The sequence below is a fragment of the Sus scrofa genome, chromosome 12 (genome assembly GCF_054392235.1).
Source record: "Sus scrofa isolate SSC_HxYL_T2T_F1_AM1 chromosome 12, Sscrofa_HxYL_maternal_Yorkshire_Landrace_v2.0, whole genome shotgun sequence".
Classification (NCBI taxonomy): domain Eukaryota; kingdom Metazoa; phylum Chordata; class Mammalia; order Artiodactyla; family Suidae; genus Sus; species Sus scrofa.
This window is the reverse complement of record NC_139394.1, coordinates 25059777-25195657: the sequence shown is the minus strand read 5'-3', so window position 1 is coordinate 25195657 and position 135881 is coordinate 25059777. Positions and strand designations below refer to the sequence as shown.

The 135881-nt window shown below is 52.9% G+C and overlaps 9 protein-coding genes, 2 long non-coding RNA genes and 2 other non-coding genes across 28 annotated transcripts; 11 read left to right on the top strand and 2 right to left on the bottom strand.

Moving 5' to 3' along the window:
• The first annotated feature begins 18140 nt into the window (after window positions 1-18140).
• Window positions 18141-43861, top strand: HOXB9 (homeobox B9). Of its 2 annotated transcripts, XM_084983087.1 has the most exons (5): window positions 18141-18571; window positions 28587-29290; window positions 31201-31476; window positions 38627-39120; window positions 41779-43861. In XM_084983087.1, the coding sequence occupies exons 2-5, from the start codon at window positions 29208-29210 to the stop codon at window positions 42012-42014; spliced, it is 1089 nt and encodes a 362-aa protein (XP_084839213.1). In that variant the 5' UTR covers window positions 18141-18571; window positions 28587-29207; the 3' UTR covers window positions 42015-43861. The 2 variants fall into 2 exon arrangements, with proteins under 2 accessions (XP_084839213.1, XP_084839214.1); XM_084983088.1 differs by lacking the exons at window positions 18141-18571; window positions 28587-29290; window positions 31201-31476 and having other exon boundaries at window positions 38397-39120.
• On the top strand, window positions 32349-32428 carry MIR196A-1 (microRNA mir-196a-1). Its single transcript, NR_128425.1, has one exon. It is a non-coding gene; the product is annotated as a microRNA mir-196a-1 (primary transcript).
• A 6088-nt stretch (window positions 43862-49949) lies between the features above and the next one.
• HOXB8 (homeobox B8) lies at window positions 49950-52760 on the top strand. 3 transcript variants are annotated; one of them, XM_084983089.1, is made up of 3 exons: window positions 49950-50035; window positions 50315-50786; window positions 51591-52760. In XM_084983089.1, exons 2-3 carry the CDS (start codon window positions 50363-50365, stop codon window positions 51893-51895), a joined length of 729 nt encoding a protein of 242 aa, XP_084839215.1. In that variant the 5' UTR covers window positions 49950-50035; window positions 50315-50362; the 3' UTR covers window positions 51896-52760. The 3 variants fall into 3 exon arrangements, with proteins under 3 accessions (XP_084839215.1, XP_003358122.1, XP_020922769.1); XM_003358074.4 differs by having other exon boundaries at window positions 51588-52760; XM_021067110.2 differs by having other exon boundaries at window positions 49950-50786; window positions 51588-52760.
• A 1381-nt stretch (window positions 52761-54141) lies between these two features.
• On the top strand, window positions 54142-57582 carry HOXB7 (homeobox B7). Of its 2 annotated transcripts, none has more exons than XM_003131549.5 (2): window positions 54142-54623; window positions 56727-57582. In XM_003131549.5, exons 1-2 carry the CDS (start codon window positions 54224-54226, stop codon window positions 56978-56980), a joined length of 654 nt encoding a protein of 217 aa, XP_003131597.1. In that variant the 5' UTR covers window positions 54142-54223; the 3' UTR covers window positions 56981-57582. The 2 variants fall into 2 exon arrangements, with proteins under 2 accessions (XP_003131597.1, XP_084839217.1); XM_084983091.1 differs by lacking the exon at window positions 54142-54623 and adding an exon at window positions 55438-55672.
• A 1367-nt stretch (window positions 57583-58949) lies between these two features.
• LOC102166259 (uncharacterized) lies at window positions 58950-74396 on the bottom strand. Its single transcript, XR_014820415.1, has 3 exons — window positions 74218-74396; window positions 65083-65262; window positions 58950-64360 (listed from the first exon to the last, which is right to left on the bottom strand). It is a non-coding gene; the product is annotated as an uncharacterized LOC102166259 (long non-coding RNA).
• HOXB6 (homeobox B6) lies at window positions 59883-69013 on the top strand. Its single transcript, XM_084983086.1, has 3 exons — window positions 59883-60400; window positions 62141-67081; window positions 68115-69013. The coding sequence occupies exons 2-3, from the start codon at window positions 66667-66669 to the stop codon at window positions 68372-68374; spliced, it is 675 nt and encodes a 224-aa protein (XP_084839212.1). The 5' UTR covers window positions 59883-60400; window positions 62141-66666; the 3' UTR covers window positions 68375-69013.
• Window positions 70955-73529, top strand: HOXB5 (homeobox B5). The gene is made up of 2 exons (XM_003131550.6): window positions 70955-71597; window positions 72293-73529. The coding sequence occupies exons 1-2, from the start codon at window positions 71036-71038 to the stop codon at window positions 72538-72540; spliced, it is 810 nt and encodes a 269-aa protein (XP_003131598.1). The 5' UTR covers window positions 70955-71035; the 3' UTR covers window positions 72541-73529.
• Window positions 74397-74554: 158 nt separating the features above from the next.
• Window positions 74555-115660, top strand: HOXB3 (homeobox B3). 7 transcript variants are annotated; one of them, XM_084983082.1, is made up of 6 exons: window positions 88340-89980; window positions 91007-91185; window positions 108839-108926; window positions 111358-111444; window positions 111840-112440; window positions 113284-115660. In XM_084983082.1, the coding sequence occupies exons 5-6, from the start codon at window positions 111993-111995 to the stop codon at window positions 114129-114131; spliced, it is 1296 nt and encodes a 431-aa protein (XP_084839208.1). In that variant the 5' UTR covers window positions 88340-89980; window positions 91007-91185; window positions 108839-108926; window positions 111358-111444; window positions 111840-111992; the 3' UTR covers window positions 114132-115660. The 7 variants fall into 7 exon arrangements, with proteins under 7 accessions (XP_084839210.1, XP_084839208.1, XP_084839206.1 ...); XM_084983080.1 differs by lacking the exon at window positions 111358-111444 and adding an exon at window positions 100097-100679; XM_084983084.1 differs by lacking the exons at window positions 88340-89980; window positions 111358-111444 and adding an exon at window positions 74555-74682.
• MIR10A (microRNA mir-10a) lies at window positions 85050-85129 on the top strand. The gene has a single exon (NR_038531.1). It is a non-coding gene; the product is annotated as a microRNA mir-10a (primary transcript).
• Window positions 86577-89514, top strand: HOXB4 (homeobox B4). 2 transcript variants are annotated; one of them, NM_001431315.1, is given in 4 exon segments: window positions 86591-87109; window positions 87941-88229; window positions 88231-88254; window positions 88256-89514. In NM_001431315.1, coding segments are annotated over 4 exon segments (837 nt in total). In that variant the 5' UTR covers window positions 86591-86652; the 3' UTR covers window positions 88323-89514.
• On the bottom strand, window positions 110710-121580 carry LOC106505099 (uncharacterized). 4 transcript variants are annotated; one of them, XR_002337151.2, is made up of 5 exons: window positions 117858-117931; window positions 114553-114612; window positions 114060-114125; window positions 111186-113533; window positions 110710-110981 (listed from the first exon to the last, which is right to left on the bottom strand). It is a non-coding gene; the product is annotated as an uncharacterized LOC106505099 (long non-coding RNA). The 4 variants fall into 4 exon arrangements; XR_014820414.1 differs by lacking the exons at window positions 110710-110981; window positions 117858-117931 and adding exons at window positions 118279-118405; window positions 120618-121580 and having other exon boundaries at window positions 113214-113533; XR_014820413.1 differs by lacking the exon at window positions 110710-110981 and having other exon boundaries at window positions 113214-113533; window positions 114553-117452.
• Window positions 119473-121993, top strand: HOXB2 (homeobox B2). The gene is made up of 2 exons (XM_003131546.5): window positions 119473-120059; window positions 120875-121993. Exons 1-2 carry the CDS (start codon window positions 119675-119677, stop codon window positions 121549-121551), a joined length of 1062 nt encoding a protein of 353 aa, XP_003131594.1. The 5' UTR covers window positions 119473-119674; the 3' UTR covers window positions 121552-121993.
• An 8088-nt stretch (window positions 121994-130081) lies between these two features.
• On the top strand, window positions 130082-134842 carry HOXB1 (homeobox B1). Of its 2 annotated transcripts, XM_084983006.1 has the most exons (3): window positions 130082-131337; window positions 132889-132979; window positions 133502-134842. In XM_084983006.1, the coding sequence occupies exons 2-3, from the start codon at window positions 132949-132951 to the stop codon at window positions 133828-133830; spliced, it is 360 nt and encodes a 119-aa protein (XP_084839132.1). In that variant the 5' UTR covers window positions 130082-131337; window positions 132889-132948; the 3' UTR covers window positions 133831-134842. The 2 variants fall into 2 exon arrangements, with proteins under 2 accessions (XP_084839132.1, XP_003131593.1); XM_003131545.2 differs by lacking the exon at window positions 130082-131337 and having other exon boundaries at window positions 132271-132979.
• Window positions 134843-135881: the final 1039 nt, after the last annotated feature.

The following is a 135881-nucleotide window of genomic DNA, read 5'->3' as shown; positions in this document are numbered from 1 at the left end:
GATGATCATTGTACAACTGTAAATGTAATAAATTCATTGAGTAATTTTTTTTAAAAAGTGAAAAAAAATGGACAAGGAGGAGTTCCCATTGCAGCTCAGTGGGTAAACCTGACTAGTATCCATGAGGATGTGGGTTCGATCCCTGGCCTCACTCAGTGGATAAAGGATCTGTCATTGCAGCAAGCTGCAGCGTAGGTTGCAGATGCAGCTGGCATCTGGTGTTGCTGTGGCTGTGGTGTAGTCAGCTGTGGTGCTGAGCCGCTAGGGAATTCCTGTACTTCCTTTTTAGGATAGAATTATATCTCAATGCATGACGTGCCACATTTTGTTTTTCCATTAATCAGGTGATAGATATTTGGGTTGTTCCCATTTTCTTGCTATTTTGAATAATGCTGCTGTGAATATTTATTACAAGTTTTTATATAAAATCTGTGTTTTCAATTCTCTTGGCCATATACCTAGGAATGGGTTGAGGATCCAGCATTGCTGTGAGCTGTGGTGTAGTTTGCATTCAAGGCTTGGATCCCATGTTGCTGTGACTGTGGCATAGGCTAGCAGCTGAAGCTCTGATTGGACCACTGCCTGGGAACTCACATATGCTGCAGCTTCGACCCTAAAAAGCAAAAAAAAAAAAAAAAAAAAAAAAAAAAAAGATTTTTGTACTAATAAAAGAGGAGACTGCTGAATGTGTGTGATGATTAAATTACTTAAATAAGTTAACTAATGTAAAACACTTAGAATGTGGCACCTTTTATGCTGTTGTTATTCTTTTAAGCGAAATTTAATTTATTTTATTTTTTGTCTTTTTAGGGCCAAAGGCATGGCACAGGGATATTCCCAGGCTAGGGGTCTAATCGGAGCTGTAGGTGCCAGCCTATACCACAGCCACAGCAACGTAGGATCCGAGCCGCATCTGAGACCTACAGCATAGTTCACAGCAATGCCAGATCCTTAACCCACTAAGCGAGGCCAGGGATTGAACCCACAACTTCATGGTTCCTAGTCGGACTTGTTTCCGCTACGCCACGACGGTAACTGCAAAATTTAAAAGAAGCATCTTTGGAGTTCCTTGGTGGCTCAGTGGGTTAAGGATCCAGCACTGTCACTGCCATGGCTCTGGTTGCTGCTGTGGCATGGGTTTGATCCTTGGTCTGGGAATTTCTGCATGCCACGGGCATGATCAAAAATAAATAAATAAAGCTAGATATCAGGGTTCAAATACTGGCCCTGCCATTCCCTAATGGTACGACTGTGGGCTAGTTATGAAAACTTACCATATCTTGGAGTTCCTGTCACGGCGCAGTGAAAATGAATCTGACTAGGAACCATGAAGTTGTGGGTTCGACCCCTGGCCTCGCTTAGTGTTAAGGATCTGGCATTGCCCTGAGCTATGGCGTAGGTCGCTGATGTGACTCAGATCCCACGTTGCTGGGGCTGTGGTGTAGGCTGGCAGTTACAGCTCCAATTAGACCCCTAGCCTGGGAACCTCCATATGCCGCAGGTGTGGCCCTAAAAAGACAAAAGACAAAAAAAAAAAAAAAAAGAAGAAGAAGAAGAGAGAGAGAGAAATCTTGCCATTTCCTAATCTGTAGCATGTGGATAATAACCTTAGTCGCACGGGGTTGTGATAATTAAATGAGATAGAAATATAATTAAATGATGTAATAGAGATAGCAGAAGCTTATTGAACCTACCAGGCCTAAACTATTATTTACCTTCCTACAATTCTGCAGGGAGAGATCAACTTGGAAATGAAAACTGGCAATCACTCCATATGAAGGACATGAAAAAAAAAAAAAAAAAAAGGAGCACAAAGCTGTTTTCAAATATCCAAAGCCAAATGTGGAAGGAAACAAACCCCTTTTCTTTGCCCTCTAGAGAGGACCAGGACCCCTGAATTTAAGGAAGGCATTTGGCTAAACTTTCCCAGCTTCAGCCTTCTGGGAGCTTCTATAATGCTCAGAAGTCAAATATACTAGCACTTGCCAATTTGTAATTATAATTATTTAGGTCTCAGATGCTCCCATTGGGTGGTCCCTTTTCACAGATATTTGCAAAGTGATTACAGTATTCCAGACACTACATGTGTTAGACCATGAGGCTCCTAGATGAGTAAAATGCTGCTCCTGTCCTCCCGAAGGTCACAGCCCAACTAAAAGTAAATCAGTGAAAGTCTGAGGGGGCTAGCTTTCTGCTCGATGCAACGGATTTCTGTCCCTCCTAACTCCTATGAATTCCTTAGATTTGGAACCAGTGCACCAGATTCAAAAGGAAAGTATCAGGACACTGGGCAGGGAAATATGTGGCTTTCTGAGCACAGAGCACCCTCTAGTGTCTATACAGGGTAAGACGGGTCCAATGGGAAACTTTCTAATGATCCCTGTGTACCACCTTTAGTGCTACTTATGGCTGAGCCGCTCTCAGGTTTCTGCTGCAAGACGACACTGACAGTTTAAAAATAATAAATAACATAGTTGCCAACATTTTTTGAGCACTTATCATGTCCCAAGCCTGTGTTAGTAGTCTTATCTGGTAACCCACGAGGCAGATACCATTGCCATTACTACTATTTCTGGTAGACAGATGAATAAACTGAGGCAGAGGAGATAGTCAGCTGGAGGCAGAGCCAGAATTCAGTCCAAGCAGTCAGACTTTGTAACCATGCTCTTAATTTTTTTGGCTTACTGTCAAAAATAACCACAGGCAATCCCAAGATAATTCTAGTTAAATTTTCCCTGGTTATTTGGGAGAATTGTAATTTATGTAAATCCAGAAGATTTATGTTGAAAAATCAAGTACTGAGTGAGAATGAGTTTTTCTTGGGTTCATATTAAAGGGGATAGGAAGGGAGTTCCCGTCGTGGCGCAGTGGAAACGAATCCCTCTAGGAACATGAGGTTGTGGATTCGATCCCTGGCCTCGCTCAAGTGCGTTAAGGATCTGGTATTGCCGTGAGCTGTGGTGTAGGTCACAGACATGGCTAGGATCCTGCGTTGCTGTGGCTGTGGTGTAGGCCGGCAGCCGTAGCTCCAATTTGACTGGCCCATAGCCTGGGATAGGAAGGAATAATCTCAATGGGATCTGAGCCGCATCTGCGGTTTACACCACAGCTCACGGCAACGCCGGATCGTTAACCCACTGAGCAAGGCCAGGGATGGAACCCGCAACCTCATGGTTCCTAGTCGGACTCGTTAACCACTGCGCCACGACAGGAACTCCTAGACTAGGGTTTTCAAACTGTGGGTCATGACTCATGGATGAGTTGTGTAAATGATTTAGTGGATTGTGACCAGCACTTTAAAAAATGAAATACAATAAATCAGGAAAACATTATATTGCATAATGCACAGTATATCTTCTCTCTCTCCCTCTATATACACACATACATATATTGACACATGTTTTTATATGACATGAATATAAATAGAGGGGTTACCAAAAACATTTGAAAACCACTGATGGGGAGTTCCCTTGTGGAGCAGTGGATTAAGTGTCTGGCATTGTCACTGCAGCGGCTTGAGTCACTGCTGTGGTATGGATTCGATTCCTAGCCCGGAAACTTCAACAGGCCATGGGTGTGGGCAAAAGAATAAAGAAAACTACAAATCTATGTCCCTTCCTACCCGGGACTATCGTCAAACCACTGCATCCAGGTGAAGCTGCCTTTTGTGTTTTGAGAGTCCAATAATATGGTTCCACAGCCTCTTTCCCCTCCTCTAAGTTACAGGTTTTCTTCAAGTGACTCAAGCTGCCAAAAATGTCATCTTGGGTCTAAATTAAATACTTTATGCTACAGCCACCTCTCTCCCTTTTTGGAGCAAAAGAATTGCAAGTTCTTGTTCTTGTGTAGAACCTGTAATTAAAAACAGTAAGTTTATTTTTAAAATCAGATTTGTTTATCTGATAGCTTTTTTTTTTCTCTAAACTTCAGAGGTTGGAACTAGCCTTTTCTATGATGGTGCATTAAAAGATGATAGCTATTAAATAACCCCAATTTATATTTAAGTTTCAGGAAAGTTAAGTAACTTGTCTCAGTTCACACAGCTAAGACCTGGGATTTTTTTTTTTTTTTGTCTTTTTGCCTTTTTCTAGGGCTGCTCCCACGGCATATGGAGGTTCCCAGGCTAGGCGTCTAATTGGAGCTGTAGCCGCTGGCCTACGCCACAGACACAGCAATGCCAGATCCTTAACCCACTGAGCAAGGTCAGGGATTGAACCCAAAACCTCATGGTTCCTAGTCGGATTTGTTAACCACTGAGCCACAATGGGAACTCCAAGACCTGGGATTTGAACCCAGGACAGGCTGACTCTAGGTTAGCAAGCGTACATCAGCTATGTTATGCAAAAGAGATAACATCCTCTGCAGCCAGGGTTGAGATCACAGACGTGGTGTCTGGGATGCTGATGAACTGGGTAGGGCAAGAATGTGTGTTGAGTGACACTGTAGGAGCTGCTACATTATAGAGATGTTTGAGTTCCAGAGTGTTGGAGGTTCCGCGGCAACGAGTTTGGCAGTGGGTCCTGGGTGTTTTGTACCTAATCGGTTAACTGAGAGTAAAAGGGTTGCAGCGTGAGGCACTGGGCTAGATCTCAGAACAACTCTGAGATGTTTCTTATTATCCTCACATAGCAGATGAAGAAACTGAGGTTCAGGTTGGTCCACAGAGTCCATAGCTGAATGCACATCAGGTAATAAAACCCGTAAATAACAGTTACTCAGGTCTTACTACATGCCGGACACTATGTTAAACTATTTCCGTATATTATCTTGTGTAATTATCTCAAAGGATTATTAGCTGAACGTTATTGCTTTTCATATATACATTCTTTTTCTCACATTATCCTCCATCATGCTCCATCATCAATGACTAGATATAGTTCCCGGTGCTATTCAGCAGGAGGATCTCATTGCTTATCCAATCCAAAGGCAATAGGTTGCCTCTATTAACCCCAGATTCCCAGTCCCTCCCAGTCCCTCGCCCTCCCCCTTGGCAACCACAAATCTGTTCACTAAGTCCATGATTTTCTTTTCTGTGGAAAGGTTCCTTTGTGCCAGATATTAGATTCCAGATATAAGGGATGTCATATGGTATTTCTCTTTCTGACTTATTTCACTTGGTATGCGAGTCTCTAGTTCCATCCATGTTGTTGCAAAAGGCATTATTTTGTTCTTTTTTTTTAATGGCTGGGTAGTATTCCATTGTGTATATATACCACATCTTCTTAATCCATTCATCTGTCGATGGACGTGAACTTTAAAGATAAGGAAAGATTCAAAACCAATCTTATGGTTACCATAGGAAGGAAGAATTGGGAGAGTGGGAATAACATAGACACAGTACTGTACAAAACAGATGATTAGTGAGAACCTACTGTGTAGCACAGGAAAATCTACTTAATAGTTTGTAATAACCTATATGGGAAAAAAGAATGGATATATTCCTATATATGACTGATTCGCTTTGCTGTACACTTGACTAATCAAATACTGTTCATAAACTATACTCCAACAAAATGAAATTAGAAAAATAAAAATAGGGAGCCCCCCTACACTGCTGATGAGAATGTAAATTGGTACAACCACTATGGAAAACAGTATGGAGGATTCCTCAGAAAACTAAATCTAGAACTACCACATAATCAAGCAATCCCGCTCCTGGGCATATATTCAGACAAAACTTTCATTCAAAAAGATACATGCACGCCTATGTTCACTGCAGCACCATTCACAACAGTCAAGACATGGAAACAACCTAAAGGTCCATTGACAGATTAAGAAGATATGGTACGGACATGCAGTGGAATACTACTCAGCCATAGAAAAAAACAAAATAATGCCATTTGCAGCAACACCATGCAACTAGAGGTTCTCATACTAAGTGAAATAAGTCAAAAAGAGAAGGACAATACCGTATGATATCACATATTTGGAATTTAAAATATGGCACAGATGAACCTATTTATAGAACAGAAACAAACCCACAGACTTGGAGAACAGACTTGTGGTTGCCAAGGGGGAGGGGGAAGGAGTGGAACGGACTGGGAAGTTTGAGGTTAGTAGATGCAAACTACTACATTTAGAATGGGGACTTCCCGTCGTGGCTCAGTGGTTAATGAATCCGACTAGGAACCATGAGGTTGCGGGTTCCATCCCTGGCCTTGATCAGTGGGTTAAGGATCCGGTGGTGCTGTGAGCTGTGGTGTGGGTTGCAGATGCTGCTCGGATGCCGCATTGCTATGGCTCTGGTGTAAGCTGGTGGCTACAGCTCCGATTAGACCCCTAGCCTGGGAACCTCCATATGCCACGGGTGCGGCCCTAGAAAAAGACAACAAAACAAAACAAAACAAATATTTAGAATGGATAAGCAATGGGGTCCTACTGTGTAGCACAGGGAAGGAACTAAATCCAATCACTTGTGATAGAGCGTGATGGAAGATAATATGAGAAAAAGAATGTATATGTATGTATAAGTGGGTCACTGATGCACAGCAGAAATTGACGGAACATTGTAAATCAACTATAATTAATTAATTAATTAATTAATTAAGGAAAGATTAAGTGCCTAAGGTTACACAGGGAGTGCAGGCAGAGCTGTGAGTCAAGCTTCATTCTGCCAGTCTCTAAAGACCTCGCTTTTCACCCCTCTAAGATCCAACCAGAGGCGGTCTGAACTTTTCCTGGGTCACAGAAGCAAAGTGCATTTAAAAACAGGAAAAAATCCATGAGTTTCTTTCCTGTGGAAAGGTTTATTTGTGCTGTATATTATATTCCAGATACAAATGATATCATATGGAATTTGTCTTTCTCTTTCTGACTTACTTCACTTCGTATGAGAGTTTCTAGTTCCATCTGTGTTGCCAAGGGGGAGGGGGAGGGAGTGGGATGGACTGGGAATCTGGGGTTAATAGAGCAAACTATTGCCTTTGGAATGGATAAGCAATGCGATCATGTGGTATAGCACTGAGAACTATATCTAGTCACTCATGACAGAGGATATTGTGAGAAAAAGAATGTATATATATGTGTGTGATGGGGTCACTTTGCTGTACAGTAGAAAATAGAACAATATAAACCAACTATAATGGAAAAAATAAAAATCATTTAAGATTAAAAAAATAAATTAGGAGTTCTCATCATGGTGCAGTAGAAACGAATCCGACTAGGAACCATGAGGTTGCGGGTTTGATCCCTGGCCTTGATCAGTGGGTTAAGGATCTGGTGTTGCTGTGAGCTGTGGTACAGGTCACAGATGCGGCTCAGATCCCATGTTGCTGTGACTGTGGTGTAGGCCAGCAGCGGTAGCTCCGATTCGACCCCTAGCCTGGGAACCTCCATATGCTGCAGGTGCAGCCCTAAAAAGCAAAATTAATTAATTAAAAATAAAATAAAAACAGAAAAAAAAATCATAGCCATAAAAGATTCAGAGCCTTGGAGTTCCCCGTCGTGACGCAGTGGTTAACGAATTCGACTAGGAAACATGAGGTTTCGGGTTTCGGTCCCTGCCCTTGCTCAGTGGGTTGACGATCCGGCGTTACCGTGAGCTGTGGTGCAGGTTGCAGACGCGGCTCGGATCCCGTGTTGCTGTGGTTCTGGTGTAGGCTGGTGCCTACGGCTCCGATTAGACCCCTAGCCTGGGAATCTCCATATGCCGCGGGAGCGGCCCAAGAAATAGCAAAAAGATTAAAAAAAAAAAAAAAAAAGATTCGGAGTCTGATCTGAAAATGAAAATGCTATCTAGGGGATCAGCCTGTAGGCTACCTGATCCCCTCGCATATCCCTTCTGAAAGAGGGGGTGGCTTCCTTGTTCTGTCTCTGGCTAAACATCCGGGTTCTGGGGAAGGTCATCCCTCCTCCAGATCCCTCGGCCATTTGAGGAGCCCCTGGGGCTCAGCTGAGTGAACAGCAGTGGGAGTTCATATGCTTTAAGGGTGACAGTACCACGTCATACCTAACGAGGCGTCCTTTCTCTCTGTGCCCTTCTCTCCCTTATCAGACATCTCTGTATAGGACAGAACCTCAGGGTCCACACATTCAAATGCCAGCAGTTGTCCTAGCAATAAAGAATGACTTGGCCAACACCTGTCCCCTTCTGCACATTTTTTCAGACTCTTAGGTTGTAGTTAATGGTCTAGCCATTTGGTTCAACCCGTGGCAGCCACAGCTCCTTATCCAAGGCCACCCGCTTTGGGGTAGAATACTCTGGGATTGTTTTTGCTTCACCGATATCCCCCCCCCAAAGAAATCAAACTCAGACATGCCTCTGCACAAACTAGAGACACAATACAAGGCCTCACCAAGATGCTCTTTATCCTCTTCGGAATTCCTGACATTGAAAATGACCAAAGCATTCATTTCACTTCTAAAAATACATAACGCTGCTCTCTTGTACAAGGCCTTCAATAAAACTTTCACCTCCATTACTTTCTTTAGGCTGTAGGCCTCATAGAGCACCATAATGGCTTATTTAAACAAGTTCAAATTTAATTAAAAGACATGACACATTTTATTTATCAGTCAAACATTAAGGGTGAGTTATAATAGAGTACAGGTATGTTAATGGCTTGAGCATCTTGTCATAAGATTATTGGCTCATAATCTGAGCAATAACTCTCAGTACATTTGAAAAGATTAAAATTTAAAAAGAATGTTCTCTGGGAGTTCCCTTCGTGGCTCAGTGATTAATGAACCTGACTAATATCCTTGAGGATGTGGGTTCAATCCCTGGCCTAGCTCAGTGGGTTAAGGATCTGGCGTTGCCCTGAGCTGTGGTGTAGACCTCAGGCATGACTCAGATCCTGTGTTGCTGTCGTTGTGGTGTAGGTTGGCAGCTACAGCTCCAATTCGATCCCTAGCCTGGGAACTTCCATATGCTGTGGATTCGGCTCTAAAAAGAAAAAAAAAAAAGAAAGAAAGAAAGGAAAGGAAAGAAAAATAGCACTCTAAATGAGAGAAGCCAGACACAACACAACATTCTAGAAACATGAAATTCTAGAAACACTAGAACATTCTGAATAACTACATTTACATGAAATTCTAGTGACAACATGATCACAGACCTTGGGGTTCTTGGGCTCAGGTGGGGACAGATTGACTGAAAAAGAACACCAGAAAAATTTTTGTGGTGATAGAAATGTCCTATCTCATGATTGGGGATAGTAGTTACATGGCTCTACGCATTTGTTAAAAGTCATCGGAGGAGTTCCTGCTATGAGAAATGGGTTAAGAATCCGACTTCGGGAGTTAGCGAATCCAACTGGGAACCATGAGGCTTCAGGTTCAATCCCTGGCCTTGCTCAGTGAGTTAACGATCCGGCGTTGCCGTGAGCTGTGGTGTAGGTTAGGATCCTGAGTTGCTGTGGGTCTGGCGTAGACCGGGGGCCACAGCTCCGATTCGACCCCTAACCTGGGAATCTCCATATGCTGTGGGATCGGGCCTAGAAAAGGCAAAAGACAAAAAAAATTAAAATTAAAAAAAAAAAAATAAGAGTCCAACTGCAGTGGCTCAAGTTGCTGCAGAGGTGCAGGTTCAACCCCTGGTCCGACCCAGGGCAGTGGGTTAAAGGATCCGGTGTTGCAGCAGCTGGAATTCTGACTCAGTCCCAGGCCTGGGAAATTCCATATGTCGTGGGTGTGGCCATAAAAAGAAAAAAAATCATTGAACTATACACTTTAAAACAGCAAATTTTATTTCCTATAAATTATACTTGAATAAAGCTGACTAAAAATACCGAAGGGAAAAAAACACACATTCTGGGAATTTGAGTCTCTTCAATGCAGGTGAAATAATCTGTTATAAAAATTCTTCAGAATTATAGAAAATTAGTCTTTAATTACCCCAATATGTTATCTCAGGATCTTTGCATTAGATGTTCTCTGACAGGAACACCCTTGCCTTCCACGCTTCTAGATAATTATTTTATTTATTTATTTATTTTTTTGTCTTTTTAGGGCCTCACCCTCAGCGTATGGAAGTTCCCAGGCTAGGAGTCAAATCAGAGCTGTAGCACCAGTCTACGCCACGGACACAGCACCATCAGATCCTTAATCCACTGAGCAAGGCCAGGGATTGAACCTGTGTGCTTATGGATACTAGTCCAGCACGTTTCTGCTGAGCCCCAAATGGAAACTCCCTCCAGGCGTTTCTTTATCTTGTCTTTCAGGCCTTTAGTTTCAATATCATGTCCTTATTGAACAAGTGCCGAGCCGCCCTTCCAAATTCTGTTCCTCCATTATTCTCTATCATAGCACCCAGGTTTCTCTTTTTTCCAAGCACTTTATGTGCCTCTGTAAGTAAATGTTGGCTTTTGTGTTAATAAATTTATTTAGCATCTGTGTTCCTCCAGAGTGTGTTTCATGAGGTTAGGGACTATGTCTATTTTTCTTCAAAAAGGCGTATGTTTTAAATGGCAACATACAGAAGACCCAATAATCATATGAAAAGATGATCAACAAACTTGTTAACCAAAAAATGCACAAATAAATCTCAGGTACATTAAAGTCTTCTTCTTTTTTTTCTTCTTATGGCTCTATATGGAAGTTCCTGGTCCAAGCATTGAATCCAAGCCAAAGCTATGACCTACGCTGCAGCTGCAGCAACACTGGATCCTTTAACCCACTGAGCTAGGCTGGGGATTGAACCTGTGCCTCCACAGCAACCTGAACTACAACAATGGCAATGCTGGGTCCTTAACCTAGTGAGCCACCAGGGAACTCCAAAGGCTTCCTTAAAAAAAAAAAAGTGTATTCCCAAGATTGGTGGTGTCTCTGCAGCACTAGGACGCAGGTTTGATCCCTGGTCTGGCACAGTGGGTTAAAGGATCAAGCATTGCTGCAGCAGCAGTGTAGGTTGTAACTGCAGCTCAGATCTGATCCCTGGCCTGGGAACTCCATATGCCACAGAGTGGCCAATAAATAAATTTTTAAAAATAAAGAAAAATAACATTTAGGTGTTGTGGTAGGAGGAACAATGCCCCCCCAATTCCTGGAAACTGTAAATATGTTATCTCACACAGCAAAAGGACTTCATAGATATGATCAAGGACTTAAGATCTGGAGATTATTCTGTATTATCCAAGGATGACATGTCTAATCACAGGAGTCTAAAGCCAAAGAACTTGTCCTGGCTGTATCAGAGACTGAGCTCCAAGAAGAAGGAAAAGATATGAATGTTAGAAGGACTTAGGCAAAAAAAAGGAAAAAAAAAATTGGAGTTCCCGTTGTGGCTCAGTGGTTAATGAATCCGACTAGGAACCATGAGGTTGCATGTTCCATCCCTGGCCTTGCTCAGTGGGTTAAGGATCCGGCGTTGCCATGAGCTGTGGTGTAGGTCACAGATGCGGCTCGGATCCCGAGTTGCTGTGGCTCTGGTGTAGGCTGACGGCTACAGCTCCGATTGGACCCCTAGCCTGGGAACCTGCATATGCCATGGTAAGGGGCCCTAGAAAAGGCAAAAAAAAAAAAAAAAAAAAAAAAAGGAAGGACTTAACAGGCCATTGATGGCTTTGAAGATGGAGAAAAGAGAGAGGCAAGGAATGTGGGTGACCTCTAGAAACTGAGGCTAGCCTTCCTTGACAGCCTGCAAGGAATGCAAGTCCTGCTTTCCAAGAAATTAAATTCCGCCAAAAACCTGAATAAGCAAGGAAACAGATTTTCCCCTAGAGCTGCTAGAAAGGAATGCAGCCCTTGCAATGCCTTGACTTCAGCCCAGTGAGACCTGTGTGTGTGACTTCTGACCTACAAATTGTAAGAAGACAACTTTGTCATTTTTTTTTTTATGGTAGCAAAAGAAAGTGAATACAGGTGTCTGTATGAACACTTTGTGTGTGGAATGGGGAGAACTTCCCAAATAAAGCCAGAATTTCCTAAATAAAGCCTAAATAAAAACTTTCCCAAATTTCTGCTTAAAAAAGATAAGCATCTTTGATTTGACTTTTATTTTTTTAAGGGCTGAACCCGCAACATATGGAGGTTCCCAGGCTAGGGGTTGAATCGGAGCTGTAGCTGCTGGCCTACACCACAGCCACAGCAACAAAGGATCTGAGCCACGTCTGCAACCTACGCCACAGCTCACGGCAACACCAGATCCTTAACCCGATGAGCAGGGCCAGGAATCGAACCTGCATCCTCATGGATGCTCGTCAAATTTGTTTCCACTGAGCCACGACGGGAACTTTATGATTTTATTTTTTAAACATGAAAAACCTACCATAAGCACAATTGAAAATAAGTTGGTGGAATATTTGCAATGCAGATAACTGACAGAAGTTTAATAACTAACACAGGATATTTTGTAAATTTCTAAAATACTACAAAAAGAGGGAAGATTTTAAAAAAGAAAATATACAAAGAGCACATTCACGTGGTCAGTAGATATAAGAAAAGATGGACAATTTCTCCAATATTCTGTTAAGGCAAATGAAATAAAGAAAGATAATATTTCTCTATCACATTGGCACATAGGATAAAGGATTAAAACATTATTGGTGGAAATAAAAGTTACCATAGTTTTTTTTTCTTTCTTTCTTTCTTTTTTTTGTCTTTTTGCTATTTCTTTGTGCCGCTCCCGCGGCATATGGAGGTTCCCAGGCTAGGGGTCGAATCAGAGCTGTAGCTGCTGGCCTACACCAGAGCCACAGCAATGCAGGATCCGAGCTGCGTCTGCAACCTACACCATAGCTCACAGCAATGCCGGATCGTTAACCCACTGAGCAAGGGCAGGGATCTGAACCTGCAACCTCCTGGTTCCTAGTCGGATTCGTTAACCACTGCGCCACGGCGGGAACTCCAATTACTATAGCAGCAGCTATTGAAACATACAGATCCTTTGACCAGCTCCTAAAAGCAAATTGGCTGTAAAGTTATACACACACACATATGTATACATATGCATATGCAGGTAAATAAATAAACAAATAAAAATTCTCTGTGTATGTGTGTGTATATGTTTGTAAAAGCAAGAGAGAAAGGTATGGAAAAACGCACCAGGCTTCCACCACTGGTTACTTGTGAGGAGTAGAATGACTAGCTTTATTCTTATTCACACTTTATGGGGTTCACTTTGTTTTATCATTACTTGTTACAACATTAATTTGTATTATTATATATCCCCAAATTCATATAATTTGGAGGAAAACAAGTGAAGGACATTTTTAAAAACACATAAACTTTTTTTTGTTGTTGTTGTTGTCGTTGTTGTTGTTGTTGCTATTTCTTGGGCCGCTCCTGCAGCATATGGAGGTTCCCAGGCTAGGGGTCGAATTGGAGCTGTAGCCACCAGCCTACGCCAGAGCCACAGCAACGCGGGATCCGAGCAGCGTCTGCAACCTACACTACAGCTCACGGCAACGCCAGATCATTAACCCACTGAGCAAGGGCAGGGACTGAACCCGCAACCTCATGGTTCCTAGTCGGATTCGTTAACCACTGCGCCACGACGGGAACTCCTAAAAACAAACTTTTAAAAGGCATAATACTTGGAATTCTCTTGTGGCTCAGTGGGTTAAGGATCTGGCTTGTCACTGCAGTGGCTTGGGTCACTACTGTGGTGCAGGTTCAATCCCTGGCCCAAGAACTTCCACATGCTGTGGGTGCAGCAATAATAGATAGATAGATAAAAAAGTAAATAAATAAATAGCATAATACCTGACTCATATGTGTGTTGAAGAGTAAATATTTTTTCTTGTTTTAAAAATTGAAGCAGGAGTTCCCATTTTGGCTCAGTAGGTTAAGAACCCGACTAATATCCAGGAGGATGCAAGTTCCATACTTGGCCTCGCTCAGGGGGTTAAGGATCTGGTGTTACGGCAAGCTTTGGCATATGTTGCAGATGTGGCTTAGATCCTGCATTACTGTGGCTGTGGTGCAGGCCTGCAGCTACTGCTTTGATTCAACCCCTAGCCTGGGAACATCCATGTGCCTTGGCTGTAAAAAGAAAACAAAATTTGAAAATTGAAGTATAGTTTTGCGTTTTTTTTTTTAGGGCCACACCCATGGGCATATGGGATCCCTAGGCTTTACAGTAGATCCTTGTTTATTTTATATGTAGTAGTATGTATCTGTTAAGAATGTGTGTGTGTGTGTATAGTCTTTTTAGGATCACCCCCCCCCCCGACCCCAGCACATAAGTTCCTGGCTGGGGTTGAATCAGCACTGCAGTTGCCAGCTTACACCACAGCCACAGCAATGCCAGATCGTAGCCGTGTCTGCAACCTACACCGAGGCTCACCACAATGCCAGATCCTTAACCCACTGAGTGAGGCCAAGGATCAAACCTGTGTCCTTATGGATGCTAGTCGTGTTCGTTACCACTGAACCACACAGGAGTAAATATATTTTAAATGAACAGAAGACTCCCCTCTTCTTCCCTCCACTGGGGTAAGGGTCCCCCACAGGATCCCCAGGTTTGTTTCCTGACAGTTTATCAGACAGCTTCTGGCCTCCTCTCTGCCTCCCTCTCTGGAAGGTGTGACTTCTGACAGCAGGACCTGCCTGTCTTAAGTCACCCCTGTACCTTCACATGCTTAGCAGTTAATGATTTCTGAATGAATGACTTCTTTCATGAAAAAGACTCTCACAGAGAGGTATATCCAAACTGCCACTAAATATATGAAAAAATACTCAACCTCACTCATCTTCAAAGAAATGCACATTAAAATCACAACGAAGGGGGTTCCTGCTGTGGCTCCATGGAAACAAACCCGACTAGCATCCATGAGGACACAGGTTTAATACCTGGCCTTGCTCAGTGGGTTAAAGGATCCAGCATGGCCTTGAGCTGCAGTGTAGTTCACAGATGAGGCTTGGTTGGATCCAGCATTGCTGTGGCTGTGGTGTAGGCCGGCAGCTGTGGCTCTGATTTGACCCCTAGCCTGGGAACTTCCATATGCTGCAGGTGTGGACCTGGAAAAAAAAAAAGTCACCATGAAATATCATCTCATACCCATTAGGATGACTGCTACTTAAAACAAAACAGCACTGTAAATCAATCATCATACAAAATTTAAAATAAAGAAAAAAATAAAAGAACAAAACGAACCAGGAAATAACAAGTGTTGGTGAGCCCGTGAAAAAATTAAAATCTTTGTGCATTCTTGGAGAGAAGATAAAATGGTGCGGCCGCTGTGGAAAACAGTATAGCATTTCCTCAAAAGGCCAGCACACTCATTTCTGGGCATATACACAAAAGAATTGCAAAGCAGAATCTTGAAGAGATGTTTGCACATCATATTCATGGCAACACTCGTCACAACAGTCAAGACGTGAAAGAAACCCAAATGTCCATCAACAGATGATTGAATAAAGAAAACGTGGTATATACATACAATGGGATATTATTCAGCTTTAAAAAACAAGAGGATCCTCTCACATGGTGCAACATGGAAGAACCTTTAGGATATTACGTTAAGTAAAAGAAAGCAGTCACAAAAAGACAAATAGCGTAAGATTCCACTTTAACTAATGTAGTCAAACTCACAGAAACTGAAGGTAAGATGGTAGAAGAGGGGGGAAGGGAGAGCTGTCCATCACTGGATGCAGAGTTTTAATTTTTCAAGACAAAAAAGATCTAGAGATCTGTTGCACAACCATGTGACTATAGTTCATTACTCACCTGCACACTTAAAATGATGAAGATGGTAAAATTTATGCTATTTGTTTTTAACCACTTAAGAAAAATGCATGCACACCCATAAACACATGGTAACATCATTATAAACCCATTTAGAAGGAGACAGATAATGCCAGGTATTGGAAGGGATAGGGAGAGACGGGATACGTTGCTAGTGGATCTGTAAATGTCAACCACTTTGGAAAACTGTCAGGATCTAGCAAAGATTAACCTACTCTATTACCCAGCATTTCCACTCCTGAGTCTCTAATTGCAGGTGTCCATCCAAAAAACATAGGCATGAATGCTCATAGCAACTTTTTCATAAAAGCCCAAATTGGAAACAACCCAAATGTACACCAGGAGAAAAATGAATGAGTATATTGGTATCTATTCATACACTGGAATATGACATTAAATGGAATAAGGCAATAAAACAGAGTGAGCCACTGCTATAAACTGCAACATGGATAAGTCGCACACACATAACATTGAGCAGATGAAGCCAGACACAAAAGAATATGTATCATGACTCTATATACATGAAGTTCAAGGGCAGACAAAACTAATCTATGGTGATAAAAGACAGAATTATGGTTACTTCTCAGGGTTACTGACTAGAAGCTTATTGACTGGAAGTAGTTATAAGAGTAGGCTGGAAATATCTTGACTGAGACACACATATGCACACAGGCAGAAAATAGATTGAGCCACACGCTTAACATTAGCACCTTTGCTGCATTTCAATAAAAAGTACAGAAAGGTGGATTCATGGAAACAAATTTTAATTTTGTTGTACTTCTTTTTTCTTTCTTTCTTCCTTTCTTTTTCTTTTTTCTTTTTTTCTTTTTGGTCTTTTTAGGGGCACACCTGTGGCATATGGAGGTTTCCAGGCTAGGGGTCGAACCAGAGCTATAGCTGCTGGCCTATGCTACAGCCACAGCAACGCTGGATCCAAGCCGTGTCTGTGACACCACAGCTCATGGCAATGCCAGATCCTTAACCCACTGAGCGAAGCCAGGGATGGAAACTGCATCCTCATTGTCCTCATGGATGCTAGTCAGATTCCTTTCCACTGAGCCACTACAGAAACTCCTCTTTTTCCTTTCTTTCTTGCTTTTTTTCTTTCTGGGCCACACCTGTGGTATATGGAAGTTCCCTGGCTGGGGTCAAATTAGAGCTGCAGCTGCCAGCCACAGCCACAGCCACAGCAACACTGGATCCACAACCCACTGAGCAAGACCAGGGATCGAACCCACACACTCATGGATACTAGTCAAGCTCATTTCTGTTGAGCCACAATGGGGACTCCCCTAATTTTGTCATATTTCTATATTTATATTTAAGGGGCTGTAAAATAAAATCACCATTTGGGGATGTGCTTTTTTCTCTCACTAGTGTAAGCTCACCAGAACCTGCAAACCAGAGGAAGACGCAGAAGCAAAACCTGCATCATTCAGCCTGTTCCCCCATTTTACAGGGGGAAAAAAAACTGAGTCCAAGGGGAGAGGTGGGAGACTGAAGTTGCACAAGTTAGTGGCAGAGCCAGGCCCACAACTCATATCTGAGACACGCATTACCCTCTCCACCCCCAACCATTTGCAGGAAGGGGCTGAATTACACCTGGGTCCCCAGCTCCAAGCTGGCTGAAGAGGAAGGCTTCCAGGCTGAGGCCAGGCAAATAGGGCAGCTCCTGGAGACCAGCCAGCTAGGAGTTAGGAAAGCTAGAACTCCAAGGGTTTGTGGTTTGTGGTTTGTGGCAGTTTCCCTCATAATAGGTTAAGTTGGAACCTCTAGTTGGGTCTTAGAGAAAAATAAAGGGAACAACATTGTGGTTTCAGGATGACATTCTAGGAACCCTAAGGGGCAAAACACAAAGGAGTCCTAAGGACTGGGATGGAAAGTGAAACTTCCCAGCTCTTCCTTTGACCTTGGCCAAGGTCGTTCTCTCTGGCCTCATTTGTCCTGTTCCTTCAGTGGGGGGAGAATCTCATTTAAGGCCCAGGGAATAGAAGAAAGCAGGCAGGTAGAAGGGTGGCTCTCAGCCTGGTGTCGGTGCCCAGGCGGTCGGAGTCCCAGGCAGGCGGGATCAGCAGGAGAAGGGGGGGCGCGGAAAGTCGCCACCGGTGCTGCAAAAGCCAGCGCTGCAGTGGGTAGGAGTGACGGGATGGAGGAGGGATCCTCTGCCTGGGTTTGTCGCCTCCGGCCAAGGGTCAAGGCGCCCCCTCCTCTTCTCAGACGCGGGCGGCCTCGCCCCTCCCTCTCACATTCCCAACTCCCAAAGACAACTTGTCGCTCCCTTCAGAAGCCCGGGGCTTCTCTCTGTCCCGCAGACTCTGCTTTCTCCCACTTCTTTTGTCTGTTTCCGCATTTGACGGCTTCTCTGGGAAGCATTCCTCGGATCCTCTACCCTGTGGTCTGTTATCCGCTTCCCCACCCCACCTCGACCCCGCGCGCCTTCTCTCTCTCTTTCTCACACACCCACACACACCCACACACTCACACACACCCACACACACCCTCTCTTTTCTCTGCTGGCCATCTCGGCGCCTTTCCTCTGCAGCTCTGGCCTTCTAAAACCTCACCAGGCCCATTCTGGGAACCGACACGAGGCGATCCGACGGCGCCCCACGGAGGGGGCAGGTGAGACTGGCAGGAGCCCCGCCCGGGCGGACGCCGAGGAAGGTGGCGCCCGCGCCCATCCGCCGCCCGGGCCCAGTCCTCGCCCCAAGCTCGCTGGCGCCAGGGGGACGAGGACGCACGAATCCCTTCGCGCCCCGCGCCGTCGGCCCCGCCGTCCCAGACCCAGACGCGGCGCCCAGAGGCCGCCCAGGGCGGGGGCGGCGACCGGCAGCAGCTTAACCCCTGGCCCCGGCGCCGTCACCTCCGTCCCTAGGCTCTGTCGCGCCCAAGCCCCGGGTTCCTGCAGCCTAGGAAGACGCGCGGAGGACGGCGCGGTCTGGAGAGGTAGGTGCACGCTCCTTGCCTCCCCCCAGCCGCTGGGGGCCGCGACCACGCAGCTCAGAGCGGCGGCGCGGAAGACGCCTCTGGGGCTAGGCTGTCCCCCGCCCGTCCTTGGAGCGCCCAGCGGCCGCGGCGGGCGTGGGCTACCGGGGGGCCACCCGCTAACCTTGAGCTCCGGACCGATCCAGACTCCCGCGTGGGGCCTGCGGCGTAGCCGCCGTTCCTGTGCCCCAGCCCCCCGCCGGCTCCCACGGGACTCTCGCTTTCCAAGCGAAGGTGTGTGGAATGGGACAGAGTCGCCTCCTGTCCTTCCCGCGCAACTCTGGCTTCTGGGAGCCCGGTACTGAGCGCAGCCTTAGGTCCTCTCCGCCGGGTCTCCGGCTTCACAGCCCCGGATTCCAAGCGGATATAGCCAGAGAGTCAGCAGCCTCGTGGTGGGGGGGGAGGGTCGCTTGGAAAGAGGCCATGGTTATTCTTTCTCCATGGAAATTAGAAATTGGCCTGGGACTCGGGGTCCAGACAGAGCCCCCGGACCCCACAGCCCCCCTCCCCCACCCCACCCCACCCCGAGGTGCAAAATCAGCTCTCTGAGCAGCCCCCTGGAGGGGATGGGGGGGGGGAAGAAGGCTTAGGGAGAGTATCTTGCTTCTCACCGGCTTTCCACGCAGGGAGGGGACCTAGGTTTGGTTGCCCTCCGGACTTGTGCTGAGGCTCTAGTGGCCTCCGGCCTGGGAGAGCGTGTGTCTGAAGCTGACGGGATGCCAGGCGCCGCCATCTTACGTGAGACCCACACTCGCGAAATGATGCGTGTGCATTTTCTTAGAGGGGCTTGTTGTGTACAGGAGGGGGCAGAAGGCAGGGGAAGGATCGCACTCTGCATGGACTGGATCCACACAAAAGTACTCCCCTTTTGAAACGGCAGGTAGAGAGAAGCAGGCATAAAAGGGCTGCATGGTGGGTGTTGCCGGGTCTCCGAGGACTTCGGAAGCTTCAGGAGTCAGTGAACAATCCTGTATCAGAGCAGATGTGCCTCTCGGAGTACTAAGCACCGTGTAAAGGTTGAGGATGCATGAACACATGCAGAAGAGACATGAAATTATGTTTTCCCAGTTGTGCTCAGCGATGAAGGTCATAGGCGGGAAATTCATGTTTTCAACCACATAGTCTCTTCTTCTGAAGTCAAACAGTACACAGCATCTTTCACATATTCCACATATGCTAAGTGCAGAAAGCACAGAATTGTACTTTCCGTAGCAGTGGAAGCACAAAGAGCTGTAATAGAGAGGAGGTGTTCCCCTAGAGAGAGACCTAATCCTTGGAGAGAGAGAATTTGGAGGAAGACAGTTTGGGGCTTTTCCTGATATGCTCTTCCTCTAAATCCCCCCATAAAATGGAGCTGCAGCTCTTCCATTTTCCTCAGTCCTGGAGCACTTGGCTCCAAGGCCGGAGAGGCCTCCTCACTCCCCCAGCCCTGGAAGGATGAAACCTCTTTCTACTCCCAACCACATCAACCCTGGGATCCCCGGGATCCCTGGGATCCACTCCCCCCCAGGCGAGTTGTCAGGATTTAGAACCACCACCCCAACACACACACACACACCATACGAATGCACACTGCCCCAGAGGAAATGCAAGGAAAGGCTTTACTAGTCACAAGCAAGGCACTGTGGGAGACCTCAGAGGCCCTTGAGAGCCCCTTACTCTTCCAACTCTTCCACACTCCAATATGGGAGACCCAGACCCGCCCCCACCTTCACCCACCCCCACCTTCACCCGCCCCCTGGCAGATGTTTGGCAGTTCTGCCTTCTCACTGCCTCAGAGGCACTGACCCCATGTCTCAGTCAGCTAAAAACTCAGTCTCCAATCCAGTCTGCCTCCAACTTCTCTTCCTGACCTGACGAAAACAAGCATCAAGTTTCAAATGTCCTTGGACTATAGAGTTTGGTTATTTAATCTATTGGAATTCCCTTCCTTGTGTTCTCCTCCCTCATCACTCTCTTACTCTTGGATTTGTCTTCTCTTTCCTCCCGAAACATAGAAAGACAGCAATCCATGGCTTTCCTTGACTTGGAGGGAAGGGACAGAGAAAGGAGGGAACATTTGACCCATCCAGGCAGCACCCAGCATCCAGGTGATCCAAAGCCCCAAGTCATCATAGGAGACTCTGCCCTCCAATGCTGAGAGGTTATTTGATTCCACAATCCCACTTCACCCCAAGATCCAATGGCCCCATTTTCCTTAAGAGGCACTAGGGACTTGGGGCTTCTGCAGTTTTCAAAAACTAGGGCAGATACATTGCTGTAGTTATTCAGGTGTGAAGGAGGGATGCAGAGGGAGCAGGCCTGGGCTCACAGATAAAGGAGCCCTGAGATCTGACAGGGTTGCGGGGCCAACCTGCCACCAACTGAGACCTGGGGAGGCCAAGCCTGGCAGGGATCCCTGGACTGTCCATCAGGTGGAGGTGACATCAGGGAACTGGAGGTCCAAGTTCCTCTCCTGCCTGGCTGCCCTGTGGGCCCTAGAGCCCCCAAGTCAGCAAGAACAGAAAGGAAAGCATCCCTGAACACATCCAGATTTGTAACCTGCTGAGGCACCCAGACCCATCCTGAAAGAAGTGGAGAAAATCCAGCCACCTTGGCTCACTTGCGACTTAGCACTCGCCACTCTGGCGACATGTGGATGATGGGCAGCTTGAGGTTTCAGATCGTGGGGTTCAGACTTCGGTGTCTAGGGAGCTGGACTGTGGGTTGGGGCCTCTCACCTCCTTTCTTGATGCCCCTGTTGCTTTCTTCTCCCCCCAGAGCTTCTCAGGAGATGACTAAGGCTTTCTTGTAGAGCCCTGAAATCCCACAATTTCAGAGCATATCAGAGCCCTTGAACATCAGGCTAAGAACTCCTATTTGAATTGATCAGAGGAGTCTGGAAAGTGCTGAGATCAAATATGATCGGTTAATAAAGGCCTTCACATTTTTTCCAATTTAGCTGATACCTCTTGGTGCTTAACAGGCTCATCTCCTGTGAAAGCACCCCGGTTGTAAAGAGAGGGGCAGAACCCAATGGGGCCTGAAAGTTGGGCTAAATTGCAAAGGCTTCTTAAAAAGAAGTCCGCGTGGCTGCCCTCAGCCCACCTCCCATCCTTCCTCTACCTTCTTCCATCTCCTCCTCAGCCCCGGTTATAGGAATAACAGACTTCACCCCTACCTCAAAGGCATAATAAGGGCCAATGCACCCCCACCCCATCCCGTTTGGGGCACCCTGAGTTGCCTCCTCAGCTGTCCGATATTGAAGTATTCAAGTTACTGTTCAAAGCTCAGTCTCGGCTGGAGTGGAGCTGAGGATTTAGTCTGAAACACCCTGGATATTAAGTAACCATAATGAGAAAAATATCCATGAACTCCTGTGCCTTCACCATCCAGAAAACTTCCCGCCCTGGTTGGGCTAGAAAAGACTGGTCAGAACTCTTTTACGGAGAGAGAAGAGTCAATATCCAGGGACCTAGTCCTTACAAACAATAAAAACGGGAGAGGGTCCAAAGTGCTACTGGCTAAATCTCTTACCTCTTCCTCAGTCCGTTAGCTCCTTGGCAGCAGGGAGCTGGGATCCTGAGCTCTGGGGTGAACCGGAGGGAACGAAGCTCCTCCGGATGCTGAAATGTCCCTGCCTGCGGCTCCTGCCGCGGCTCCTGGAAGTGGCTGCGCACAGAAGAGGGACCAGATCTCCTGGGGATTGGGACAGTTGGAGGTGGAGAAGTGGCTTGGGGTTTGGGGCCGTCGAGCGCCTCAGCCGCCAACTCCGGACTCGCTTGGGACTGAGGGGAACACACTGAGTCCTGTCTAGGGCTTCCTGGCGCTGGGGCAGCGCGGCAGCCCCCGACGGCGCGCACCCCGCGGTGCTCGGCTAGCGATCAGCGCCTTCCTCTCCCCGCTGCGCGAGGAGTGAAGATCTCAGTGCGCGGCGCTGGCCTGGCCGCGGGTGGGATGAGGGGTTGCCCATCCAGTTGGCGGCCGAGCTGGAGCCGTAGAGTTGGCATCCGGAGGAGCGTCAGGGGCACCTCCGGGCTCCGCGCGCCTCCAGCCGCATCGGCTACCGCCCAGCCGCAGCTAGATGCCGCAGGGGTGGGATCTGGAAGCCTAGGAGGACCTAGCGCTGAGCCCTGGCCCTCCGGTGGCAGGAGCCTGGCTGATGGATTAGAAAGGAGGCTTTCAAACGAGGCGGAGGCGTCCGGAAGCGGCAATTCAGGAACGAAGGGAGGTCGCGATTGCAAGGTGCCCCCCCAGCCCCCTCCCCGGACGCTGCAAAGCCAAAGACCTGTAGACTCACTATCTCTGCTGTCTAAGGGGAGGGGATGGGGTGAAATGGGGGCTAATGGGGGATGCGCCTTGTCCCGAGTGGGATGTCAGTTGGCGGGGACCGATGGAGGCTGGGCAGCCGCCTTTACCAAAGGAGCATCTTCTAGCTCTTCTCCAAGGGGGAGTGGGTCCTAGCCTCTGGGTCTCAGCTCTCCGCAGTCCCTCAGAAACAGTCCATTTTTTCCCTCCAGGATGCCACCAGCACCGCTTGCCCCCATTTTCTGGCCCTGGATTTCTCCTCCCCATGCCCTTCCTCCCCACCATGAACAAACCAGCTGGCGAAATCTGCCATGTCCCGGCGGAGGGCCACCTCTCTCCTTCCGAACCGGCTAATTAATTCATCAGCCTTAAGGAGACCTAGGAGTTGTAAAAGGCGGTTTGGAGTGAGGAGGCGAGGACGAGGTCATTAAGCCCCGGTAAAGATGGGAGGGAGACGCGCCTGGCCGCCTCCGCAGGCCCCCAGGGTCCTTCTCGGCATGCGGGTTTCAGCTGCTCCACCTGCCCGCCGTGCTCCAGCTCCCGCCTCCTGTCTGGCTGTTTCACTTTGCTCTTTCTCATTCTCCATCTTCTCTCCGTCCACCTTCCAGGGCCCCTTTCTTTATGTCTGCTTCTGTCTACCTGGCTAGCTGTCTCTCGGGCCCTTCTCTGCACCCAGCCTGGGCCAAGGGAACTTTAAGGTCATGGCAAGTAGCCCCGGCTGGTGGTCTCCGCTCCCGCTCCCGGGGCTCAGACGTGACATGGCCGATCTAGCTGGAGCTGAGGGAGCTGGAGATCTGGGGAAATATTTCCACCCCCTCCTCCCAAAGAGCAGGGCATTTGTTGGGGGGAAACTTTCAGTTTTCTTTTGGTATGGACTAACTCAGGACAAGACAGCAAATGGCTGGAGATCCAGGCCCCAAGAGAGAACAGCTGCATCTCATTTTTATTAGCGACACAGAGACCTTGGACAGTCCTCTCCCTGGGCAAGGGTGTGTGAGGTGGGGATGGGGTGTTGTCAGCCCCCTTGTCTCTGACGTTGAGTTCTCAACACATATGAGCAGGTGCCTCTTGTTCTGAGAAGGCCAGGTGACAGTATCCATTGGACGCTGTGATACACACAATTGTTCCCCTGCTCTTTTCATTTATCTTGTCAGGTTCCCAAGTCTATTTCACTGCCTCCCTCTGCATCACATTTGTGGTATTTGTAAGTGAAGAAAAAGGTCATAAGATTTTGGGGGTCTCTCACTCCTCCTTGAACATCTGATGAAAGCTATTGATTTCCTCCTCCCCAAGGGGGAAAAAGGCACTTACATAGTCCTCACTAAATCCCACAATTTCAGAGGCTTTCAGGCCCCTTGGACCCTGGGTTAAGAACTCCTATTTTGATCGATTAAAGAAGCTGGTGTCTGGAAGATTCTGAGACCAATAAGGTCGATTAAAGTGGGTCTTCAGCTCTTCCCCTGTGGCTGCTCTCTTGGTGTTTCTCAGGCCAACCTGCACTGTTAAGAACACCCCTGCGGCACTCTTCCCCTCCCAGTAGTGGCAGGGTCCGGGTTCCCAGCAAGAGGCTGTCTTTTGCCCCCTCTCTGGGACCAAGAGGCTTGAGAAAGTGGGATGAGCTCTGGCAGGGGGGTGGGGGGTGGGGGAGCTGATCTTGGACTGGCCAGGAATGGGCCCAGCTCCTGGAAGGAAAATTGGGCTTGGGCAGCCTCCCGAGGAGTAAAAAACATACCAGAACTCCTGGGAAGGGAAGGCTGTTCGGCAACAATCCTTCAGATAATGCTGTGTGAGGCAAGTGAATGGAGGTCAAGCAATAGCATGTTCTTTTGTATCCCTTGTTGATCTAGCTATCAGTTTTCTCTGATAGCAACTCTTTGTGGGGCTGGGGGCTTAGCCAAGATTAGAGGCTGGGGGGTGGGGTGGATACTGAACGCTGGGCTCAGTGTTGTTCCCAGACATTTTTGTAATCTTACTACTAGGAGTCAAACAGCAGGTGGCCCATGACAAGCCTGGGGGACCTCCTGGTGTCACCCAGCCTCAAAGCTGTGGCTTGTTTAGACTTAACTTTTCATCCAGAGCCTAGTAAAATCTTCCTAGCCTTCTCCCTACTCCTTTGACCAAACTAGATCTCCCAGGGGAAAAGTCAGATTTCTTTGGGGTCTGGGAATTGAAGCCACTTCCTTCTTCTTGGACTCTATTCAGACAACTTAGGGAACTGGAAATTTCCTGGCTTTATTGCACCCTCCCCCTAAACACACACTCTAACTCCCCCCTCCCCCAATTGCCTGCATATTTCAAGCAAATGAGGCAGGAAAGACCCCCAACTCACTCCTAGTTGCCCATCTCTGAGCTGGTGCAACCTTCACCTTCCAGCTCCAGCAGTCCCGGGTGGGAACAGGAAGCCCATGGTTGGCTAATAGTATTCAGACCCCTGCCTGAGAATAAAAAGAAAAAAGATAAACAACTTTCTGCTTGGGACAACTTAAATGGAATAATTCTGGCTGTGAACACCTGACCTAAATGCTTTTAATCAGAGCAGAAGAAATATATGCCCGTTTGTTGCCTACTTTACTAATTAAAAAAGCTAATTGGTGTTCTTAGGAACTTCCGACTGAGGGTCAGGAGCCTGTAGTCATCTCTCCTCCCCTCCTCGGGCCCCTCATCCCCACCCCTCCCCCCACAAGGCCATCCCCGCCCGCCGTGGAGTTGGCCTCTTTCCGACAGACAATGGGAGGGGGATGCCCTCAGACCATCTGGCTCCTCCCCTGCACTAGGACTTTGGCCCTGAAAAGGCAGTGCTGCCATTGGCCAGAAGTTCTTGCCCAGCAGGGTCATCCCCCTCCCCCGCCTCTGGACTCCCTTCTGGGAGCAGAGACCTCACCGGCTGCAATTCAGTAAGCGAACTGGTGGGGTGCCACGCCCGCTGGAGCCCCAGAGCTCAGCCCAGGGCTGGGCACACAGTAGGCACTCAGGACATGGCTGTTGAAGGTGGAATGAAAGTTGCCACCAGGCAGAGGACTGTGGCCTGGCTGGGGAGTCTCTGAGGCTGGTGCATGGAGAGCTCCAAGGCCTCCTGGCTGCCCAGGAAATGAGCAAGCCCTGGTTTTTCTCAAGCATTTCTGTTTTAACTCCAGTGTTCTGGGGCCCCTCTTTCTTTTCTGCCCATTCTCTCGAAGGCAGACTCTTGCTCGTTCCAGCAAAGGGAACAGGCTCATTGAGAAGCCAAATGAGAATATACCACCACTTCCCAGACCCTTTCCCCCACCAGATCCAGATACTTCAGGCTAAAGGGAGTTTGAACCTGAAATGAGCCAGATAATTGCCCCAATTCTCTGTTCCTTATTGAAGGGGGAGTTACAGGCCAAGGGGTTCAAGGGGCCTCACTTTTATGGACATGGCTCTAAGTCAAAAGAATACATTATACATGTACAGGCTGAAACACACCCCCTCCAACCTAGACTGGTTCTCTGAAAACAAAGCAGGGCTTCCTCCTCCTTCCCCGCTTCCTTCTCTTCCTCCCATAATAACTTATTAATAGTTACTGTTTACTAAGAGCTCCCTGTTTACCAGGCGTTGTACATGAATTAATCCTCACAACAACCCTGAGTGAAGACATCCAGATTTTGCAGATGTAGAAACTGAGTTACTTTTCCAGGCATGAAGCCTCTGTGTGTGCGTGGGCGCGCGTGCGCGCGCGCGCGTGCATAAAATACTGTTGATGTGATACCGGCAGATCTGAATGCTCAAGTGGCATAATGAGGATGGAAATAAAGAAAATTGACAATGAAAAGATCTTAAAGTTTTTGAAATATGGAATATTTTAATAGAACGCCGCTCTGCCTGCCCTAAAATGAACAAAGAAGTGATGCAATTAACTGGCTAATTCGGAGCTCCAAATGCTTTCCCTTGAAATGGGCGGATAATGAGGCCGACAGTATGTTCGCAGTTGAATTTGCCTGATGTTGCTCCATTCCCCCCCCCCCAACTTTTGCGAATCGATTGGGCAATCACAGTAAGCCGCACAGACGTCGCCCCGACCGCGCACAGGCTCACATGCGCACACCCGCACACGCACAGGAATGCTGACACACACAGCCCCGACTTTATCCTGCCTCCGGAGTATTTTATGACTCAGCCCCGGGGATGAAAATAGAGTTTGGAGAAGGATAATGTGCCCGAGGCCAGGTTGGGCACAGCTGCTCCAGATGTGCGCTGGGTAATTAGGCGGCCGCCAGAGTCCCTGCCTGGCTGGGAAAGGAGCATCTCTTGGGGGCCCAGACCTGGGCAGACACTGTGCCCAAAGTCTGCCCCAGGGTAGGTGCTTACTCTTTGCTGCCATGGAGCCGGTGCTAGTGGCCCCCTCCCCTCGCCGGCCCCTCTTCTTCCCTTCCTTTCCCGCAGGGGACTTTCAGGGACCTCTGTCCTAAGAATAACTTTCGAGAAACTTCTCTTAGGGGACTCTGCAGTATAAAATGGTGTCTCTGGGGAGTTCCTTTTGTGACGGCAGTAGAAATGAATCCAACTGGTCTCCTCCTTGAGGATTTTATTCTTGAGGCTCCATGAGGATGCCAGTTCCATGCCTGGCCTCGCTCAGTGAGTTAAGGATCCAGCGTTGCCATGAACTGTGGTATAGGTTGCAGGCATGGCTCGGATCCCACATTGCGGTGGCTGTGGCTGTAGGCTGGCTGCTGTAGCTCCGATTTGACCCCTAGCCTGGGAGCTTCCATATGACCCAGATGGGGCCCTAAATAGCACAAAAACAAAAACCCTTTTTTTTTTTTTTTTTGGTCTCTGCTTTGGGGAAGGGGAAGAGGGACCCCAGTTGCTCCTAACTTCCCCTTCTCAGGTTCTGTGTGTCTCTGAGCTCAGATTCAGAGGGTCTTGAACTAAGCTTCTTTTCCCTTTCCCCAGGTTATAACACCAATGGCCCCATGCAAGCCAAGGAGAGAGACCCAACTGCCTGCCCTAAACGCTCCTCTCTTTGGAGTTTATGGGACAGTCAGACACCTTCTCTTAGTCATAGGGTCTCTTTCACAAAGTCTTCAAACCTTGCAATATTCCCGTCCAATTGGTTGTATTTATCTGGGCTTTTGAATGCCTAAAACACTTGCCCATGAGCACACACAGCTCCGGAGGTTGTAAGGTGGCCATGTCCTGCAAGGGAGGGAGTGAACTCGGCCCCCAATCCTAGCTAAGCTGCTCCTACATCTGCCTCCAATTCCCTTATATGCTCCCTTAAATCTTCAATCCAGATAACACCAAATTTCCACCACAGACAGCCTCCAAAAGCAGCCTTGCCAGAAATGAATTTTGCCTACAAGAAAGACTTTTTTTTTTTTTTTTTCTGCTGAGGTCGTCATAATTTGGAATAAGAATATATTCCATTCGGAGTAGAGGACACTCCTCCAGCCCTGCTTCACCACTTTAAATAGCTTCTCTGATTTTGAGCTAATCACTTAATTGGGGGGAGGGGGTGCTGAGAGACTTCTTTTGCAAGTTAAGGGAGGGGGTTAAGGATTCTGGCGCTGCCCCTGAGCTGGCTTCTGGAGAGATCAAAGGAGATTCGGGCTGTGGAAGGCTCCCTGGAGTCGGGGATGGAGTAGGGGGTGGGGAACGGATGGAGCCATGATTAGCTGTGGATTCCTTTCCCAGCCCTCACTCGTTTAATCGTGTTTCTCTTGCTTGGCAGAGGGCGCCAAAGGCGACGCGCCGGCGGCCAGCTCCGCGCCAAGCCCAGTGCGTCTGCGGGAACCGGCCCCTTCATGCGGCGCGGGACGCAGAGCCGAGCGAGGATCTTCTTCAGCGCGGACTCAACGCCAGGGCGCCGCCTAGAGGTCGGCGGCGGCCTCAGTCTCATTCGTCAGCGGACCGCAGAAGCTTCTTCCCCAGCCGGGGCCAGAAACGGAGAGGGCGAATCCAGCTCAGGTCTCAGGAACACGGCTTCTGGCATCTTTGACTTGCCTGAGACAAGCTCTTAATGAACCCTAGGAAGGGACGCGGGCCTGGAAGGCTCAGAAATATTTATTCTTGTGGCTCTCACGAAATGGAAGGAGGGTCTCAATTTCAGTCTCTTTGAGGACCTGTCTTGTACATCTGTCTACACTGCCTCCTCTCACCACCCAAATTGTCCAGCCCCTTCCAGTTATGCTAGAACTCTGCTCTGTCTTCAAGGAGGGAAGGAAGTTGCCCCTAAATCTTACAGCTTGATCTGCTACAGTTTCAATTTCCCGAATATTTCGAAATAATTTGAAGGACATCCTTTTGGGAAAGTGTTCAGAAAACTTTTGAGAGGCAAAGGAACATTGCCTTCATGGCCTTTACGCACTGTGTGACCATCAACTGGTGTCTGAGTGACATTCAGGGACTTGCTTGTTGGCACCAGCGCCCCTATTGGTAGGTGTCTGTGCTGAGCATTTGAAAGTTGACTCTGGGGACAAGCATCCACGGTTTCGGGTGCTGGAGGCCCCAGGCAGAGGGGTTTTGGTTTGTTTTTGTTTGTTTGTTTGTTTTGTTTTGTTTTTTGTTTTTGCCTGGAATCCATTGCCTGGGTTCTGAGAATGGGGTAAGGGGCAGCCACAAAGCCCATCTGAAAAGTGTGTGGCAAATGTGTATGCTCAGGTGTGTCATTCTAAGACTGGGGTCTCTTTTTCCAGATTCCGGAGACCCAGGTCAGCAATGGGCAGGGAGCCAGCACACTGACCTGTCCCTTCTGCAGGCCCAGACCAGGCCCCTAGGGGGACAGGGGTGGGTATTAACACTCCCCAATGATGTGGAAACGGCTGCTCCTCAGTTTTGCCTTCCTTGCATGCCTAACAACTCAGAGGCAAATTCTCTCTGGCAGAAGGGGTAACAATATGGTAAAAAAAAATTATATATATATGTATACATATATACATATCATGATAAAGGGGATTGAAATGAGGGAGTCAGGGCCTATCATGAGAAGGGGAGCTGGAAGGGTCTCCCCATGCATATCCTGGAATATGAACATGAAAACAAGCTACTTCCTGTCCTCCAGCTGCTAATGAGCTCCCTGCTTCCTCCTTCTTGGCGCAAGGAAGAGGCCAGAGGGCATGCCCCGCCCCTCCCCAGCTGAGGCAGAATGGGGCTGCCAGCCGCAGAGTTAGCCTTTCAGAAAATTTGGGAACTGTACACACCAGCCTAGTGGTTTTTCCTGTCCTTTCTGCTTTTTATCCATTTTTTTTTGTTCAATTTTTATCCATTTAAAAAAATCCCCAGTAGTGCTTTGGGGCTTTTTTCTTGAAGGGCGAGGTGGTGGAGTTGGCTGGTCACCCAGGGCCGCACCTGTGTGTCTTCGGGAGGAAGGCAAGTTAGTTCACCAAACCCCCACTTGGGGCTGTAGCGGGGGCCTCAATCCTCAATCCTCAATCTAAGCCTCGCCTGAGCCTCTTAGACCCGAATCCTTGATTGTTTTGTTTTGTGAATAACTGTGAAGCACGATGAAACTCTTTTGCTTGACCACCCTGAAGTGTCCCCCTCACCAGGCCCCTCCAGCAGACAAAGTGAGCAGGAAATCAATAGCTTCACTCTAGGTTATCTGCGGCCCAAGGTGAAAAGGGATTTTTTCCTAGTTTTGGTTCACATTACAACTCCCAATCCGGATTCCACGAAATTTTGTCAAAAAACGAACGGCCCAGTGCAGAAAACAACTATGGAGGGGCTAGTGGAGGTCCAGGTAGGGATAATTTTTGTTTGATTTTGAGGCTTTCAAGGAACCAGAGAGGAGTGGGTGGCAGAGCCCGGAAGAGGCCACTTTGGACCCTACTCAGCGCTGGCCGTCTCTTCCACTCCAGCGAAGAATGGCCCCTGGGTTTCTCCTCAGGGACCCCCTGCTCACCTCAGCCCCCCTCTCGCCTTCTAGCAAGTACCTGGCAATAAACGGGGCGGGGCAGGACAGGGCAAAGGTCTGGCGGCTAGAGACGAAAAAAAGAAAAAAACCCGCTTTCAGCGGAAAGATGCAAAGAACGGAGGTCAGGGCGTGGCTGGCAGAGCCGGAGCTTCAGCGAGGAAGGGCCGGGCTCCCGAGCCGGCCTTGCGAGGAGCGGGCAGTCGGGCCGAGGCCGTGCACGGGGCTCGGGGCGGGGCGGTGGCCTCCCGCCCCTGCGAACGCGGAGCAGGCCGGCCGGGCGGCGGGGACCGCGGGCCAAGGCCGAGGCCAGGCCGCTTCTCTCCACGCGGACACGGTCCGCCCGGCGAAAGAAAGGGGCCCGAGCGGGTGCTTCCGCGGCTCGTAAATTTGTTTCCCCTTCCTTTAACCCGCCCCCGGCCGTCTTTCTTTTCAGGACATTAGGGGATGCAAACCGTTTGAAGTTCATCAACACGGTGAAGTTTTATTGTATTTCCGGTCCCCAAGATTTATACCCGGGAGGGGGAGCGGGCGGCCCCGCAGACCCCTGCGCTCCCTCGGACATCCCCGCCGGACACGTGGCTGCTGGGACCCTCGCCTCCGGGGCGAGGCCGGGAGGGAGCCGGGCCGGACGGGATGGGACCGCTCGCTCCGCGCCTCCCGCCCCTTCCGACGGCCGCTCCTGCCCAGCGCCGCCGCCGCCGCCGCCCAGGTAAGTCCGCCGCTCGGCCCGCGCGGCCGCCGCCGAGTGCGGGGTGTGCGCCTGGGCACCTGTGAGGCTGCAAGGGTCTGCAGGGGCGGAGGTGGCAGTCGGGGACATCAGTGTAGGGGCCGGGGAACGAAGCGCCCTGGCTGAAGGTCAGGAAGGGAGGAACAAATTTCCTGGGTTTCAGCTGTGAATTCAGAATGGGATTGTCTTACCTGAGACAGTTCAGCCTCTGCGGAGTCGGGGCCCCAGATACTTCGGGCAGGGTCACTTCCCAAAGACTGCTCAGGTCAACCCCCTTTCCCTTCCCATGGGCTTCTGTTTACTCCCTAGTCCTTCTGATACTTTCTCGTGTCCTGCTTTTCTGGCTCCCTCTCTGGCTGTCACTTACTCTCCACTCTCCTGACTGTTCCCGTTGCAAAGTTGGGATCTGGCTTGAAGATTTGGCCTCTCAGAGCTACCCTGGGTGACTCTGGAATATAGACACTAACCAGATGGTGGCTGTGGACATAGCTTAATAGCAGTTTGAAGTCGAGAAAGACATCTTTTTAGTTTATGGAGACCTCCAGCTGCAGAAACAGAGGCTGAGAGGCAGTGACCAAGCAGGTACAGTCCAGGGCCCTGCCCAGAGCCTCTGACCTGGGCTCCTGGGAGAGAGCGAAAGTTCCTGGCATCTGAGCTGCCAGGACCAGCTCCAGAATGGTTTGGCCTGGAGTCCTGCCTCCAGCTCTTTAGTTATGCTGTGTACTAGCAACTGTGTTCTGTTTGGGAAGAGGTGGAGGAAAATGAAGTTAGCTGGGTGGCCGGTCTTGGCCAACAAGATGGCTGCAGGGACCTGCCCCCAGTGAGCCCTTGACCTGGAGCGTGAACTGGAACTGCTGAGTGAATTAGGTAGTTTCATGTTGTTGGGCCTGGATTTCTGAACACAACGACATTAAACCACCCGACTCACGGCAGTTACTGCTCCTCGCTTAGCTGGAGGAGTCGGGGGTGGGGTGGGGCCTAGGGAGGCAGAGTCAGGACTACTGTATCACCCTTGCAAAGTGGTGAAGAGGTTTGAGGTCCCTTACCCAGGGAGTAGCAAGGATGTTCCCCAGAGAAGAGATGAGGGATTGTCATAGGTGTCTTCCCACTTCTGCCCTTGTTCATGTGTGTGGCGGGAGGAAAAGGGGGGTGGTGGGGAGCATTGCACTCTCCAAAGGCACCTTGCTGGGCTGTTCTAAGCCAGAAGGATCCTGTCTTGGGCTCCCCTCTACCTCCAGACTTTCCAAAGAAAGTCTACCCCAGCTAGATTTCAACAGGGACGCAGGGGGTCCTTGAGGTCTTTGTAACCCTTTGCAGGGGTGAACGGGGCTTCCCTTCAACAGGAAGCTTCAGGTCCTTGAAGAGGGCTCAGGGTTCCATGCTGAAAGGGAAACATCAGCATCCCTGTAGTCTCAGCCTACAGCCCCCATGGGGTCCCTTCTAGGGCCCACTAGTGGGACAAAGGTGGGTCCAAAAAAGTCCTCCTTTTCCCCACCCCTCAGCTGGCTCTTCCCCACTGAGTGACCAAGGCTTCCCTGTAGATCCTTTGGCTGGGTTGCGGGTTTACCTAGGTCTGGCGGTCCCCACCCCCAGAAGGCCTATCTTGGAGGCTAGTGGGGACCTGACACTGTTGGACAGTTCAGCCCCCAGACTGAGGGAGTGACAGGAGATGGAGGTGGGGGGGAATAGGGGCAAAGCTGTGATACCCTCTTTGACCCCAGCCCTCCCCAGGCTGCTGGCTCTCTGCCCAGGAAAGGAGTAAGTAGAAGTGCGGGCGGAAGGAGGGGGCCAATCCAAAGCATAAGCTAACTTTTGTTCCCAAACTTTTGCGCCCTGCTTGAGGCAGAGGAAATGTGGAAAGGGGCCGGGGAAGAGGCCCGACCGGATGGGGCTCTGGCGCCGGCCTGACTTGGAGGGGGATTGGTGTCTCTGAATAAGGGGCCTCTGCTAGGGTGGAGGAGGCCCTTGGGAGACCCACCCTCAGCCTGGGCGGAAATGCAGCCCTCGGTCCACCGTCCTGGTGAGCAAAGGCCAACAACACCGTCCTTTGTCATTTTCTTGTCCTCTGGTCTGGGTGAAGATGATCTGGCGGGTCCCGCTGCCTTACCTTATGTGTCCTGGGGCCCCTCACAGACCTGCCCAGCCACTCGGACCGAGCCTGACTGGCTTCCATCCCTGGTGCCCCTTGGCCACCCCCTCCCGGGAACAGTGCTGTAAAAAGAAAAAAGGGATACGTTAGAGAGAAAGGAGGAAATAAAGTCTTTGGAAAGCAGAGAGTTTTACAACAGCCGCAGGTTTTATGGAAGCAATTCCGTAATAACCTTCTACCTGCTCGGCTCCCTTCCGCCCGCCTGCCAGCCCCGCTGCCTGCCTGCCGCCCACCCCGTTTGGCCTCCTGGAGGCCCCCTCCCAAAGCGTCAGCCACCCCCCCCGGGGGGGGGGCAGCCTTCCATATTCCTGATGGTTGATAGTTGGTAAGAAGATTCCAGAGGTCTGCCCGGGCCAGTGACCTCTCCGTCCTTCCTTTCACCTCTGACATCCTGGGCAGGAGATTTGGGAGAGGATTTCGTGCCTGTGCAATTAAAATCCCCACTCGGAGGGTGTGGCAGCTCTAAGGATGGAACCCGCATGGGGACATTCGATGGGATTCTGTTGGGTGTAGACGGTGAGGGTTGTGGGCACCTCTGTTTCTTCCCCCCTGGAGTAAGTGTCTCCAACCTCATTCTTGCCCACAGTGGGTCTGAACTCTGATCCTGGGTCAGAAAAAATAACTCCAGGTGCTTGGGGCCATAGACATGGAGACTTTTCTAATTTCGTTTTACACAACAGCGCTTTGTTTGGCAGGGCTTTTTGGACCTCCACGGTTACCTGAGAGCTTCCACCTTTGACTCACCTCTGTCCACTGATCAGATGGTCAGATTCACACTTGTGTGGGACATGACTGTACACAAGTCACAGTGCCTTCATCCCCGTGTCCATCACGACCATGAAATAAGCATCACACAATGTACACTGTCCCTGTGGTTTGGGGTAAGAGATGCAGTAAAGGATTTCATGGTCAGACAAAAAATTCACAAAATTTCGTGACCTGCCTTGGGCCTTTCTGAAGCCTTTCCATCGCCTTCCAGAGAAATATTTTAGAAGGAAGTTTGTCAAAGAATCCAGATTTAAGGCACATGTGTATATATTTTGCTTGCCTATCAAGTCAACAGGCAGATTTTCAAGGGAAGCTTCTGAATCAGCTAATATTTTATGGCCAGAATTCACGTACGCAGATATTCAAGTTGTTGCCCTTGCTCTAAGTGTGTGATGGTTATCAAAATGCATGCACAATCATAGATCTTCTTATATGAGCAGAACTAGAAACTCATAGCATTCATAAGGGTTTTACACGCATCCACATATACAATATTAGATCTTATATGCGAATGCCCAAGCACACCCAGTATTATAGTTGAGCAGATTTATTTATTACATTCTATACACAGCATAGAGCACAACATATTTGCACACTGGGTTCCCCATAAAGAAATATTGATTTGAAATATATGTATAGGAAACACACCTATGCGAATACAGCAAGCATACATTTCAGCTTAGCTATCCATTAAAAAAAAAACTTCCCCCTTTTCCATTTATTGTTTACCTTTTTTTCTCCTCAATTTTATTTTCTTCCCTCTGTCTAGATTTTTTTCTCTCTTCTCACAGCCAAGGACCCTTCCAAAATCAGCCCTTACACCACAGGCACTCACCGGCTGGTCCTGGCCAGGGCTGGCTTCTGTTCTCCCCACCTCCATTCTCCTTCTTGGTTCTTGGCTGCTCTGGGCCCCACTGTGGCCAGAAGCTGCAGCTTTTCCCTGCCTGCCCTTCCCGAGAGCTATCAGCTACTGGCCCCAGCTGTGTTCAGGCGCAGCTCCGGTGCAGGGACTGGCAAGAGGTTCCAAGAGGGTTTTCCTTCTTTCTCTTTAGGATTGTGGGGGAAGCAGTTTGCCCTGTCATGGAGAAGCATTCCCCCCACTCAAGCAACCTCTCTGTGAAGCAGTTCTAGAAGCTGGGCTCCAGGGGCCGCAATCCTGTTTGCTTCTCTCATGAGGGCACCATTGTCTGGGGGAGAAAACAAGGTTTTGAGGGGCAGTCCTCGGGTCCTCAGAGCACTCAAACAAGGAGCTTCCTCTCAAGTGACCCTTTCGTCATTTGCTTGAATTGGAATTGAGTGCCACTTTGGGGGCAGCAATGTTTTCTGGAAAGCCTGGCTAAAGTGGGATGCACTGCTTGATGCATCTGGATCCCCACCTGGGGGAGAGGAGCTGGGGTTCAGACTCAGGGTTTGGTTCATTCTCTTCCCTCCAGAGTCTCATTTCCTGAGAAGATGGAACCCCCAAAATCTGTCACTTTGGAATTATTCCCAACCCTCCAGCTTGTTTGTTGAGGGAACCCAGGCCTCAGAGAAAAGGCCTGGGTTCCCTCATTACCCAGGAACCACCAGGGATTAGGGGCAATACACCCACAAACCTGAGCCCTGTCTGCTGGGACACTCTGCCCTTGCAGGGCACAAGTCATGAACCCAAATGTTCTCCTTCTTCTAACTTCTTCCCTAAACTAAGTGGCTCTCTCCTGTTGCAAAGAGAGGCAGCGGCAAAGCCAGGGCCAGAGTGGGAACCACAAGGGCTGCAGCCAGAGCCCAGCACCCCCACAGCCTGGGTCTTAAGAAGAGCCCAGGGCTGTGACTTTGTCATAAATAAAAAAAGTCCCTGCCCACAGTCCACATGTCCTTTTGGGTCCTAATTTATATGCTACAGAAAGTCATATACCCAGCCTGCCATGCTTCGTAACACCATTATTTATAATAGGGGAGGAGATTTTTTTCCCCCTAAAGAATATATTTATTATAGGTAAAGCCAACAGCAGACTCTACACGTCTGGTAAATCGAGAACAGGTGCTTTGCCTTAACTGTGATTCATTCACTAGGCGCCCAGCTTTCTCACTGGCGAGTCTGGGGAGCTCCTTCGACTTTCCCAAGCGGCCAACCGCTGCTTAGAAGAATTTGCATCGGATTTCTGTTTTCCCACTTGGGTCTCGTGGAAAAAAGCAGATCTTCACGCTGTTTGGTTCCGGATCTGCTGGGCTGTCGCCCTCGCAGAGCTGGGCTGGAAAAGGAGGGGGCCGGCTGGGCTCCGGCATTGATCTTTAAAAAATCATTTTGAAATCGCCATAATGTGAAGAAATATGGCGCTTTGCCCTCGTATTTCACACGTAATGACATGAGATGGCTTCATTTGGAAAGAAAAGCGGGCGGGAGTGTTTCTGTGCATGTGCGGAGGTGATCCGCAGCCTTCTGCCCGGCAGAGGGGTACATGGCCCAAAAGAGAAAACCTCAAATTAGAATGGCCCCGCTTTTGTTAAAACCACAGGGCTGGGCCAGCCTATCTGATCAGGGCCCCGGGGTCGGAGAATGCTGAGAATAATCGGCCCCAGCCTGCCCCTGAACCCCACAGAGGAAAACTGGGTCTGTCCAGGGGCTCGGCTCCCTGAGCGCCCACATCTCAGAGAAGTGACTGCACCCTGGGCAGGAGCCGGAGGAGCGATGGACTGAAGATGGGCCAGGAAGGCAGCCGGTGGCCCCGGGGGAGCCTCTGCGCTGGGCCGCAGGGTAGATACCAATAAAACGGGCTATTTGGACGCTCCTGCGAGAAAGTCTGCAGGAGGGAAAGCGGTGGGTGGGCGGCAGACTGACCCAGCAGACTCTCTGTCCATCCTGGTGCCCAAAATGGGGATCTGGAAATCCTTCCGAGCCCGCAAAACCGGGTGAAGAGGCGGCAGGACAGGCGGAAACTCGGATTCACCTCCTACCACACGGGGTGGAAGGGGAGATAACTTTGGACCCCTTCCCACACCTCTGCTCTGCTGACACCTTAGGGGAGTTCCCTTAACCCTTTCTCCTGTTCAGCTCCCCCATCTGGGTGCTTTTAAGGGCCTGGCCTGTTATTCAGTGGAGGGAAGGAGAAATGTCTGTGCCCCTCTCCCCCTTCCTCTGACCGGGACCAGAGAGAGGCTTGAGAAACTTAAAAGAGCTTTGACTCGTTGTATGAAACTCTTTTGGAGGCTCAACTTTCCAGGGCCTGATGAATCTCTGTAGCCCCCTGTGGGGTCTAAATTTCAGGACAGCTAAATTTTAGGACAGGATCTTTGGACACACCGGCCCTTTGATTCCCCTCTCTCCTCCCTCAGCTACTGAGGGGTCAGAAGACGTTCTCAGGCCCGCAAACCTCCCAAACTAGTTACAGAGTGCCCCCCTCCAGCGCAGACAACAATCCTATAAAATCCCAACTTCTCCCCCATCCCCTTCACTTCATCTCCAGTGGCTTGCTGCCCTGCTGTTGTTTAATAAACATCTTGCGTCAAGAGATAGAGAAGAGGAAACGAGGGCCGGCAGGGAAGAGTGGAGGTGTGTTAGTGGGGGGAGGGGGAAGGGACCACCTCCTCTTTCTTTAATTACGCTGTGGGCCTCTCCGGCTGCTCCCCAGGCTGGGGCTCCCTCTCTCCCGCTGCCCTACACTCCCTTTCTCCCTCTGGGATGCGCCTGGGGAGAGGGCTCCATAGACAACGTCCCTCTCGAGGCAGCCCGCTGCTTTCCCTCCGCCTCTCCTCCGCCCCCGCCGCCCCACGTCGAGAACTGCCCCCCCTTCCTGCAAAAGGGGGGGGGGGGAGGGCGGCCGGCAGCTCGGGCTGAGGTTACGTGGCCGCCGGAGCCCTGACGTGATAGCACATTGCATCAGCATAAAACAATCCATCCTCGATATGGAATGCGGTGCGGACGGATGACAGCGAGAGCGCAGCCCCCTCGCCCGATTGATTTATGTCGGAGCTGACGCTTTATCAGGCAGTCGGAAAAACTTTGACCAATCATTTTGCAAGGAGCGCTGAGCCGGGCTGCTCCACTGTACTTTGTTGGCTGAGAAGTTGAGCAGGGGGTGGGGGTGGGAGGGTGGGGGGCTGGGGGGGTCGCGTCCGAAAGCCCTCACACCGGTCTGGGTGCCACCTCTCCCTGCTTGGGCGCCGCGCGCGAGCGCTTCCCTTCCCCCTGCGAGCGCCCGGATAATGTCTGAGAATGTCCATTTCTGGGACGCTTAGCAGCTATTATGTCGACTCGATCATAAGTCACGAGAGTGAGGACGCGCCTCCAGCCAAGTTTCCTTCCGGCCAGTACGCGAGCCCCCGGCAGCCGGGCCACGCGGAGCACCTGGAGTTCCCCTCGTGCAGCTTCCAGCCCAAAGCGCCGGTGTTCGGCGCCTCCTGGGCGCCGCTGAGCCCGCACGCGTCCGGAAGCCTGCCGTCCGTCTACCACCCCTACATCCAGCCCCAGGGCGTCCCGCCGGCCGAGAGCAGGTACCTCCGCACCTGGCTGGAGCCAGCGCCGCGCGGCGAAGCTGCTCCGGGGCAGGGCCAGGCGGCGGTGAAGGCGGAGCCGCTGCTGGGCGCGCCTGGGGAGCTGCTCAAGCAGGGCACGCCCGAGTACAGTTTGGAAACTTCGGCGGGCAGGGAGGCCGTCCTGTCTAATCAAAGACCCGGCTACGGGGACAATAAAATTTGCGAAGGAAGCGAGGACAAAGAGAGGCCGGATCAAAGTAAGTTATAAAAAGTGAGGAAATACCCAGGCCGAAGGCCAGGCGAGGGGGAGGGGAGGGGAGAGGCAATAAACTGCGGACAATGTGAAGGGAAACCGCGGCGGTGACCGGAGAGCGAGCGGGGGCGGAGGGAATTGGGAGGAAGGAAGGGAGGCAGCTGGGTGCCCCAGAAGGGGAGACTGAGGCCGCCTGCGGAGCGCCGCCCCCACTCCTCCAAGTCCAGGAGGGACCCGGGGCGCCGGGGCCAGCTCGCCGCTCTCTGGGCCTCCCTTTCCCCGCGCCCCGGAGGCCCGGGCAGAAAGCCCGGGAAGAGGCCGCCGGCCGCCGGCTGGGAGAGGAGCTGGCGGGGCCAGGGAGGCAGCCGGCGAGGCCGAGAGCCCGCGCGGGCCGGGGCGGGAGCGCACCGGGCTTCCGGGCATTGCGCGGCTGGCAGAGCTCCCCGCGCCACGCGCACACCGTAAAAGCCGGCCAAGGGGAAGTGGGAGGGGGCTCATTAGGATTTTATTTGCGATGCAACAGCTTGGCGGAGGATTGTTCCTAGCAGATCTCGCTCAGTAGCCGCTCAGGGTCCACAGCCGGCGCCGGGAGGGGCGGGGGAAGCCCAGGACCGGGTGACTGAGCCCCCTCCCCGGATGCGCCGGCCCCTCCCTGGAAGCCTTCCCTCTGGTCACCCCCTCCCCTCCTTGGCATCCTCGCCCGGATTGCCGCTTCCTTTTCTGCGGTCCCCGCTGCTCTCCTTGGGGCTCCCTAGCTCCAGCCGGAGCTGTTCGCCTCACGGGGAGTCAGGAAATCGCTTCCGAACTTCGGGGCCGACCGGCGGCCGTGGAGAAGGAGTGATCCTGCAAGGACCCTGGGGAGAGGAAGGGTGGGGGAAAGAGAGGCTTGCAGAGAGGCGGAGAACTTATCCCCCTAGGTAGTTTCCCACCGTCTCCCACCCCTCCAAGAGCACCCCCGCCAGGAACCCAAGTCTGGCTAATTTCCAGGAGGTGCTGCCTGCAAAGAGGGGCGGGAGCGGAGTCTCGGATCTTTCATTTTTAAGGTTGAGAAGGGCAAATCGGTCGGGGGCTCTTAGCCCCCAAACAATAACCTGCAGGCTAGTGGGGAAAAGCCCTCAACCCTACCTGTTTTTGGAGAGTGAGGGTCAGATTTTTAAATCTCTGCTTTACTCTGCTTGCCCTGCCGGCTTTCCCACCCACAGAGTGGCCCACAGGCCTCTGCCTGCTGGAGGGTAGAGAGCTGTCCTGCTTCCCTGATATTTCCGTGGGGTCCCACCGTCTCCAACCTGCCAGGTTGAATCACAAGAGCTGACATTAGGGTAACACAGGGCTCTTCCCAACCCTCCCTGCTCACACCTAAACAGACCCCACCCCCCACCCCAAGCCCCCAAACTCTGCCTGGAAAGTCCATTATTGCAAGGCAGCAGTTTGGCTGGGATCAATTATTAACAGTTTTTTTCCTCTTTCATATTTAATGCGGCTGCGGGTCCCATTCCAGACAATCACATTAAGGAAATAGCGCTGCAAATTGGTAAGACACGGTACTTAGTGTAGGATGAACCAGATTATTAATATTATTTTTTGAACTATTCAGGGCTTTTCATTTGGGGTGAAGGAATCTAGCAGAGGCTGAGTGTTATTTTTAATTGGCTCTGCTTTATTTGGCAACGTTTCTGAGTTTAGGGGTAAGGAGAAGAGAAGGCTTGATATATTTTTGTTCCCCCCATTCCACTTAGTCACCCCTTTCTCTGTTCCCTTGTACTGCATGGAACCAGTTGGAGTTAGGTGTGCCTGTGCCCTGAAGGACTTCTGTTACCCCCACTTCTGTTAATCCCACCTTGGGATTGGAGCAATCTTGCTTCCCAATTTCCCTGAACTTGCTTTAACCAAACTGCGAGCTGAGCAGGAGCAGAAAAGGAGACTATTGCAACCATAAGTTATCTGTGAGCCCCCAGCGCTCCCTTGTCCACAGGCTGGAGTTGATAAATGGTTGCAATTGGGTTGCATGTGAATTGGAGTGTGCTGGATGTTTGCGTCTCTAAATGTGAACCCACATTTGCCGGGTGTGTGTGTGTGTGGGGGGGGATATCTGGACAGACACACATTTCTGCTGCCATGTGGCCCAGAGACACAAGCTTGTGGTCAGGGCAAGAGGGTGCAGTTAAACTGGAATGGAATGCCAGGAGGAGCTGTGGCTGAACAGAAGCCACTCTCCTCTCCCCTAGCCCAGTCCTTCTCCCACCTCTCAGACCCAGAGCCAAAACCCTGCTGCCACTGTCACCACCCCTGGTTAGCCTGGAAGGGCTGGTGGGGGAGGGGGCTTTAGCCAGGCTGGGCTCGGTCCTGAGTCCTAACCAGTCTGGACCCAAGTGGAGAAAGATACTGAGAGAGACCCTCAGGCAGGCAAAGCGTTGGAAGTGCTGGCAAGACTGGCACAGGTTTGGCCCAATCCTGTCCAAATAACTCTCATCTGGAGGTGTCCATAGTAACTCCTGGCCCATTTGGGGGAACCTTTCTGGGAACTTGAAGGCCCAGGCGCCCCTTTCTCCAATGCAAGATGGGGAGTGGAGACCCAGGGGTGCAACCCTCCTGGAAGGAGAACCTGGGGCCCTTCACCCTCCCCTCTTTCCGTTCTTTGATTCTATCGCTGCTTCTCTTTCAGCCAACCCCTCCGCCAACTGGCTGCACGCTCGCTCTTCCCGGAAAAAGCGCTGTCCCTACACCAAATACCAGACGCTGGAGCTAGAGAAGGAGTTTCTGTTCAATATGTACCTCACCAGGGACCGTAGGCACGAAGTGGCCAGACTCCTCAATCTGAGTGAGAGACAAGTCAAAATCTGGTTTCAGAACCGGCGGATGAAAATGAAGAAAATGAATAAGGAACAGGGCAAAGAGTAAAGTCTCCCCCCACCCCCCCCGCCCCGGCCCTCCCCACCCCTTCCCCATCTCACGCTTATTTATAAGTGATGGCTGCTGAGCCAGGGCTGTCTGGGATGTATTCAAGTGAATGGGGAAGGGGATCTTTCTCTTCAAAGTCCTTCTCTGCATCGAGAGCCTCTCTCCTTTCCTTTGCCCTTACCTGGCCTTCTCTTCTCCCTGGGCCTCAGGAGGAAGTTTTGTTGATTTAGAAGGTAGTTGTAGTTGGGTCCTGAGAAGATGATGGGCCCCAAGGAAAGAGAGCCCTGAGTAGAGTCCCTAGAACTCTCCTGATTTGGGGGAAAGCCCTAGCCCCTCACTTTCAGCCGGCCTGTTCCCCCACCCCCACCCCCACTCCCACCCCTGCCCCTATCCCAAAGTCACCCAGGGACTCACCAACTGCACACAGCCCAGCAGACACCTGCACGCATAAAGCCTGGAGCCCGCAGTAATAATGGGGGACAGCTCACCATCAACACTCCCATGAAGCGACACCCCAAATGCAGACCATCACACCCCCAATCTGGCAGAACAGCCCGCAGACCATCAAGCAAGCCCAGGTTTCACCCCTGATGCAATACCCACCAAGATGTCCAGAGACACATGCCTCAATGAGACACTGCTGCTCAGAGGGCTCAGCAGCTCAACAGCATCCCCATGGAATCCTGAACTCTGCCAGGGGCATGGACTCAAGGGCAAGTGGGGTTAACTCAGCCCCTAAGCTGGTGGGCTAGGAAGGGCAAGGAAAGGCAGCGGTGGTCTTCTGAGAGTCTCCTAGGTTTTATGAAGGCATCTCCCCACCCCACCCCCCCCTGCGCCCACACACACGTTTTGCTGCAGGAAACTTTAATTCTGCATGTTGTTTTCCCCTCCTTCCAACAGAAGGAGGTCAGATCCTGGGTTGTAAGCCTTGACAATGTCATCTTCCCATTCACCTGTGCCCCAAGTGACAGAGACTGTAGCTTCTCCTGCTCTACACCAGCCCCCCCCCCGCCTTTCTTCCGTATTCCCCCAGCTCTGCAATTGACTCTGTTCGGCCAGTCCACCTTGCACCGGCCAGTCAAGCCGCCCCTGTAGAAAACACCCTTCCGCCCCCCTCTCGGCTAGCGCTACCCTTCCGTGGGCAGGAAAGCCAGGTCAGGAGAACCCAATGGAGAATTTATGGTGAATCGATTCCCCGGGCTCCTTTCCGGAGCAAGTTGTGGAGGACAGGAAGGAGCAAAGGCTCCCCAGCTCGGCTCCGGCTCCGAGCTTGTTGACTTGTTCCTCCCATCCGGCCCAACCCGACCCGTGCGGAGGAGCCTCGGGCTTGGCAGCTGCTGCTCCAGCGCAGAAGCGCAGAGACCGGCCCTGCGCCCGGCTTTGCCTCTCGAGACTCGGGCCTGGATGGCGACCTGCGCTGCCGCTGCGCGCACTCTTCTGGGAAGCGTCCCGCGTGCTAAGGAAAGAGGCGAAATCGCATCTAGGCATTAGGCCGGGAGAGCTTATGTTGCTTCCCTTTCCCTCCTCCTGTTACCCCACCTCTCCAGTCCCCTTCAATTCCATGGACTCTCGCCCCTGCTTCTCCAGACCCTACAAGGGAACATTCCAGTAGAACTTTTGTTTTTTCTTTTTTCTTTTTTGCTTTGTCGGTGACAGTCGTGAAATTGTGCTGTGTTCTGTGATTTCTTTGGGGGTGATTGTCTCGCCTGTTTTCAGTTGTCGCTTATATGGGAGGGTTGTGGGTGGGAGTGGGGAGGGCGAGGGGCTTAGAGCTCTGATTGTTTGTTTTGGAAGAAAAAAAAAAGCAAGAAAAAGAACAAAAAATATATATCACTCTAGAAACTAAATCTCTCCTTGTGTCTCATTCTGTGTTGGCTCTCCTCACCTGACCAGAGGTAGAGGTCCTAGCTCCAAGACAGTGGCTTGGAAGAGAGACTCCTGTGCCCAAGAGGTTTCTCCTTAGACCTTGCAGGATGGGCTTCCTGGTGGGGCTGAGAACTGGCCCAGACCCAAGCTCCCAAGACCTCCACTTAAACTGAGTGAGAGCTGGGAGACTGGAGGGGGGAGAAAAGGAAAGATCGGTGGTTCGGGGAGAGGTCTGAGTCTGCAGAGAGCAGTGAGATCGCCCTCCTAAGTTGCAGTGGGGTCTTCCCCACCAATTCCAGAGCCAGAGGGAAGGCCAGGCCTGCCCTGCCACCCCCTGGAAGCAGGTCCTCACTCAGCTGGCTGAGAAAGTCACCTTGGTTTGTGACTTTAAAATAGCAGGCAAGTGAAGAAGGAGGTAACTTCCTTCCATTCCCTGAAGCAGAGGGACAGGGTGTGGATAGAGGCCTCTGAAAGGCCAGGCTGTCCTTTCTTCTGCTCAAAAAGAGTCCACCCCTTAGGGTTTTCAGTGCTCACCTGGAGTTGGCGCCTCCAATTTGAGCCACGGGGTAGCAGCCTTGGTGTAAAGCGGGTGGATTGGGTAGGGGTGGAGGCCTGGGGAGGCAGCTTCTACAGGCTGGGAGGGAAGGTTGAGTGTGGAAGAGAAATGTTTCAGGAGAGGAGGGGAAAAAAAAAAAAAAAAACCTTCCCAGTCGGACCCCAGAACTAAAATCAGTTTCAAGAGGCACCTTTCTGTCCCCCTCAGATTGTGGTGTCCCGGCCAGAACCTTGAATGAGGAGCGCTGCTGTTCTCGGCAGCCCGGCCATTCTCACCAAGGCGCTGGGATTCCGCTTCTTCCCGGGCAGGTGCTGGGGAGCCGGGCCGGAGCATCCTACCGGGCCCACCCAGCGGCGCTGCAGTGCCTGAAGTTGGGATGGGAGTGGGGACAAAGCATGGTTCCAGTGAAAGGAGCCTGGAAGTGAAAAGGCCAGGCCTACCCCTCTCCAGCGAACGGAAGGATGAACTAATCGGAGAGACAGCAGGAGGCGGGAGGACGCAAAGCTCCGGGGTTTGGCAGAGCCCCGGTCTGCATCCTCCAAGGAGGGTTCCATTCGGTACCAAAAGTGAATCTGCCTTTAGAGCTTGTGTAGACTAGGCTGCCTCTCCAGCCTGGGCTCCCAAGACCCAGCCGGTGCAGAGAGTGAGCCGAGAAGGCTGGATTCCGCCAAGAGGAAACACAAAAATTGAGGCAGGAACTGGACGGAGTGCTGCGGGGTAGGGGCGAGGGTGCCAGGGGAAGCCTCCGGCGGCGGCGTCTGCGTCCCCAGCCCGGGGTGGCTTCTTTAAAGACAAACAAAGGCTCGGATGCGGAGGCTCGGAAGCCGGAGATGGGGAAATCTGCTGTCATAAAAGAGAGATTCAGAGAGAGAGGGACCGGGAGAGTGCGAGACAGAGAGAAGCCGGGAGAGGAATTCAATGCCGTGTGCGCAGCAATAAAAGAATATGACCGCTATAAAAGTTTATAGCGTATAAATTTCTGAAGGTTAAGAAACTAAACAGCAGCAAAGCAAACAGTGAGGGGAAACTTTCCGGAGCTGAGAGAGCCACAGCTGGGCCTGGGCTCCCGGCCCGGCCGGCGAATGAGTGGGCCTGGCTGAGCCGCCCCCACCCTCACCCGCCTGGGTCGCGGGTCGCGAGGTTTCCGGGGGCCCCAGGGGGCAAAGAGGGGCGAGGAGGGAGGAGGGAGGGAAGAACACTTTGTTGTCACAAATGCTTCACAGAATGCAATTGGGACTCTTGCCTTTGTTCTTCGCACCCCCCCCCCCCAATCCGGCGTCCTAAAGAGAAGCCCCCTGCACACGCGCGCGCACACACACACACGCAGGTCCGGCGGGGCCAGACGTCTGGGCGCGGGCAGCCTCTTGATCCCTTTACAGTCCCGACCCACCCTCTCAGGGCTCCTCACCCTGCAGAAAAAGCCCAATTGTTTTCCCTAAGAATTTCAAACAATCGTGTTGGGTTTGAAAAGTGCTCGCCTCCCCCTTTTACGGGCCATAAAGGGCGCACTGCTCCGCGCGGTCTCCGCCCGAAATTACGGTCTTGAGGTGGGGGCTAGGGAACGAGAGGGAAAAAAAAGCTTCTAGCTTCCCATCCTGTCGCCTTGAGTTTGGGGGTGTTTTTTTTAGCCTATCCGCACAATTTCCTGAACCATTTTTTAAATTTCTGATGCCTTTTCTCTCGTCTGCACTCGTTCCCCCCCCCCTTTTTGGTAATAATGAAAGTTTCTCCGGATTGTCGCCGCGATGCCAGGCTGTCGGAGAGGCTTGGGGGAGCCGGCGGAGGGGGCGCCTTTTCTCAGTGCGGCCGCTAGATGGCACACTTGCTCCACCTGAAAATCCCCGGCGCTGCGGCTGCGGGCGCCGGCGGCTGCACCTCGCGCCTCGGTCCGCCCTGAATCTACAAATTGAGCGCTATCAAAAGTCATGAATAATTTGCGCAGAATAAAAACATAGGGTTAATTAAGGTCATTTCCCCCATTTTATAGATTTCAGATGTAGTGGGGTTGACACCCCCTTCCCCTTAAACGACCAATTTCTGAATTTCCCCCGGAGGACGGCTCAGGGCTTCTCACGCAGTTTCTATGTTCCGTGGGACAAAAAATGCATGACAACGGTGGATAATAGTAATAATAGGAATAGTGGATCCAAATAAAACAGGAGGATTGGTTCAGGAATGTGAGGTTATCCGGGGAAGTGGGCGAGAGGAATGTCTGCGGATGCGGGTGAGCAGGTCAGGTGAGAGGGGTGAGCAGCAGCAGAAGGTCTGATGGAGAGGAAGCAGCCCCAACCAGCTGCAGGATCCGGCGGGAGAGGGAACCGGGTGAGCCAGCCCAGGGTGGGGGTGGGGGCAAATTGGGGGAAAGGGATCCGTGGCTTTGGTGTGGATTCGGAGGTGCCTAGAGCCAGCGGGGCGGCTCCGTAGTGCGGACCAAGGCTCCAGAGCCTTTGTATGTGGCCGGGGCTGGGCGGGGCGGCGCCTGGCGACCCAGGCGCGGGCCAGGGTCTCCCCAGCACGGCGAGATGAAAAAGGCTCCGATAGTTCCTTGGTTGTTCTGGGCGCTCCAAGTTGGGCCGCCAAAAGAATGCGTTTTTCGGATGGATGTGGGGACAGGCGCGGTGGGAGCAGGGTCTCGGTTCTCCCCGTGTCCCCTGGCTTTCAGGTGTGAGTTCTGGTTCCTTGCGCCCAGGCCCCGGCCCCAAACAAACCTGGGGAACACCGGTCCTTTGGCAATTTAGCAGCTGGAGGCCTGGATTCCCGGCATTTTTCGTTCTAAGATATGCGCACTGTCAGCTTGCCCAGAGCCCCCTCAATTCCAAATCTCCCATTTCATCCGGCCTGGCCCCATCCGTGCCCCCCATCCGGACAAACCTGCACTAGAAATAGACCCCCCCCTTCCTTAAAACTAGCCCCGTGGCAGCCTCTCCTCTCTTCCCCCAGGACCGGGTGCGAAGAGGCAAGCTGACTTTCTCAACTTGAGTTTCCCTAATAAATCTGCGCTCCGTTGGGTGTTTATAAATTATCTCCTCGCTCTTTCTTGTTTTTTCTTATAATAGAAACATTTTCCTTCCATCAGGAATTTCTGGCACGGTGTAGGGATGATTTAGAACAAGCCATTGAATTTCTACCTCACCGGTGAGTCCTCAGATCATGACCATAAAATCCCCCGCACTTGATAAAAATGTTCGCTTCGGCAACAACTTAACTCTGCCTTCCGCTGCTTCACCGCCCCTTCAGCCTGGCGCTGAAAATTCAAGACTCTGGCTCGCTCCCCTCCATTTCTCTCTCTCTCTCCGCTTCCAGCCCCTCTCCCATTCTCCGGATTCACTTTGAAAGGTCCGAGTGGCCCCGCTGGTAATGTCCCCTTGGAAAAGGTGATCTATTCATTTTTGCAAAGGTTGCAGTGAGTGGGATCCCCAAAAGGCACCCCTCCAAAAAGCAGGCCACTCTCTCGTGAGTAGACAATAGATCAAATGTATTTGTAAAGCCTCCACCTCTGCTGCTAGAAAATTTCTTTCTCTCTCCTTTCCTTCCTTCTTTCCTTTCCTTTGGACAATGGACAGTGGACAGTGAGTCACTTTAGGAGGCCTTTGATTTGGATCCTCAGATTGTGGCCTTCTAAAGCCTGGCCACCGTTGTCAGTAGGCTCAGTAGGCCAGGAAAAGCAACTGACATTGAGAATGTGGCACCCAGTCAGCTGTGGGTCCTACAGCCTGGGTTCCAGGCACTAGGTCCACAGGTCTGAAGGGAGAGCCGGGTTTAACTAGAGGCTGCCAAGGAAAGAGGGGGAGAAAATGGGGGACTCAGTGGCCTTGCTGCATCCCAAGTACCTTCTACCCCAAGGTCAGTTTAGGTAGTGACAGTGGCTCAAAGGATGGTGAGGGCCAAAAAGTGCCTCTCCTCATATACACATTCTGCAGTCACTGCCCAGGACAGAGGGCACCAAGGCCAGGCACCTGGGGCTTCAGTGCCCAACAGTGGCCTCCTTGCTCTTCCCTCCCTCTGGGGTGCTGATGGGCCCAGCAGGACCCTCCCACCCAAGGGTGCTGCCAAGGGTGCTGCCTGTGATGTTTGGGAGCCAACTGAGCTTGGTTACTGGGTCCCAAGGCCTGGGTGCATGACAGGGGCAGCCTGACTGGGTGTTCCTCTGCTGGTGGCACATCAGGCTGCTCTGCCATCACACAGAGTTGGTTTCCCAAAGGCTTGAAGACTGGGCCCCAGTACCTTCTAGAGGCCCCCTCCTCATTCCAGCACCCTACTCTCAGGCCACCCCAGGTTGTGTAAAACTGCAGAATCTCCATTGCAGGGTGAGTTTTGCTCAGGTCCTCATCACTGCCCATCAGCCAGAAAGTTTCTTTCTTCCTCCGGGTGGGTACCTCTGGGCACCCTCCCAGACCCCTTTGCCAAAGAAAATCCTTGTTTGTGTAATGAGGGAAATTTGGTGAGTGACCTCGGGGAGGCAGAGAGGGGCAGCTTGGGGGCTCCGGAGAAGGAGTAAGGGCAGGTATCCCACAGCTGAAGGAGGTGGAAAAAATCTCACAAAAGTCACTGCTTGCACCAAAAAAAAAAAAAAAAAAAAAAAACCCAAAACTCATAATCATTCTCATTTCAGCTTTGTCACCCCCACCGTGCTGCAGTCGGGCGGCGGGGGCGATCGAAGCTGCAGTTTTATAGCTGTAGAGGAAAGAACTCGTAAAATGCTAACAGCTTTTATGCGCTGCGGCATAAACAACAACAGACTCGGCTTTATTGCATTTTATAGTTTGTTAAAGAGTTTACAGCCGTTTTTGGGGGGCCGGTTACCCAGCCAATTCCCTCCACACGATAGTTAAACCTTTATCAATAATAAGGAAATTGATCATTAAAGCTTTAAATATGACTACCTCGTTTGTTTGAAAATATGTTTAGGAGAGGAAGCTGTATGATTTGATAACTTGTATTAAAATACCAATTACATTTATAGGACCTTTTAAAACTCGGCGCAATTAAACCGTGTTCTTTTACATTTTTCCGAAGCGACCCTGACATTTAAAAAGACTCCAACTGCCTCGTTAAAATCGCGAAATTAACAGCGTGCCTCCGCCTGGCGCGCGTTGTGTATGCGTGTGCGTGGTTTTTTCCGTGACTCCCCCACATCAGTCTTTGGGGGTGGTCTGCGAAGGTATTTGATTTGTTGTGAGGCGAGAGATATCTCATTAATGTAGGTAGTTAAACAGATTTAATCCGTATTCAATCTCTCTCCCCCCTCCCCCCTCTCTCCCCCTCTCCCCCTCTCCCCCTCTCTCTCCCTGGGTGTTTTTTTCTTCCCCTCCTTTTTTTTTTTTTTTTTTTTTCCCACTCTCTCCTCACTCCCTGGCGCTCTCTCGCTCTAGCTCTCTCTCTCGCTCGCTCTCTCTCGCTCTCACCCTCGCTCTGCGTTCTGTCCGGGAGGAGTACGGAGAAGCCAATAGGATGCGGGGTCTCTAATGGATGCAAATGATCATGAAAAGACAGTGCAAAATATGAAACAACTCATTTGCAGGGAAGTAAATCACCGAAAACTGTTTATGAACTGGCATCCCTTCTTCGAAATGTAAAGCGAGGACCTCTTTAAGTGGCGGTATATTTTTGTTTGGGGGGTGGGGGGTGGGGGGAGGGCGAGCGAGCCGCGGCTGCCATGCAAGCTTAGACTTTTGGAGGCTTCGCTGTCCTTTTCTGTTCCTGGAAATCACAAAAAGTGTGGTGGCTTCGAGATCTTCTTCGCCTTTTCTTTCTTTTCTTCCCCCCCCCTCCTCCCTTCCCCTCTCCTTTCCTGGCGAGGGTGACTAGGAGCCGGCGAATCCGCGTTTTTTTCTCTCTCTCTCCCTCCCTTTCCCCCTCCCCACCCCCTCCCCAACAGCCCCCAACTACAGCCGCCGCCGCCGCCGCCGCCTCAAAATTCAATAAAATGAGCTCTTATTTCGTCAACTCACTGTTCTCCAAATACAAAACCGGGGAGTCCCTGCGCCCCAATTATTATGACTGCGGCTTCGCCCAGGACCTGGGCGGCCGACCCACCGTGGTGTACGGTCCCAGCAGCGGCGGCAGCTTCCAGCACCCGTCGCAAATCCAGGAGTTCTACCACGGGCCGTCGTCGCTGTCCACGGCTCCCTACCAGCAGAACCCGTGCGCCGTGGCGTGCCACGGGGACCCGGGCAACTTCTACGGCTACGACCCGCTGCAGCGGCAGAGCCTGTTCGGTGCGCAGGATCCAGACCTGGTGCAGTACGCCGACTGCAAGCTCGCCGCCGCCAGCGGCCTGGGCGAGGAGGCCGAGGGTTCGGAGCAGAGCCCGTCGCCCACGCAGCTCTTCCCCTGGATGCGCCCGCAAGGTGAGCTCGCGTCGGGGCCGGCGCGGGGAAGGGAGACCCGGGGCCCAGGCCGGGCACGGGGCCGGGCAGGCCGGCGCGGTTCCTCCAGCTCCTGGAAGACGTGCTGGCTCTGTTCAGATTGCCTCCCCTTCCTTCTTTCCTCCCTGACGTCCTTCCTTCCTTCCTTCTTTCTTTCCTTCCCTTTCCCCTTCTTTCTTTTTTGTTTCCCTTGAAGGAGGTAGCTAAGCGACATTTCCTGAATCCATAAACCCCTCACCCTGCCTGAATTTTCTTGTGCTTCCCCTCCTTTTTTTCTCTTTTACTGTTTTATGGGGGGTAGTGGAGAATGGGTGGTGGGAGCGGGGGCGCTCAACTTTTGCACTTGTCAATTGCTTTATAGTTTAATTACCCTGAAGAAAACTTTTCTTCTGGGGCAGAGGCTCTGGGGGCTTTTCAAGGTGGGTCCATTCGTCCCCATCTCGGCTTTTTTATTCTTATTCCCCACCCTTCACATCCTTCCTTCTAAAGTTTATGGCACTTGTAATAGATTCAACCACCCCCGCCCAACTCTCTGGTGCCGGTTACCAGGGGAGGGGGGCTCTCCTTTCTGGCTCCCTTAGATGCAGTGGTGTCTGATGCCCCCTCCCCCCACCTCCGCTGACCGCGGCCTCCCAGCGCCCCCGCCCCTGCGCAGGGTAGAAGGTCCCCTGCCCTTATTATACTGGTCTCCTAGGCTGGTTCACGAATCTTCCAACCTTCTCCGTCTCTGCCCCCTCCCCCACCTTCCCCTCCCCTCTGTCTCGCCCTTTCCCCCATTCCCAGCAGCCGCCGGACGCAGGCGAGGCCGACAGACCTACAGCCGCTACCAGACCCTGGAGCTGGAGAAGGAGTTCCTATTTAATCCCTATCTGACTCGCAAGCGGCGGATCGAGGTATCACATGCGCTGGGACTAACAGAGAGACAGGTCAAAATCTGGTTCCAGAACCGGAGGATGAAGTGGAAAAAAGAGAACAACAAAGACAAGTTCCCCAGCAGCAAATGCGAGCAGGAGGAGCTGGAGAAGCAGAAGCTGGAGCGGGCCCCGGAGGCGGCAGACGAGGGTGATGCGCAGAAAGGCGACAAGAAGTAGGCTCCAGCTGGGACTGCCAGGGCCGCGGCCGCGCTGCGTCCGCGGGTCCCCAGACCGCGCTGCTGTCGCCCGCCCCCGCCCGAGAGAGCTCTGGCCCCGCGAGCGGGGCCGGGAGCCTGGCCTCCCACCGCAGCGTCCCCGCCGCGCCAGTCCCCGCTAGTGGTAGTATCTCGTAATAGCTTCTGTGTGTGAGCTACCGTGGATCTCCTTCCCTTCTCTTGGGGGGCCGGGGGCAGGGGGAGAAAAAAGGATTTTAAGCAAGGACTCCCTCGCCCTGCGAGGGTGAGCGGCTGCGGCCTGGCTGAGCCCCCCCCTACGCCCCCGCCCCATGTAAAAAGCCTCCTTGTGCAATGGTCTTTTTTTTTCCTTTGAACGTGCTTCTTTGTAATGACCGAGGTACCGATTTCTGCTAAGTTCTCCCAACAACATGAAACTGCCTATTCACACCGTAATTCTTTCTGTCTCCCTCTCTCGCTTTCTCTCTGTCTCTCTCTCTCTCTCTCTCTCTCTCTCACCTCGTCCTCATTTCCCCCTCCCACCCTCTCTCCCCGCTGCCCTCCCTAGCTCGCTGGCTTTTTCTCTGGCTTCTGTCTTTTCCTCCCCCCCCCACCCCCCGCTTTGGTTTGACAATTTTGTCTTAAGTGTTTCTCAAAAGAGGTTACTTTAGTTAGCATGCGCGCTGTGGGCAATTGTTAAAAGTGTTCTTAGGTTTACTGTGAAGAGAATGTATCCTGTATCCGTGAATTGCTTTATTGGGGGGAGGGAGGGCTAATTATATATTTTGTTGTTCCTCTATACTTTGTTCTGTTGTCTGCGCCTGAAAAGGGCGGAAGAGTTACAATAAAGTTTACAAGCGAGAACCCGAGACTGGCTCGGCCTGCGCTCCTCATTTGCTCCCGGCGCCTTGCAGAGCTGGGGGGAGCCGGGCACCCGGCTTCTGCGCCCGCCTGGCCAGGCCGCGAGAGGAGGGGGCGGGGGCTGGAGGCAGGTGGTGCGAGTCCCTGGGCCCAGGGGCGCAGGGGGTGAGGGAGGCGGCTGCGCGTGATTGGAGGAGAGAGGAACGAGGGAGGGGAGCCGAGAGAAACCCCCTCCCTTCGCGTTCCGAGGCTGCCGGCCCCGGAGACCCCGGAGCACAGGCCACGCTGGAGAGATGCGCCTGGGCTACTGGCTGTATCCACCCCCCCCAATACACACACACCTCCCCCTTTGTTTTTGTGTGCCCTCTCCAGTGTGTGTGTTGGGGGGCCATAGAGCTAGAGTGCTGGGCTGCTGCACAAGCTTATATTTTTCTTCTTCCTGGACTGTGGTGGGGGGAGGGAGCAGACAGAGAAGCGAGATGCTCTTTCCTGCCTCTTACTTTCTGGGACTTGGCCACCTTTGCCCAGCTCCGAGATGGTTGCTCAAAGCCTTCCTTCCTTAGCTTGCTCTGCTTCCCTGGCAGCCACGCTCCACTGGGGCATCCGCCTCCCGGAATCAAGAGAGCAGCATACCGGGCTGCCCTCCTCCCTTCCTTTCTCCTCCCACCCACCCCACCCCCTTCCTTTTTCTTTTTTTTTTCTTCAAACCTTTAAATTTTTTTTTTTTTTTGTCACCAGAAACCGCAGCATCCAACGCCTGTGGGCTAAGTCTCGTGCCTCTGGGAGCACCCACAAAACCTCAGTCCATCCCTGCCCATCTGTCTGGGGCACCGAGAGATAGAAAGGGAGAGCAGTGAGAGGGAGTCGCGAGGCTAGGCTCACCTCGTTGTTCACCTCAGGAGCAACGGACCAAGTCCAGACCAATTTCCCCCAAAGGCCAACCGGACTGAATCAGTCCAGATTAATTATGACCTGCCCTGAGCCACCCACTCACCCCATTTTGTGCAATCTTTGCGTTTATTTCTCGCTGAGTAACAGGCTGGGGAGGATGCGTGTGGGTGGGGGGGGGGCGGTTGACAACACGGATCGCTCTCGCTCTCAGAGGTTATTTATTTTCCCTTCCACTCAATTTCTTCCTCCCCAGATCTCGCCTACAAGCTGCCTCCAGCCCACGGGGTCGACAGCGGCCCTTGAGCCCCCAACCCGAATCCACAGGGCCTGGCTTTCCCATTCATTATTGATCATATTTTATAAATCCAACGCCACACAATTTTTTCCACATTACCGGGAGCCGTGGGGAGGCTGCCCCGCCATTGGCAGAGGGGACGTCACGTGGGCAGGGTCACGTGGCCCAGAGAGGAAAAAGGGGGTTCTTTTTGGTGTAAATCTGGACTCTAATTCTGTAATATATCAAGGAATCTCGTAAAACCGACACTAAAACGTCCCTGCCTACAAATCATCCGGCCAAATTATGAGTTCATTGTATTATGCGAATGCTTTATTTTCTAAATATCCAGCCGCAAGTTCGGTTTTCGCTACCGGAGCCTTCCCCGAACAAACTTCTTGTGCGTTTGCTTCCAACCCCCAGCGCCCGGGCTATGGAGCGGGTTCGGGTGCTTCCTTCGCCGCCTCGATGCAGGGCTTGTACCCCGGCGGGGGGGGCATGGCGGGCCAGAGTACAGCTGGCGTCTACGCGGCCGGCTACGGGCTCGAGCCGAGTTCCTTCAACATGCACTGCGCGCCCTTTGAGCAGAATCTCTCCGGGGTGTGTCCCGGCGACTCCGCCAAGGCGGCAGGCGCCAAGGAGCAGAGGGACTCGGACTTGGCGGCCGAGAGTAACTTCCGGATCTACCCCTGGATGCGAAGCTCAGGTAACGCCGCGCACCGAGCCGTCCCGAGCTGCAGTGGCCCGGGCACACTCCCCGGAAGGCGCCCCCTTCCCGGCCAAGTGTCCCTCTCCGCGTCCAGAGTGCTCCTGGCAGCAGGTCGGCCCTGGGGACGCGGCACCCCCCTGGGCCGCGACCCGGCGCGCCGTCCCCACTCCCATTTTTGCTTGGTGCTCTCAGGCTCGCCGTGCTTCCCTGGCGGATCCCTCTCTGCCGACGCCGCGGCGCTGTGAGCCCCCAGCCCCCCACCCCCCCACCCTTCCTCCCGGCCTTTTAGCTTTAAATATTTATCAGCCGCGCCGGCACGGGCTGGAGACGAGGCCGTTTGTCTTGCGGAGGAAGGCTGGGGTTTGCAGAGAATAGCCATTAGGGTCTCCCCCCTCCCTTTTCCCTTCCCCGCCGGGGATCTCAGCTCTGGGTGTGTCCCCCAGCCCCAGCTTGGATAAGGTCTGGGGGAGGGGGCTGCCGTGCTCAGCAGTTCTCCCCTCCCCCTTTCTTCCCAGCCAACCCTGCTCCCCCATTATTCCCTTCTGGACAATTAGAGGTGGGCTCTAGAGGCCTGGGGGGAAGAGGGGGTGTGAGAGGAGATGAGGATCCAGCCAGGGACACAGAGCCAGAGAGGCAGGTGGAGAGAGGGGGGCTGAGGCCAAGAGAGATAGGCTCCTGACCCCCCAGTGAACTTGGAAAGGGGGAGGCAGGAGAACGAGTGAAAGGAGCAGAGGCCTCAAAGGAGTACAGCTGGCTGTCTCAGGTGCCCATCCTAGCACCCCTGGAGAACTGGCCGACAAGTTTGCATGTATCCTTCCAGGAGGGTGAATGTCCTCTGAGGGGAGAGACTAGGACTCCAGGGAGCCCCATCAAGAGTTAGTGAGTCCCGGCCACTGAGGCAGCTGCTGCAGGAACCCCAAGATACCAGGGGCCCTATGCGGTTTCCTGACAAGCCTGTCCCAGACATCTTTCTTGATGTTGTCCTGGAATGGGGCCAACCTCAGAAGACCCAAGACTTGTGATCAGAGGCTCCCAGTCCATCCAGGGTGAGGGCCAGGAGAAGCCCAGCTCTTACACCATCCATATTAGTGGTCATGGTCCCCCTTACCTGCTCCATAATTCAACCGCCTTTCCAGGTGATTTATTAAAGCCCCAATTTTTCTGCTCATAAACATTTCAGCTTGGCTTTTATCTGACTTGAAATTAGGGCCCCCTAGCCCCTCCTCCCACTGTCTCTTTCCCAGAAGGGCTGATACCAGCACCTCCCCCAGCACAACCCCCCCCCCCCAAGCTGCTTCCACAGGGTTTGGGACCTAACCTGGGAAGCTCTCCCCTGCCCTTCAGCCCCCACCAGCCAGATATTCCACCCCAACCCAGGCTGCTGTCTGTCTTCTCCTCCTGTGTCTTCTTGGAGGAGGTTGCTTTGGAGGGCTGGGTCATCTGGGCAGTGGGCAGGCCGGACAGTCTGGCCTCATCTGAACCTCAGCCACTCACTCACTGGAAAATAGTCCTCAGAGGGCAGCTGCTCTCAGATGAACTCCGCACTCCAAGGAAATCTGCAAATTCTCACCTTCTCATGGTTCCACAACAGACTGGGGGAGGAGTGGACTGGACCTATGAGGCTCTTTGTCTTCTTTTCTTTAGGGCGAAAAGCCCCCAGGTCAGACCTGGAGCCCCACTATAGGGTTGGGTTGCTTGCATGGCTTCCATTGTCTGCTACCCAGAGACCATCAGAAGCAGCATCAAAAAGGGGAGGCTTGGGGTTCCAGAGGTTTAGCTGCCTTTCATCCCACGTACACCCCTTAGGCACACGGCCTTCAAGAGCCAGCAGGTTAGACCTTGGGTCCAGAAGCTTTAGGCTAGAAGACTTCCTGGGTGGGAATGGGACTGTTTGTCTTGGGAGGCCTGCAGAAAGGTCTGCGTGTTGAGGGAAGAGGGCAGGCATAGCCTGGGGTAGGGAAAGTGACAATTTGGTGTCATGGGAAACTAGGTGCTTCCAACCACAAAGGCCAAACCACATACAGGGTCCATGAGGAAGGTGAACACGCTCACGGCTTTTTCCACACTCACGGCTTTTTCTCCTGGAAATACTCTGTGCAGGGACGGACCGCAAGCGAGGCCGCCAGACCTACACCCGCTATCAGACCCTGGAGCTGGAGAAGGAATTTCACTACAATCGCTACCTGACAAGGCGGCGGCGCATCGAGATCGCGCACGCGCTCTGTCTCACCGAAAGACAGATTAAAATCTGGTTCCAGAACCGCCGCATGAAGTGGAAAAAGGAGAACAAGACAGCGGGCCCCAGGGCCACCAGCCAGGACAAGGCTGAGGCAGAGGAGGATGAGGAAGAGTGAGGGACAGAGAAAGAGCAGAGGAAGAGAGAGAGGGAGAGAGGGAGAAGCCCAGCTCTGGGAACCGAACCAGGAAACTCAAGTCAAATAGGGAGAAAACAAAATAAAAAAAAAAACGAAACAAAACAAAAACTATTTAAATGAATAGCAGTACTTTTTTTTTTTTTTAAGGAGAGAAGGTGAAATTTTGGTTTCTTAACACTGAACAGAAAAATACTACCTATAGTAAAGTCTGACGACGGGTTTGTTTTGTATAATATGGGAAGGATATCACCTACCTATTCTGTAGCTTTCTGGAATCTGCCTCCCTTTTCTATGTCGCTAATTGTAAGGTCTTTGGTAAAAATCTTGCTGTTTTGTAAGTCCCTTCTTTGTGGTCTGTGGGTCTGGACTAATGTGTGTGGTTCCCCGCCTTTCTGAGCGCCCCCGTCTTCCCGGTATCGCACTGAAGGGGCTTTAGGGAGCCCCAAGAACCCACTACCCAGCTCGTATCCCCTCTGTGCCCCTGGCCTGCCCATTGCTCCTTGTTCCTGCCAGACCCTGTGATCTTCTTTACATTCTCTGTGTATCTGAAGGATGGAGAAATAAAAGCAATTAAAAATAAACAGATGCCCTATTTTCTGTGTCTCCCTAAGGCTGGGAGGGGGCGAGGGATAGGCACGTATCCCAGCGCCCCTCTCTCTGCTCCAACTTCTGCTGCTGGCTCATGTCTTTCTGGGCTGGAGTCTGCTCTTTTTTTTTCCTGGTGCCCCCTGCTCTGGGCGACTGCCAACTAGGGAACCCCAATATTTTACACACCTATATTCCCTTACATTCTTTTACACATATTGAAACACGAAGGGACACAATCACACCTATTTACAGGCTGACATCACACATGGACTTAAATAAATATGTACACTGTCACATACAGTCACAAACACCCCTATTCATATGCTCACAAATAAATATACAGGCATTCACGCATCCCAGTTCCTGCCCAGAACACATGTATTCACATTCACATGCACTCACAAGTAAATCCACATTCACACTTATTCACAGACACATTTATGCATTCTAACGTACCCTCACACACTGGCTCACAATCACACAGACTCACGTTTGTCTCCAATCAACACGTCCTTAAGTCCACATGCCCAGTCACACACATTCACAAAACAAAACAAAACCTCCACAGTTCCACCACCTCTTCCTCGCCCAAGCCTTCTTGCCAGGCTGCGGCCCGGTCGCAGTCCTGGGGCGCAAATACAGAGCTAAAATCCAAAGTGCTAGGCCCCAAACGAAGGTAGAACGGAAGGAAAGGGGAGGTGACCACCCGAATCCACTCCGGATTCTAGGCGGCCGGCGCTGGGCAGAGGCCGGGCCGGCCAGCAGAGACCTCCCGGCCCCCCAGACAAGCCTCCAACGCCAAGGTGCTCCTGGCTTTCCGCTCAGGAGGAAAACACTTTCCCCAAGAGCTACTCGGTTATTTTATTATTTCCTTTTCTTTTACTTCCATTTCTTTTAATTTATCTTATTCTAAATCGACGCAGCCACCCAAGGAAAACTTTCAACTGGGGCGGAGAAAGGAGCGCCGAGAGCGAGAGGCTGAGCGGTGCAAGATACGGGGCGGCCGCGGCCGCAGGCATCCCCGGGGCCGCTCTGATCCCGGCCGCGCCGGCCGCCCGGGCTCCCGGCGGCGACCTCCGCGCCTTCCTGCCCGCTGTCTGATCTGCCGGCAACCTGGAATCTTCTCCGGAGCACAGAGAAAGAGAAAGAAAAATTGGGGGGGGGGAGGGGGAGGTTCTATCCTTTCCTGCATTTGAGTGCCGGTAGCGCAATTCAAAATGCGGGAGTATTTCAGGGACCTGGGATACATAGGGTGAATTTGGGTTATTGTTTTTTTTTTTTTTTTTTTTTTTTCTCCCCAAACACCCCCTTGATCAAGAGATAAAAACCCGGAGGCTGGCGCCTACACAGCTAGACCTGCTGAGCTGATTTTTAGTCTTTATTCGATTATACATCCTGGATTGAATTTAAAGATCGGCATCGGGACGGGAAAGGGAAGAGGGCTGGGAGGAAGCGCACTTTAGGAGAATCCATTTAATTTGAATGTGTAAAGAAAAGCCTCCCAAACCTGCAATTTCCCCCCTTAAGGACCGCAGGACCCTCCCCCCCCAAAGAGAGTTCAGGGAGTCATCCTGGGAACCTGGGCACCTGGACATTTGGGCGAGAGAGACAAGGTTCCGTCTTTACCTTCCTCCAATTTCTGGGGTACAGAGGCAACCATCTGGTGGCTAGACCGTCGGCCTAGAACTCCATTAGGGCCACCTCCCTTCTGGGGGCAAACACTAGGCCCTAAGGGATCTGGGGCCCCCACACCTGCAATGCTGCAAGCCTCACAAGGGCTGGGAGTGAGGGTGTCATTCGGAGGAGGAAAGGGGCACTGAAGCTTTCATTTTGCCCTCATGCAAGTGGCAACTCTGAACCCTGGGCTGCTGCTCCCGACTCCCCCTCAAACAGCCTTAGACCGGTCCCTGTGCGGAGGTTTGGGGGTGAATTTTTACTAGAGGAAGGGGGTAGAGCTCCTGTGAGGATAGGGAGGTTCCAAAAAGAACCCCCTTCCCAGCTATGCGCTTGGGGCTTCTCCGCCTGATTCCCTGCACCCCAAATCTCACCCCATCTCAGACTGGGGTTTCCCCAAAAACCGAGAAGGAGAAGAAAAGAAGATGGCGACTGAGAAAAGGGTTGCTGGTGGAGCAGCCATGAAGAAATGCAATAAATTCCTTGTTGTTTTATGAAAATTTACAACTTTGTGATAGAAGTTTATGAGTGGTTGAATCCAGCGATTGGCCAGCGCCGGTCATGTGGCCGGGCGATCGTGAACATGAACTTTTTATCATTTCCCTGGTGGTTATAATGCAGCATTCTTTTGGACACCACACCTAGGTCGGAGCACTGTCGTCCTTCAGGGCTCCAGCCTCTTGATATTTTTATACTTCAGTATCAGCTCGATAAAGCAAAAGAGAGAGAGGAAAGGAGAGGGGGAGAGGAGGAAAGGAGAGAGAGGGAGAGAGAGAGGGAAGGAGGGGGTGGGAATTACACAAAAGAGAGAATCAAAAATAATTTTCATTTCTAAGTTAATTTGCTTGCTGATCTGGGATTTTAGTCATCATGGAGTGTAAATGGACCACCTGCCCAGGACTGCAGCCTGATACCATTTTTCAAAGCCAGAACTTACTCCATTTTATATGCAAATATCAGAAAAGCGAAACACCCTCTCTCCCAAGTCAGAGAAGAGGAAGCAACGGCTCTCAGGTTGGGACAATATTATCTGAAAGATGAAGAAGAAACCAAACGCTCTTTTTTTTTTTTTTTTTTTCCCTTTCCTTTCTCCCCACCCCTTTCAATCGGAAGAAAGAAATCCCAAGGTCTGCAAAGGTAAGGGAGATGCTACAATTCTCGTATTTTTTGCATTGATTTTGTAGGGGGTGGGGCTTGGGTTTGTCTCCCTCCTTCTCCCCCCTCCAAGATGGGGCTGAACCCCACCTCTGGGCGCTGCAGGGAGAGGCTTCCCAGGAAATTGGGTGGCCTAGAGAGGGGCGGCTGCTTCCTGGAGGGGAAGCAAGGCAGGGCTGACCACAGGAGGAACCGAAAGAGGGCCACGGAGGTGAGCTCTGAGTCTCGTTTCTAAGCTGGGAGGAGAGGTTTAAGCAAGGGGGCTGCGAAAGAGAGAATGGGGGCGTTTGGGCTTGGGGGGGGGCGCCGGCAGAAGCCGGTTACTATGGCCTCTGTGGGTTTGCGCCCCCTCCCCCTCCCCCCATCCCTCCCTTGTTCCCGCCTCCTCCAGTGGCCCCCAGCGCAGTTCTCTTGCCCGGTGCGGGTATCGGTGGTTTCCCGGCAGCATTGGCACGAGGGGCGGTGGCCGCTGAGGTCTCCTGGTCTCCGGAGGGCCTGGAATCTCCGCAGAGGCCAGCAAGGGCGAGGAGGCGGCTGGAGAGACACAGAAAGAACAATTCACAGAGAAATACTCATTATCTCCCTTCGGAGACATTTCTGCAATTAAAGGGCTGTGGGTGGAGGCACCCAAATCAAGGGAGACCCCGGGAAGCCTGCTTGAGAATGCCCAGGTCGCCGGCCACTCCCTCGGGAGGAACCCTCGCTCTGCAGGGAGGCAATTTTGTGGTATTGAACGCGGTAGGTTACAGCGTGTTGGTTTCTGTGCAATAGTGATTCTGTTACTTGTGTTTCATTGCTCTGGGGGTGTGTGGACTTTGGGGGAGAAGAAAAAATTGCCATGTGTGTGTCTGATGTGCAAACATTTCAAACTTTCCTGGATCCAAATGTGGTGATTGTGCAGACGCTGGTTAGCTTGTTGTTGTTTTAGGCTTGTAAACAAAAAGAAAAATAAAAACAGAAAAAGAGAAGAAGAAAAAGAAAAAAATCCCATTAGGGGATCTGATGGTGTCTGGACAGGAAAGCCGCCTGGCATTAGGCTCAGACAGCTAGTCCTGTGCCTCCGGCGCCTGATTTCATTCCTCAGGCAGGCCTCCTGGAGGGAAGGGGGGAGAAAAATCTTTGGGGAGGGGAGGCCGAGATTCCTTAAGTAGCTGGTGGGGTAGAAGAAGGCGCAAGCCAGCCGCTAGGAGAGGACTTAAAAATACGATGGAGGCTTCTGAGGAAGCTGTGTGTCTAGAGATGATCAAGTTTAGGCATGGGGGGCAGGAGAGACTGTGATTTAGTTTGGCTGGCAGGAATAGGTGGTTGCTTTCTTCTTTTTAAAGACCAGATGCACAGCATTCAGCCTCAGGCCTCTGGATGCCCAGGGATTGTGGGGTCTGGGTGTGTGTAGGGGGATATTGGCCCCCACAGTCCTGAGCTGGGAAGAGAGAGATGCAGCCACTTGTGGCACGGGAGGGCCCCCCGCCAAGGCACATGTAGATTCCCTCAAAGCAGGCCCCGAAGGGGTGCCCGAAGGGACCCCCTCATCTGCAAAGTGAGAGAAGTTCTCAGCCAGCACCCATGGCACTCAGAGCCTATTCTCAAAGGAAACATTCCCCAAACCCACCCAGACTAAAGGTCTTTTTCTCCCCGTAGTCTTGGTGGGGGATAAATCATCCCTTAGACAGTTTGCTCTGACCCAAATTATGCGGTTTGCTGCCATCTACCGTCCATTTGCAGACATGCGGCTTCGGCACCACAAGCCCCGCGACACTGCCTGGAACCGTCTCCAACGCCTGGGGTCTCCGCTGCTCGGGTTCGGCGGGATTCTGGGGATTTTGGCCCAGACTGTCGCTTTCCGCTGGATCTTGGTTCCCGCCTGCCCACGTGTGGATTAGAGAACAAGCGGCCCCTCTCCCTCCCCAGCCCCATCCCAGCTCCAAACCTGGAGGCTGACTGGGGGAAGCGGCTTTTTCTAGGGCATATTCTAAAAAGACTAATGCTACATCCCTTGGGCAGGGGGCCCTGAATCAAAGGGTTAGGGGCTCGGAGTTGTGAGCCCTCTCCCCTCTACCGACTCCAAGAGCAAGAGGGGATCAATAGGGCCGGTAGGGAGATCCGAGGCCAAGGCTGCTCAAGGTTTATTTGGTTTTCTTTTCGGCCAAGGGAGGGGGCGGCCAGGAGAGGCGCCGTCCCCGGCAGTTCCACTCGGTTGTCAAAAGACAAACTGGGTCTGTGTTCTCCGGGTTGGCTGGTGAGTCTTGCCAGTTCCTTGGCTGGTTGAGTCTGTCGTGAAGGAATTGAGCCGAGTTTTCTGGAAACTGTTGGTGTCTGCAAGTGAGTGTGGGTCCCCTTCCCTGTTTTCCAATCATTTCAAGTGAAATCGACGCAAATACACTTGGGAAAAAAAAAATGAGGAGTGGGAATGGGGATCAATCATTAAGGAACCAAACCATTGTAACTTGTCTTCCTTCGGGACCCCTCACACCCGCTTAAGCTGACCGTTTTCCCAGAAGGGGGTGGCTGGCGAGGGCGGGAGGGGGGATCTGCGCCGCTGCCGCCGTTTGAATATTGGCCCCTGTCTCACGGGTTACTGATTAGCTCGGGCTTTCAAGCCGCAGGAGGAAGCTCTGGCTGCTCCTTTCAAGGTGCTGTGGCCCCAGTTCCTGGGCGGGGGCTCCAGGAAATTGCCTGTGGTGCCAAGCAGGCCGAGGTGTTACCAGGGTCTGGCCAGGAGCTGAAGGCGCTGCCGAGGTGGAGGGGCCCAGCGGTACTGGGGGCAAACTCAGGGGCTGCGACCCCTGAGCCTTGATGCCTCTGGGAATCTGGACCCCAGGAGCAGTCCTTTCAGCTTTTCGGCAGAGAGTGACTTTCTGGCGGCTGGAAGGCCCGGCCAGTGCGGGAGGCCCCAAGGGATCGAGCTCTGCAAGGCTCCTCAGAGATTTTTTCTCTTGTGGGCAATCTGAAGGACAGGTAGGGAGGGGAATGAACCTGGTACAAAGGGTGGAAACACGTCAGGGCTCCTAGGGTGCCCATGGACCCGGAGAGAGGGAGCTGAGCACCGCTGCGGCTCCACCATCACCCCCCACCAGAGACGCTGCCGCTCATTTGCATAATGGAAATGATGTCTTTGAACCGGGCGCTTTGGACCAGCCAATTTCAAGGCAATGTCCCCTCTAAAGAGCTCTCAAAGATTGGAAGCAGCCGCACTGCTCCCTCGGGGACCGTTTATGCTCCCCAAACCCAGAGAATCACAGAGCATAGGGGAAGAATTGGGTTGAGATATTTGGATTCACCCCACTCCAGCCAGACTTGGGAGTAGGGTGGGGGAAGGTGCCCACAGCCCGAAGAGCTAGGGGTGCGGGGAGCTTTGCAGCTGAGAGGATGTGGGGGAGCCTGGATAATGTCTCAATCTCCTTCGCCTCCACACACCTACTGGCAAATATCCTCCTGGAGATTACCGACCGGTACAGGAGAATTTTACTCCGGAGCTGAACACAGCTCAGACATTTCCCTGGGAGCTGGAATGTGTGTTTGTCCGCAGGACTTCAGATTCACAGCTCAGAAAATTACAATTATAAATCCTGCCTGTGGGGTTTCTATACAATCCTTCTGTTGTGTACTCAAGAGTTGGTACACATGTATATTCACCTCCTCGTTGAGCAGGGAGAGACACTCAGAGCAGCCGATGCTGCTATGTATTTCTGTACTCCCCTTTGGAGACAGACCGACAGCGGTGATGGAACCACAGACAGATTCATAGAGATCTGGCTCCAGAAACCAGGCAGCCTCTGGCCCAGCCCTGCCTGCCTGCTCTTTCTCCCAAACAAACGGATCAGACGAATAAACGCTCATAAATACCTCTGGGCTTAGATAAGAGCGATGAGGCGCTATTTCCTTTCATGCTGGACTCCAGGCGCCCAGGCCCTGCCTTTGCGGCTCCATCTCGCGACAGGCAACCTGCAGAGGTGAGGTTAATTTGGGGCTATGACTCTTAGGATAAGGCGATTATTTTCCGTGCCTTTATCACAGGGGAAGGCTTCCTCCCTCACTGAAGCTAATGTTGCCCAGGCTTCATAGGAAAGCCCACGGCTTCCAGTTCTCATGTGAGGAAGCTGTGGCCAGTGGGGTGGCAGGGAGGGCTGAGGCCCAAGGCTCAGCCTCAGTGGCAAGAAGGAGGGAGATACACGAGGCACTCTGCCCACTTTGCTCCTCCTGCCCAGATGTTCCCCATTCCTCCCAGGAGTGGGCTTAATCATAGCTGGATTGGAGGCCTCATGACTCCATCATAAGGCGGCTTCAGTTTATTTTCTTCAGCCTTAACAAGACCCCCATAGAGCTGGGCTAGGAAGTGTTGGTAGGGCAACTGGGAATAGCCACTTAGCCTAGAAGTTGTTCTAAGTTCAGGGAGCCTTGTAGGCCGCTTTGCAGCCAACTAAGTTCCCATCCTTGGTCACCAGCGACAGCCCTCTACCACTTCTCCTAGGGTCTTGTGCCATCTTCCATGGGCAGAGTTGGCCCACCAAAAAAGGAGCCCAAAGAACAAGCCAGAGGAGAGTCAGCTTGGCCCCTTCATCATCAGATTTCTGTCCCACACCCTGGCCCATTCCTGGCCCCAGGCCTGAAGGTTGTCACCCTTTATTCCTGGCCTCCATGTGCACGCCAGCATGTTGAAAACACACCTTGGCTCCATCTTCCAGCCTGGCTCCAATGCTCATTTTCCTTCGATGAGAGAGTGAGACAGTCAGAGGTGTACATTCTCACTCACACCAAAGCTTGTAGGCAGCAAGCCGGCGATACAAACATGAGATGTGGGAGGGATTGCAGAGATGCTGAGTGACAGACAGAAGGGTGGTGAGCATCTGGAGAGGGGATACGGAATGATAGTTGTAAGCTGCCTGCTGAGACCCAACGCCCCTCCCTCCTTATAAAACTAAACAAAAACCAAGTCTTGAGGAAGAATTAATTTTTTAAAAAGACCTGCCAGTTTCTGGAGAGACCTGGAAAAGGAGCAAGGGTTCCTCTCTTTCCAGTGGTCTGATTGCCTCCAATATCAGGAGGGTTGAAGGACCCGGAACTGGAGGAGGAACAATTTCTTCCCTGTACCCAGACTGACGGAGACACTTTTGATTCCTAAGAATCTGTAGCCCAGGATACTCTAATGTCTTTGGGGTTAGGAAGTGGGCGGGAAATGAGGGTGGCAGGCAGGATAGGGATCAGACAAAGGTAGGCTGGGGGGTGCCTCTCACCCCCCAAGTGGAGACAGGACCAGTCCCTCTTCCCAATGTCCCTTTTTTCCTGTGCCAAGAGCAAGCAGGACACACTAGAATCAGGCAAGATGTCTCGGGCAGCGGCAGCCATAGCCTTCCAAGAAGCTCCCAGCCTAGCACAGCCAGAAGGAGAAGCTTGGGCTCAGACTCTCCTCCCATTTTCCGGCCCTCTGGGTCCTCTGGGCAGCGGGCTCTGGCCTGCCCCCAGCCCATAAGAGTAATAGAGAAGTAGGAATAATAAACCCAGGCTTGGAAAAGTCGGGGTAGATCTGGGAAGCAGAAAAAAACGGCTTTCAAAATCTGGGAAGAAGAGGGTTTCTTCTTCACCGCTTCTCTCTTTCTGATAACGATGCTAATCAGAGGAGAACTCTTCCTCCCTGCTTTGAACACAAAACGCCAGGAACCAGCCCTGTCCTTTCCTTTAGTTCTCCTCCAAGGAGATTGAGATGCAAGATTTGGAGACATTTATCCACTTTCCCTTGAGGGAAGGGGGCTCAAGCAACGCAGGGGTTAACTTTTCTGAAAACACAATTAACTTTTTCCTATTCCGCGTGGGGAGGGGAGGGATATATTTATTTAATCACTGGGGGATGGGGTGGTCTCAGTCCAAGTGCTGCCTCCTCCCTCAAAAGCACAGACGCCTCTTTCGCAGATCCTACGTAGGTGGAACAGGACGCGTTGTGCTGTTGGGGAGAGAGAGAGAGAAGGCAGAAGGAGAAGAAGGAGGGGGAAAAAAAGGTTGATAGGTTTGTGCGCGGGTCCCTCGCGCGGGCTGCGCTCCTCCTGGGTGCTATTTGCCAATTCCTGCTTCTGCCATTGGTCAGTGTTGGATCAGATGGTTGTATTTCCTTCTGGCCCTCACTGGCACCTCGCCATCCCCCCTCAGCTAAAACCCAATCTCAGATATACTACTAATAGGCGCGGCGCTCGGACTATAAAACACAACAAATCATAAACCCGGCGGAGCAGCAGCGGCCGTGCGCGCCTCCCCTCCCAATGAGTTCCTATTTCGTGAACTCCACCTTCCCCGTCACTCTGGCCAGCGGGCAGGAGTCCTTCCTGGGCCAGCTCCCGCTCTACTCGTCGGGCTATGCGGACCCGCTGAGGCACTACCCCGCGCCCTACGGGCCGGGGCCCGGCCAGGACAAGGGCTTTGCCGCTTCCTCCTACTACCCGCCGGCCGGCGGCGGCTACGGCCGAGCGGCGCCCTGCGACTACGGGCCGGCGCCGGCCTTCTACCGAGAGAAGGAGTCGGCCTGCGCGCTCTCAGGCGCCGACGAGCCGCCCCCGTTCCACCCCGAGCCGCGGAAGTCCGACTGCGCGCAGGACAAGAGCGTGTTCGGCGAGGCAGAGGAGCAGAAGTGCTCCACCCCGGTCTACCCCTGGATGCAGCGGATGAATTCATGCAACAGTGAGTGAGACTTGCTGCGGCCGCCGCGACCCCCACGGGCCCCCCCTCCTCAAGACAGAACTAGCGAGCCCCCCTTCTCCCACAGGGTGCCGGGTGGGCATCTCGGTTGGAGCCAAGGCAACACTGGGCGCCTGCACCGGGTCTCCCGCGCTGCCCTCCCGCCCTCGGGAGTTGCAAAGTTTGCAAAGTCTCAGATGCACTCCGAGCCAAGGGGAGCGAGTGGATTCTCCCGGAGCGCCAGGCCGCAGCCGGGATTCGGGGTCAGGGAGGCGGACAGGGGCCGCAGTCACTGGCTGGGCTTCCCCTGGCGCCCCCAGCTCTGGTCGAGTCCCCGACCCAAGGACTGTTCATTAACAGCGGAGTGCGTCATGGGAAGGGGGGCGGCGTGACGCTGGCGAGGGAGAGTTGAGTCTGTCCCGGACTGGGTTTCCCTGGGGGTCGGGGGCTGGGGAAAGATGAGGCACCAGGAAAGGGGTGGCAGTCAGAGGAGGGAGGGAAAGCAAGGGGAAGAAAGAGAGGGAGCAGGCTGAGGGGGAGAGAGGAAGAAGCAGGCGCCTGGGTCTAAGGTTGGATTATTTGTCGGCCTTAAGTCCCAAATTGATGTCCATTAGCAGGACACGAAAGTGAGGAGCCGTTAATGCCCACTATGGATCGATCCACGTCATTACGGATTAAGGGCCAGAATCTATCACGGGGTGGTGGGGGAGCCAGATGGATGGAAAGAAAAGATGCAGCTAGGAAGAGACACACCTGGCCAGTGCCTCCCCAGCCCCTCCCCCTAGGCTCAGGTGGGATTTAGAACTGCTCCTCCCATCCCCCCACCGAGAATCTAGACGGAAGGCGTAAGCCTAGGAGACCCGGAGGGAATCTGGAGGGGGCGCTGGAGGAATGAGGAAGCGGGTGGGGGCAGGGAAGAGGGAGAGTGGAGGGCATCCTGGGACAGGCTAGAGTCCACGTTTGAGGGCCGAGTGGGGGGAGGGGGGCTCTGGCCCTGGTGACCCCCAGGCCTCAGCATCTCCTCTCTGCGTAACAGGTTCCTCCTTTGGGCCCAGCGGCCGGCGCGGCCGTCAGACCTACACGCGCTACCAGACGCTGGAGCTGGAGAAGGAATTTCACTACAATCGCTACCTGACACGGCGGCGGCGCATCGAGATCGCGCACGCCCTATGCCTGACCGAGCGGCAGATCAAGATCTGGTTCCAGAACCGGCGCATGAAATGGAAAAAGGAGAGCAAACTGCTCAGCGCGTCTCAGCTCAGTGCCGAGGAGGAAGAAGAAAAACCAACCGAATGAAGGCGCTGGAAGGGGGGGCGGGGGGACGCGAAGGGAGAGGCCTGTGGGGAGCCGGGGGCGTCGGAGAGCCCCCAAGGAGGCTCTGCAGGCGGGGGAGCCTGGGGACCTGCTCTTCGGCCCACGACGGGCGGGGCCCAGGGCTCTCCTGGACGCCCCCCGCCTGCAGAGCTCTCGCTGGGTGCTGGGAGGTCCTGCCGCCCGAGCCCGGCCAGCATCCCCGCGCCCCCTCCATCCCCGCGGAACCGCCTCAGCCCGAACAGGCTCCCTCGTGAGAACTGAGGACCAGACTCTTTTGATGTTTCCCGGAAGCAGAGCAAAATGCTCTTGTCCGTGTCGCGTCTCATTTCGTCCATGTCCCCCTGCACTGTTCAATGGTAGATTCGCAGTCCCCTCAGCGGGGGCCTCAAAGATTCCCCGACCCCAGACCTCTCTCCCGCCCCCTCCCCAAAGCCACTGGAAGGAGCACATACTACCTAGAAGTAAGAAGAGGAGCCTCAGAAGAAAACAAAGTTCTATTTTATTAATTTTCTATGTGTTGTGTTTGTAGTCTTGTCTTAGCTCTGGACGTGAAATACTTCGGTAATAATATTAATATTATTAATAATGATAATAATAATAATAATAAAGACATAAAACCTCGCCGCTCAGTCACCTCTGCTCCTCCCCTGCCACTCCCCCACCCCCACCGCCACCCCCTGCATCCTCGCGCCGGAAACTCCGCAGCAAAGGCAGGAGCGCTGGTCGGCCCCAGAGGGCCAGACACGACTCGGAAGTTACAGTTGAGATAAAGGCTGCAGCGGTCCTGCCCAGGCTCCAGCGCCGCGCCTCGCCCGGTGCTGAGGCTCACAGCACAACGGCCTCTCCTGGTGCAGACTTGGGGAACGGTGAAGGGCCGCTTCCCTCTTAGTCTCTAGCATTTCCTCGTTTATCCGTGGCGTGAGTGACACCATCAGGACCCCTAGCCGGGAGCTCCTGCAGAGACTGAGCCAGGAGGGTCTTGGGCCTCAGCAGCGCTGTTCAGTCCACTCGATCGCCACCAGAGGCCCGTTTGGTCTTTGGCCTGCCCACGTGGCCTGATCTCCGCCGGCCTTGGCCCCGCTCATGGCCTAAATTGGGGCCACCGGGTATCTATTTCTTTGCCTGAAGCTAAAGGCTCCAGGCACCCCTTTCTGCCTCAAGCAGTAGCTCAGCATCAAGTAGGGGAATGCGAAGCTGCCGGCAGGCACGGGGAAGGACGACTTTCCTTTCACTGCTCTTTGGAGACCTGAAGCCAGGAGACCAGGTGATGGGGCAGTTTTGTCCATCCCATCAGCCAAAACCAACCCATTCTATCCCCACCCCACCCCCACCCAGGCGGCAAGCAGCCGAGACTGTTTTCCTTTCTTCCTCCTCCCTCTCTCTCCCTTTTTTATTTTTAAAGAAAATAGATGCCTGGCAGAAGGGGCCCAGCTGTGTCGGTCTCTGGCCAGCCAGTGAGCTCAGCAAGGCACGGCCGGTCCTCAGGACCCCCTTTCCGGGGAAGGCAGGGGCCACTGGGCAAATTTTGAGACTACTCAGTCACCACCAAGGGGCCTCAAGCGGGGCTTCCCAAGGCAATAGCAGGCGTCTGGTGAGGAGGCGAAAGGGTTTTGCCTTGATCCCAAACTCTCAGGACCGCACTTACACCTGAACTCCAGGCCCCTGCATGGTTGCTTCGGCTGTTTTTTCCTTGCAACTAGGCCACATAGCCCCAGCCGGGCTCTTCTTTTGGGGTCCCTGTCCTGCTCTGCCATTCCTCGTTCCTGGGCTAAGGATGGAGGAGAGGTCAGGAAGAGAATTCCAAACTTCTAGAGGGACCGAAGAAGTGAAAGCTTTCTCCTTCCAACACTCGGTTTAGCCCTACCAGCTCGGCCTGGGTGCTATGGATGGGCCACCGCAGCCCTGTCAGGAAGCAGGCCAGGCTGAGCTCACGGGGGGAAGCCTTTGCGATAATTGTTTTTCACACACATCTTTCACCCTCCCCCGCATTTCCACGCCCAACTCGGAGACCTGTAAGGGAAGGGCAGCTCAATCTCTGATCATCTTATCTAGAGATAAAATAATAAGGATGATGATGATGACGACAGGGAGGACGGAGAGACGAACCCCACTGCCACGAAAGTGGATAAAGGCTCAGTCGTGTCTCTCCTATAAAAGGTTCAACCCTGCGGGTGAGCCTAGGCCGGGTTTCTTTCTAGCCCGGCGGTTTCAAGCAGTCAGCAGGGAGGCAGCGGATGCCGCCATGGCGGTCTGCGGCCCGTGCTCCCGCTGTTCGCCGGGAGGTGGCGCGCTCTGCTCAGAGGCCGCCGCCAACCTTCTCCCTGTTTCTCCCCCTTCTCCTTTTTTCCCCCTCTCGGAGGCTTGCATTGAATCGGCCCTAACGATTCTCGGATCGTCATTATTTGTAACCATAGAGCATGAATTACCTCTTGAGGTCATCAGCGAGAATTTACGACTGGTCAACAAAAGCACGTGATTCCCTAACGCCCCCCCATCCCCCTTCTACCCCCCCCCCATATTTGGCCGCATACATAGCAAAACGAAGTACAGTGCATCGCTATAATTCATTAATACATCATAAATCGTGAAGCACAGGGTTATAACGACCACGATCCACAAATCAAGCCCTCCAAAATCACCCAAATGAGCTCGTACTTTGTAAACTCCTTCTCGGGGCGTTATCCAAATGGCCCGGACTATCAGTTGCTAAATTATGGCAGTGGCAGCTCTCTGAGCGGCTCTTACAGGGATCCCGCTGCCATGCACACCGGCTCTTACGGCTACAATTACAATGGGATGGACCTCAGCGTCAACCGCTCCTCGGCCTCCTCCAGCCACTTTGGGGCGGTGGGCGAGAGCTCGCGCGCCTTCCCTGCGCCCGCCCAGGAGCCCCGCTTCAGGCAAGCGGCGTCGAGCTGCTCCCTGTCCTCGCCTGAGTCCCTGCCCTGCACCAACGGCGACAGCCACGGCGCCAAGCCCTCTGCTTCGTCCCCCTCCGACCAGGCGACCCCGGCCAGCTCCAGCGCCAATTTCACCGAAATAGACGAGGCCAGCGCGTCCTCGGAGCCTGAGGAAGCGGCGAGCCAGCTAAGCAGCCCGAGCCTAGCTCGGGCGCAGCCAGAGCCCATGGCCACCTCCACAGCCGCGCCCGAGGGACAGACTCCGCAGATATTCCCCTGGATGAGGAAGCTTCACATCAGCCATGGTAATTCTCGCTCTGGCTCCCCTTTTTTTTTTGTCTTCTCGGCTTTCCTTCTCTGCGTTTGGGTTGCGGGGGGTGGGGGGAGCGAGGAGAGCTTGGCTTTTCCTCAAATATAGATTTATTTTTTTTTCCAGAGGGGGAGAAGTCTCTAAGAGGGTCCTCGCAGCTCGGGGGACAGAGCCAAAGAAGGTCTTTCGCTGGGGTGGGGGGCTTTGGAAAAGAGTATTTTTTAATAATTTGTTCCCAGATTCGCCTTAGGTTTGATTTGCCCAGCTGCGCTAGCCTTAGGAGAGATGAGGTTTATGTAACGTGGGGAAGGGTCTTGCTTGCCCCCAAAATTTGGAGACTGTGTCTAGCAGAGGAGGGGCGAGCAGCAAACCGAGCTTTCCAGGGCCAAAGTGCAACCGCTCTGCTCCCTCCCGGGGTGAGCGGCCGCCTGAGCCCAGCGAAGGGTGAGGCACAGGGAGAGAGCAAGAGACAAAGCCGGGCGCTTTCGCTGCCGGCAGAAGTGGGGGCTGCAGGAGAAAGGGGTGCAGAAAGCGATCTCGAATATGCGGGCGTCTGGAGTGGGGAGGATTGGAGCTGCGGTGAGCTGGGTGCCGGGGACGCCTGGGTCCCGCTCCACGCCCCCTCCCACCCAGTGCCCCCTCCCTTAACCGGAATAACGTTGCCTCGCGGCTCTGCTCTGTCTGCTTCAGATATGACCGGGCCGGACGGGAAAAGGGCCCGGACCGCGTATACCCGCTACCAGACCCTCGAGCTGGAGAAAGAGTTCCACTTCAACCGCTACCTGACACGGCGGCGGCGCATCGAGATCGCCCACGCGCTCTGCCTGTCGGAGCGCCAGATCAAGATCTGGTTCCAGAACCGGCGCATGAAGTGGAAGAAAGACAACAAACTGAAAAGTATGAGTCTGGCTACAGCCGGCAGCGCCTTCCAGCCTTGAGCCCGCCGGGAGGAGCCCCGGGCGGCCCAAGAGCCGCTGCCGCCCCCAGCCCTGGCCCCTCCAAGCCTCCCCGCGCTGCCGCCGCCCGCTGGGGACCGGTTCCCATGAGCCTGCCTCGCCCGGGCCTTGTGTTACGATTTTTCGTTTGGTCTTAGGTCTTCCTGTGGCTCCCTCTCTCCAGGACTGGTTTATCTTGTTATTATTGTTAATAATAATGATAATTATTATTTTCCCTCCATGCTCCCCACTCCCCTGTGCTCACCCCAATCCGCCAGTGTTTCTGAATGTTCGTGTCTGTGGTTGCATTCCTTTCCCCGGGGAAAAAAAGAAACTCGCATGTTTAATGTGAACTCTCCCCCTCCCCATCTGTGTTCTTCTAACTTATTTATAAAAAGATGGTCGCTGTATTTTGAGTTTCAGCTTGAAACTTCTCTCAAAGGGGCAGCAGTTGAGGTAGGATAGTGCCGCAGTGCCCCGGGCCCAGCTGAGCTGGCCTCCGGGTTGGAATCGGTGACTGTGTCTCTTTCCACCTTCCTATTCCTCCTCCCTCCTCTCTCCTGGGCCCAAGTCTCCCTTGGCTTGGTCCTGGGGTGGGAGGGGGCCAGGAAGGTCCAAAGGGGTGATATTGAGAAGAGGGAAGGTAAATAGTGAGATTTAAGTTCCTGCCGCCTGGGTAGGCCCCACAAGGCCTGGTCTGGGAGTGTCAGGAAACAAAAATAATCCTCAGTGTAAAATGTCTTGTGTATTTCTCTGTGAATCCAAGGGCCTGGTGTCGAGGGCCCAAAGCTTGCAAATATGGGGAGGGTCTGGGTCAGACCCATCCCCTCCTCCCTCCCCATTTCGCATTTCGCTTCCAAGACCGTTTGTAGTGAGCGAGTGGAAGCTGTGCTACGTGTGAAATCTGTCTTTGCCGGGCCTGTCTCAGTGATTCGCTTTTGGTATTTGTTTGTAGCTTTCCTTGAAGTCAAATAAATGTTTCCCCTACTCCACTGCCCTTCCATTTGTCTTTTCTCTGGGCACCTGCCTCGCCCATCACCAGGCACACCCTAGACCGCCACTCTTGGCAGATCTGGGGTGCAGGGAAGGGAAAGCAGGATGCTCACCAGCAGCCCCTCTCAGCCACCCAAGTCTCTGCTTGGTCAGAGGTGCCTGGGCCAGGGGACAGGCTTTCATGCCTGGGAGACTGAAAAGCCCAGTAGCCCCATGTGAGGCTGGGGACAGGGGAAAGGCTGAGCTGGATTGCACCCTATCCTTCCATCAGCCATCCAGAAAAGTCTCTGGAAACCTCTTTGGGGAATGTAATTTGGGCCTAAGTCCTGAGCAGGAGGCTCCTGGCCTTTTGGGAGTGATCCAGGCCTGACCTGGCCCCCTGCCCCATGGCCCAAATCCGAGTTCAGTTCTGCCACCCACTAAGGCAAAAAAAAAAAAATAAATAAATAAAAAAAATAAATCAGCTCTATTTCAAAGGTTTTCTCTCACCCCCAGTCTTCTCTACCCTTATCAAGGGTTTCCTCTCTCCAGGGGCCCAATTGACCTGTCCTCTTGCTTAGGAGCTGGGGTCCCTCCTAGAAGACCCCTGGTTCCCCCGTCAGCCAGCCTGGTCCAGGGCCAGGGCCAGTCCTTCTCCATCCAAGTCAGCCTCCACCCTGATCATAAGAGTCAAGTCTGGACACTTACCCGGTCAATCCCTTCCAGCTTGGCCCAACTTCTTACAGGACTGGGGGGGGAGGGGGAGCTGGTGAGGAGGCTGCCGAGGGTCCTGGAGGCTCTCCTGGGCCCTCCTTCCCCCTCACCCCTTGACTTTGTCCCCCTTTGTCCATAGCAAACTATCCCAAAAGTCGCTATGACATTTAGATGTCAAATGGATAGGGGTTTTATCTTGAAGTTAGATCGTAAAAATCGCCGAGAAGTCAGACAGATACCCCTCACTGGCTCGAGAAAGTCACGTGAGGTCCATAAAGTTAGTTTTATGGTTTTGGGGAGTTGACACCGCGCGGTATATTTCACATTCTCCAGAATGTTAAGTGACACTTTAACTGCTCGCCGTAGTGGGGAAGGGGGCAGAGGTAGGTGAGCGCTCTTCCCAGCCCAGAAGGCGGTGGCGGTGGCGTGGCGGCAGCCCAGGCCCAGCTCTCCTCGGCAGTAAGTCGCTTCCAGCTTTCGCTTTTCCCCTCGCAACTGTAGGGCTTGGAACTGGGGGAAGGAAATCTTGCCTTGGGCAGGGGTGTAGGATGGTAAGGGGGGGGGGATGGAGTCCGCTTTTTGCACCGCGTTCAGACAAGCTGGGTGTCTGATGTGGGGGCACTCGGTTCAGGTTGATAAGGCCTCCACGGTCGGGGCGCCTGGTTTTCTTTGCAGGAGTGTGTGACTCTGTGGCGAAGAGGCTTGCGTGGGTTCCGTCAGTGCCCTTGGAAATTTAGGGGGCAAGAAGGAGGGGTGTGTACCGCTGAATGGAGGGCCCTGTGTGTGTGTGGGGGGGGGACCACGTCGCTCCTGATGTCTTCAGACAGACCTCTCCCCACTTTATGACATTCATTGGTCAGGGGTGTGTGTGGGTGCGCCGCCGGGCACTTTTATCTGGATCCATCTGAGCTGAGAAAAAGCACGGGGAAGGTTAACCCAGCTGTGGTGGGCTGCCTTGCATCAGGGCATCTCTGGCTTTTAGATCTTTGAGCCCCATGAAAGGGGGGTAGTCTGGTTCTCCATGGCCTGCTCAGGGCTCTCCCAGGGTAGGGAGCGTGCTGCCTTTGCACCCAACTTGTCCCAGAGGCCGAGGCCTTTTGGTCCCAAGCCCACCTTCTGGCTTGGCTCTAGGGAGGGTCCTGAGGTCCAAGTGCAGAGCGGACAGAGGGAGGGCATTTCCCTCAAATCCAAAGCCTAATTCCTGGCCAGGAGTGAGGGGAATGGGAGAGTTCCTCTTTTTGTCTAGGGGAGCTAGGTGTTTAAGTAGAATCCTGGCAATCCACCCCCCCCAATAAAACCTGTTGGAGAACACAGACCCCAACAGTGGGCAGATTCAGAAAAGGGACTCAGGAGTGGGGAGAGAAAACTGGAAAGGTGCTGTCTTGCCTCTTCTTCCTTATCTTCTTCTCTCCCCACTGGAGTCTAGAGGCCCCTTTGTTTTGTGGCACCACAAACCAGAGGCATTTCATTATTTTCTAAGCCTAGGTCATCCTCCTTCTAAAAGCCAGAGGCCTCTTATTCACCGGAGTGACCTCCCAATTTTAAGATCTTTGGGGGTCAACCACTCTTGTCAGTCCTGTTTTTGCCAGCCCACCATCTCTAGATTCAGCTCCCCAGCTCTCTTTGCCCCTGGAATTGGACACATGGCACCTTAAGGGGCTTCTGAGCTCTGGGACAAGGAGCGGGTCATAAGATTCCCCCACTGCACGTTAAAGAACATGTGAACTCTCTCCCCCTCACCTCTGTCTCCTGCAGCCACCTGTCCCTGCCCAGGTCTGATTTACAGGAGACCCTTCATAGGCTTGGAGTGCAAAAAGGGAGAGCTTGAGGTCCTCACCTTGGTGTGAAGACACATCTCCCCCAGAATCATGGGGCATTTGTGTCCTTGGAAAGGAGATTCTGGTCAGCTCCCAAAAGATGGTGAGCACCATTTAAAATCCTAATACATTTTGGAAGCATAGTACTGCCAGGGGCTTCTCCCCTGGACAAGGTAAATGAATTGAATGAGGAGCAAAGGAAGAGAGTTCAGTGGCAGAAGAATCTGGGGACCTGGGGCTGCCAGGGAAACCCCATTCTTATTGTGCCCTCATCTCACTCTAAGGCCACACCAGTCCCACCAGCCAATCTCTCTGAGAACCCCCAGACCACCAGGCCTGCTCCTCAAGATTTTTTTTGGCCCCCTCCCACCTCAGTTCTGCAAACCCTGATAAAGATTGTGTGGGGCTAGCAACCCAGGGACATCTGTTGGGCATATCTAGGCAGATTTTCCGGAATGGCAAAGAGCAGGGTGGGGGGGTGCCCGCTTCCGCTGCAGCAGCCAAAACTCTTGGGGGGAGGGGTCTTCTCCTGCTCTGAGCAAATCCTGCCTGGAGAAGACACCACCCTAGCTAGATTTTCCTCTTCCCCCTTTCAGGTTACCTGGTCTTCCCTGAACCCCGAAAGGATGTGTTGGGGGAGGGGATGAGAGGTTCCAAATGGTTTCTGGTGCAAAGGAGCTCTCCCGGCCCTAGACCCACCCATGTCCTCTGCTCCAGTTTCTCCAAGACATTATCAGGGAAAACTGTTCCCCCCTCCTCCTCTCCGATATTATTCCCCTCCTTGGCCCTGTCCAGGCACCAACCTTCTGAGCTGCAGGCTGGCAGCACCCGCTGGCCAAACCCATCAGCTCCCTGCCCCCAGGGGCAGGCCCGGAGGGGGCCAGCAGCCAGAGGTTAATGCTGCAGTTTCCCTTTTCTCTCTGAGGCCAGGCTGACCACCCCTCAGTGGACAATTTGATTTTATTTTCTTTTATTTGGTTATTTTTTGGTTTTGTTTTTTTGTTTTATTTCACGGAGGCCACGGGGTGGGAGGAAGTATAAAGAAGTGTAAACAGGAAAGCCAGCCAGGCCTGGAGTTCCAAGGGCCCATATTTCATCGGCTTCCTCTCCATAACTGCAGCAGGACACTTAACTCTTCCCTGGCTGTGAGACATATTCATTGGGGTTTAGGGGATCAGGGTGTGGGGAGCAGGATCCAAGTGGAAGCACCTCTCTTGGGCCTGGTTCCTTTATCACTGAGGCTCAGATGCTGGGGTGGAAGCCAAGGATTCAGAGCAAAGGAGAAGACAGACCGCTCAGCACAGTCCCCCAAATGCAGTCCCTTCCAGGACTGAGCAGAGAAGGCTCTCACCTGCCTGGGCTTCCCAGCTTGGGGACCAGCCCAGCCAACCAAGGGAGGCCAAGAGGCCAAGAACACCTCATTCTTTTAAGGGGAGAGCCCCATGGTCACTGTCTCCATTTTTTTGGAGTTTCTCAGAGTAATCGGATTTCGAGGCTGGGATCTGCCCGCAGCGGGATTTATCGATTGCTGGAGCGCTGTTACACATCCATATTAATTAACCCAGACACCGCCTGGAAAACGAGATGTTGGGGGTGGGGGAGGGGAGAAACGGGGGCCCCTAAGGAGAAAGAACATCTCTCCCTAAGCGGTGCCCCCCACCCAGCACAGAACGGAGGGTTGCTCCCTGCAAGAAAGAGTCTCTTGCCCGAGCTCCATGTCCCTTGGCTTCTCAGCAAGAAGGGTAAGCGTGACTTACTCCCCACGGTCGGACTCCACACACGTCTCCTCCAGGGTGGAATTAAACACCTCCCAGGCCCAACACTTCCCTGTCAGAGTCAGTTTGCCCCAGCACTGGGATGGATGGATCCTCTGGTGGTTGTTCCCAGCATGACCTTTCCCAAGGGGTTAACACCCCCTCCCCACCTTCCTTTCAACTTCCCCAAGGTAGAAGCTTTTTATGGGTTTCCGGCTTGTTTTTAGTGTTTGTTGTTGTTGGTAGTGATGGTCTTCCCCTTCCTCCCACCCCTCCCTCCAAAAAGTGATTAAAATCTGTTAAAGGATTTAATTAAGAGAGTTAAATGAAAAGGAAGGAGGCGCAAATGAGTTGGGGGAGAAAACCCACACCAAAGCTATTCTCAACGATTAAATCGCCATTTTAACAATATAATGGAGTTTGCATCCTGAAAGGGGAAATCAACGCTCATATCTCATCAATAATTCATAGAGTCCGGGATCACGCAGAGGTCAGCAGACGGGGCCGGAGCGCCGGCCTACTTGGGGCTCCGGAGCCGTTGCCGAATACATTACGCGCCGCCGGCCGCGCCGCCGCCACCTCCGCCACCCACAGGTTTAGGCCGATTTTTCGCTCCCTTTGGTGAATTTACTGAGACCCAGAGCGTGGGCTCCAAAGGGAAGTGAGGGATTTAAGCGACTGGACAGGACTGGATTTCGGGCAATTCTGGACCTGTCGGACCCGAGTATCAGCACCTTAAGTTTTCATCTCTTTCTCGCTCCCTTCTCTGCCTTTTCCTCTGTGTTTTAGGCCTCCTCTGTCCACTCTCTTCTCTCCCCAAATCGCTTCTTGGAGAGGAAAAATACGCTCTCTGCAGCATCCTCTAACTTCTCCTTCCTGGAAACCTCTCCAAGGCTGCACAGCCGCGCGCTCTGGCCTTGCTCTCCGAGTGGATTCGGGCTGAGGTGGCTAGAGCTGCGGCCTCGCTGGGGCCTGTGAGTGCGGCGTCTGGCTTTGGTTGCAGCGATCCCTGACCTCGGAGTCCTGTGGGGTAGGGGTGAATGCATCCAGGGAGGAAAGGTACCTTGCAGGCCCCAGCCTGGCTCGCCTAGAGATGGGGATGGGGTGGGGGTGGGGAAGGTGGAAAGGAAGGGATTCAGCCTGAAAACTCGCGTTTAGGGAAGCAGAAGAGGGAAAGTCCCAGCATGTGGGAGCGATGGCGCAGAAGCCCCATAAATCGGAGCTTCTTCGGGCTTGTTCCAGTCTTTCTCTCTGCGGGTCTTTCTAATTCACTCTCTCTCTTCTGTTTACCGACACCCCCCAACCACCACCAAGGACCCCTAGGGAAGTTGAAACGAAATCCTTCCCTGGGAGAAGTGGGGGCTTGGGAGTCGATATTTGGGAGCCAAGGAAACCGAAAGAGCACAGGTCGCCGCGCGGCCGCTGAGCTGGCCGAGAGGCAGAGGCTGTAACGTCCCCGAGCTGCCAGTAGAGTCCGCCTTAGACCAAGTTCATAGCCAGGCTGGAGCCTCCGAGGCGCCAGCGAGCGGCCGCGCAAGGTGGCCCGGGGCCCGCTGGGCCTTGCAGAGACTGGACACTGAGCTCTCTCTCCAGCCTCCATGGGGCCTGTGGCCCCCTCCACTCCCAAGGAATACTTGCTCCAAGCTCTCTCCACGCTTCTCCACCCTGAAACACCTTTCTCCAGGTCAGCCCTTTCTATGGCTTCCCAAATGTCCCCTCCCCCAGCAACCGCGGCCCCAATCTCAGGGGCAGGAATTGAGTGGGGTGGGTCATCAAAAGCCTTCCAGGCAAATTAACCAGAGGGGCTGGTGAAAATGCGGGAAGTGGAGAAGAAAGCCGGAAGTGGAGTCGGCATCTTTTCCCTGAAGAGGAGTTATTTAATAATCCGAAGCTGACTCTTCTTCCCCAGTCCAAGGCCTTTCGTGGGGGCGGGGATGGGGGCGGGGGCGGGGGCGGGAGGGGGCGAAGGGGGAAGGGCAGGGAAGGCGTTTGGCATTTGGGTTTCTGCAGCCGGTGCAGCAGAATGAGACACTGGGCGGTGAGGCCAGTGTTATTGCCGGAGGGGTCGCAAAGTTGGAGGGTCAAAAGTTTACAGCGTGCGTGAGCCGGCCGCGGCGGCGTCTAGCGGCGGGGGCGGGGCGGGTTAGGAGAAGGGAGGAGGCTGTGTGTGTGTGTGTGTGTGTGTGTGTGTGTGTGTGCGCGCGCGCGCGCGCGCGCGTGCAGAGAGAAGAGAGCGAGCACGGGATGCTCGAGGTAAGGAAGGCTTGTGGGCTCAGGGAGTGCGGGGGTGGAACTGGGGAAGGGGACAGGCAGATACCTGGGGAAGGAGAAACTGAGCGAGGAAGAAACCCTCCTCCCCAAACCGGCTCTGGTGGGGTGGGGAACTGCACAAAAGAAAGAGCTCTGAGCATCGCCAATCCTCTGCGCAATTTTCTCTCCCAAAGATAACCTTTGAGTCACCATATAAAATGTAATTAAAACCTACCCAGCCGCACACATTTTAAAAACCCAATTACCCACACGTCCTTGCAGGACCTCGGTGGGGCCAAAGAAGTCTTCCAAGGTGAAGACCTGATTCCCACCGACAGCAGCCCCACCAGGCTGTCCCTAAAGGGGCCAAACAGCTGGATCCCCTGTCTCTCTCCTGCACCCAGGCCGGCCTGTTTTTCAGGGATTCCTAACCCCCAGGCTGCGTCCAGACAGCTGGAGTCCCCATGACCATGGGCCAGGACTGGAGGAAGTTTAAAAACTCCCACCCCTTTGTCCAAATTGCTTGGGTTTAAGAACTTGGGTATTGAAACAAGTTAGCTTGTTAATTCTTTCACTCTCCCAAGCCTACACTTGTGTGCTCATCCAGAATCCCTCTCTTCCTATTTCAAGGAAGGAGAGGAAATGAGAAGGAAAAATACTGAATGGCCTCACAGAGATCTTTTTAGCTGGTGGCCTGAAATGAACTTTGAATCCATGCATTAAGCTTAGCTCTTAAGTAAAATGCTTAGAGAGACTGTAATTATAATACCAGGGCATGTGCTTATTTGAGGTCTTTAAATGACTGTCGCATTGTGAGATGTCATCATATTCGCTTCTAAGCATTTAATATAGGAGATGTACTCTGGGTGCTTGTCCTTCCAGAATAAAGCTAACCTGGGAGATTTATAAAGATACCTTTGGAAATATGACCAGGAGAGACGACGGTTTAATTTCTGATCAGTTTGACCCAAGTTTTTGACTAAACCAACTAGGTGTGGGTCCTTATTTGTACTCAGCCTTCAGGCAAGTTTTTCTGAGGAGTCAGACCAGGAAGGAATTCCTGGGGTCCAGAGGAGGTAGAGGTCAAATCCTGAACTAGAGAATCTGTTTCTTTTTGTTCCTCCTCAGTCTCTTTTTCCTTCATTCCAGGACAGACTGTTAGCCAGTTGATGGCTTTATGGGATAGACTGGAGCATCCCAGGGTCCTGGGCTGGAGGGGCCTCAGAAGGGGAGTCTTCTATCATCCCCAAGGTCAGATGGGGTGCTTTCGGATGCCTTCTTCTGACCTCTCTGTACTAGGGGGATACCCCCTTGCTGACACTCCCCCTAGACTTGAACTGGGTGGCAGGGGAGTCACCTGATCCACTTCTGCTGGTTCCTTGGAGGCTGGAGAAGGGGTGGGAGGACGTGTTGCTGGCACTGCACCCATTTCTAATCCTAGAGGGACAAACCTAAGAAAAATCACTTGAGTATTTTTAACACCTCTTTGATTTTGCTCCTGAACCTCTTTAGGGTGGTGCTGAGGGCAGGCAAAGGAGCTATAGTACAGATGAGAAGTGGTTTTAAATAAACATGTGAGTGAGGAGGATATTGTTTGATTTCAAAAGGAGATTTAAACCCTCTGAAAGCCAAGTCTCCAACTTTGACCAGTGCAGTCCAGCCCCTCTTAGGAGTCTCTCAGTCTTCCCCAGACATCCTGGCCTATGGACCAGATCTCAGCCCCGGGAGGTGGAAGGGTCATTCCTGGGATGTGGAGCCTCCAGAGAAATGGTGGTCTCTCTGGCACGGGGGGAAGAGAATAAAGCAGATGGAGTGTAAAGTCGGGTGGGAATACAGGCCCTGTCGTTTATCTGGAGGAAAGGGCTGGAAGGGGGCTCTGGCTCAGGCTGCTCTCTGGAACCCAGATCCCCACTTTTCCCCGTCTCCCAGGTGCCAGCCTCCTTCCTGGACCGCAAAGGGAGCTCTGCGGAGTCCTACCCTCTCCCTCTTTACCCCAAGAACCAGAGCTGACCAAAACATATAGGAACGATGGAATATCAAAGCAGAGGCGGGGCCGGCTGAGTCCTATCCGAATGGGACTTTTGGGGGGTGGGAGTTGGGTGAAGGGAAGAGAAGGTACTGGCAAAAAGTAGAGCTGGAGAGGATGAGCTGAATCAAATTCCTTGCTCTGTCATTTTTCTCCCAAGTAATGACCAGCACAAAATCCAATATGACCCAGCGAACTGCGCCAGCGTATTATAGCAACTGCCTGCTCGTGGGGGAGGTCCGAGAGGGGTGAACCGCAGGTCACGGCGTCTAAAAATTATTAAAATGTTCGAGAGGCCGGTGACGCGCCTTAAGCTGTTTAACAAAGACTGCCAAAGTATGAGATTAATACGAAAACTTGCGCTTCCAAAACAAAAACACCCCCCCCCCAAAGTCTTGTTTTCGGCCACCAAGGGGGCCGGAGCTCCTCTGGCCGCCGCCGAGGTTCGGTTTTCCGGACGCACAATCGTGGACGAGGGCGAGCTCGTCGGTGGCTGCGCAGGCCGGCGGGCGGGTCGGCGGCGGCCGGGCGGGCGGGCGCGGGGAGCGGCCCGGTGAGTACTCCCGCCCGCGCCCCTCCGGGCCTCGTGCTCCTCCACGCCGCCGCCGCCGGGGGCTCGCCTCCCCGGGCCTGCGATTTCGCCCCCTCGCTCTGTCCCCCACCCCGCTCCTCGCCGACGACGAAAGGTAGCCGAGGCCGCGCGGGCTGGGCCAGCCCGGGACAGCGGAGGGGCTGAGCGGCGAAGGGTCACTCCAGCAACCTGTGGCTGCCGGTAGAAGGCGGCCGGGGGGCCAGCGAGCCACCGGGGAGCGCCGGGGAGGTGGTTCTGAATGCGCGGTGGAGCCTTGGCTCTTGCTAGTTTTTATTATTATGCTATTATTATGCGTATTGCTGTTCTTGGGGGTGGCGGGGAGAGGCAGCCTCCGGCTCTGGTGAACCCCATCGTGGGAGTCACTGATAAACCTAGTCTTCCACCCGTCGCGGCGGGACGAGCTGGCGTAGGGGGTGCGGAGCCTCGGTGGGATGGGCAGGTGGTGGCTCCCCGCGCTCGAAGGAGAAAATTCTCCTGCTCTGTCTCAAGAATCTAACATACCCAGCCCCCAACCCTCTCTCTTGGGGTGCTCCAGGGCACCAGGGTCGCCTCTCTTGTGAAGTGTGGGCAACAGAGAGGCACCCCAGTGGTCAGGCCAGTGGCTATCCCCCAAATCCGAAAAGCCAACGAGTCGGATGGGCTTTTTTTTGGGGGGGGGTGAGTTGAGAAGAACAGGAGGTATGAGATGGGGGAGAGGCCTGGCCAGTTGGAATGGGTCATGGTGCCCCTCACTAAAGTGGCCTTTGACAAGACCTGGAAAGGTCCCTGCTTGATGCTGGGGGAGCCAGTGGGGGGTCCTACCAACACATTTTGTCTGTGGGTCCAAGGGTAAGTGACAGTCTCCCTGGGTGCCCAAAGAGGGCTCTGAGATTATCTATTAGTCTCTCTTGGCAAAGACAACTACAATATTATAGAGTGTGTGTGTGTGTGTGTGTGATTTTTCAAATATATGTGAGTCTACCCTGGCTGGGAGAATGTTGGTGTTAGAAATCAGGCCTGGAAGCCAACACTGGCAATCAGCAATCTAGATTTGGGATAGAAAATCAGAGGGCCTCTGGACTTAACTGCTGGCAAGAGAAAGCTCTCCTCCTGCCCACCTGCAAGGGTCCCAGGACTGGGGATGGGCAGAAACCTTTGGAGTGTGATGGTTGCAGGGCTGGTTTGCTGTATGTTTGTGTGTGTGTGTGTTGTTGTTGATGATATATTTGTTATGGAAACTGATATTATTCTGACAAGTTCACTCAGGATTGGAGTGTTGTTCCTCAGACCTAGAGAGAAGGGTGGTGGGGAGTCTGGATGGAGAAGAGGCTTCTGTGCACACTTCCCCTCCCCTTGTGAAGGCCTTCAACTTCCACAGTCCAGGACTCAGTTCCTTCCAGCTTATGCCCCATTCTCCCAGCTTAGTAAATTTGTAAATTAGTAAATCCTGAGGGTGGCCCCAGGAAGTTCCTTTGGAAACTCCAGATGCCCCAGGTTTTCCAGATCCCCATTTTGGTCCCACTGCCAGTGACCCTAGCAGGTGGCTGAATGAGCAAGTGGAGACTGAGAGAGCCTGCCTGCCTGAAGGTGGGGGAAATGGGGTTCGTCCTCACACTTTGGCTGTTATCCCCTTTTTCTGGCCCCAGGAGGTGTGGGAGGTTGGGAGGGGCCTGAACATCATCTGGCTGCATCTTTTATGGTTCCTCATCACCCTTCATTCGGAAATGAAACGCCTTTGATCTTTTTCTCAGGTTGTAAACGGAATTGCCTGTCATTAAATATCCGGGGCCCCATCTGCTTGGTCTCCCAGCATTTTTCTTTACAGCTGTTCCTCTCTCTTTTTACCATTGAATTTTTCCAAAAGGACTTTTATGACACCTCCTTCACACCCAGCCGCCTCTCGCTCTTCCCTGTGCTGAGAGGCGCCTTGGAAAATATCTAGATTTTCGTTTGATCGCCAACTAAAGGCTGCGAGGGGGCACGGAATTGCCGATTGGGGTTTTGTTTTTCTTTAAAAAAAAAAAAAAAAGTCCTGGGGGGAGGGGAGTGGCGCGAGGGCACCCAGAAGGGCCTGATTCTGACTAGCAGCCTCGGGATGACCCTTCTCCTTTTGTGCTTAGCTAATGTTTACTCTCATAATTCATGCGCTGCCGCTGGAGAGTTGTGCTGCGGCCCCCGAGGTTCGTGTCCCTTTGCGGAACCGGCTGCTTCTGTTTCTAAGAGAAGAGAAAGAGAGTTGAAACCCTTGTAATCCCAAGAATGGACCCACAGCGCCTTTTCCTGTTCCCAGAGCGCAAACCTAGAACAAAACGAAATAAAACCAAAGCACTCAAACCACACCCCAAAGGAAGAACGCGAGGAAAGTAGGAGAACTGGAAAATTTCTGGGCCAAGAAGATCTATCTGTCTTCTGTATATACCCTGTAGATCCGAATTTGTGTAAGGAATTTTGTGGTCACAAATTCGTATCTAGGGGAATATGTAGTTGACATAAACACTCCGCTCATTTTTTTCCCTGAAGAAAAAAAAATTTTTTTTTTCTAAATGAGGACCATCCGGTGACTGTCCACTTGAAGACTCTTTTTTTTTTCTTTCTTTCTTTCTTCCTCTTTCTTTTCCTCTTTTGACTGGCGAGAGATGGAGAAATCATCTACCTGAAATCTCCATGGGAGATGTGGTCCTTTTCCACTGCTCTCAAAAGGTTCATGTTGTTGCTGCTGTTTTTATTTTATCCTCTCCCTTCACTCCGCCTATTCGCTATTTGGGGCTCAGGGAGGCGTCACTGAAAATCCGGTGAAAATCACTGTTGTCTTCAGTGTGCGAAGGCAAAGGAAATTCGCTTTTCAAACGGAGCAGAGGTCGCCTTTCCGTTTGGGTTCAGAACGAGATGCCATGGAAATACGCAATTACCAAGGGGTGTTATTGTGTGGGGGTCATCCCTGGTTCCTATCCCCAGCATCACAAGGATGTGAGATTTCTGCTCGCTTCGGAGGCGGCCGCATTAACGGCAATTAGAACGTCTGCGGGCGGTGGTTAGCGTTGCTCCGGTGGTTCTGGAATTAACAAATTGCTATTCAACGTGCTCTCCAAAGTTGGAGGTTTTTTACTCCAGTGTTCACGTTCAGTGTGGGAAACCAAGTCGTTTCTGCCGGCTTGGGCCGCGTGGGGAAGGGGAGGAGTGGATAAGAGAGGGGAACAGACGGACTGACTGACACAGCCAAACTAATAGCGCAGCTAAATGCGATTTGGAAGGCGAGGTCTCCCCGAATTAGTGCATGAATTTCCTATCGATCCGCCCGCGGTTCCATTCATCTCTGACAAGTCCCTCCGTGCACCCGCCTGCTTGCTCCGACGCCTCTTCTCTCACTCCCTACCCCTCCCCATGCGGCTGCAGGGAAAAGCCCCAGGCTCAGTGCCTTTTCCCCGTGTGGGTTCCCCTCTCCAGGCGGAGCCCCTAGAACGCCCCTCACTTAAGTTCTCCGCACGGACACTGGGCGCAGGGGCTCCCTCCCGTCGTGAGGAGGGCCTGGCGGGGGGCTAAGGAAGGTAGGGAATGCCAGGCAGAGGTGAAGCAGGACAGGAGGGGTCACACCCGGAGCCCCAACTTTGGAGGGGAGCCAGGGATAGCGCTCTGCCCAGCGCCCCAATAGGCCCTCGGGTGGCAACCTGCTTGCTCCTTCTCCCTCTCTCTCCCTCCCTCTCCCTGATCCTGGAGAGGCGAGGCAAGGAGGCGGTCGCCCCGCAGGAGCCCTATGTAAATCCTGGTGCTGCCTGAGTGGGGAGGGGGGGGAGAGAGAAGAAGGGGAAATAAACCTCTTTGGCTGGAGTAGGGTCCGGGTGAGCAGATTTCCTTATCCGGGAATCGCAGGCGGGGCGGCCATTGGCTCCGAGGATCACGTGGGCCCCTAACTTTGTTCACTTGACAGTAAGTAGGAGGGCTTTCGGAAACAGGAAAACGAGTCAGGGGTCGGAATAAATTTTAGTATATTTTGTGGACAATTCCCAGAAATTAATGGCTATGAGTTCTTTTTTGATCAACTCAAACTATGTCGACCCCAAGTTCCCTCCGTGCGAGGAATATTCACAGAGCGATTACCTACCCAGCGACCACTCGCCGGGGTACTACGCCGGCGGCCAGAGGCGAGAGAGCAGCTTCCAGCCGGAGGCGGGCTTCGGGCGGCGCGCAGCGTGCACCGTGCAGCGCTACGCGGCCTGCCGGGACCCTGGGCCCCCGCCGCCCCCGCCACCGCCTCCGCCGCCCCCGCCACCGCCCGGGCTGTCCCCTCGGGCTCCCGCACCGCCGCCCTCCGGAGCCCTCCTCCCGGAGCCCGGCCAGCGCTGCGAGGCGGTCAGCAGCAGCCCCCCGCCGCCTCCCTGCGCCCAGAACCCCCTGCACCCCAGCCCGTCCCACTCCGCGTGCAAAGAGCCCGTCGTCTACCCCTGGATGCGCAAAGTTCACGTGAGCACGGGTGAGTGCGTGGGCACCCCTTCCCCCTCCCACCCCCGGCGCTTTACACCAAAGGGACCTCCTAGGCATGGGGGGGTGGGGGGAAGCTGGGGGAAGCCAATTGTCCCCGCTATAAACTCGCCATTGCCAGAGATTTACGGTCGCCTGTTTTCAGAGCCACATAATTACATCCCCCATAAATTTTTATGGCCTGGTGGGCCCCGCGCCTTTGAAGTCGGTTCCCCATCCTCTTTGCCATTCGCAAAGAGGCTTTTTCGCCAGGGAGATGCAGTCTCAGTGAAGTTGGAAATTGGGGAGGGGTGTAAGAAGTGGGGGAGGAGAAGGGGAGGAGGTAATCTGTATTTAAGCGGAGAGTAGAGTGAACTCCCAGTATTTATTTTTTCCTTCTTTTCTTCTAGTCTGCCTTCTTGGCTTGAGAAGTGGGCAAAAGTTTTTGCTGGGGGCAGGCACTGCTTGGAATCTGAGCAGAGAGGGTGGGAACTAACAGAAGAAAGGTTTAGTGAAGACCCCCTCCCTCTTTCACCCCTCATTCTCCCATCCCGGGCCCCAGGCCAAGTGGTGGGGGGGGAGAGGAGCAATTAAAACATTGTGACAATTCCTCCTCCTTGCTCCCTCCACCCCCCACCCCCAAACAACAACCCTCCAAAACTTAGAGGTTCTCTTGCTCTTCCTGGGGTGCCACTTTCTCTTTCTTCCCCACCCCCCTGGAGGAAGAAGGGGTGGCGGGAGAGGGAGGGAGGGAGACACTGCGGTAGCTGGAAGAAAGGGCTTTCCCTCCTCCCTTTCGGGGCAATAAAACTTTCTCTTTCTCCCTCTCTCTGTGTGTGTCCAGTAAACCCCAATTACGCCGGCGGGGAGCCCAAGCGCTCTCGGACCGCCTACACTCGCCAGCAGGTCTTGGAGCTGGAGAAGGAATTTCACTACAACCGCTACCTGACGCGGCGCCGGAGGGTGGAGATCGCCCACGCGCTCTGCCTCTCGGAGCGCCAGATCAAGATTTGGTTCCAGAACCGGCGAATGAAGTGGAAAAAAGACCACAAGTTGCCCAACACCAAGATCCGCTCCGGAGGCCCCGCAAGCGCAGCCGGAGGGCCCCCTGGCCGGCCCAACGGAGGCCCCCCCGCGCTCTAGTGTCCCCCCCCCCCCCGCGCGGGGGCCGCGAACCTCGGGGTGGGGGTGGGTTGCGAGCGCGGGGGGCGGGGGGGGGGCGATGAGGGGGCGATGCGGGAGGGGACCCTGGGGCCTGGGCCCCGAAAAGCCTACCTGCCCTCCCCCCACTTTGTCTATTTACAAGAATAAATGCAGAGGAGGGGGGGAGGGGAAGCTTTATTTATAGAAATGACAATAGGGAGGCGGGCGAGGCCCCCCAGAAGCAAGGTTCAAGTCTCTTGCTTTCTTCCTTAAAAAAAAAAAAAAAAAGAAGAAGAAGAAAAAGAAGAAGAAGGAAGAAAGAAAAAGACAGAAAGAGAAATAGGAGGAGGCTGCACTCCTCATTTTCAGCTTTGGCGAAGATGGATCCACGTTTCATCTTTAATCACGCCAAGCCCAGGCCCATCTGTCTTGTTTACTCTGCCGAGGAGAGGACGGGCCTCGGTGGCGACCATTACCTCGACACCCGGCTAACAAATGAGGCCCGGCCCGGCCGCCGCCGCCTCTGCTGCTGCCGCTGCTGGAAGACAGCCTGGATTTTCTTTCTTTGTCCCCCATTCCTGACACCCAGCGAAAGCACCCTCTGACTGCCAGATAGCACAGTGTTTTGGCCACGGTAACAAACATACACACACGCGCGCACACACACACACACACACCCTCCCTCCCCCTCCGTGGGCGTTCACGGGACGCTGACCGCTCACCCCCTTCCACCTCTGGGGTGGGGGGGCTCCGGGAGGGGCGGCAGGAAGGGAACAAGTGGAGGTGGGGGCTGCCTGGGCCACGCGGGAGCAGGGCAGGGCAATTGAGTCCAAGAGAAAGAGAGAGACTTGGAGACCAGGAGGGTCTTCCTTTAGAAGGTCAAGCCTTTCCAGGTGGGCTGGGGGGGGGGTGGTTGTGTTCTGAGAGCCAGCACCACCCTCTCCCCCATCAGGAGTTGTACAGTGGAGGCCTTTTCTCCTAGACTGAAGTGAATGTGAAGCTAGGAAGTAAGATGTCCTGCCCTTCCCACCGGGAGATGAGGTTACAGAGACCTCTCCCATAGTTTACCGTTGTTGCATTGGTTATTATTATTATTAATTATTATTATTATTTTATGTCATGTGCGTCCTCTTTCCTATTCTCTTTCTGACATTCCAAACCAGGCCCCTTCCTAGTTCTGGGGCAACCTGAGGCTAGAACCCTTCGTTGGTGTGAAAATGTGTGTCCTGTACAGAGTGACAATAGAAATAAATGTTTGGTTTCTTGTGACCAGCACGGCGTGTTTTTGTTGAAACCTTGATATAAAGATGCAGACAAATGCCACCCAGTGTATATTTTAAGCACCCCAGTCCATTCAGCCTCACATTTATGTGGTCGAGGAATTTTTGCCTAAGGATCCGATGGGAATCTCTGTCTCAGAGGACTCCAAATTGTGGTAGCTGGTTTGTTTTCCTCTTGGGGTGGGTGTGTTTTGTTTGGGGCTTTTAATTTTTTTCCCTCTAGTCCAAAAATGGATTGAAAGGACTGGGAGGGCTGCCTCCAATCCCTAATGAGGGGGGGGGAATGTTTCATTGTAGGACACAAGAGGCTTAAGTATGGCAAAGGCTTTCATATCATGATTTATTTGTCATAAGCAAATAAAATGCGGTTAAGCTGTCTCCTTCTAGACAGACGGCTCTTTGCTTATTAAAGTTCCGAGAGAGGATTCTGCGCGGCCGGCCTCTTTCCTCCGCGTAAGAAGGTATCGTTTTCCTCTGAGGTGTTTAAGGCTTTAATGAGTCTAATTTTTTGCACAGATGTTTCTGGGTGTTTGCAGGTTTTCAGAGTATTTTTATATTACAAAGGAGCTAGCCGGTGCCATAGCTCAAACTCTGACAAGCAAATAGATAATCAAGAAGACAAATGGCCTCTTTTGTGAAGCCCTGCTCCTGTATTAATTTTCATTTTCTTTCTCATAGAAAGTATCGAAAGTACGACTGGGGACCAAATAGCTTTCTGTCTCTTGAGGTCCCAGTCACCCCTAGAATGGAGCGGGGGTTGGAGGAGGGGTGCAGGTGACCCTTATTAGAAGCTCTGTCAGGCTTGGGCCACTTTGGGGGCCCACACCCAAGAGAAGTTCTAAGGTCTGGGGGGCTCCAGCCTCAGGGCTCTGGTCCCGGGTAGAGCCATCTCACCTCCGCCAAGCTCCAGGCTCTAGGAGAGCATATGCAATTAAAAGTTGTTTTTCTGTTTTTCGGACCCATCTCCCTTCAGAAAATAATAATAAAAAAATAGCCAATTCCACCAGTTCGTTTTACTGTTATTTCTTTTGCATTCCTTCGGTTTGCAGGCCCCCGGGGGCATTTGGGACTGGGCAGGGAGAGATGGGGCCGGGGTCCATCACAGAAAAGGGTGTTTGAACGGGCCGGTTCAATGCTGCAGGCAAATCTCCCAGACCTGGAGGTTGAGAGCAGCAGCGAGCTTTGTTTTCACTGGAATCGCGGTGTGATGTTTAGCTGCCAGGGGATGCTGTGGCCCTTCCCTTCTGGAGGGGGAAAATAGTTCTTAAAAAGCATATGCCCCCCCCAGGAATGTCTCTATAGAACCAAATCAAAGCTGCTCTTAGGAAGGTATGAATAGAATAAAAAAAAAGATTTCTATGGAGCTTAAAGTTCACAGCCATTCTGTGTAGACAAGAGCTAAGAAAAATGTGAGAATTATACAGAAAACCATTAATCACTTCTTTTCTTTAAATACGTATCCTCTCTCCTTTGTTATTATTCAACAGCAAATCTCCGCAGACCGGCTGTTGGGGGAAAAAAGTGTTAGCCGCCACTCCCGGATCTGCGAGGGGGAAAAAATTTGGAACCATAAAGTTGAAAACTTTTTTCTCTCAGTTTGGAAGAAGGCATCCGTCATGAATGGGATCCTCGGAGTTCAGGCCGAGAGGAGGCAAGAAGCGCAAAGGTAACAAAGCCCCTGCCTGGGCTTTTTTTTTTTTTTGGGGGGGGGGATTGTTTTATGAGCTCTTTTTACAAGGGAAAGAAAAAACACTTTCTCGCCTCCTTTTTCTTTTTCAACTATCTTTGAGGGATTTTTATGGTGGACGCTCGGTCAGGTTTGCTGCTTTTTATGGTGACTGATGCTTGGATCAGGGAGAGAAGGGGGCTGCCACCTGGAGAGTGTTTGAACTGATTGGAACTGAGGTGTTAGGACCCCAGAAATACCCCAGAAAAGGTTGTTTGTGAGATGGCTCAGATGTGCTTTTCTGGTTTTAGAAAATGCAGGAGGGCCTGGGAAGTGTGCCTGTGTGTGCGTGTGTGTGTGTGTGTGTGTGTGTGTGTAGCGAGGTGAGGTACACTAGTGGCCCGCGTGTTCCGTGACTCTGCTTGTCTATACTGGGGGCTGGTGTCCCACATGTTTGTTTACCGGTGAGCTGTTGTCACTGCCACCTCCTGGAAAAATGGCATGCAGGTTTGGGAAGGAATGCCCCAACCTCGGAGCTGGGTATAGATGGATGTCTTCTTCTTCTTTTCTTTTTATGTCTAGCTTGGGATTGTAGACAAATATTTGCAACTCTCTGGAGCAGGAAACTGTTCCGTTTACAGGCAAGGTTCGTTGACACCCGGAATCTTCCTCTTCAACTCTGCCCCCTCCCTTCTTCCTGGAGGCTCAGTGTTTTTGGTTCCCTTTTACTCTCTAGGTTTGGGGGCCTTTTCCTGCACACGCCCCCCCCCCAGCCCTGCTTCTGAGGGTGAGAGAGCCAGTGGGCTCTGCCTCAGACCAGAATGCGCTGGCCCCTTTTCCCTGGGGCTCACTGAGGGTTTGGAAGCAGGAGGCTGGCAGGAGAGAGAGTTCATGGAGAGGCCACGTTTTCTAGGCGATTAGCTCAGTATTAGAACCACAAAATGACCTCGGAAGCCCCTTGACCTCTCCGAGACTGGACATTGTGTTGGCTCTTGCCTCCTGCCCAGAAAGGAAAGTCACACCTCTGCAGGGAGGGATCGTTGGGCTGTTGTGTGTCCCATCATCTCCAGCCCCCACAAGCCCCCAACCCCTTCTTTGCTATCTTGGAATTTCTGGATTATTCTTCTATTACTCTCCATGGGGTAAAGGAATAAAAAAGTTAAGCTGAGCTGGAGGAGTGAAGGCGGGTGCTTCTTCCCTCTGCCAGACTCCACCACCCCCAAGTCTGTTTTTCCCTCCTTCTTTCCTGTTTCCTTGGAGGGAGCCGAGGGGAGAAAGACAAAGGGAGGCAGATATGAGAGGTCCAGGGGCTTCAGAGGGCTAGGGGAACAAATCCCTGGTGCTAAGGAGAGAGGGCTCCCACCATGGCTACTATCTCTCAAGGTGTGTTATCCTAACCCACAGCCTCATAACCCATTTTTTTGGACGTTCCTTTGTTTAGGAAGCTTCTTCTCTAATCACTCTCACCCGCTTCCTCACTCCCCACTGTCCAGCTACTCACAGAACCCACAGAATACCTCCCCACCAGAGGAGCAAGAGAGAGAAGGGGGAATGGGTCAGGGCAGGCTGTGCTGATCATTTCCAGGGACTGCTGTGCCATGTTAACCAAAGTTTCCAGCAACTTTTAATTTTAAGAGATGCATGGACAGTTGACTAGGATGTGAACTCTGAACACAGAGCCTTTTCAAACCTGTGTTCTATGTGCTGTATCTTAAACATCGACCCCAGCAGCCAGCCATCCTCTTGAGGGGATAGAGACAAAGACAGACAGACACACCGACAGACTCCAGCTGGGGAGAGGAAATGTTCCCTTGTGTTCAGATTAGGAGAGACAGAACCTTGCTGAGAAGTATGTGGGGTGTTGGTTTGCATTTTGTAAATTGTCTCCTGTATCTTGGGGACTGTTTCAGGTGAGGAGAAATCACAGGTGCTGGTATCCTCTCCTTTGTCCCTGAATGGCTTACTAAATGCAGGGGCTGGAGGCCTTGGTAAGAAAAAGCAGGCCGGACTGCTCCTGGGATGAAAATATTTGAGGCTCAGGGAAAATGTGCACCCATTACTCATAAGGGCAGATAACCAATTGTGAGCCCTCTGTGGGCCCAGGTGACAAAGATCTAGTCACCTGGGTCTTCGAATGCTACTCTGCAACGTGAGGATTCAAGGTCCATCAGAGGGAAAGCGGGAAAACAATGGAAACAGAAGGTGGGGGTTCCTTCAAGGGTTTCAAACTCCCCCCCCCCCGTTGGGGACCTTCCTGCCCCCTCACTCCAAGCCCTCTGACCTCTGCAAAGCTGAGCCCTTCGAGCAGGCAGGCGCCTCTGGCCCTTGGGCTCACCTCCTGTTCTCCGAACCTTTGGACCCCTCTTCTTCCATCGGCCCTCCCCGCTCCCCCTCCTGCTTGCACCCTGCCTGGGCTGACAGGGGCCGCCCGCGGTGGGTCTCCCTGGGCAGCGGCAGCCCGGGAGGGGGGTCTGGTTGGAAAGCCGAGTTGGGAAGTTTCCCAGCGTGAGTTGAGCGCTGACGGATTTGCGATGGGCCATAAAACCGGCGCGTTCAGATTCGTAAATCAATCTCGCCTTTCTCACAGTATAAACGTTCACTTTATCGGCAGCAAGAAAGCGCTCTGCTCGCGCCCGGGCGCTTGTTTATTTGAACATGGACATTCCCAGGATCCGAAAAGAGTGTGGGCATTTTCACAGAACCTGCCCGGCGTGCCTTCGTGTCATTGGCGCTTCTTTTCTCTCCTCTTTCAAAATGATGTCTCGGTTTCAGAGACTGCTGTCTTCGCAGGTTCCAGCACCATCCCTCTCCTCCCCCCTCCCTCTGCCCACTCCCTCTCGTATTTTTTCTTTTTAGATTTTAGTGGGGTGCTTTGCTTTGTGGGACCAGTTTTAATGGATTTCTGGCCAGGACCTTGCAGAGAGCTGCCCTCAGTGGAGCCGGGCGCAGGGCTGAATTCTATACCAGTCTGGGTTTTGTCTCCGCACAATCAAAGCTGACTACCCCCCTACAGAGCCGGGGGCCTGCCGGCGCCCCACCCAAGTGTCGTCGTCAGGAGCGGGGTTTCGAGGGTTCCTGGCTGGCCCAGGGCCTCTGGCAGGGGCCTCGCTGCCGCTACCGCCAGACCAGACCCGGCTCCAGAAGGGGGTGGCAGTTTCTTCGGGGATTGGTTGGGGCCCCCAGGATGGCAGCCTTCTCCCCATCGAGTCGCTTTTACTTCTGACCCCTCCAAACAAACCACTGGCGGGCCTGGAGCCCCACACCCCCTCCCCAAAGGGCACCAGTCCTCCCTGGGTCCTCCGGTCCCTGCAGCTGCGGCTACCCCGGAGCTGCTGAAGATAAGGCCGGGAGTGGGGGCGAGGGGCTCCTGCAGGAATGTCTTCTCTGCTTCCCTTTGCAACCCCATCCCACACCGCTGGCCAAAGACTCTAACTGGTCTGCTCCTTCTGGCGCCAAGCTGTATGTGAAGGTTTGGGAGGATTTTTTTGTTTTGTTTATATCTGAGATGAAGTCTGTGTACGTGTGTCTCTCTCTAGGCCGAGGGAATGGATTTCTCCTATCATCACCAGTGTTTAACCCTTTACTATACGACCCCCCCCATCTTCTTCCTATTGAGCTGTCTCCATTGTCTGCGGATTGGAAGCACAGGGTACTAACACCTGGGAAATAGGGATGGGGCTGTCAGGCCAACTTCAAAGCCTCTTTCTTCCCTTTCCCTCCCCTCCCCTCCAGTTCAAATCTCCAGCTGTCTTCACTAGTGTGTTGGGGGGTGGGGAGGGACTGAGACAGTGTGACATAGGTACAGAGAGATGGAGTGTCCACTTCTTTTGTGTAGGAATCTGAGTCCAGGTCTTTGTCTCTAGAGTATATTCTCAATCGGTCAGGAGAATTTGGTTCCCTAGAATAGTAACGACACAAGGAAAAAAAGTCCCCCTTGCGGTTACTCTCAACTCTGGAAGCTCCCAAGTCATTTCTTCGCCCTGTCCCTTTTCTGCCCTTTCAAAAGGTACCACAAAGGATTTTTTTAAAAAGCTAGTTGAAGCCAGAAGCCCTGTTCCTTATGCATATATGTATTCTGGACTTATGATGAAGTGTTTCTTTTGAAGCTGGTCCCTTTAGACATTTTGGTGGTTATTTAAGAAAGAGGGGGAGTGGGTCTCACTAAAATAAATACCCCAGGAGTGAGGGAGAGAATAGAGTTGGGGGAATCTTCATCTTAAAGGATGCAGAGCGAGGACCTGGATGCTGAGAAATCCGGGGGCTCGGAGAAGGACTCTGCGCCCATCCCACCCCACCCCCCAGACGCCCCTGCAGACTATTTCTGCACCTCCACGAACTAAGCAGAAGCAGGAGGAGAAGGGAGAGAGGAGAGGTGGGCTGTGGGTAAGTGTGTCTGGGGTGGGGGTTGGTTAGGGAGCGTGGAGACACAGCAGATACAGATGTGAATGTAGGAGAGAGGAGAACTCGCTACTATTCCATTGGTGGGTTGGGGGGAACCTATTTTGCAGGAAAATCTCTCCTCCTGAAGGGGAAGGTCATAGTGGTCCTCTGAGCCTGAAATCGAAAGACCCCCTTCCCCCTCCTGGTCACGTGATTCATTAAATAATTAATGCCGAGGTTGCAGAATAGATATGTATTCGTCAGGAAAATCGCAGGCTCGGTCTCCCTGTTTCTGACGTGCAATTCAACTGTCCTTTGAAAAACAAGCCTGTACCCCGAGAAAAAAAGAGAGGGGGAGAGAGAGGGAGAGAGAGAGAAAAAGAGAGGGAGGCAGCAATAAAACAGCCCCGCAGCCGGAGCCACACCGCGGGCTGGGGTATTGTAAGTAGAAGGGATTTCTCACTACCTACCGCGTCTTCTGTGTCCATGTAAATTTATTGTTTGTTATTAATGTTATTGTCGTAAAATGTGACAAATAGCCATCTTCATTTCCTGCCATTTCTCTTCACACGGTGCTCTGTGTGTTTATACCCATTGAGGCATTGCATAGAGATTTTAGGAATATTCCTCTTCTCTATCTCTCTCCCTCTCTCCCTCTCCCTCTCCTCCAACCTTTTTCTTGATTTATAGCAATATGGGTGTCAGCTTCTCAGCCGGCATGCCAGCCATTGTGTGTGTGTGTGTGTGTGTGTGTGTGTGTGTCCGCGCGCGCGTGCGTCTGCGTGTGTTTGTGAGCGAGTTGTGTTGTTTATGGCCGTGTCTTCGATAAATCATTTCTCACAGAAAATGCTGTGGAAGCTGGGCTATTTCTGCGGCCGGGAGAGAGTCACTCTCGGAGGCACTTCCTCTCTCTCCGCTCTGCTCCCAGGAGTTGGTTATTTCAGACGATTTGCAGTAATATATCAGCAGTTAATATGAAAGCTCTATAGCTGGAGGTCTTAAATTACAGCATCTGTGATTATCAATTAAGGCGAGATTTGTATAAATTTGGTAAACCAGAAATGCCTCATTGGCATATAAACCCAGTCAAAGACCACGACCTAATATAAAAATTATATTTGGGCGCCTGATGGAGGCCACATTCCTGCAGCAGCAGACAGAGCTTCATTTTTCAGCGGTTCCCCTCCAGGAGTTTGGCTGCTCCGATGCCAGCCTGGGGGGTAAAGAACCCAAGGCTGAAGGCAGAGGGAGCCTGGGGGCAAGAGAGGTGGAGGCAGGGAAAGCTAGGATTGGCGGTGGAGGCAGAGATTGTTTGTCATCGATGGGGGCCCAAACAGAAGTCCTCTGCGGCTGGGCTGGCGTGGGCTGAAAGGATTCCGGTAGAGTATTAAAGCTTCATCTGTAGGATTGATGCGGATGACAGGGTGCCGAGGGGAAAGGAGAGCTACCCAAACTGGGGGAGACAATGGAGGTCGAGGCTGAAGGGCAGGGAGGGAAGCTGAAAGCTTTGCCCCCCCACTCCTGTCTAACAAAACAAGGAAGTGAATTCACACCCCAGTAGCCTTCCTTCGACCTCCTGAAACAAAGAAAGTTTCCTCAGCAGTGAGGAACTATGTGTGTTTGGGGCTAAAAGCAGGGAGAAGTTTTCTAAGTTTTTCTAGAAAAGAAAATGTTCCGGACTCAGGTGGTCCCAGAAAGTTGGAAAGTGTTGGGTGTGTGGGGGGGTCCTCTCCCTCAGCCCCCCTCCAAAAGAGGGAGTAAAGGGGGTACAGTTTGGGAGAGGGGGAGAGCTGGTAACTTTCTCCTCCGGTTTCATGTGGAGGTCCAGGATCTCCTCCTTAGGGAAGAGTCTGCTGGTGGAGAGCAAAGCCAGAGGTGGCTTTGGGGGATGTTTTGTGCTGCACCCCAAAGTTGTTACACATGAGGGGCAGAGCCTTTGCCAAGTTCAGTTGGGGCTGCTGGCTTCTCCTTCCATGGCTGGAGCCCGGCCAACTGACTTTATAGTCACTATTATCTGTGATACTTAACTCTGCCTGCTGGTGTAAACCTTTGAGCAGGAAAATTAGCGCCGTGCCTCGCCCAGGTGCTAATTATTCATGGCATTGGGTTGTGTCCTAGAGAGGCTGCCCAGGCTCCAGACCTGGTGCCTCCAGGAACTCACTCCCACGCTCAGCTCCAAGTGGGCGCTGAGCCGGGTCCTTGCTAACAGGCAGTTTATTGGGTGGGGGGTGGGTGAAGCCTTTCAGTCTGGGAGTCTAGGTTGAGTCGGGTTTAGGGAGAAAGAGAAAAAGGCCAGGACCTTGGGCTGGGGTGGATGGGGGCGTTACCTGGCCTAGTTCAAAGTTCCTGGGCAGAGTCTGGATTCAGGGTCAGCTTTGACAGGAGATCACAGGGGGGGGAAGGACTGGAGGAGGCAGCAAAGAGACTTGCAGGAGAGGGGGCTCCAGACCCTTCAGGCCCCCCATTCTTGGGTGTTGGAGGATCCCACACACACTCAGTGTGGGAAGCAAGTATTTCCTTCTCTATCACTTGGAAAGTAAAGAGGGGTGTGAATGTGGAGAGGGCCAGTTTGCCCCCAGTGCAGTGCTCCAAAATTTCAGTCGAAGTCTTGGGATCCCTGGGGTGGTGGTGGTGGTGGTGGGGGGACTCTTCCTTGGAGAGGAAAAGGGGCATGGAGGGTAGAATGGTGGGTGTTAGTAGCCTCCGAATTCGGCCTGTTTTGGAGGAGAAGGCTGAAGGATTTCTTCTTTGGGACAGGTCCGAGCTAGTGGGGAGAGCTGGGCGCCAATCTCACAGGCCCCTGCCCCTGTCTTTCCAACTCCTCCCCCCTCTCCATCTCCCATCCCCCTGCTGTCTTGGCCTATGACGTGGAGTTCCCCCACCCCAGCTTTTCCTCTCCATTCTTTCAGCCCCCTTCAGGTCTTTGTCTCTTCTGGCCCTGGGGTACCCCCTCCTCTTCCTTTTTCCCCAACTCACACGCAGACTCTTCCCCAGGAGACAAAAGCAGAGAAACCATCCCTCTCCACCATTATCTTTGGTCAGTGGCTGGTCCCTTGCTGAGTCTTCCCATGTGAGGCCTGACGCCCTCCATCCAGGCACATAGGCCTACCCCCAAATTAGCAAGTCATGTTGTTGTTGTTTTTAAAGATATATATTTGGTTCATTTAGCCACAAAGCACCTTGATTCTTACCCGTGCTGCACACACATCTCTCTTGCTTTTGTGCTGTGCAGGAGATGGGGTGAGAGGTATCTAATGGAAGGGCCTTTAGGGAAGCTGCTGACTTTGTCTTCTCCCCAGACTCTGCTTGGCTCCACTTTCTCTGTGTAATTATAGTGTGTATCCCTTGTACTTTTAAGAAGACGAGCTGCCGGCGCTTTAGTGACCAGAGGAGTTAAATAGAAAGATGAGGAGAGAGAGGTTGGAACAAAAAGAGAGGGCCCCAGAAAGAGGAAAAGCAGCAGGATCCCTTTCTGAAGTGGGAAGTCAAGGCAGAGCCCATGGAGAGGATGACAGGGAGGATGGAGACAGACGGTCAGAGGGGCAGAGAGGCTGTCCTGGCAGAAGGACCCTTAAACTTGGTGAGCGCACGCATGCCTACACACACACACACACACACACACACACACACACACACACACACAGAGCCAGAGTTAAGTGAGAAGGGAAGTGGTAAGGAAATCACTCACTTTGCCCCCTTCTCTGTAGAAGAAGATGTCTCCATAGTACAAGGGGGAGGGGTATCCCCTGAAGAGGACAGGGCCCTGAGGCCAAGGGCTCCACATTGCCCAGAGGGGAGCCTAAGAAGTGAGCCCAGAAGTGATTTCTGAAGATGGTCCCAAGTCCTTATCAAAGCTCAATTCAAATTCACTTAAGACAAAGAGAGAAGCAGAGTGTGAGAAGACAAAGGGACTGCGAGAAAGGGAGAGAGACCGCAGAAATGGTTAGGAAGGCGGAGAGAGAAGAGAGGAGAAGAGAAGAGAAATATAGAGACAGAAATGCAGAGAAAGAGCCCATCCCCCCCGGGGGGGGGGCAGCACAGATTGAGGAGAGGGCTGTAAGGTCTAGAAGCGCCTCCAGACTTTGCTTTCTTACAGGCCGCTCAGAGCTGAGGCCATCCCAGAAGCAACTGCCTCTAGAATAGGCCCTGGAGCAGCCGGGGTAGGAACCAAAGTGTCCAGGAATGGCCAAGATGTCTTGGCCACCTCACGCTCCTCTCCCACCACCATCGTCCCAAACCTCAAGGTTGTAATCTTTCAAAACAGAATGCCACCCTGGAGTAGGGTGCCCGGACTGGTGGTTGGGGTGGGTCTCTCACACCCTGAACCCCCAGAATCCTCTCTCGGCCTCTCTCGGCCCTTCTGGGTTTGGTGTCTTTCCCTCTTCAGGGACGGGGAGAAGAAGTTGATCTCCCAGCAGCCCGAGAACTTTCCCTTTCACCTCCAATCCACATCTCCTCCCTTGACCCTCCGGCCTGAAGAAACGGATGCGGACGCGACCCTCACTCATCTCCTCCCTCCCCCATCTTGCAGGAAAGAAAAGGAAACAGGGAAAGAAAGTTCCCTCCATCCCAATGGCTTTGGCCAACTTCAGGGAAAAATGGAAAATGCCAACCTTGCTCGCCTCTCCAGTCGCTGCCCCCGCCCCATCACCCCCTGGCCGCCGCGCCCCCCATCCTCCCGTCCCGTCCTGCCCAGAACTCTCGCTTCCCCTCCCTCCTCCGCCGGGCTGGACATATGGAACCCATTTCGCCGGTGACATTGAAGAGCCGCCGCGCGCCCGCCTTCCGCCATGGCGCCCCCGGCTCCCCGCGCCTCGCCTCGCAGGCCACCCCCCCGCCGCCCCCCGGCAGGGCAGTCGCGGCTCCTCCCGCCCGGCCCGGCCGCTCCGGCCCGCTCGCGCCGCGAAGCCGCGACCCCGCTCCGCGCCGGGCCCGCCCGCCTCCCGCAGCCCCACGCGGGCCGGCCGGCCGGCCGCCGCCTGGAGGGCCGAACAAAGCGGCGGCAGCGGCGGCTGGGCCTCTCCCCGCGCCGGCCGGCGGGACCGGGATGCGCCCCGGGACCCGGGCCTGGCCGGCAGCCCGCCGCTGCCCGCGGCCCAGCGGAGGCCGCACAGGTAGGTGTGGGTGCCAAGCGGGCGCCAGGCCGGCCGGGGTGGAGAGCAGGGTGTCTGAGCGCCCCCATCTCTGTCCCTGGGGTCGGGAGGGAGACCCAAGAGGCCGACCCGGAGGGTGGAAGACAGAGGCGGGGGCCGAGGAGGCGGAGCGCGCGGGGCGGCGTGGAGGGACGCGCGGCTGTGGGTGCGGGGACAGGACCGGTTAGGGCCTGGGGAGCGCTCGGGCTCAGGAAGGGTGTGGGAGGCAGGGGAGGGTCTTCCGGGAGAGTTGGGAGCTCGGGGTTGTGCGGGAAACGTGAGGGGCAGCTGTGGGGGTGGGGGGCGGCTGGGCCCTGCTCCCACAGTCCAGCTGCCACCATGGCCAGAGCCTTTTAGCACCTCGCGGGTTATTTGAAGCTGGAACTACAAGGGGTTGCGCTGAGGCCGGGTGTTAAACTGAGAAGGTAGGAGAGGGGGTGATTTATGGCTTCAGAGAAGCTGTGTTTACTCCCTGCCTGCTCTGGAAACCAAAAACCAAACAGAGCCAAGGCGGGAGAAGCCTCTCTTCTTGGAGTGGAAGGCGATGCCAGGTTGATCCCCTGGTATTTATTTTCCCAGATGTGGGGAGATGGTGGGAACTGTCCCTTTGCAGGGGCAGGATGGATGTGAGGTATAAGGAAAGTGTGCTGACACGCACATGTGTGTTTTGCTTATTGTATTTGATGACTTGCATACTGTATGCTTGGGTTCGGGTTTGTCTGGTCCAGCATCGTTTTACAAGTGAGCACATAGGGCTGGAGGGGGACATGGAGTTCTCAGGTCTTGGTACTTTTGGATGGGATAGCCCTGCGCACACTTTGCTGCCCTGTGCCCTCACCATGGGGTCGGGCTTGTTCCCGCCTGTGCTTTCTTTCCTCCCACAGGCACAAACAGCAGCACCCAGTTAGCTTGGTCCCTGGCCTTCTGTGCCATCTGCCCACGTCGCCTGATCTTCACTTTGAACCTTTAACTTTGCCATGGGAGACTGGGGAATTAGCACAGCTGGGTGGGGAGGAGGAGAGGAGAGGAGAAGAGAAGAGAGGAGGGGAGAAAAAAGCCTGTGATGGTAGGGGTCTTGGCGGTTTTGAGGCTGGCATGGGTACTGCTCAAATTCCCCCAAAGCCTCTCTTTGGGAGGGGGTGAGCAAGCACAAAGGAAACGGAGGAAGGGAGCCATGCAGGATGATGGGGGGGTGGGGTAGGGAGAAAAATATTTTGACCCCCAGATAGTTATTTCCGCAGGCCAACTGGTGGCTCTTGCATTTCTGTCCAGACGCCCAGCTTTGCCTGGAAATTGTTTTGCATTAAATTTTCTCAGCCGCAGAATTATCTTTCCTCGCCTCCAGCTAAACTTGCATTTTTCCACCAGACACTTGGGCCCCGCACCAATGAAATCTGAGAGGAAGCGGCTGGGCCCTAAGTGGCTGTAATTTAATTGATTTTATCATAAATCATCAACTTGATGAAGAACCCGAGGTTTCAGTGAAGTAAATTGATATTAATGGGAGTTTCTTGAAATGCAAACTCGCAGCATTGTTGGGGCATCTTGAGCTGGGGAGGTGGATTACTTGTGTGCTGAGAGCAGAGAGCCTGGACCTGGAGCCCGGCACAGCTTTGGGGGGTCGAGAAAGCAAGCTGTGAGGGGCAGCTGCAGGCAGACCAATTTCTGTAGGGGAGCAAGGCAGAGAATGGAACTTTGTTGGGGAGGGAGCAGAATCTGACTCCATGAACCCTGCTGGCAGTCATGGGAATGCTGGTCCCCAAATAAGGGGAGGCATTTGGGGAAGCTGGTAGGTGTGTGGGCAGAGTTGGGGGTCGGGTGAGAAGGCCAGGCTGGTACAATGGGTGCATTGACTCCTGGTTAAAAATTGCCAGGTTGAAGCCTTCTTCCTCTAATTACACAAATTAATTATTTACTGCTCAGGTTGCTGTGTCCAAAAATAGCACTTTTGATTTGGTGATGAAGTTGGAGAATAACCCACCCCTGACACAGAAAAGCAGTAAAAACTGGTGCACCAGTCTCTGTGGGGACAAGGAGGACCAGAGGTGGAATTGGTGCCCAGCAGTGGGGGTATAAGCATTTAAATCCCAGGAGGAACGAGTTCACGTTTGGTCAAGATGGTGCCCATTATTGTCTGAACTCAGTTTATTACTGCTTCTTGTCACCCACTTTTACATCAGTATACAGAGAGGCATAAACCGTCGGCCCCAAAAGGGACCTTGGAAGAGGGAAGAGCTGGGGTCCTCCCCTCCACATACGTGCTCTGTCTTTACAGAAGGGGCAACTGAAGCCCACCGAATTCTCTGCTTCAGATCACACAGCCACTCTGGGCTGCTTAGAGTCCAAGCCTCTTGAGTCCCGAGCTTACCCCAAGTATGACTTTAGATAAATGACTTCCTGGGTCTGGGCCTCAGTTTCTCTATCTTTGACAATAGCTGGGTCACTGGGTGGGACAGGAAACTCCTTGTGTTCTCCCCAGTTCTGACCTTGAGCAACTCTCTAGTGTTTGGGAGCAGCTCCCTTTTGTGTCCTGGGCTGCTGTGGGCATCCGGGTATAAAAGTCACTGCATGCATATTTGCAATATACAAGGAGTTTGTCTATGCCCAGAGCAAGGGCACGGTTTCTCAGATAGGCTTGAAGAAATCCATTGGCATCTGGACCATTCTTCCTCCCCACGGCGTCATTCTCCACAGAGGAGAAGCCGGGGCCTAGAATAATAAAGACGGAAGGTGGTGGGAGGGGCTAGCTGGCTGGGTGGGGCCGGGATTGGCATTTGGAGGGGGAGCTGAGGAAGGAGGGTCTCAACCTCTACAGCAAGGCACCTTCCCTGCCAGACGTGGAGCTGAGGCTGGAATTTGTTGGCATTGCAACTTTTCACGTCCCTCCTGCTCCAGCCCAGGGACTGAATTGTGATTTCCTTATTTTAGATTCTGTGACAGCAGGCCACCACCCCCACCCTTCCTCCTGGAGCTTTGTGTCCCCTCTTCTTGGGAGAGGACACACACAGGGCATCAGAGCACTTGCTCAGGTCTTCCCCTGGGGCCACCAGGATGGAAGGCCTGCAAGGTGGATGACCCCTGTCCTCTTCCTCCTCTTCTTTCCCATCTCTTGTCTTAACTGGAAAATTCTAAAGAGGTGGGGGCTTTTCCGAGTTGCACGGTGGTGAGACAGGGATAGGTCTTGTAAGCTCAGGGGGATGAGGAGGCTAGCAGAGGAGGAAGGGTTTCCAGATTGCCTTGGGAAGTATGGCCAGGGATATGAATTGTGGTGGAGGAAGTGGGAAGGGATGGGAAACCAGTTCATCTTTGGGCTTCTGGAAATCAGAGTCCCTGACCAGATAACCCACTTCTTAAAGCCTCACCCCAAACCCTGTTTTGGGAGAGAGAAAGAAAAAAAAAAACAAAACCAAAAAACCCAAAGGCCAGCAGGCCCGGGTTCTGATTCTGTCCCATTGTGACTTTGGAGTTGTATGTTTGGAGGCAATTCAGGAGGCCTTCTGCTGATTGGTCATTAATCCGGTGAGTTATTGTCTGCTAAGCAGAGGTCACTGGGAGAGAGGCATCCAATCTGTCAGGAGAGACCTGTGCAGGCCCTTGCAGCGGGCTGGGCCCCATCCCTCTCTGGCCTGTATCTCCCTTCCTTCCCCAGCTGCCCCCACCCCATCCCACCCCACTCCAAGCTATCCCAGACCCGCTTGCTTCTCTCCCTCTGGCCTTGCCCACACTGCCCACCTTTGTCTCCACCACCTTAGCCCGGGTGGGGTTTGCCAGGCCGGCGACTGAGCTTCCAGATGAGGCAGGACCCCTGATTTACACGGGTTCCTAGGCCAACAAGGCACCGCCTGCCGCCGACTCCAGACTTGGCTCTCGGCACTGCCAACCCCTCTTCACTCTTCAGCGCGTGGGCGAGGCCGCTGCCGAGCACCCCCCCCCCCAGCAGCAGATGTTGCAAACCCTTGCCGCTGCCCTGTTTTGTCCTGACTTCTTTTCGAGCCCCCCACGCCTGGAGTGAGAGGAGAGTTCAGCTCGGATGTTTCTTTTCCAATCTTGGCGGCCTTTTTCTTCTTTCCATCTCGCTTCTACTGAGCCCAGTCTACACCGGCCTCAGCTGGGCGCCGAATCTTCTCTTTCCCTCTGCCCCTTTGTTGCCTCTCGCTCGGGGATCTTACCGAGGTGGGAGCTGGGGATCCGCATACCGAGAGCGGTCTTCAGTAGCAGTTACCATCTACAACCCCTAGCTTCGAAAGCTTTATTAATATTGAAAAGAGATGGGGATTCAGGTGTGTGTGAGAACTTTTTGCGACTCTGCAAAAGCCACAAAGTTGGGCAGTGAAGCTGGAAGAGTGTGGGACCCGGACCAGAAAGAAAGAGATGCTAAACGCCTTGCTCCCCGACTCCCAGGGCCCAGCTTTTCAGGGAGCACTGTGGCCCAGGCGAATTTGGGGCTGGCTGACCCGGGGTTGGGCTGAGGCTGGGGGTGGGATGAGGGGGCAGGATCCTTGGTTGTCCCAAAGCTGATTTCAGAAATCAAATCTATTTTAAAGAAGCCGGCGAGGTTATCCTTATTGAGAGGAGAATTTTCGTTAGCTCTTCGAAGGTTTTTTGGGGCAAAGAGGGAAACAGAGGTGATCCCCCCAAAAAAGCTTGAAGGGTGGGCAGCCAGTGATTGCTCCAGGGGTTTTAAGCAACCCCCTCTTACTGGGTGCAGATTAGGAGTGGGGGAGGGGAGTGCCAGAGCAAGTGCTCTAGCTGGGCGGGGGGGGGGGGGTGAATCCGGGAGAAAAGGATGTCTATGAAGGGGGACAGTTTCTCTCATTTTTACCTTTATTATTAATTTCTGCCCTTATTAGATTACACTAAGGTCTCTGTGTCTTAGTCGTTCGCTCCGTTTGTCTTTTTCAATTCCTCTCTCTCATGGTAAGTTGCCTAAGTTTCCCTTCTTAAATCCAGGTCTCTACTCTGCCTTTAAATCACAACTTCACTGTCGGGGTGACAAATACCTCTCTTCTCCTTTTCCAGACCTCAAAGTCTTTCCTCAGACCCCTCCAGTGTTTCTCACCCCCAGGTCCCCACCTAGACTCCTCATTGCCCCTGCTTTGTCCCATGAAGTGTGGAAGGTCCCTAACCAGCAGCAACACCTCAAAACGAAATGGGTGGCCTGGGATGCAGGTTCTACCCTTTACCCCTACCCCCCCCAGCCCCAAACAGGGGTAATAGGCCAGAAAGGAATTAAAAAAAAAAAAAAAAGCAAGAAAGAAACCAAACTGGAATAGAATTGCCTCCTACACATTTCAAATGGGCTCTGATCTCAGAAACCCCACTCCATTTCCTCCCACATTTGGAGGTGTATTTCCTCTGGAATTTTCCTCCAGGTTAGCTTTTTTTTCCCCCCTCAGCCTTCCTTTTTGCTTCCACCCCACTGTACCCCACCTCCCTGTGTAGCCAGAGGGGACCACAAGAGTTGAGGCTCAGAGAGGGGAGGGGTCCACTACTGTCTCTGGAAAGCTCCTCTACCCTCAGCAGCTCAGCTGCAGGCTGAGCCTCCTGCAGGCCCGCAGCGGGCAGGGTGCCCTCTGGGCTCTCTTTTTATCCCTTGGGGCAAAACCGTGCAGTCCCACAAGTGACAAGTCCTCCTCTTCTCTTAATTTCACAGTGACCCTAGCCAGTGGTAGCAACAGTTAGGAGAGCTGGAGGCTCTGGGGTACAGCCTTGACTATTTAATCTGGGGGACAGAAAGACCCAAAGCGCTGTTTCCCTGAAGCTCTGTGGGGGAGTCCCTGACCCACCAGGCCCAAAGCTGCGGAGAGTTAAATGCAGCAGTTCTCTAACCAGGGTCCACACACTCAGGCAGTCCTAACTGCTCTCTGAGGGTCCTGGCTTGAGCCCCAGCATGGGGTCTGGCTTGGGCATTTTCTTTTCTTGACACTACGAATACACTCAGAAAAATGGCTTCCACCTCCCATCTTCATCTCCCCACCATGCTTCCCTCAGCCACCAACTGTCTAGGCAGGCGGTCTGATCCTAGGGACATCAGAGTTAGAGGCCCCGCATGAGGTTCCTTGCCAGAGGGTCCAGAGGTCTGGGTTTCCCCCCTCCACGCTTGTTCAGCAGGGGCTCCAGGAAACTGGCTGCTCCAGCCCAGGGAGCCTGACTTAGTGGACCTGGAAGAAGTGGAGGCTGGAGGAGGTCAGGGACCACTCCCTGTGAAGAATGAGACCCTTTCTCAGCCCAAAGCCAAGCCTGTGAGTGGGGAGCTATAGGGTGGAAAGGAAGCTTTGCAAGACACAGCCACCCTTTCCTGGGGGGGAGACAATAGCTGGAACCATTTCTCACCTTTGTTCTCCCAGTCCCTTCTCTCCTGGTGCATCCAGATGGGAGAAGGTGAAAGCCAAGGATTCTAACCAAGAGGTCACAGGGTAGTTGCTGGTTCTGTCTACACGAAGTTAAGAGAAGTTTTCCAAGCTGCCTTTGTAGGAAGGAGCGCCTGTCGGCCTTCTATTTTATTCCCTAAGCCCCGAGTCAGCAGTTCCGCAGAGTTGCAAACCCGCCTGCTTTTGGAAAAGTCCTGGTGTTCTTTTTGTCTTTTGCCTCCACTGGGAATGGCTCTTCCCCACCCTGCCCCCAAATCTGCAGACATCTACATTCTTGCCTCTGTCCTTCCTCCTACAGGCCTCCTTGCCCTTTTCAGACACTCCCTAAAAAAAATTGAGATTTTGTAGTCTTCCTCACTTGTGGCAAGAGTCCTAAATCTTGCAGAGCTAAGAGAAACAAACAGGTTTGTAGTAGTAGTAGTAGCAGTAATAATAACAACAACACTCCCCCATCTCTTCTGCCAGTGCATTTAAAATTAAGCCAGTTTGCTGTTCTTCTCATCTTCTTAGAAGTACAAATGTCCTTATCACCTCTTAGCCCCTTCTGCCTATCCGGAGGTGAGAATCATAGCACAAACTTCTTCGTGAAGTTCTTACGGCCTCTTTATTGCCAGCGGTGTCTGGAACTCAAGCTAAACACAGGGTCCTTCTTTTGTCACCCCCTCCTCCCTCTCCTCCCCCAATGAGATGGTTTGGATTTTTGAAATAATCACTCACCGCTTGTTGTCTGTTCTCAAAAATTGGGGGGGGAAGCTGTGAAAAAACAAAACAAAACAAAATAAAAGGTGCGGCTTACCCCCCTCCTACAGGTTGGAAATTGGGCCGGGAGATTTGCCGGGAAAAGGGAGGAATAGAGAGGGTGTAGGGAGAGAAGAAACAGAGCCTGGACGGTTCAGAAGAAGCGAGCCAGAGAGGGAGGGCGGGAGACCCAGCCTCAGTCCCTCAGGAGTGAAACTACTTAAAAAAAAAAAAAAAAAAAAAAAGTCCTAGTGTTCCCACTGCAAATGAATGCCGAGGGGGCACCCGGCATCCCCCCCACCCCGGGCCTGGCCGGGGCCTTTGACTAGGCCTCCCCATCCCCAGCTACTTCTCCAGTTAGACTAGTGGGGGCGGGGGGAGCTGTTGAACTCCAAGGGCTTTCCCTCGTCTTTTTGCGCTCCTCTTCTTCCCCCGCCCAAATCTGAACTTAAAAATATTTTACCTGCCCTTCAAAAACCAAAACAAAACTCAAAACCTCTACCTTCTTTCCTTCCTCACTCTTTTTTTTTTTTTAAACTGGGGGGGGCGATTCAAAATCCCCCCTCCCCCATCACCACCGTCACCTTCCTTCCTTATCAGGCATCTAGGCTTGCTAAAGGGGGAGAGGTGGGGGGGGTGTGAGCTTGTGTGTGTGTGAGTGAGTGTGTGTGTGTGTCTGTGTGGTTTTTTTTTTCCCTGTGCAAAAGCAGAGGCCATTGTTACGGAGAGTAGGGCGTACCAGTCTTATAGGGCAACCACACTGTGGCGGCTTGGCCGAGCCGGGAGCCCGGAGCTGGATTCTCGGCGAGCTGAGCCGCCCGAGCACCTTTCGGTCTTCTTCTATTTTTTTCCCCCGCTCCCCCACCCCCCTCCCTCCTGCGCACCCCCCGCTCCTAAGCCGAGTGAATTGAAGCGGACGCCGCGCGGCTCCTCCGGCCGGTCTGCCCCTCGGGCTCCCCAGCCGGGGTGGCTATTGGGGGGGGGGGGGCGACGCAGCTTTAAACAGTGGTCTTTTTTTCCTTTGCCTTCAAGGAGGGGAGATTTCTCGCCTGCCGCTCGCGCTGGGGCTCGATGTGAATATATATTATGTCTGCCTGTTCTCCCCTCGTCGGTGGCTAAGGTAAGCTGGACTGAAATAGGCTATCAGTTTGTGAATGGCGGAGAGTATGTCTCAATGATTTATGGCCCATATGACTCCAATCTCGGTTCAAGAAGAGTTCACAAGCTTTAAGCTTCCTTCCACGCAGCGACTCTCTCTCTCTCTCCCTCTCTCTCTCCCTCTCTCCCTCCCTCCCTCCCTCCCTCTCTCTCTCTCTCTCTCTCTCTCTCCCTCTCCCTCTGTCTTTCTGCTTCTCTCCTTTTCTCCTCTCTTTTCTTTTCAGCAGCCTGATCAGGGCTGAATGTTACCCCCGGCTGCTAAGAAGAGCCTAACCTTTTCCTCTCTTCCTTTTTTGTTCTTTTATTTTTCTTCTGTCGATTATGATGATTTTTTGAAGTCCTGGAAGGTGGCCTATCCCCTCTCCTGGGGCTTCCCCAGCTATTGTGACTCTCCCCGGCTTTCAGGGGGTTGGCCCGGGAAAGGTGGGTTTCTTGGGGTGGCTCACAGCCCTTCTCCAGTGAGACCCTGGGGGAAGCCGGGAGCCACCGTCTCCCTCCCTCCTCTCTCCTGAGAAGCCATATGGAGCCTGGATTCTTCCAACATGGAGGCAAGGGAAATAGACACGTTGGGCTTGGTAGGGCTGCTCCCCACCCCCTTCTCCTGGATCCCCAGATCTCGGATCCCCTCGGCACCTTTCCCTCTTGTCACTGTCCCATCAGCCAGGCCTCTGCGCCCTCCAGCCCAGCCCGGCCTGGCAAAGTCCCGGTGCGGAGTTGCTAAGGCGCCTTTTAATTCGGTTACCTCCAGCTCCCAAACTTGCTGTCGCCCTAGGGCTCGGCCCTCGGCCCGGTGGCTCTTGGAACCTGCTGCCGCGAACCGTTTCCGCGTTCCCAAAGCTCTCGGTTCGCCTCCTTGGGCCAACATAGCCGGTCGCCAGCCACCGCGGCAGCAGCGGCCGAGGCAGCTCGGCGGCGGCGGCGGCGGCGGCAGCCGGAGGCTAACTCCGTCCACAAACCTTCCGGGCCGTTTCTTGCCGCCGGCAGAGTCTCCATTCTTTGCTGTCACGTCTCTGGCTTCTCGCTTCTCACAGTCGCCTGGCCTCGGTCCTGCGATGGTTTGCGAGTTTATTGCAGGGGGAGCGACAGGAATTTCGGCCCCAGGCGTCTAGTCAAATTATTGTTTTATTATTATTATTATTATCATCATCATCGTCATGGTCATCATCATTACAGCTGTAACGATCATTTAGACTAAATAAAGCCAGGGCGCCGCCAGCCAACCCCCTCCAACGTTTTTAGTTCATTCTCCTCTCTGTCTATTAATAACAAACTCAACTGATGCCTGTTAATTAATTCCCCCTTCAGCCAGGGCTGCTCCGAAGCTAATTTTGGTTAAATCATCAGAGGCTAATGATAATAATAATAAAGGGATTGGGTCAGCCTGGTCAATTGAACTCCAGTTCTCCTCCCTGGAAGGACCTGCTGCTTTGCAGACCCATGTGTATGTCCCAGAAACAAATTCTTCCCAGAAACCAATCGGAACTACTCAGCTCCCTTTTGAGTCTAAATCTGTGCCAGGAAGAAGGGGATTTATGTGTAGGAGGGATTTCCTTTGCCTGCCCTCCTTTTATTTTATTTTCCTATTTTTAGTTTTCTTTGGAATTGACCAGCTGGGCTGAATGAGATTTAAGTAGTCCAAACTCCCTTGTCAGAAGAGAGGGTCAGTCTGAAGATTTTTATGAAAAGTGATGGGGAGTGTTGGGGGAATGCAATCAGAAGTTTCAGAAGAAATACACAAAATCCTGTGACAGCTTGAACCTTTATTTTTCTGGCACACTCAGAAGCCTGTATTAAAATAATGAGGTGGGGTGTTTTTTTTTTTTTTTGTCTCAGAGAATTTCAGTAAAGAGGGGCACCCCATTTCCAATTCAGAGAATAACATTGTTCAGATTGCTTTGTTTAGTTTCTTTTTTCCTAGGGAAAAAATTTGCTCTGTTAGAAAACTTTTCCATCTCTTGGTAGAGAAGTCCAGCAGTTATCCAATTTCTCTCTTCTTCTTTTGGAGAAATCCAAGGAACTAGACCGTCAAGGAAAGGATGGGAAAAAAATTAAGTCTGATGAAAAAGAAAAAAATGGAAGGTGGGGGAGACCTGGGCCAAATGGTCACAGCACCAACTGGCCCTGCCAGGGAAACAGTCCTGTTCCATTTGGGGGCCCCACGAGGGCTGCTGGCTCTGGGGTCCCAGACTTGAGCAAAGACTCAGACTAGAGCTGGTGGTACCTGCAGCAGGGCCGCCGTGGAAGAGGCTCAGTTCCACTGGTTTTGGAGGTCAAAAGTCTTCCAGAAGTTTCTAGGTTAGGTTGTTGTCTTCCAGAGATGGGAGGGGAAGGAGAGAATCCCTCACACCAGAAGGTTCCCTGCTTGACTTACTTCTCCCTCCTGCCTCTTTCAGAGATCCTCAACTCTGCTTGGATGAAAGGAACCTAAAGGGAGGCAAAGGCAGGAGGCAGGAAGCAGGAGGCCTCTCAGCTCAGAGGAGGTTGTTGATGATGCTTTTATTTTGGAGTCTTCTAGCCCCCCCCCACCCTATCCCAGAGTTGGGGTGGGAGAGGGAAAAGGAGAGGTCAGCAGGCAAGAGAGAAGCAATGGCCCTTGCAGTAGTTAAGATTCTATACCTAGGCAGTTCCCAGAGGAGTAGAGTCTGTATTTTTAAAGTGGAAATGAAAATTAGTGGGCTGTTCTTTTAAAATTAAGGCGTTGAAATAAGAAAAATCCATTTCAGATCAAGGAAGTGGCCTCAGCATCTGCTGTGAAGATGTTGGGTGGGGGAGATGAGAAAACCCTATTGATGTCAGTTCCCTTTTCAGTTCCTAAGATGGATTCATTCGAGCCCCAGTCCTCTTCTCCCCCTGTGTCTCTTCTCTCACCCCGCAGGTCAACCGCTGCTCCGAACAGACCCCGGGAGGAGGTGGGCAGAAAGGGGAGGGGGGTCCGGCGTGCCACGTGACCCCCAGGGGTGCCAATGTCCGGTCGTGAGGGTATCAGGCCCTTGCAAGTTGCCACCCACTGCCCGGGCCTCGCCCAGCAATGCAGAAAGCCACCTACTACGACAACACCGCGGCCGCACTCTTCGGAGGCTACTCCTCGTACCCTGGCAGCAATGGCTTCGGCTACGACGGTCCCCCGCAACCCCCCTTCCAGGCCGCCACGCACCTGGAGGGCGACTACCAGCGCTCAGCGTGCTCACTGCAGTCCCTGGGCAACGCCGCCCCTCATGCCAAGAGCAAGGAGCTCAACGGCAGCTGCATGAGGCCCGGTCTGGCCCCCGAGCCCCTGCCCGCCCCGCCCGGCTCACCCCCGCCCAGCGCCGCACCTACCAGTACCACTAGCAACAGCAGTAACGGGGGCGGGCCCAGCAAAAGCGGGCCTCCCAAGTGCGGTCCCGGCTCCAACTCCACCCTCACCAAACAGATATTCCCCTGGATGAAAGAGTCGAGGCAAACGTCCAAGCTGAAAAACAGCTCCCCCGGCACAGGTACCGGCTCTCCGCCTTCCTCCTCGTCAGCTTTTGTCCGGGCCAAGAATGTCACTGTTATTCTAGCACCCAGACCCTAGGCGCCCAGGCGGCGGGCCTGGGGACAAAAATCAGGTGGCGGCGGCTGCATATCCCCCCCACCACCACCTGACGACCCCTGACCCCACCAACACCCTCTCCCTCCAGCCCCCCTCCACCTTAGCTTCTGAGAGGTCCAGAAGGCGAAGTGCTCGGCCTCAGCCCTTCGGAAGGCCGCAGAGCCACGAGACACTGCCAGTAGGCGCAGAGTCGTCAACGATTGATGATTATTATGATTACTGTGGGTATTAATCACAATCGCTCGGGCGGCCCGGGGTCCCGGCCTCGAGGCACAGCGGCCTCTTCGCGCCACCCTTCCGTGCCCTGCCCAGAACGTCCAGACTCCCCCAAGGAGTCTCCCCAGACACCTACCTGCCCAGTCCAGGGGACCGGGCGGGGTGGGCGTGGGAGGAGTGTCTTCCAAACCTGGAACTGAGGATAAGGGGGAGAAAGCGTGCGCGAGAAAATCCAGCCCTAAATAAATGGCCATGCGGCTCTGCGTGACATGATCAAATTTTCATAAGCTGGGGCAGCGAGAGGAGAACAGGTCTCTTAATAAATGCCACTATTATAGAGTGTCCGCTAATGCGACGGGCGGGGGGGGGAGGGGAGAGAGAAGGAGGCGGGGACGCGAAGGGGAGGGCGGCGAGGGCTCCGAGTCCGGGCCTGGATTTATTAAGAAACGATGCATTCAATTTCGGCGTGTTCAGTAATTATCTTTTATTTCATTTTCTCCCCTTCCCACCCCTCCCCCCTCGGATCCAGCGGAGGGCTGCGGCGGCGGCGGCGGCGGCGGCGGAGGAGGAGGCAGTGGTGGCGGCGGGGGCGGGGGCGGCGGCGGGGGAGGGGACAAGAGCCCCCCGGGGTCGGCGGCGTCCAAGCGGGCACGGACGGCGTACACGAGCGCGCAGCTGGTGGAGCTGGAGAAGGAGTTCCACTTCAACCGCTACCTGTGCCGGCCGCGCCGCGTGGAGATGGCCAACCTGCTGAACCTCAGCGAGCGGCAGATCAAGATCTGGTTCCAGAATCGGCGCATGAAGTACAAGAAGGACCAGAAGGCCAAGGGCCTGGCCTCGTCTTCGGGGGGCCCCTCCCCCGCCGGCAGCCCCCCGCAGCCCATGCAGTCCACGGCCGGCTTCATGAACGCCTTGCACTCCATGACCCCCAGCTACGAGAGCCCGTCCCCGCCCGCCTTCGGCAAAGCCCACCAGAATGCCTACGCGCTGCCCTCCAACTACCAGCCTCCTCTCAAAGGCTGCGGCGCCCCGCAGAAGTACCCCCCGACCCCGGCGCCCGATTACGAGCCTCACGTCCTCCAAGCCAACGGGGGCGCCTACGGGACGCCCACCATGCAGGGCAGCCCGGTGTACGTGGGCGGGGGCGGCTACGCGGATCCGCTGCCGCCCCCTGCCGGCCCCTCCCTCTACGGCCTCAACCACCTTTCCCACCACCCCTCTGGGAATCTGGACTACAACGGGGCGCCCCCTATGGCCTCCAGCCAGCACCACGGACCCTGCGATCCCCACCCTACCTACACAGACCTCTCCTCTCATCATGCGCCTCCTCCTCCTCAGGGTAGAATCCAAGAAGCGCCCAAGTTAACACACCTGTGATGGGAGAGGGAGGGTCGGAGGGACAAGGTCCTGGGGTAGGGGAGACCCAGGAGGGACGGGGACTGTGGAGCTCTGCGGAGGGGGGGGGGGCACCCTGGACATCTGAGAGAAAAGGCAGGGAGGTGGCAGTTAGGCTTCCTGGGAGGGAAGGGCCTGGAGCTCCTTCTTCTTCCCCTGGCCTCAGAGGTTGCCTTTTTAAAGTCTTGCAGCCCTTGTTCAGTCTGCCTGTGTATCCACTGGAAAGGAATCCACAGCAGAGTAGAGATGACCCCATCAATCCCAGGCCTCCAGCAATACCCAGATGGAAGTCCACCCTGGGCACTGGAGTAGAGGAAGAGGAGATAGGGCAACAAGGCAGAGAAGCACATTTTTAAAAACCGACGAGATGGCTAGGCCATCACCAGCCAACCAACCAACTTACCTTTGGTCTCTGTGGGTAATTCCCCAAATCTTGATTTTTTTTTTTCTTCTGGCAATTCTCCTTAAAAAAATTAAAAACACACTTCAAAACCAAGGGCACAAAGCACGTTTCCCTCCCATTTCTCTGAATCCTCAAATTTCTTCCCATCTATTTGAGGTTGCTGGGGTACTCCCTGCATTTCTCGTCCCATATTTTTCTGCTCTAGGACATGCATATCTATACCCCGTCCCCATCAATTATACTCTTCAGAGGGCTCAGGGATGGTGAGAGATCTTGAAAGTCAGAGCTGTTTATATTATAAATATATATATATATATTTTCTCTTATAGTAAAAGCTGGGAGGTAAGGGCTGGCAAGTTGTCAGGACTGAAGGTTTGCCCATTCTGCTGCCTCCCATCTCAGCTCCAGGTCCATCCCCCTCTTTCAACAGAAAGCAATCGGTGACACGAGGTTCCACACTTTTCTTTTCTTCTGTTGCTCTCTTGACTTAACGTGAAAACAGGGTATATTTTAACAAACTGTCTGTCCCAGGGCCGGGCTGCAGCTGGGCCTGTGCGCCTTGCTCAACCCGGGACAGGACACTTTTGTTGCACTTAGAGTTTACATTTTAATGGATATAAAAACAACTGTGAGAGATGCCTGGGCCTGCAGGAGTCCAGCATTGCTCAAAAAGCGTGTGTTCTAGTGAACATTTTCATATATATTTATTGGTTATAGCCTGTTAAAGTATTTTCTTTTTTGTATTATTTATCCCCCAACATTATGTATTTATATGAGGGAAAAAGGAAAAAAAACTGTACTTTTTTTTAGTATTTACTTGTTATAAAGGACGTTGTGTTCCCTGTCATGTAAAACCAGCTATTTTAGTTATTATTGTACTCTAGAAAAGAGCTGTAGATTTATGTTAAACTCGTACTTATGAGCAATTGTAATTAGTTCTAAAAGGCATGAACTCAGCTCCTAATTGTCACTGTATAGTCCTGAATTTGTAGAATTAGAGTTAATTCCCTCTTGGAACTTTCTTTGTTCTTCCGTAGTTACTTTTTCCCTTACTTAAAAGGGTTGTCTGTCAAACAATTCTTGAATAAACTTTCTGTTATCAATTTTATCTTGTCCTGGTGGTCCAATTTAGATAGCAGAGCAGGCTGCTGACTGCCAGATTTCCCCCAAGGGAAGAAGGGGGGTGAAGACCCTATCCTGGCCTTTCAGCCCGCTGCTCAGGCCCCTACCTCCCCCCTGCTGTGTCTCAGGTTTATTTGGCTTTTCTCACACAGGCTTGGGACATTCTGGCAACTTCTTTGGCTAAGATTTAAGTAACAAGTTAGGGGGAAGGGGGTCTCTCTCTAGGTCTCTAGGCTTTGCCTCTCAGTTTTTCTCATTCATTGACCTTTTGCCTTTTTGCTGTTTTGGCTACAATCTCCTTAGTCCACCCCCTACTCCCCATCCCGTCAACAACAACAAAATGTGGCCGGTCACTGCTTCTTCCAAGAAAACCTAAACTTCACAGTTCTCTTCCGGAGCTACAAAGAAGCTGTCACGTGACCTGAAGCCCAACCACCATTGGGTCTAAAATGAAAACAAAGGAAAATGATTAATCTAAAAAAACAAAACAAAACAAAACAAAAAACCTAAGGCCTAGACTTCTCGGGTCAAACCTTAAAAGTAAAGTGAAATTAAATCACTAAATAAAACGCGGGGCGGAGAGAGAGGAGGTGTGTTTGATTTCCCCCGCCAGGGAAAGGAGGAGGGTTGGGAGAAGCTGCTGGATTCAAGCGTAAATAAAATGGTCCCCAGGCTAATGTGTCGCTCTGTTTCCACGATCCTTGGGAAAACTTCATTTCTTAGTCGTGGTTCCATAAAAGTTTTATCACATTGGAGCGAGGATAGAGAGGGTCTGTCAAAGATGAAATGTCACTGCCGCGTCGCTGGAGCCGATAAGAGCGAGGAGACAGGGCGGCTGAAATATGGAGCTAATTCGTTGAAAGAAGCGATGGCTGCTTGCTGAAGAGTTGCATAATTCTAATTGTAAGCGATGCACCCGCATTGCTTAATTAGGAGCATATATTTGGTGGTAGTGACGGGGGGGGGGGGGTGTCGGTGAGAGAATCGTTCCAGGGCCTCAGCCTTAAAGCGAGGGCTGATTTTCATTTTTATGTTGCATCCTGGCAGTCCAAGGTTAGTAATTACAGTCCTTATGCAACAATAAATAACAATAAAAAAGCAACCTGAATTCTACACCCTCCTCACTACCACCACCGCCGCCAAGTAGGATTTTAACTGGACTGGGCTCATCCAAGCAGCAAGCAATTTAGCATTGGTTCAGGCTATAATTTAAAGGCATAAGAGCGTGCAAAGTTTGATTGGGATCAAATAACGCTCAAGGGTTTCTCTTTCCTTCTGTCTTTCTCTCTCTCCTCCTCTACCCTGAATAACATTTTCTGAATAATGTAAGTAGATGAAGCACCATGTTTGGCTCTGGGGGTTAAGAGGATTGATTATTTACCTAGCGGAGAGAGGCAGGCCAAGTCAGAGAATTAAGCTCTGAAATTTAGAGTTTGAAAAACAGAGCTTTTGGCTTGAAACTGGAATTGCAAACATGAAGAAGAATAAGGGGTGCCTTGGCTCGGTGTCCCCCTACCCTTCTCTCTGAGAGATGTCAGGCCCTAGCTAAGCAGCCAGGGTCCTGGGGGAAATATCAGGGCTCTAAGATTCACAGCACAACAGGGGGGCGGGGAAGGGGGCGTCTCTGGGAAGGAGGGTTCCCTTGGCCCCTTTTAACACCCAAGTTTTCTGCTGTTCTCTAATCTGGCCGTAAAATCTGTCAGCAGGGTTAGAGAGGGCTGTATTTCCTGCAGGAACAGCCGGAGAGAAGCCTTAGACCTTGCAGCCAGCTGGAGAGGCTGTGAAAAAACAAAACAAAACAAAAAAACCTTCCAGGGCTTCTCGAGGGGGTGGCCTGAGGGAGAACCGTCTCAGGCCTCACTGCACAAGTGGCCAGACAACTGCTCTTGGGCTTCTTCTCTGCCTGCTCCCCACTCCCACCCCCATCCCCACTTCCACATGGCAAAAATCACTTTCTTGGGAGCCGAGCGGGACACGACCGACCGTTTCTGGCTGGTTTGCCCCGTTTTTCAGAGCAGCTCGCTTGGATCTGAGCCCTCCAGAGCCAGCCACCCCCTGGCCCCCCGGAGCCCCCACCTCCAGCTCCCCTGTTTTCATCCTGCCTGGCTCCCACCCCCACCCTGCTCCTCAGCGTTCTCTGTCCTGTTTCATGAGTCACACCACCCACGCGGAGGAATACTCACCACCACCCACTCGGCTCTTACAGTGACAGAAACTTTCTAGCTCCCGCTGCCCGGGCCGGAGTTGCCATTTCTCTGCTAACCAGGCTTGGCCTCCTCCTCGCCGGGCGGGCGGCAGCGAGCAGGGAGGGGGAGGGGAGGCCCGAGCCGTGGGAGTTCTCCCGGCAAACTTTCCACCCAGCCCAGCGCCCTTCCGCGGTCCCCATTTCCCATCTGTTTCCCGGCGCGCCCAGCATCACCTTTCTCTTTTGCTTCACACCCCCCACCCCCCAGGCCTTTTCAAGGGATGTGGAATTTCGGCTGTTCCCTCGGCTTTCCCAAAGAGCCAAATTCTTTGATGCCATCAGAGCGAGCTGTCAGGGGGCTAAGATTGATCGCCTCATCTCCCCTCGGTCCCTCTGACCCACTTATTTAAAAATCTTACCCCAGATCGACTTTTCATTTTCTGCTTTGAGATCTAGTTTCCCACCAAAGGCTTGGGGCCGGAAGTCTTGTGGACCTTCCCTCTGGTAAACGACAGCGCTCCCGAAAGCGCATACGCACCCCATCCTCTGAAAAGAAATAAATGACAACAACAACAACAAAATTCCCCCCAGGGGCCAGAAATGGAATATCATCTCAGTGGTCATCATTTGCCCACCACCTCCATGTTCAGGGAAGACTGTCACATCAGGGATGTTGATTAATAATTAATTAATGAGCACAATGGCAAAAATAGGATGGGAGTCCTAGGGGGGAGCCCCCCCCCTTGACCTGAGGTTTGAGAGTTTTCTAAACTTAAATCCGTGGCTACCTTGGTTCTTATTCCCATTCCTGGAATATAGAGGCAGATTCAGGCCAGAAGCTTGAGTGGGTGTCTAGGCATTTTAGACCCTGTTGGTTGGGGGGGGGGTCATAGGGGAGGGCGGAAACCTCCAGGTGAGGAGAGCGGGTAGACCTGGGGGCAGGGGCAGTGCTGCAAACACTGGGCAGACAAGGGAGCTGAGACCACACAGCTTTGTAGGCTAGAGGCCCAAAAGGGCCCCTCACTATCTATCTCACTCCTCTGTGTCAGCCTAGGAGTGCTTGTCGATTTTCCAAGATTTATCTGTTGCTTTTGGGGGGAGTGGGTGGGACGGGGACAGTGATGCTGATGATTGTAAATCTCTTCTCTGTCCTTATTGCACTGCTAACAGGGACCTTTCCCAAAGGGAAAAAAGCCTCCTTCTACCACCTCTTCCTCCCACATTCAGATCCTCACTCTTTGGGGGGAGGGGGCAGGGGAAGGGAATGCTCCTGGCCTTGTAAAGAAAGCCTCGATTTACTCTATTTAAAATATTTGGGAAAGAGGAAGATTTCTCCCCTAGGTTCCCTTGTTTTCCTTTCCAGAACATCCCATCCTCTGAAGGGGAGGAGGGGAAGGTTCCTTTAGCTTTTCTGGAGAAAGGGAGGCATGAGGGAGAGGGAGCGTAGGACTGGGGGGCTCATGATGTCCAGGTCATGGTCCTCTAGAGTTTTTGAATCAATTAAAGCAAATAATGCTCTCTGTTTTCCACCAGGCCCAGACGAGCGATTGGCCAAGGCCGGTCCCGTGACCACGAATTCCCTGCAATTTTGCTGGAGTCCTGGGTTTTATAGAGAGAGTCCCCATACGCTTGTATTTATCAGCAATATACAATTATAAAGGCCCAAAATTTTAAAAAAAAGAGAGAGAGATCAAAATCGTCCCTTCCCAAAATCGCTCCATCACACAAACCTGGGGGGGGCAGGAGGGGGGGTCCCTTCCGATCCTCCCTCCTGACGCCCCCCCCAACAGGCCCCCTCCCCCACCATTGAAAGCCATGAATTTTGAATTTGAGAGGGAGATTGGGTTTATAAACAGCCAGCCATCGCTCGCCGAGTGTCTGACTTCCTTCCCCGCTGTCTTGGAGACATTTCAAACTTCATCAATCAAGGAGTCGACATTAATTCCTTCTCCTCCTCCTTTCGAGCAAACCTTCCCCAGCCTCCAGCCCGGCGCCTCCACCCTTCAGAGACCCGGGAGCCAAAAGCGAGCCGAAGATGGGCCGGCTCTGCCGCCGCCTCCGCCGCCGCTCCCGGCCACCCCCCTGGCCCCCGAGTTCCCCTGGATGAAAGAGAAGAAATCCGCCAAGAAACCCAGCCAATCCGCCACGTCTCCCACGGCCGCCTTCTCCGTCCTGGCCTCCGGGGTCGGATCGCCCGCAGGTCGGTGAGCGGGGTAGGGATGGGATGAGAGGCAGTTAGAAAGAGAGGGGGAGAAAGAGCGGTGGGGGAGGTAGAAAAGGTGGCGAGTCTGCTGGAGTTCCTTGCCCCTTCGAGTCCAGGGACGAGGAAGCAGAATGGATCTCTGAGGTTTAGGCCTGGCCGCTGCCAGTTTTTTTTTTTTTTCCCCCCCTACAGCTGATGTTGGAAGCTGGTTGGGGAAGAGGGTTTTTTTGTTTGTTTGTTTGTTTTGTTTTGTTTGTTTGTTTTCCCCTCTCTCTAGAAGAAAAGGATTCGATTGAGGTTTCATCGTTATCTGAGTGGAGTCTTGTTGGTTGGGTTGAATCTGGAGGCAGGAAAAGATTGGGTCCCATCCACCCCAGCTCTAAGAGAAGAGGGGGCATTTGAGAGCTAGGGAGCTGAGGAGGAAAGGAGGTGAGGAATAATCTCTTTATGAACCTTCTTCCCAGGCTGAGTTGGAAAGTGCCGAATTGAGGGATCCACTCACACGACTTGGGAGGGGGCTCTGAGGTTAAGGGGCGAAAGGGAGCCGCTGCCTACCCCCTGCGTGGCCCGTGGGCGGCTCTCTGAATGCTTTGCCCTGACCCGGGCTGGGTCCGGCGGCGAGAGAGGGACGGACGGGAAAGAACGCAAGAGCCTCGGGAGCAAGTCGCTTTGGTGGGCGGGAAGGGCGGGAGTGCTGCTCTTTAGTGCTGCTGAGATTGTTTTGGGTCGACGGGACAGTCTTTATGTCAGCCGAATAGGAGGTCGGGCTGAGTCCTCGGGCCGCGTTGACGCCCATCCCGCTTTCCTTGCAGATGGGCCGGGACTGCCGGAGGCCGCGGGCGGCGGCGCGCGCAGACTGCGCACGGCTTACACCAACACGCAGCTGCTGGAGCTGGAGAAGGAATTCCACTTTAACAAGTACCTGTGCCGGCCGCGCCGCGTGGAGATCGCCGCCTTGCTGGACCTCACCGAGAGGCAGGTCAAAGTGTGGTTCCAGAACCGGCGCATGAAGCACAAGCGGCAGACGCAGCACCGAGAGCCGCCCGACGGCGGGCCAGCCTGCCCCGGTGCCCCGAAGAAAGCCGGCGAGGCCTCCGAGGAGCCCTTGGCCAGCCCGGGCCGCCCCTCCGTCTCGCGGGCGGCGCGGGAAGTCTGCTGTCAACCTCCTGAGGTCGCGCCGGGGCCCCTGGGAGCGCCGGGCCTCCGGCCTTTGGCCGCTCGCGTGGAGGGCGCGGGCGCACGGAGCCCGGGCGGCGAGCTGCGCGGGGCCGGCGGGCTGGAGCCGGAGCGCTTGCCGGAAGACGCCTTCCCCGAGCGGCCCTATTCGCCTTTCCTACCCGACCTCAGCTTCTTCGCGGCCGACTCCTGTCTCCAGTTGTCGGGAGGCCTCTCCCCCAGCCTCTCGCTCGACAGCCCGGTTCCCTTTTCCGAGGAAGAGCTGGACTTCTTCACCAGCACCCTCTGTGCCATCGACCTGCAGTTCCCTTAATAACCCGCTTCCTCCTCCCGGCCCTCGACCCCTGCCCCCCTTGGCTGCCTGCGGGAAGCCCGAGGACCCCCACCCCCAAGCCGTATAGACTTCTTTACGTGTTTTGCTAAAATTCAGGTATTATTGAATTAGCGTCTCATCCACTTCCTTTCTTCTCTTTCTAAAATATTGGGCACACGGGTGTCTTTAACGAAAAAAATCACACAGTCACACAGAAAAAAATTCCGTTTGGTAAGAGTCCTTCCAACGAAATCTCAGGAATAATTAAACTCTAGGGGGGGCTTTCCTAAAAAGAGCTAGAGGAACCTAGTTTCCTCTTCTTTTTTTTTTTTAAGTTTAGACCGTAGATTATTTATTAAAATTCTTTAATAATAGGAAGAGGGGAAAGTATTTATTGTACATTATTTTCATAGATTAAATAAATGTCTTTATAATACGAAAACGAGTCAGTGTTTGCGTTGGGACCCAGGCCCTTTCCTCCCTCCCGGCGCCCCCTGTGCCAGCCTTCACTCCCTGGGGACCAGCGCCAGGTTAGCCTGGCCCTGGACGGGCTAGGTCCGGGTGGTACAAAAGGGGTCCTATTTGCCTCTTTGGCCGGAGATCTGAGAAGAGTGGGGGGTTTGCTGCCCGCCCCCTTACAGACGCTGCTTAGAAACAAGGGTGGGGGCAGAGGGTGTGCTGCGCACTGAAGTGGGTACAAGGAGAGGTGGGAGGGGGGCGCAGAGGTGCAGTTAGATTAGAAGGGGTCGTAAAGGTTTCCAAGGCTTCTCGCCTCAGTGCCCCAAGCAGGGGGGAGGGGCTTTTTCCTGAGCCAGGATGCCTGCGGACCCGAGGCCTGGGGACGCAGGCAGGGCTAAGGAGTCAAGGGTTTTCTTGGGAACTGGCCTCCAAGAGGACAAGAAAGGAGGCCAGATGGAAAATGCAGCGGCGCCAGGCATCAGTGCTCTTTGGGCCCCTCAGTCACCCTAGGACTCCCGGGGTTGGGAGGAGCGTCCGAGGAGCGGCGGGGCGACGAGCCCAGGGAGGCCCGGGCAGCGCTGGGAGGCGCTTGGCCTACGGGGAGCGAAGGAGGAGCGGGGAGAGCGGAAGGGAGACCGGGAAGCAAGGAAGATGCTCAAAATGGCGCTGGGGCCGGGCGGCGGGGAGGGCGCGGGAAGAGGCTGCGGCCGCCATGACACCCGCCTCGGGATGCGCGCGGTCCAGCCCCGGGGACCGTCTCCGCACCCACCTTGGCCTTTCCGGATCATCCAGACGCCAGGGAGGAAAGGGAGCCAGGGAGCCTTCTTTAGGTTTTATATTGTTTAAAAAAGGAGCCCAGCGGATGCTGAGGACGCGAGATGTACGGAGAGTCGGCGAGGGGGTGGGAATGGGAGGGGGTGAGCAGCGGGTCTTGCAGGCCCGGGTCTGCCTCGCCAAATCTGACTTTTGATCCTTCACTCTGGGATTTGATGCCTAACCTGAGCTTTCTCCAAATGCAGACCTACCTGTCTTTGCCAACAACTTCATTTGCCCATCTCAACACTATCTCCTATCCCCTACAGCGCCTTACCAGGCTACTTGCAAAGCCAGTAAGCGGGAAGCGAGGATCGATCTCCCCATCTGCCTCCTGGTTTGTTCTGGGGAACGTGGAGATTTAAAGGGCCCTGGAAAGCCATCCATCCTCCTTAGGTTTATTTAATATTTCTCCGGCTCAGAAACAGACACTGCAGGGCTACCTCCCTAGCAGATACTGCCCTTCTTTAAAAGCAGTTTATTTCCCCGAGCCTTTCAGACTTTCTCCTGGTCCAGCAGGACGGGGGCTTGGAGTACCAGGCACCGAGAGGCAAAAACTGTCAGGAAACGCCAGGAGCCAATGTAGGTCGTGACATATAAGACTAGACAGGCCCTTGCACATTTTTTTAACCTGGTCCCTCTGTGTGGGAAGTACACACATCTTATTCAACTGGAATTTAATCCTTTAAACTGTCTTAATATAGAATTCATCTCCTGCATTAAATAATCTTATGTCATGTTAAATTGCACTTATTTCTTTCATAAATAAATTAATATAGAACAATTAGATGTGTTATTATAATAATATCGTGTATCTTATTAGTTTATTTTCCCTCATAAAATATATAGGTATGAAATAAATTCAATATATTAAAGCAATAATACACAGCTTATTGGTTCGTGTGTTTATTTTCCCCATAAATAAGTGAATATACAATATATTAAAACCACACTATACATCTCATTGGGCTGTGTGTTTATTTCTCCATAAAATATGCCCATAGGCAGTGTTTAACATGCTAAAAATCACAGCACATAGCCATCTCTACACCAACAAAATAAAACATACATTTCAGCTGGGGCTTTGATTTCTATGGACAGTCAAACTAGATAATTTGGACTAATTAAAAATGCTTTTTATGCTATAGCAGATTCCTACAAAATCAAGAATACAATAAGGCTCTTGCTAAATGCCCACCTTCCAGCTTTTTTTTGGTCAAAAGGAGAGCACCCTTCATCAATGACAAAAATGCAGGGTCTGCTTTGCTGGAGAGAATTTATATCCTGGATTCATGGCTTGGCCTGAAATACTCAGGGGCCTCTGAGGCTCCAGTCCCCTAAGAGCCTTGCTTCTCTAAGGACAGCAGCATCAGCACTACCTGTGGGCTAGTTCGAAAGGCAGAATCTTAGGCTCCACTCCAAACCTACTGAATCAAAATCTCAAATTAGCAGATCCTCAAATAATTTATTTTTATTTATTTATTTATTTAATTTATTTTTGTCTTTTTGCTATATCTTGGGCCGCTCCCATGGCATATGGAGGTTCCCAGGCTAGGGGTCGAATCGGAGCTGTAGCCACTGGCCTATGCCACAGCCACAGCAACTCGGGATCCAAGCCGCGTCTCCAACCTACACCACAGCTCACAGCAATGCCGGATCGTTAACCCACTGAGCAAGCTCAGGGACTGAACCAGCAACCTCATGGTTCCTAGTCAGATTCGTTAACCACTGCACCACAACGGGAACTCCTCAAACAATTTATATGCACATTGAAGTTTGAGATGCCCTGCTGGGTCATCTGGGTCATATGGCCACCTTGCTTCCTGCTTTCCTCCTGCTTAAGAATGTTTGACCTTTTTTTTTTTTTTGCCATTTCTTGGGCCACTCCCTCAGCATATGGAGTTTCCCAGGCTAGGGGTCGAATCAGAGCTGCAGCTGCTGGCCTATGCCAGAGCCATAGGAAGGCAGGATCTGAGCCACGTCTCCAACCTACACCATAGCTCACGGCAACGCCAGATCCTTAACCCACCGAGCAAGGCCAGGGATTGAACCCGCAACCTCATGGTTCCTAGTCAGATTCGTTAACCACTGAGCCACAGCGGGAACTCCAAGAATGTTTGACCCATTTTACCTGGCCTTCCAATCCTTCCCAACCCAAACCAGTAGTCTAAAGGGCACTTCAGTTTCTGCCTGAGGCTGCATCATTCCTGATTCCTCCCTGGCAAAGTAAGTAGGGAGTCAGGAGGGTCCAGCCAAAATCTCAATCTACCTGTTTAGATCCAGGTACTTTGTGTGTCCTGGGGGTGAGAAGCAGCCAGTCCAGGGCATCAGGAGGTTCCATATTTCCCTCAATAGGTTATTATAAGAGAGAAGTTGGAACTCTTTTCATAGGCAACACACAGCCTTTCTGTCCTTCCCACTGTCCCATATTCAAAAAAGTCACCATCTCTGATACCCCCAAAACAGAACAAAGAGGCAAGGCATTTCCAAAGGGAAATGACCCCTGTTTTCCATCCCATCCAATTTCAGATTCAAAGGAATGCCTGGCAATTTGAGATTCATAAGGGACTGAGATTCAGGATGTCTGTGTTCCAAATTAAAACTCCTTTTCCTTGTTTCCTCTCTAGGGTCGTCCTCTTTAACCTGAGTTTTCCAGGCTGGCTATGGAGAAGGAAGGAGAAGAGGAGGGGTTTCCAGATAAGGCAGCAGACACCCCCCTCCTCCGGTGATGGCAGGTTAGAGAGCAGTGTCAGGTGGCTGCACTCACTTATCCCATCCTGACTGGGGCAGGGCTCCTCTTCAGGGGTCTGTAGCACAGACTGGTTATAAATTGGCTGCGGTTGGAGTGGGAAGGCTTCAATGCAGTCTTGAAAGCTGCTGGTCAGTCTGCTCTGCTCTTGGTGAGTCATTCGTTTAAGAAGAATGGCTCGTTAATATTATGGTGAAAGCAAAAGACCATTAGATTGAGGAATTATTTGCAATCATGATAACCTGAGTCACTCAAACTTTTTTTTTTTTTTTTTAACTGATGCCTGGGTAAGTCCCTTCCCCTTTCCAGACCTCAGTTTCTCCAACTATAAAATAAATGGGAGAACTAGAGCCTCTAATGTTCTCTGCATCCGTATATGCCACAAGTATATTTGTCAGTGTTTACAATGTATTAAAGATTTATTAGGGCTGGTGTCATGTGCTTTTAAATGGAGGTGGTGACTCTTGATGTGTGATGATAACCCACCTCCCAAGTATCTGATGGAACCATTTAAACAAATTTTAATGTGTAACTTTACACCAACAATCATGCCCCCGTCATTATTTAAAGGAGCAGGGAGAGAAATCTTTTCAACTGGTTTGTAGCGGGCTGTAATGCTGTGTGCCATGTGCCAGATAGCCAATAAATATGAGTATTCAGAGGTGTCCTAGCCAAGTTTTCCACTGATTTGCATTCTCTGCACCTTCCCCAACTTCTCCAATTTGGTTATGTTTATTCTTATTTGAAAAAGAGTAGGATGTTTTATACAAAATGCTTCTTTAACATGGTGCACTAGACTTTATTATTTTTTAAAAATCGGTTTTGGGCTTGGAGTGCACTAGACTTTAAAAGCCCCCCTTGGAGTTCCCATTATGGCTCAGTGGTTAACCAATCCGACTGGGAACCATGAGGTTGTGGGTTCGATCCCTGGTCTTGCTCAGTGGGTTAAGGAGCTGGCATTGCCGTGAGCTGTGGTGTAGGTTGGAGATGCGGCTCAGATCCCAAGTTGCTGTGGCTGTGGTGTAGGCCAGCGGCTACAGCTCCGGTTTGACCCCTAGCCTGGGAACCTCCATATGCTGCAGGAGCAGCCCAAGAAATCACAGTAAGACAAAAAACAAAAACAAAAACAAAAACAAAAAACCCCTTTAGTTAAGTTTTGTCCAGTCGCTAGGGTGTCAGAGGATAGGTAAAAATTCTGGGTCTTTCTAAACAGCTCTGCTGAATCCCCTTGCCCACCTTTCCCCCAAGTCTCAGGCAAACACTTATTGGTCCCACTGTACATCTTCCTGAAATATACTTTTGGAGTTCCCGTTGGGGCTCAGTGCAGACAAACCCTAATAGTATCCATGATGATGTAGGTTCGATCCCTGGTCCCGCTCAATGGGTTAAGGATCTCTCCTTGCTGTGGCAGTGGTGTAGGCCAGCAGCTATAGCTCTGATTCAATCCCTAGCTGGGGAACTTCCATATACCATGAGTGCAGACCCTTAAAAAAAAAAAAGCAAAATATGCTTTATTAAATACATGTCCTTAGTTTGCAGAAAGTATACTCTAGGGCTCTACATCATCCCCTCCACCTGCTGTGGCTGCTGTGTCCCAAATCCTCCACTGACTTTTCCAGCCCAGCTCTGCCCTCCTATGGCCCCCACCCCTAACCTCTCCACACTCAGGGGTGAGGCAGACATTTGGTGTCTGAAGGAGATTTAACAAACTGCTTCTTCCTCGGAGGAAAGAGTCAAAAGTATAAAGGCTTCCCAAGACCTTCTTTATTTCCTGACCGCCAAAGAAAAATCACAAATTCAGCCTGATCAGTGTTCAATAAGGTTTCCAATGCGGATATTTTGGTTACAACCACCACACGTGGATAAACCCAATTAGGTAGAAAATTATTTCATTTCTGCATGTCACTCTAATCTTTCATTTTAGAAAGATCTCAACTCTCTGACTTACTTCTCTTTCCAGATGCAAGTTTATACCCTGTTCTGACATCACGGAAGTCAGGTTCAAACCCGACTCTGGGAAGGACAGTTTCTAAGCTAAATCGAAGGGATAGACAACATCCTCCCTAGAAGGCTTTTCCCCCACATTTGGAAGTTCAGGAAATTCTTGCTAATATCTAACCTTGAATTTTCCTGCTGCAGTTTTAATCACTCGGGTTCTTTATAGATTATATAATATTAGGCTTTACTTTTCAAAAAAAAAAAAAAACCCTTGAGGTTAGAAGAAAATCCTTTGTCTAAACAGAGCCAATCTTCTGACTTCTCAGTGAAATTTGCATATGATAAAGAATATATTGCATAATGTGGTGATGCGTTACATAAGAAATAGCACATGTGCTATTTTCCTATCACATATTTCCGTATTTTAACATGCCGATTATATTAAAAAACAGAAGACTGACTCATACCCTTTCAGAATGTGCATGTAATGTTAATAGCATGCATTTATAGAGTTTCTCTATGGTTTATGTTTTCTCGTTTGCTTTAATCCTACTAACAATACAGTGAAGTAGTATTAAACTCATTCTTCTCAGAGGCTGAGATTCAGAGAAACTCAGAAGCTTGTCCAGGATCATAACGCTAAGAAATAGCCAAGCAAGGGTTTGAACCCAAGTATTCTAACCCCCAAACTAACAGTCTTCCCATTGTAATCTGCACCACACACAGCCTTTGGTTTTCAATCAGATCTGTGACACTTGTATTAAAAGAAATACCACTGATTTCTTTTTCTGTTTTCTTTCTAGGGCCGCACCTGTGGCATACGGAGGTTCCCAGGCTAGGGGTCTAATCAGAGCTACAGCTGCCCGCCTACACCACAGCCACAGCAACATCAAATCCGAGCCGCATCTGTGACCTACATCTGTGACCTACACCAGAGCTCATGACAACGCTGGATCCTTAACCCACTGAGCGAAGCCAGGAATCGAACCTGCAATCTCATGATCCCTAGTCGGATTCATTTCCGATGCACCACAACAGGAACTCCATACCACTGATTTCTTTTCTTTTCTTTTTTGTCTTTTTTGCCATTTCTAGGGCATATGGAGGTTCCCAGGCTAGGGGTCGAATCGGGAGCTGTAGCCGCCGGCTTACACCACAGCCACAGCAACGTGGGATCCGAGCCGCGTCAGCGACTTACACCATAGCTCATGGCAACGCCAGCTCCTTAACCCACTGAGCAAGGCCAGGGATCAAACCTGCAACCTCATGGTTCCTAGTTGGATTCATTAACCACTGAGCCACGGCGGAAACTCCTCCATACCACTGATTTCTAATTCCATTCGTCCCACAAACAGCAAAAAGAGACCATCTCTTATAGAGGAAAAAAATTATAACCCTGAATATTCTTTTAAGTCTCAGGTTCCAATCTTTGCTCTTTGGCCTCCAAGATCTGGGCTGGGGAGAGCAGGCAGAGAGGCACTTAAGGGCCTAATGAAAGAACCATCCAGATCACTCCTGCCAAGGCCCAGCTAAAGCTGCTTCCTCCACAGAAAACTTCCACCACATCCCCATTCTCTTTTGAATGGTCACCCAGAACCTCTCAAAGATAATTTCAGTTCTAAACATACATATGTTCTTCTTTCTCTCCTGTATGTCTAAATAGATTGTAGAAAAGAGGAAATCAACTATATTTCACTTTGGTGTTGGGTCCACCCAGAACTTCTCTGGTGAATTGAATGTGATCGACCAGAAAATCCTATAGGCCATAGGTTACTCCAGATGTGAATTGCACATTTCTTTGTTTGTGAGTTAGTTGGTTTGGTTTGTTTTGCTGTGGGCTTAGCAAGGAATCCAGGTTCCACAGACTTTCTCCTCAGGCCAGAGGCCAGTGAAGTTTCTCTTAAGGAGGAAGAGAGACTTGGGAGCCTAGGGACTCAAGATTCTTTTTCTTCCAGTCCTTTCTGCTGGAGCTGGGAGAGCCAGCAGGGACTCGCAGGAGTTTCCCTATGGCATTTGGAGGTTCCCAGGCTAGGGGTCGAATCGGAGCTGCAGCTTCTGGCCTACACCACAGCCACAGCAACCAGGATCCAAGGCGAGTCTGCAACCTACGCCATAGCTCATGGCAACACCGGATCCCCAACCCACTGAGCAAGGCCAGGGATCAAACCCAGAACCTCAGGATTCCTAGTCGTATTCATTTCAGCTGCGCCACAGTGGGAAGTTCAACTCTCAGAAGTTTTCATCTTTCTGCTACACAAGAGAAGGTAGCAAGGCTCAGGGATGAACTGGAGAGCACGGAGTGAGGCCAAAGCAATCCCTGTACTTGACAGTATAACTTGAGGCTTTTTGCTCCACCCCTTTCTTCTTGTCCTTATAATAGACTGGTGGTGACTTTGGCTGTTACTAGGGTTACTAGGGAGACTGCAGTTCCCCAACTCCTGGAATGATTTCTGCTCTTTCATTAAACCAATTTGGAATTTACTTCCTCCATTAGACCTCAAATTGTTCCCTTAATTAGGAGGGTGAGGGGTGAGGCGAGGAGGTTCTCCCTGTGTTCGGGGAAAAGTGGACATGGGCGTCTCAGGTCTCCCAGAAGAAGGGCAGCCAGGTCAGAGGGAGGCCCAGCTCAGATTTGGGGTGAGAAGAGAAACCCTATACTCTTCTTTTCCAAAGGCCTCTGTGGAGAAGAGCTTACAGTGCGAGGAGCTACAAACATGTGGGAGCATCGGGAAAGAGAAAGAAAATTCTGGCTCTCACCTCGACGGGCCTTTTCCCCTCAATCCGTCTGCAGCCCCCCCGCCCCCGCCCCTGCCCCGCCAACACTCCTTCCCTTTGTCCGCCCTCAACCCTTCGCAGGGACCGTCTCTCACCCTCCCCCATTGCACGTCTCTTAAAGGAGGTGCCAGCTGGTCCCCTCCCCACAACTGGTCCTGCCCCGAAGCAGAGGGAAGGAAGCCGAGTACACGTGAGGAGGGAGGGGGGCTGGGGTCCCGCGAGATGCTTTGAGCTCTTTCATAGTTGGGGGCCAAGCAAGACTCACAGGCATGACGAGGCAGGCAGTGGGATTCTGGTGAGAGAGGGGAAAGGGGGAGAGGCCAGGCCGATAGAGGACAGGCAAAACGAGGGGCCTGGGACCGAGAAAGAGGGAGAGACAGAGAGGGAGAGAGACTTCGGGGCCTCCTTTGCAGAGCCCTGGGGCCTCGCCCTGCCCTTTGTGGGGGCGGGGAAACCTGAGACGCCTCCTCGAGGGTCCTCTCTGGACCTGTCCCACCTGCCTCCGCCTCGCCTTGCCTGGCTCAGCTCAGTTGTTTACAGAGATCATCCCCTGAACCCTTGCCCTCCTGGACTTGCCCTAGCCCAGGCCCCAGGCCTCCGGCCGGCCAGGCAGACACCCTGACAGGTTACAAATGAGCGTGGGTGTTGGATTGCGCCAAGCTCTTGTCCTCAGAGTCTGGAGGAGGACAGTCGATGGGCTCTACCTAAGAGCTGCCCTTCCAGTTCTGTCCCTGTCCCAACGGAGTCAAGGAGGCACTTCCTGTTCGCCTCCCCTCCCCCAACCCTAACCCCACAGATACACAGAGCTGGGAAGGGTGCGACCCGACTCCTGAGCCTCATGGTGAATCTCCCATTCTCTAAGCAACCGTCTTTGATCTCTTTGAGAAAATTCATCGGAAATTTGAGTGATCTTGCAGATGCAATTGGTATTGAATTTATGGATTGGAGGCTTGGGAGTTCTGACGGGGTAGGTGATAGAAGAGGAGCAGAAGAACGTAACACGCTGGTTTTAAACACCACAGAAAGAGAATAAAAATGTCTCCTCTGCACCTGTAAGTAAACATCACCCTAGCTCGGTGCTCATTGTGGCTCTCTGGAGAGATACAGGGAGTTATTTGAGTCTGAGTGAGCGAGGCAGCTACAGCTATGGATGGCTAGAGAGAGGATAAATACATCCGGAGAGATGAGTTGATGGATGGGTAGGGAACAAATATAAATATGGAGAGAGATGGACGAACAGAGAGATGGATTGAGACAGAGCGACTATCAAGAGAAGCTGAGGGAGAGGAATGAATGTGTGAATGAGGAGAGAGGGGTGTAGCTGGAGAGGAGAACGGGGCATTTCTCATCCTCCTCTCCACGTTTCTGTCATCTTGGCTTGTTCCTTGAAATGCCATTTTCCCACCCCTCGCTTAATGTATTCTTCCTCCAGATTCTAAGCCCTGCCTCACACCCTTGGGTGTTTTTGCACCCGCTTCCGTCACAGTCGTCCATTTGGCCCAAGATAACATCCCTCGCTCCCAGCCCCTCACCCCAAGACAAACTGGGAGAAAGAAACTCAGAGTGGGAGTGCTGGGCTAAAGAGGCTGGATTCTCCATCTCCTGGTCTACAGACTTGGGGGGAAGGATCCCTTGGGTGGGGGTGGGTGGGAAGAATGAAGGGCAGCTGGTTTGAATTTGTCCAAATCTAATAACCCAGGAGCCTATTGAGGGCCTTGGGGGTTGGGAGGGAAGTCTTGAATATTCCTCTAACTCCCCCCCTCCCTCTGGTCCCTTCTTTCCTAAAGTCTTTGAAGAAAGATGTTTTTGACGCTTCCACGTCGCCCTCAGATGGATGGGCTGCGGGTGATTGAAGTGTCTTTGTCATGCTAATGCTTGGGGGGTGATGGATGGGCGCTGGGGCTGCCAAACTCTGGCCCGCTGCGCCCATTGGCCTGGGAGAGATCACATGCGCCCCTCCGCTCCCCACTCCCTACCCCCTTCCTGGGGGAGCCCTGGCCCAGGCGAGCTGGGCTAGGCCATGGATGCAAGCTGCGGGGCTGTGACATACTGCCGAAAGGTTGTAGGGCAAGAGGGTGTCTCCCCCAAACGGGCCGACCCTCCTGCGGCCTCCACGCATGGACTATAATAGGATGAACTCCTTCTTAGAGTACCCACTCTGTAATCGGGGACCCAGCGCCTACAGCGCCCACAGCGCCCCTACCTCCTTCCCCCCCAGCTCGGCTCCCGCTGTTGACAGCTATGCAGGCGAGGCCCGCTATGGTGCGGGGCTGCCCAGCCCCGCGCTCCAGCAGAACTCAGGCTATCCGGCCCAACAGCCACCTTCGGCGTTGGGGGTGCCCTTCCCCAGCGCCGCGACCTCAGGGTTCGCCCCGGCTGCCTGCAGCCCTAGCTATGGGCCTTCTCAGTACTACCCTCTGGGCCAGCCGGAAGGAGATGGAGGCTATTTTCAACCTTCAAGCTATGGGCCCCAGCTAGGAGGCTTGTCCGAAGGCTACGGAACCGGTGGAGCGGGCCCGGGGCCGTATCCTCCCCCGCAGCCCCCTTACACGAACGAGCAGGCGGCGAGCTTTGCACCAGCTTATGCTGATCTGCTCTCCGAGGATAAGGAATCACCCAGCGCGTCAGAAACCTGCACCCCCACAGCCCGGACCTTCGACTGGATGAAGGTTAAGAGGAACCCACCCAAGACAGGTAGGGCTCAGACGTGGCCACCCAGCACTCTGAGACGTGCTGCGGGGCCCAGAGCGGCTCTGCTGCTTGGATGCTGAGGTTTCCTGAGCTGGGTTCCTCGGAGCCAGCGGGTAGAGGCAGGTAAGAGCACTCTGCCCAGGCTCAGGTCAGGTGGGGTCTCCCCACCCAGCGAGTGCCCGGTTACCTTTAAGAGTAAGTCTTCACACACACCCCCACTTCCTGATCTGTGTGCATCCCTCGCACCCTCCCCCCCCCGCGCCCTCCCCCCCCCCCCGCCCCGGTCCAGGACCTGAGGTCCGGCGGAGGGATGGGGGATGGGAGTGCGGGGTCGGGGGGGATTGATCCAGATTTGGAGATCACCTGGAGGGGTGCCCGGTGACCCATGGGAACTTTGAGAGCTGAAGCTGGACAGAGTAGTCAGTGGGGGTGCGGGGCTGGCGGGGCTGGCGGGGCCGGGGGAGGGGCGCGGAAGGAGAAAGAGGTGCGAGGACTGACGCGGCCCTTCTCTCGCCCCGCCCCTAGCGAAGGTGTCGGAGCTGGGCCTGGGCGCGCCCGGGGGTCTGCGCACCAACTTCACCACGCGGCAGCTGACCGAGCTGGAGAAGGAGTTCCACTTCAACAAGTACCTGAGCCGGGCCCGGCGGGTGGAGATCGCCGCCACCCTGGAGCTCAACGAGACGCAGGTCAAGATTTGGTTCCAGAACCGGCGCATGAAGCAGAAGAAGCGCGAGCGGGAGGGAGGCCGGGTGCCCCCAGCCCCTCCAGGCTGTCCCAAGGAGGCGGCTGGAGACGCCTCCGATCAGTCCACGTGCACCTCCCCGGAAGCTTCGCCCAGCTCCGTCACCTCCTGAACTGATACCTCCCAACCCACTGGGCTCCCCAGCATGGGAGCGGGAGCACCGCGGATCTGCCTTCCCCTGGGCTCTCCCTAACCCCAGGCCTTGGCTTTACTCCTCGGGCCATCCTCACCAAGGCTGGGGCTCTGGTTTAGAGTTGCCTTTGGGAGGAATGGGCTACCGCTTTGCTGATGACTGGAGACCCTACAGGACCAGAGGGTCCCCAGGAGACACCCAATCTGTCAAATATGGAGGGAAGGACTTCCCTCGGCCTTTAATCCGGGGATCAGCAAGAGGGTGGGTGTGAGCGAGCCCCCACCTTCTGGATCCCCCTGTCTTTGCAATGGGCCATTTCTTAGTCCAGTGCCTTTGAGCTGTGAGGACTTTTCCTCATGCACTCTTATCCTAACTCCCCCGTCCAGGCCCAGACAGAGAGAAGGCCTTGAGGTTTCTTGTGTGGGAGGTGTTTGGGTGCAGGCATATTACCCATGCTTAATCTGTGTAGTCACCACAGCCCTTACAATAGCACCAGCTGCCTTGTGACAGACCAAAAAGCAACCCCCCCCCAATCTAACCCTATTAACCCCTTCCTGGCACATTTGTATTGCACTAACGCAGCCTCTAGAGGTTGTTTTCTGAGACCTGCCTCCTCCCACCAGCGACCTCATCTCTAAGATACCAAAATGATTTGGAACTTGGTACTTCAGAGACTTCTGGAATGTTGTTTGAGGCCTGCCCCCAGCAAGCCTCTACCAGGAAGGTGCAGGCACACCCCCCCCCCACTAGTTCCTCCCCTATTTATTGCCTCCAGGAAAAGCCAGGACCCTCCTCCCCTTCTCCATCCCACCCTTGGGGCAGCACAGGGAGGCCCAGGTGCAAGGAGAGCTCCTACCAGCAGCAAGCATTTCTCTGATCATCGCAGAGACAGTGCAGGCCCCACTCTTTCTGGAAACCTGAGCCCCAGGCAACCAGGTTTTCTCTGTACCTTCAACTACCTCATTTCAATAAAGTCTGTGTTTTTCCCCTCTTCCTGTCTCTTCTGCTCCTCCACCTAGGGGTAGGGAAGGCTTGATCTCCAAGAGCCCTGGGGGAGTAATGGGGAAAGAGTTGGTACAGGCTTGGTGAGCTGGAAGGAGCTGAGGTTTAAGATCTCAACTGAGTAGGAGTTCCCACTGTGGTGCATCAGACACCAATCCAATCAGTATCCATGAAGATGCAGGTTTGATCCCTGGCCTCGATTAGTGGGTGAGGGATCTGGCATTGCCAAGAGCTGTGACGTAGGTCTCAGTTGAGCCTTGGATCCCGAGTTGCTGTGGCTGTGGTGGAGGCTGGCAGCTGTGGCTCTGATGTGACTCCTAGCCTGGGAACTTCCATATGCCACAAGTGTGGCCCTAAAAGGGGAAAAAAAGGGGGGGGAAGGGGAGGAAAGAAAAAAAAATCTCAGCTGGATAAAGAGAAGGACTTTCTGGGGCCTAAAACAAAACCCACGCCAGGTTTCCAAGTCTGACAGCAGTCAGCCCTCAGGTCATTGGAGGAACATGGGAAAAATCTCGAGGAAAAGGGTGATGGGGAGGAAAGAGTTCCCAGAGGGTCCCGATAGGAAGGCAGGACAGGAGAAGCACGCACCACTTTGGAGAGAACAGAAACGGGTGTAAAAAGAGGAAGAAGTTTGGGGGAAGGCAAGGGCCCTCTACCCTTTGCCTGTTTCCCCCAGGCCCAGAGCCAGGCTTGGCAGAAAGCGGGGGCCTCAGTAAATATTTGCTGAAGGTGCGAAGCAGGGTGTGGAGGCCGTGTAACGTCGACCTCCCCGCCAATTCTTGCTCGGAGAAAGTCAGAGGATGGGTGGTCCACAAACTTCAGGTTGGCACCCCATTACCTCCTCCGCTCCGGCCCCCAGCCCGGCGCCCTTCCATCCCACTGGGAAGTCCAAGCTCGGGAGCTCGGGAGCTCGGGAGCCGGTGTGGCTGGGAGACTAGCAGAAGCCGCCCGCCCTCGAAGTGCCAAGTGCCGCCCAGGTCTCCGGCGCAGCGGAAGGGCCGAGGGTGCGGCGGGGTGCGGGGAAGCGA

Bases quoted from the DNA above. Each gene is read 5' to 3' on its own strand.
- HOXB7 (XM_003131549.5), top strand. From the start codon at position 54,224: ATGAGTTCATTGTATTATGCGAATGCTTTATTTTCTAAATATCCAGCC. The intron at 54,624-56,726 runs GTAACGCCGCGC...TACTCTGTGCAG, and splicing joins CCCCTGGATGCGAAGCTCAG to GGACGGACCGCAAGCGAGGC.
- HOXB1 (XM_003131545.2), top strand. From the start codon at position 132,403: ATGGACTATAATAGGATGAACTCCTTCTTAGAGTACCCACTCTGTAAT. The intron at 132,980-133,501 runs GTAGGGCTCAGA...CCCCGCCCCTAG, and splicing joins GAGGAACCCACCCAAGACAG to CGAAGGTGTCGGAGCTGGGC.
- HOXB8 (XM_003358074.4), top strand. From the start codon at position 50,363: ATGAGCTCTTATTTCGTCAACTCACTGTTCTCCAAATACAAAACCGGG. The intron at 50,787-51,587 runs GTGAGCTCGCGT...CCCCATTCCCAG, and splicing joins CCCCTGGATGCGCCCGCAAG to CAGCCGCCGGACGCAGGCGA.
- HOXB2 (XM_003131546.5), top strand. From the start codon at position 119,675: ATGAATTTTGAATTTGAGAGGGAGATTGGGTTTATAAACAGCCAGCCA. The intron at 120,060-120,874 runs GTCGGTGAGCGG...CTTTCCTTGCAG, and splicing joins CGGGGTCGGATCGCCCGCAG to ATGGGCCGGGACTGCCGGAG.
- HOXB5 (XM_003131550.6), top strand. From the start codon at position 71,036: ATGAGCTCGTACTTTGTAAACTCCTTCTCGGGGCGTTATCCAAATGGC. The intron at 71,598-72,292 runs GTAATTCTCGCT...TGTCTGCTTCAG, and splicing joins GAAGCTTCACATCAGCCATG to ATATGACCGGGCCGGACGGG.
- HOXB6 (XM_084983086.1), top strand. From the start codon at position 66,667: ATGAGTTCCTATTTCGTGAACTCCACCTTCCCCGTCACTCTGGCCAGC. The intron at 67,082-68,114 runs GTGAGTGAGACT...TCTGCGTAACAG, and splicing joins GCGGATGAATTCATGCAACA to GTTCCTCCTTTGGGCCCAGC.
- HOXB4 (XM_084982749.1), top strand. From the start codon at position 86,653: ATGGCTATGAGTTCTTTTTTGATCAACTCAAACTATGTCGACCCCAAG. The intron at 87,110-87,940 runs GTGAGTGCGTGG...GTGTGTGTCCAG, and splicing joins CAAAGTTCACGTGAGCACGG to TAAACCCCAATTACGCCGGC.
- HOXB9 (XM_084983087.1), top strand. From the start codon at position 29,208: ATGGCCTTTACGCACTGTGTGACCATCAACTGGTGTCTGAGTGACATT. The intron at 31,477-38,626 runs GTAAGTCCGCCG...TGGGACGCTTAG, and splicing joins CCGCCGCCGCCGCCGCCCAG to CAGCTATTATGTCGACTCGA. The intron at 39,121-41,778 runs GTAAGTTATAAA...CTTCTCTTTCAG, and splicing joins CAAAGAGAGGCCGGATCAAA to CCAACCCCTCCGCCAACTGG.
- HOXB3 (XM_084983084.1), top strand. From the start codon at position 111,993: ATGCAGAAAGCCACCTACTACGACAACACCGCGGCCGCACTCTTCGGA. The intron at 112,441-113,283 runs GTACCGGCTCTC...CCTCGGATCCAG, and splicing joins AAACAGCTCCCCCGGCACAG to CGGAGGGCTGCGGCGGCGGC.